At 45.0% G+C, this 144,179-nt stretch overlaps 1 protein-coding gene across 2 annotated transcripts; it reads left to right on the forward strand.

The window, feature by feature from the left end:
• The first annotated feature begins 9,808 nt into the window (after positions 1-9,808).
• On the forward strand, positions 9,809-104,576 carry NID1 (nidogen 1). Of its 2 annotated transcripts, none has more exons than XM_036829301.1 (20): positions 9,809-10,168; positions 34,730-35,029; positions 37,177-37,403; positions 40,299-40,669; positions 43,341-43,493; positions 47,034-47,285; positions 49,924-50,124; positions 52,189-52,434; positions 54,073-54,216; positions 60,358-60,483; positions 66,412-66,561; positions 67,942-68,064; positions 85,150-85,368; positions 87,932-88,104; positions 92,943-93,069; positions 96,690-96,861; positions 98,718-98,875; positions 101,391-101,514; positions 102,197-102,309; positions 103,313-104,576. In XM_036829301.1, exons 1-20 carry the CDS (start codon positions 9,944-9,946, stop codon positions 103,432-103,434), a joined length of 3,726 nt encoding a protein of 1,241 aa, XP_036685196.1. In that variant the 5' UTR covers positions 9,809-9,943; the 3' UTR covers positions 103,435-104,576. The 2 variants fall into 2 exon arrangements, with proteins under 2 accessions (XP_036685196.1, XP_036685197.1); XM_036829302.1 differs by having other exon boundaries at positions 43,344-43,493.
• The last annotated feature ends 39,603 nt before the right edge of the window (positions 104,577-144,179 follow it).

A 144,179-nucleotide genomic window follows, 5' to 3' on the forward strand; every position in this document is an offset into this window, starting at 1 on the left:
TTGTCCGTTTCTTCCAGGTTGTCCATTTTATTGGCATAGAGTTGCTTGTAGGAATCTCTCATGATCCTTTGTATTTCTGCAGTGTCAGTTGTTACTTCTCCTTTTTCATTTCTCATTTGGTTTATTTGAGTCTTCTCCCTTTTTTTCTTGATGAGTCTGGCTAATGGTTTATCAATTTTGTTTATCTTCTCAAAGAACCAGCTTTTAGTGTTATTGATCTTTGTTATCGTTTCCTTCATTTCTTTTTCATTTATTTCTGATCTGATCTTTATGATTTCTTTCCTTCTGCTAACTTTGGGGTTTTTTTGTTCTTCTTTATCTAATTGCTTTAGGTGTAAGGTTAGGTTGTTTATTTGAGATGTTTCTTGTTTCTTAAAGTAGGATTGTATTGCTATAAACTTCCCTCTTAGTACTGCTTTTGCTGCATCCCATAGGTTTTGGGTCATCCTGTTTTCATTGTCATTTGTTTCTAGGTAATTTTTGATTTCCTCTTTGATTTCTTCAGTGATCTCTTGGTTATTAAATATTGTATTGTTTAGCCTCCATGTGTTTGTATTTTTACAGATTTTTTCCTGTAATTGATATCTAGTCTCATAGCATTGTGGTCAGAAAAGATACTTGATACAATGTCAACTTCTTAAATTTACCAAGGCTTGACTTGTGACCCAAGATATGATCTATCCTGGAGAGTGTTCCATGAGCACTTGAGAAGAATGTGTATTCTGTTGTTTTTGGATGGAATGTCCTATAAATATCAATTAAGTCCATCTTGTTTAATGTATCATTTAAAGCTTGTGTTTCCTTATTTATTTTCATTTTGGGTGATCTGTCTATTGGTGAAAGTGGGGTGTTAAAGTCCCCTTACTATGATTGTGTTACTGTTGATTTCCCCTTTTATGGCTGTTAGCATTTGCCTTATGTATTGAGGTGCTCCTATGTTGGGTGCATAAATATTTATAATTGTTATCTCTTCTTCTTGGATTGATCCCTTCATCATTATGTAGTGTCCTTCTTTGTCTCTTGTAATAGTCTTTGTTTTAAAGTCTATTTTGTCTGATATGAGAATTGCTACTCCAGCTTTCTTTTGATTTCCATTTGCATGGAATATCTTTTTCCATCCTCTCACTTTCAGTCTGTATGTGTTCCTAGGTCTGAAGTGCGTCTCTTGTAGACAGCATATATACGGTTCTTGTTTTTGTATCCATTCAGCCAGTCTATGTCTTTTGGTTGGAGCATTTAATCCATTTACATTTAAGGTAATTATCGATATGTATGTTCCTATTACCATTTTATTAATTGTTTTGGGTTTGTTATTGTAGGTCTCTTCCTTCTCTTGTGTTTCCTGCCTAGAGAAGTTCCTTTAGCATTTGTTGTAAAGCTGGTTTGGTGGTGCTGAATTCTCTTAGCTTTTGCTTGTCTGTAAATGTTTTAATTTCTTCATCAAATCTGAATGAGATCCTTGATGGATAGAGTAATCTTGGTTGTAGGTTTTTCACTTTCATCACTTTAAATATGTCCTGCCACTCGCTTCTGGCTTGCAGAGTTTCTGCTGAAAGATCAGCTGTTAACCTTATGGGGATTCCCTGTGTGTTATTTGTTGTTTTTCCCTTGCTGCTTTTAATATTTGTTCTTTGTCTTTAATTTTTGATAGTTTGATTAATATGTGTCTTGGCATGTTTCTCCTTGGGCTTATCCTGAATGGGACTCTCTGTGCTTCCTGGACTTGATTAATTATTTCCTTACCCATATTAGGGAAGTTTTCAACTATAATCTATTCAAATGTTTTCTCAGTCCCTTTTTTTTTCTCTTCTTCTTCTGGGACCCCTATAATTCTAATGTTGGTGTGTTTAATATTGTCCCAGATGTCTCTGAGACTTTCCTCAATTCTTTTCATTCTTTTTTCCTTATTCTGCTCTGCAGTAGTTATTTCCACTATTTTATCTTCCAGGTCACTGAGCCATTCTTCTGCCTCAGTTATTCTGCTATTGATTCCTTCTAGAGAATTTTTAATTTCATTTATTGTGTTGTTCATGATTGTTTGTTTGCTCTTTAGTTCTTCTCGGTCCTTGTTAAACGTTTCTTGCATTTTGTCTATTCTATTTCCAAGGTTTTGGATCATCTTTAGTATCATTATTCTGAATTCTTTTTCAGGTAGACTGCCTATTTCCTCTTCATTTGTTAGGTCTGGTGGGTTTTTACCTTGCTCCTTCATCTGCTGTGTGTTTCTTTGTCTTCTCATTTTGCTTAACTTACTGTGTTTGGGGTCTCCTTTTTGCAGGCTGCAGGTTCGTAGTTCCCGTTGTTTTTGGTGTCTGCCCCCAGTGGCTAGGGTTGGTTCAGTGGGTTGTGTAGGCTTCCTGGTGGAGGGGACTAGTGCTTGTGTTCTGGTGGATGAGGTTGGATCTTGTCTTTCTGGTGGGCAGGTCCACGTCTGGTGGTATGTTTTTGGGTGTCTGTGGCCTTATTATGATTTTAGGCAGCCTCTGTGCTAAAGGGTGGGGTTGTGTTCGTGTCTTGCTAGTTGTTTGGCATAGGGTGTCCAGCACTGTAGCTTGCTGGTCATTGAGTGGAGCTGGGTCTTGGCGTTGAGATGGAGATCTCTGGGAGGTTTTCATCGTTTGATATTACGTGGAGCTGGGAGGTCTCTGGTGGACCAATGTACTGAACTTGGCTCTCCCACCTCAGAGGCACAGCCCTGAGGCCTGGCTGGAGCACCAAGAGCCTGTCATCCACATGGTTCAGAATAAAAGGGAGAAAGAAAGAAAGAAAGAGAGAGAGAGAGAGAGAGAGAGAGGGAGGGAGGGAGGGAGAGAGGGAGGAAGGAAGGAAGAAAGAAAGAAAAAAAGAAAGAAAAAAGAAAAGAAAGAAAAAGATAAAATAAAATAAAATAAAAAAGTTATTAAAATAAAAAACAAGAAATAATTATTAAAAAAATTTTTTAAGTAATTAAAAAAGAAAGAAAGAACAACCAAACCAAAAAACAAATCCACCAGTGATAACAACTGTGCTGAAAACTATACTAAAAACAAACAAACAAACAAACAGAAAAAACGGACAGAACCCTAGGACAAATGGTAAAAGCAAAGCTATACAGACAAAATCACACACAGAAGCATACGCATACACACTCACAAAAAGAGAAAAAGGGAAAAAATATATATATATCGTTGCTCCCAAAGTCCACCTCCTCAATTTGGGATGATTCGTTGTGTATTCAGATGTTCCAGAGATGCAGGGTACATCAAGTTGATTGTGGAGATTTAATCCGCTGCTCCTGAGGCTGCTGGGAGAGATTTCCCTTTCTCCTCTTTGTTTGCACAGCTCCTGGGATTCAGCTTTGGATTTGGCCCCGCCTCTGCATGTAGGTCGCCTGAGGGCATGTGTTCTTCGCTCAGACAGGACGGGGTTAAAGGAGCAGCTGCTTCGGGGGCTCTGGCTCACCCAGGCCGCGGGGAGGGAGGGGTACGGATGCGGGGCGAGCCTGCGTGGCAGAGGCCAGCGTGGCGTGACGTTGCACCAGCCTGAGTGGCCTCTGATTTTAATTGGAAGGAAAACCTCAAGTTCAACAAACAAAATTAAAACCAGTGGGTAAATAGGAATTGGAGGAGTATTTTGTACCCTCTAAAATAATTCCATGCCTTCATGGAATAAAGATAAAATATCCAGAGAAGAAATTACAATGCAATATTGCCCAGGAGGTACAGATTCTAAGCACAGCATCTAAGCACTAAGGAAATGACATGTAGCCCATACCACAGAACTAGATTGTTCAAAGAAGTTCTAGTTCAACGTATTTTTTTTACTTTATTTCCCTAAGCATACTTGATGTCATATGGAAACATGTTACAATTTTTTTTTTTTAGAAAATCTGTTCCCCACTCACTTTGTTCAGTGGTTAGCTTGTCTCAGCATCAAACGTAGAACCAGAGGCTGAATGGTGATGATTGCTTAATCCCATTCCAACAAGGACATTTTTCACAAACATACTTTTGTAATTATTTTTCATCTAATTAGCTAACACAAAGTAATGAGTCATCGTGGTCTAACGACCTTCTTGCTGTGACTGAGTACAGTCAGCTACAGTGAACTACATTATAATCCATCAGTCGTCACAATTTATGCTGAATTTAGTTAATTATGCAAATTCGATCTGTTTATTTTTGTTAAAATAAAGTTTACCACATGGAAATGGGACCTTATGAAGCTTTATTAACAAAAGAAAATTAAGAAGAAATAATACCTTTACTTGCACTTGACTCTGAGTGATATTTAACAATCTTAAGCCATGAGTGTGATCTATCACAAGTCACTACTGTTTTCAATGAAACATACAATATTAAAAATCTTTGCTATTCTCTCATAGAAACAGAGAGTAGAATGGTGGTTGCCAGGGGTGGGAAAGTGGACGAAATGGGGAGACGTTGGTCAAAGAGTACACATTTTCAGTTATGAGTAAGTTCTGGGGATGTAATGTACAGCATGGTGACTATCTATAGTCAATACTGTGTTGTAGACCTGAAATTTGCTAAAACAGTTGATTTTAAGTGTTCTCACCACACACACACAAAATGGTAACTATGTGAAATGGCAGGTGTGTTAATTATGATAATTGTGATAGATGTGTTTACTACATGATTATGGTAATTATTTCACAATGTGTATGTATATCAAATCATCACATTGTACAGCTTAAATGTATACAATTTTGTCAATTATATCTCAATAAAGCTAGAAAAAATCATAAAGGTGATTAAATTAACATATGAAAATCCATTATTGGAATAAGAAAATTGTGAACTGCAGCTGAGAAGCCATAAATATAAGCTTTTTGGATTAATCTCCTAAGTTTTCTGTAGTACTGTCTTGGGATGAACATTGTCTTGGAACATGACGTAGTTATCAAAATACTCTCACAAATTATTTTGGAGAGAAAAAAATATAGAAGAAAAATGGTATGAAGTGAAAAATTTGAAAAACAGTGATTGGAAATGGAATTCAATATACGCAGATGCTTTACAAACCCTGAAAATGGGAAATATAATAAGTCTTTATTAATAATAAGAGTAATAATTCTGGTGCTTAAGGAAACATTACTAATTAATTCTACTTTAGGAAAAAACCAAGTGGAGAAATGTGGCAGACACCACTTTAATCAACTGATGAAAGTTAACTCCAGTGTTAATGTCCTTATTTTGCCAACTGTATTGTGGCTATGTAAGAGAATGTTCCAGTTTTTAGGAAATATACACTAAAGTATTCAGAGGTAAAGAGACATCATGTTTAAAATGTATCCTCAAATAGTCTAGATAAAATTTGTGTGTGTGTATATCTATCTATCTATCTATTTATCTAGAGAGAGAGAGAGAGAGAGAGAGAAAGGAGACAGAATTAAAGCAATTATGGTAAAACTTTAAGAAGAAATCTGGGTGAAGGGTATATGAGAATTTTTTGTATTTCTCTTGCAACATTTATGTAAGTCTGCAAATTACATAAATCAAAATAAAATATTAAAACAACAACAAAAGGTAGGTTATGCTGGTGGTCTGATGTTAATGAACCAGCAAAATGTCCAGATGAAAACAGGATGTAGAAATAGAAGGATTAAACTTTATCCTGAACACTGTGGTATCTTCCAAACCAAACACATCGATGGACATAATGTGTTTCCCCCGTACTTTTTATACAAATCTCCTTTGAAAATACAGTAAATTGAGCACCAAATCCTGCTTGATTCTCATCCTTTGGTAGGGATGGTCACTTAATTTAGGATAACCTTGTAACAACTGAGCTTAAGTTGTTTAAAATAGCAATCACCTTATTCATGAGTTAAGTGAATTCCCCTGGAATTGAAACACTGATACGCTGAACTCTGCATGACATCTGGTAAATAAAGGAATAAATATGGCCGTATGTGGTCAGTGGCCAAACCTCACAGGAGAGTGAGATTATAACAGATGTCTCTTTCAGTGAAATAGACAACTGAGCTATTTTTCCACTCAGTTGCCTGGACATTTGTCTGAAATAAGTCAAATAGAAAAGTTACCTTGGCTTCTTATAGGTATAGTCTGCTTCCTAAATTTTGTCTTCTTGCCTTATCCCATCACAGCAGTCAATGAAAGAGTACATGTCTCAAAAGTAGGGTTTAACTTAAAGAAAAAAAAAAAAAAAAACTGGCGTAGTCATTTAATTGTGGGTGCATATTGCTACTGCAGATATCAAATGATTTTTTTTTTTTTGCTGCGTCAGGTCTTACTTAGTTGTGGCACTTGGGATCTTCGTTGCTGTGTGCTGGCTTCTCTTTAGTTGTGGCGTGCGGGTTTTCTCTTTTCCGGTTGTGGTGGGCGGGCTCCAGAGGGCGTGGGCTCTGTAGTTTGCTGCACGCGGGCTCTCTAGTTGAGGTGCATGGGCTCAGTAGTTGTGGCGCGCAGGCTTAGTTGCCCTGTGGCATCTTAGTTTCCCAACCAGGGATCTAACACCGCACCCCCTGCATTGGAAGGCGAAGTTTCAACCACTGGACCGCCAGGGAAGTCCCTCAAATGATTCTTAAAAGTACTATTGAATTCTCAAACTGTTGACTTTTATTAACGTGCATGCAGCATTGTGCTAGGCTCTGTGAACTTTGGAAAAGAAACAGAATACATGATCCTCGCCCCAAAGAGCTTATATCTGGGGAAAAAGACCCCGCATAAAACAACTAGAGAAAAACATCTAGGTATTAAATACACTTAGAAAATGACCAGAGCAAAATATGAAATTAAATATTCTATGATGAAGATTATGATTACACACTAAATGTAGTTGAAACTATAAATTCTAAAGGAGTGGCTGGCACCTGGCCCACATTGTCCTAATGGGAGGCACAGCATAGATGTCATGTCCCCAGAGCACCAGGCAATGTGTGGTGAGGGCAGGGCTATAAATAGGAAATGACAGATAGTTTACAGTATATACCAAACTAACTTAAGCAAGACTATACTAATGAAATTAGGGAACAGAAGCATACATAAATAGAGCGTGAACATTGTGTATAAACAAGGGAGCAAATATGTTTTGTGGATGGAAATTGAGGGAGAAAGCTCTCCTTCTACAGAAAGGCAGGAGGGTGTGGTAGAAAGAATATCAACTTTGGTTTCAGATACACTGGGATTCAAATCCTGGCTCTTCAACTGTGTGAAACTGGGCGCATTAACTTTTGCAGGCCTCATTTTCCCTACATCTACTGTAAAGCTACCAGCTTGTGCAATTGTTAGTATTAAATTCGATGCTCCATAAAGCATCTAGCAGAAGCAGGCATTCAACAAGCAGCATTCGCTGTTGTTCTCTGTGTATCTGTTAAACATCCCACTGTGTTAATGTTGTGCCTGTCTTTCCCAGTAGACTATGAGCTGCTTACAAAAGGGATTATGAGTTAATGGTCTTCGTATTTCGAATTCCTACTACAGTATCTGACACAAAGTGGATTCTTATTAATTGTGGAAATAATAAGAATCATGAAAAACATACATTTAGATAATAATGATGGCTTAACATTAACTGAGTGCTTCCTTTATGCTCCGATTCTGTGCTAGGAGCATTCCATGGATCATCTTATATCATCCCCATAACAATCCTTTGTTTGTGGGAATGAACATGCCATGCAAATGAGGAGGATATAGAAACCTGCCCAAGTTCATAGGGCTAGTAAATGGCAGAGCCCAGGCCTCAGCCAGACTGGACTCCAAGCTACCCGCTGAGTGGAGAACAGCTCTTGCTCTGTATTAGCCGAGGAAAATTCCACGGACCAATAGGAGTTTCAGAAGCTGTCTGCGTACTAAAAAGGCAGAGAATTCGGGAGAGGGGGTGAGAGCATTCCAGGGACAGGCAGCGGCTTCAGAGCCAGCTCTGATGTGAGACAGAAGGTGGGATGGGGGTTTGGAAGGGGGTGAGTCTGAGGGACGGGCCGGATGGGGCTGGCTGAGCGCACACTGGGAAAACTGGGGCCTGTGCAGGTGAGCACAGAGGAAGAAAGAAGAGCCTCTGTATGGGGTTCTCTCCGTTGGAACGGGCAGAGCTGGGGCCCAGAAGCCCAGAGATGGGCGGTGCAGCAGCTGAGGCTACGGATGGCATGGGGTAGAGTAGGAAGTCCTTCTGGGGCAGGACGGAGGCTCCAGGCTCTGGGTGCTGCAATTCTGGGAGGGAACTGAAAGAAAAGCCACTGGATCTGGCAACAGATTGCAGGCAGGCAGCGTTAGTCGCTCTTTAACATCAAGAGAAACAAACGTAGCAATAATGCCTCCACTTAGTGTAGTGGTGAAAGGGGAACCAGGCCACCCTGGGTCCCGGGCAGGCTTGCAGCTGTGTGACCTTAGCAAAGTGATTTAAACCTCTCTGGGTTCCTGTCTCTCTTCTGTAAAGTGGGGATGGTTTCTGTCTCCTAGGGTTATTGTGATTGCAAAACGATGGTGTATTTCGTTGGCTTTTTCTTCATATTTTCTACTGGACTCATGCTCCCTAAACATTATACAGAACTTGCTGTTTATTGGGAGGATTCTCCCAAACTGGGTCCCAGGTCCTTAATTTTAGTGGGCAACAGGCAACGGGGGATACCCTGTTGACCCCTCCAGGTTAACAGGTCTGGCATCAAACACATACCCAACTCCCAACTTCCCAGCTCCCATTCCCTGATTTCAAAAGGCAACACAGGTTTTGCAATCCTCCAGGCTCAAAACCTTCCACCCAATTTAAACTTTTCTCCTCTCCCATCCCCCATATCAAATTTATAATCAGGTCTTATTCCTTCTTTCACTGTAATGCCTTTTAGATTCATTTCTTCTCGGTTTCCACTTTTCCTTCCTCATCCCTATTTTTTTTTTTTTTCTTTCAGCGATCCTCTGATGACCTCTGTGTCTCTTCTTTCAACCCAGTGCCAAATTAATGACCAACGGATTATTTCGGATACCACTTACGTCGCTTATCTCCCTTTGTCAAGAACTCTCAATAGTTCTCCTGTGAGGGTTAGAGCGAGTTCAAATTCCTAGGTTTGGTATTAAACTTACTTCGAACTGGAATTCGGGAATTCCTTTCCCGAATTCTCCACCGGGGGATGGCACCTTGAATCCACCCACAGCTCAGCCCTCCAGCTTCTAGAAAGTTCCTTCTGCAGCCCCCTGGTGAAATTCTATCCCTTCCGGAAGACCTGGTTTGATTTCCATATCCCCAAAGATGCTATCCTTGACCAGTTATTCCACTCCCGATGTCCTTTACCACTTGGGGGCTCCACCCCGCCTAACACTGTGATACACTCATGACTTTGGGGGTTGGACCCGACTTCTGGCCGAAGTTCCCATTACCAAGCATAGGCTCCCACACTCAATAATTAAGCTGAAAGAATGGAGGGATGAGTAAACGGCCATGCTCCTGGCCCGGTCCCTTCTTGCTGATCCTCAGCACCTACTACCCCCTCTTCCTACCAGTCTGACCATGTCCGACCTCCGGACGCCACCAAGCAGCGTTGGGGTGGACTGTGTCCCCGAATCCTGAGCGTTTCCGCGTGGCCCGATCTCCACGACTTAGCCCTGGGCCGAGGATAATGCTGCAGAGCCCGGCCCTCCGCTCCTACTCCCGGAGGGGCCGTTCGGTGGGAACTGGGCTGGTTTCGGGAATCGGGGCCACCAGCGCCCATCACTCCGCGGGGAAGCAGGGCGACGCGGGCAGAACGGCTGGGGGATTAGGTGTCGCCCCTCGCCCTCCCCCTCGCGGCCATTGGGCAGCCTCCGCGGCGCGCCCTGTGGACGGGGCGGGGCCCTCCCCATCTCCCCTCGGTTCCCCTCCCCTGCTTCCCGGGGTGGGAACCTCGGGAGGCGGGAGACGCGGAGGGGCTGCCGAGGGGCGTCCGGTTACATCTCCGCCTTCCTCAGCCTCCGGCCGCAGAGCCCCTCGGTTTGCGGGACGGCAGTCCGGGAACATGTTGGCCGCGGTCCGCCGGAGCGGAGCTGCGTGGACGCGGGCGCTGCTGCTGCAGCTGCTGCTGGCGGGGCCCGGGGGCTGCCTGAGCCGCCAGGAGCTCTTTCCCTTCGGCCCCGGGCAGGGCGACCTGGAGCTGGAGGCCGGGGACGACCGCGTCTCCCCAGCCCTGGAGCTGAGCACTGCGCTCCGCTTCTTCGACAAATCAGACCTCAACTCGGTCTACGTGAGTGCGACCCCGGGCGGGAGATGGGGGCAGTTGTCTGGGAGGGCGCGGGGGGGCTGACGCGGCGTCGGAAGGAAGGCCCGGGCGGGCCGGGGGCGCCCGCGGAGCCGGACGGACGTGAGCGTCGTGGGCGGGGACCCGGACCCGCAGGCCGCCGGGGCGCGGGGTGCGGCGCTCGGTCTCCAAGCCCAAGGGGGCTCCCGCCTCCGCCCGGTCCGCCGACGCCTCCCCGCCGCCTGGTCACTGTCGCCCGAGGGGCACTCGGGTCTGGGGAGCTCGTCCCGTCTGCGCCGCCCCGTGCGCGCCCTGCCCGACTCCGGGACCCCGCGACCCCGGACCCCGGGACCCGGGCGGCGTTTCCACCCCGGCGGCTGTGTGACCGCGTCGCCTCCGAGAAGTCGGTCCGCGTCTCGCCATTGTCCCCTGCCTTTTGGGGACAGATCCCGGTGCGGTTGGGACCAGGCGCGGGCGCAGGGCAAAGGCCAGAGCTGGGCTGCAGCCGGCGCGCGGGCCCTGCGACTGCCGTAGGTGCCGGGGCAGGAAAAGACCGCCAAACCGGGCTCTCCGCCCCGGGAATGTAGCCGACAGCCCCTGCATTTGTGTGTGTGGACTCCGGATGTGCCTTGGCAGTGATTCTGCTCTCAGTCCGAAGTTAAGGGCTGGGAAAGGGCGCCCCGGTGATCCAATTTCCTGTAGCCGAGCACTGTCACCATGGGGGGCGGGGGGAGGGCGGCCAGATGGGGAGCGGGACAGGGACCTTTCGCTCTCTGGATCCTTCTCTGAACTGGCCGGGCTCGGGGACGCTGTCAACTTGGTAAAGTCCTTTCGTGCCGCCGCCTGCCGCCGCCGCGCACCATGTGGATTTCATATAAAGCTGTGTGCATTCCAGAAGTGGAGGGAACAACGCCAGCAGCGGCTGGAGCTTGTCCTGCCGGTGAAATGGCTGTGCTCGTCTTCTGGCCGGGGCAGACTTCGCCCGGGACAACACCCACGTGGAGCTTGTCGTCTTTGCCCAAAAAGAATGAGTCCTTGAAGTCTCCACCGACAGAGGGTGTCCTCTTGTTGGCTGACTGCCCTGACCTCCTTGCGCAGTCTGCTGTAGCCTGTAAGACCCTGCCTTAGGTTTTTAAATGCATAAGATAAAATCCACAGGATTGCCAAGGAGATCAATTCTGTTGAAAAATGAGTTAAAATATTTTTTAAAAATTGTATTAAGTAATATATATGGTTTTTTTTTTTTAAACCGTATTAAATAGCAAGGTGTAGCAGTGGATCCAGTGTACGATCAGCTAATGCCGGAACTTTCAAGGTCATGGGGACTGTAAACAATATTCAGAGACACCTACTGTGACTATAATGTGATAGGAGAATATCTGTGACTGCTGTTAGTGGCAAGGTCATTAAGTGCTAATACTACCGTGTTTTGTTGCCTACATTTATAATGGAAGGAAATGCTAAATACCAGTTACGGGTTACTGAAAATTAAAATGAAATTTCTTTTTCTCTCTAGGTTAACAGACCCACTGAATTCTATTCATGAACCCCTATGTTAAATTAGGGCCCTCCTGCCCTTCTTTACTTGTGGCATCAGACTAACCACATTACGTTCTAAAGACCTAGAAAATCGATTGCTAAAAAGTGATTCCCGTCAGTCCACACCTTCTGAGCCAATTTGGGTTTTTCATCTGCATTTCAGTGAGAAAGACTCCCAGAGGTCTCTTTGCATCTTATTTCTGTGCTTCAGGTTGGGTTCCCAGGAAGGACTCTGAGATGGAGATTAGCAGGTAGGTTATTTCATTAGGGCGAGCTTCTCAGATCCACACTTGTAGGCGGGAGGGCAGTGAAGAAAGATTGAGCGGAGTGGCGGAGCTGCAGTGCAGGCCAGCAAGGGCGTCCAGCCAGTCCCCTGGGAGCTCTGGAGGTTGGATGGCCCTTCAGAGCTCTCTCAAGTCTCCTGAGAGGGATGGACCTCCGTGTCCTTACAGTGATCCGTGGTTCCATAAGGGCTGCCCTGGACCGAGGTGTGACCCTCGGGTGAGGCAGTTTTTTCCATGGAGGAAGTTATCGAAGAGGAGGGCTGAGGACTGCATTCCCAGGAGCTGAATGAGGATCTGGTGCCACATCACAGCACCCACCAGTATCTGCAGTTTTGTAGATGCTCTTTTGAGCTGATGGAAACCCTCACATGGCCCTGAGTGAAAAGGTGAATTGACAGGACGTGTGAGCATGAACTAGATGGTCTGTACTGTTCTGGACATTAGATTAAGAAAATGAAAGGAAACCCACTGAGAAGGAAAATGATTATTGGATGAGTACATCTACATGTGTCAGGGACTTGCTAGTTTTACATTATTTAATCCTCAAGACAACGTGCCCCCTTTTTTTCAGATGAAGAAATAATAACAATAATTAGTAATTACCCAAGGCCATAGCATCAGTTAAAAATACCCAAACTAGGATTTCAGCCCGTCTGTGTCTGACTCATAATGCTTTCAAGCATCGGACCTAAAACATGTGATGGACCCAAGGGATTGCTGTGAGTTAGAGTAGTGAGGAAAGATTTTACAGAGGAGGTTACATTTAAGACTTGAAAGACAGGTCCATTTTCAGTAGGCGGAGGGGGAAATGGAGAGGCCATTCATGGTGGGAGGTACTGCAGGGGCAAATGCATGAGGATGGGAACAAGCTTGGTATATGCTGGGAAAGTGAGGAATATGACCCCACTGGAACAGACTGTTTTTGTTGGAATAGGAGGGTTCAGTCTGGGATAGGCAGGTGGGGTCAGGGGATAAATGTATCAGTTAGCTCTTGCTGTGTAACAAACAACCACAAAAACGTCAGTGGCATATAACTATAAGCACTTGTTGCTCATGTGTCTGGACTCCACAGGTGGTGGGCTGATTTAGGGCGGCTTCAGCAGGAGCAACTGGGATGATCTGGTTCTGCTCTGGGAGGTGCTGGGGGAGGGGGGGTGCCTCTCAACCTCCACAGCTGTTTTGCCTAATATGGTCATTAGCCATGTATAGCTATTTTAAATTAATTAAAGTGAAATAATAATAGAATTTCAGCTTTTGAGTCACACTAGCCATATTTCAAATGTTCAACACCCTCACTAGTGGCTAGTGGCCACTAGATTGGACAATGCTGCTGTTGAATGTATCCATCACCACTAAAAATTCTATTGGATGGTGCTGCTTCAGAGGGCCAGCTTAAGCATGTTCCTTTACATGGAGATGTCAGAAGCATAAGAGAGTAAGTGGAAATGCATAGTGCTTTTCCAAGCCTTCCCTTGGGTCATGCCTCCTAACTTCTCAGGGACTAAAGCAAGTCTCATGGCTGAGCCCAGAGTCAATGGGTGAGGCAGGTCATCCCCGCGCCCCCCCCCCCCCCCCCCCCCCCGCCGTGGTGGTAACAGGCATGGATACAGGGAGAGCTGAAGATGTGGAGCCAAACGATGCAATACATTACATGGAGTGTCATGAAAGATGGCTCCTGAAAGGTTAGTGGTTGATGGGTTATACTGTCTGTAGCTGGTCACAAGGCATGCCCGTCTTTAGTAAGATAAGTCTGGCAGTGGTTTGCAAGACAGCATGAACAAACGGACAACAAGAGTTTGGGAGCAGGAAAACCAGTCCCATAAGTTATTGATTTATCAGATATGCAGGAATTAGAGTGTACAGGAATGGGGCAAGGAGAGGAGTGGGCGAACCTGAGTTGATCTAAGATGCATCAGCAAGATTTCTGACCAGTCACATATGGAACACGGAGGAGAAGGCAGGGAGGGAGAGGTTCTTGGTCTTGAGGCGTGAGAGAATGATGAGATGGTTGGCAGAGCTGACTTGAGTGAAAAGGCATTAGTCCAGGTTTGACTCGGTGGTGTTGGAGACCAACAAGGGGACCAGAACATGGAGATGCCCTGGAGCTTGTAGACCTTCAAACGACCAGTTAGGTTGGAAGGTGAATGGAAGCCTTGACACTGGTTTACAAGGGGAAGTAGGAAAGCAGGGAACAAGCTGAGAGCTGGGTTTGGAGCCCTTGGAAAGGGTACCATTAGTAATGACCCCACTCATCAGTTCTAACAGTGCAGTCTGGGGACTCCTGGGCGTCCTGGAGACTTTTTCAAGAAATTCACAAGGTCAAAACTCTTTTCCTGGTAATACGAAAATGTTGTTTGCTTTTTTTTTTTTTTTTTTAAATTTTAAATTTATTTATTTATTTATTTTTGGCTGTGTTGGGTCTTCGTTTCTGTGCGAGGGCTCTCTCCAGTTGTGGCAAGCGGGGGCCACTCTTCATCGCGGTGCGCGGGCCTCACACTGTCGCGGCCTCTCTTGTTGCGGAGCACAGGCTCCAGACGCACAGGCTCAGTAGTTGTGGCTCACGGGCCCAGTTGCTCCGCGGCATGTGGGATCTTCCCAGACCAGGGCTCGAACCCGTGTCCCCTGCATTGGCAGGCAGATTCTCAACCACCGCGCCACCAGGGAAGCCCCTGTTGTTTGCTTTTTATACTCCCATGCTCTCATGTGTATATAGTGGAGCTCACTAGAGGCTATAGGATATGTGATATCTACATGTGTTGTGATATTTGTCACAGAAGATTGAATGTAGAAGATAGGAGAATCCAGCTATCTTCCATTAAGCCAGACATCAAATTGATTTGCACAAATGTACAACAACTTTTGGGTTTTATTTTCTTTAAAATTATGTTAACATGTAATGAGTTCATTATTATTTATTATAAATACTTAAATTTTTCTCAATTTTAATTTCTGATATGATAAGTATTGATCAATATGACCTATATAAACACGAGATTCTAGGGGTTCTTTAATAATTTTTAAGAATATAAAGGGGTCCTGAGACCAAAATATTCAAGAGCTGCTGATTTGATGGTATCTAGATATCGTAGGCCTCTGCCTTAATTTGAGAGCTGTTCCAAGGCAGAGGGTATTGCTGGGGAATATTCCATGGTGGAGCGAGGGGCCATCTTGGTTTCCTGACTTGATCCTGTGGGCCATTGCATGATAAGATCTGATTCTCCACGTGGAGTAATCTCTTTATTTTTAAATCAGCACAGTCCCAGTGATGAAGCCCGTCATTCTTTGGACCCCATCCTGAGTAATGAGAGGGGAGTGGGCCAGTGTTTAAATCTAGTACATGATTTGATTACATATGATGTTATTCATGTCTTGATTCATAAACGTGGAGAAGTGAATTAGTTATTGTTTAATAAGTTCAGTTTGGGAAATAAAATTCTTTATGGCTATGGAAAAATAATAAAAGGATATCCTTGGAAGCAAAAAGATTGTATACTGCTCTCCTGACTCATCTCCTCATCTCCCTTCCTCATGACTGTCTGTCTGTCTGTCTCTGTCTGTCTGTCTCTCTCTCACACACACACACACAGACACACACACCACATACATCTTCCACAAACTGATTTTCATTATACCACTTACATATAGGCATCTTTCCCTAAGTAAGGTAAATTTAACTCTTAAGATCTTCTAACGTTCTTCCTATTTTTACCCTACCTTCTCTGCCAATACAGGCCACTGACTTTCTTCAAAACTTGCTTCAAGGACTTCCCTTGTGGTCCAGTGGTTAAGGCTCCACATTTCCATCGCAGGGGGCGTGGGTTCAATCCCTGATGGGGAAGGCGCGGCAAAAAAAAAAAAAAAAGAAAGAAAATGTTGCTTCATTCCACCAACCTTACCAAGGAAGAATTCTTTTTTAAAAAAATTATTTATTTAGGCCACGCTGCACGGCATGTGGGATCTTAGTTCCCTGACCAGGGATTGAACCTGCACCCCTGCACCCTGCATTGGAAGGCGAAGTCTTAACCACTAGACCGCCAGGGAAGTCCCTCGTGCTAGATTTTCGATGTTAACTTTTGAGAAAGATGTTTCATACACAACAAGCTAATGCTACTCTGTCAAAGACATGGACAAAAAGACATCCCTCGTACTTTTACGCATAATATACAGAACCATAAAGTATGTCAAAATGGGAACTCCCTGCAATTTCTTTTTTTTTTCCCCCCTGCAATTTCTTAATGTACTGGGAAGTACAGCAAAGCAAAAGAAAGCACTACATACAAATAGTGTTTAAGCATTCTGGCATACATAGTGTTCTTAGTGTAATTGGACTGCAACTTATCTGTATATACACACAAAATATTTTAGAGGCAAGTAAAGTAAACAGAACTACCAGTTCTGTAACTTAACTCTTGATCACGCCGACAAGCAAGTCTCTTAGAGTTCATCCTGTTCCATTGAAGCAACACTTGTGCCTATAGAACCTACTGACCCCATGGTAGTTGCTTTTGACATCAAGGCCAGCTTCATCTGCCATTTCTTGGAGCAACATATCCACTTGGTTTTGTGGTATTGTTAGGGTTGTGGAGTGACTCATCGTGTCTTCCCTTTGTTGCGTTTGAACCTTCAGCATTTCCAGTTGGTATTTACACGTGTCCATCGGGGCAAACATCTTTTCATGGAGGTTTATACCCCTCCATGTAGCATCTGCAGAGCCAACCAACAGCCGTGAACTTTGTCACCTTGCCCGTAGTCTGAACTCCTGCTGCCACAGCAGGAGCCCCATTGCTCACACTCCAGAAATTAATTGCTTTGTTCCTCTGGTGGATTGCCTTTTCAATGTGTGTTCTTGCCACTTCTGGATTGCTCTTCTTTTTTTTTTTTTTTTTAACCATAATTAATCTATTTTTAATTAGTATCATTTATGTAGTTGGCTTTAGATGTAAAGATAATACATACTCATTGTGGAAAATGAAGAAATGCACAAAAAAATTAAAAGTGCTATAATTCCACCATCCAGAGATAACCATTGGCAAGATTTCATTACATTTCCAGACAGGACTTTCTGGCTGTGCATTAACTTTTTTTACATGGATAAAATTATAAAGATAGCATATAAATGTTTGCATCCTGTACCTTTCATATTTCAGTGTGATTAGTAATTGTTTTTTTCCATCATGAGATATTTAGATTGCTTAACAACTTTTCTCTGTTTCAGATAAAACATTGATAAATATCTTTGTTCACAGATCCTTTTCCACGTATTTGATTATTTCCTTAGGGTAAATTACCAGAAGCAGATTTCGGTCAAAGGGTATAAGTCTGTTTCCTTTTTTTGTTCTTCTCAAAATAGAAAAACCTTTACTGTTTTCTCAATTAAAAGATAGTATATCTGGGCTTCCCTGGTGGCGCAGTGGTTGAGAATCTGCCTGCCAATGCAGGGGACACGGGTTCGAGCCCTGGTCTGGGAAGATCCCACATGCCACGGAGCAACTGGGCCCGTGAGCCACAATTACTGAGCCTGCGCGTCTGGAGCCTGTGCTCCGCAACAAGAGAGGCCGCGATGGTGAGAGGCCCGCGCACCGCGATGAAGAGTGGTCCCCGCTTGCCGCAACTAGAGAAAGCCCTCGCACAGAAACGAAGACTCAACACAGTCATAAATAAATAAATAAATAAATAAAAGAACGTGAATTTCTAAAAAAAAAAAAAAAAAAAAAAAGATAGTATATCCTTGTCGTAAATTAATTCAAATAAGACAGAAATGATAAACTAGGAAGCTGTCTATAATTCTCCCCTCCTGCCTTCACCCTCCCAGACTTCACCCCCAACTTAACCACTGTTAAGAGTTAAGCCTTAATGAGCAGGCGGGAACTTTGGATGGTAACAAAAAAGTTCTAAAACTGGATTGTGGTAATGCTTGCAAAACTGTATGCATTTACCAAAAGTCATTGGATTGTAGACTTAACAATGGGTGAATTGTATGGTATGTAAATTATACCACAATAAAGCTGCTTTTAAAAAGTTATAGATGACCAAATTTTTTTCTATGCATATACCTTTTCAATATAAAAATGGTATCTGATATGGATCATGGACATCTTTCATGTCAACACAAATAGATCTTATCTTTTTTTTTTTTTTAATAAATTTATTTATTTATTTATTTTTGGCTGCATTGGGTCTTCGTTGCTGCATGCAGGCTTTCTCTAGTTGCGGCGAGCGGGGGCTTCTCTTCGTTGCGGCGCGTGGGCTTCTCATTGCGGTGGCTTCTCTTGTTGCGGAGCACGGGCTCTAGGCGCGCGGGCTTCAGTAGTTGTGGCACGCGGGCTTCAGTAGTTGTGGCTCGCGGGCTCTAGAGTGCAGGCTCAGTAGTTGTGGCTCACAGGCTTAGTTGCTCCGTGGCATGTGGGATCTTCCCGGACCAGGGACCGAACCCATATCCCCTTCACTGGCAGGTGGATTCTTAACGATTGTGCCACCAGGGAAGCCCAGATCTTATCTTTTTAATAGCTGCATAGAGTCCCAGTGTATAGCTCTACCGTCATTTATTTTTTTATTTTTATTTTTATTTTTTTTAAATTTTTTATAGCTACTTTTATTTTTATTTATTTATTTATTTCTGGCTGTGCTGGGTCTTCGGTTCGTGCGAGGGCTTTCTCTAGTTGCGGCAAGCGGGGGCCACTCTTCGTCGCGGTGCGGGGACCGCTCGTCATCGCGGTGCGCGGGCCTCTCACCATCGCGGCCCCCCCCGTTGCGGGGCACAGGCTCCAGACGCGCAGGCTCAGTAGTTGTGGCTCACGGGCCCAGCCGCTCCGTGGCATGTGGGATCCTCCCAGACCAGGGCTCGAACCCGTGTCCCCTGCATTAGCAGGCAGATTCTCAACCACTGCGCCACCAGGGAAGCCCTACCGTCATTTATTTAAGCATTTCTCTACTGGCAGGCATTTAGGTGGTTTCCAATTTTTTGTCATCATAAACAACACTGCAGTGAGCATGCATATACAAGCATTTTTGTGTATTTGTCTGATTACATTCCTTTAAGATAAAATTCAAGAAGTGGAACTGCTGAATCAAAGAACATATTTTTAAATGTTTTTACTTGTATTGCCAAATTGGCCTCTAGAAAGGTTGTACTAATCTCTGCTCCTACTAACAATGTATGTATGAGAACGCCAGTGTCACCAGCCCCTCAATAGCACCCTATCCATCTTTTTAAACTTTGCCAAGATAGTCCAAAATAATCTCTCATTTACAATTCTCTGATTGTTGCTTATGTAACACCTTTTCAGATGTATACTGGCCACCTTTATTATTTTATAAATTGCCTCATCATATCAATGAATAATAACAAATGACATTGTCAGTAGTGTATAAATGAGGTGATCAAGTCCAACATACTTTGGTGAAATGATTGTGGAGTTAATAATAGCTTATATAGTTTTTCCATGAAGTTACAGCCACAGAAAGTATTTAATAATACCAGGTGAGATGATATTTAGTCAGATTCAGATTTTCCCAATAATGACCATGATATCTAGATGTTTGTGTTATCTGTAAATAATAGTTTGCCTTCCTTGAATTTTTAATCCTTTAAAAATTAAGTTTAAACAGTGGCCACGTAAAGTATTCATTTAATACACAATGTTTTCTCTCCACTCACTAACAGATTGGTGAGGGGATAACTGTCTTCACAATTTACCAGATTACTAACCTTCACTGATAATAATAAGGATATCATTAAAAATTAAAAACTGGATATGTATGGAGTGCTTACTACATGAGGATTGCTCTTCTAAATGGCCTTTTTAATCTTGGCCTTTCCAGCCTTTTCTTCTCTCTCATATTTCTCGGCATTGCTATTAAGTTCTTTGACAGCAAACTGCAAGTTAAATAGGCGTTGCTCCATATTCGACATGGTCCCATGACTTTTTGGGGAGGCGCAGGTTTGATGGGAGGGTTCACGCAGCCCCGTCCTAGTCCTCAGCTGCGGGCCGGCCTGGCTCCCTGAGATTGTGTCGTATTCCTCTTGACATCACTCGTGGACCTGCCACACTTACTGGCACATAGGAAGTTTATGGTTAAGCCCGGCGCCACCACCCATGGTTATGCAGGTGGTTTGCAGCACAAGGCTCTGACTGAGGGGACAAACCGACTAAAGTCCAGCCCACAGGCCACTCACCAAGCCCTGAACCTCAGCATGGGCCTGGGGCCATTCAGAGGAAAGGGTACTTGCTTCTAATTTGCCCAAAGGCGCCCTGTGGTCTAACAGTGGCCCTGGCTGAGTCACAGAATACTTAATAGAGTATTAATTTCTAATGGGGGCGAAAGTGAAATTGGTGAATCATGTTGATTAACCAACCAACTTATAATTGAGGTCCAGTCACTTCATATCTCACCCTCTTATTATTCCAGATCTCTTTTATTATAAAACAAAGAGGTTTGATAAGATTATCTCTAAGGTTCATTTTATCGTGGATCTTTGGTATTCTCTGATCAAGTGACCAGATGTTGAATATATACCTTTACTATGTACAGGACACTGGCTATTATTTCTCATATAATGCAGTGCAATGTTGAGATACATCATCTAGTCATTCAACAAATACTTAATTTGTTACCTAACATGCCAGGACCAGTGCTAGGCTTTGGAGATAGAGATTGAAACCAGACCAGTGTTGTTCCTGATCTTTACAGTCTAGTGAGGAAGACAGACATTAAACTAGTAATGACACTGTGATAAGTGCCGTGAGAAAGAAGTTCATATATTGTGGTGAAACTGAGCTAGGTGGAGGGTCAGGAGGACCTTCTCGACCTGGAACTAAAGCATGGGTAGGGGGTTAGCCATGTGAAAAGAGGGGAAGGGGCAGAAGGGTGCCTCGTTACTGAGTGTGAGACCAGGAGCTTGTAGAGGGGAGGAGCTTGGCATGTCTTCAGGGCAGAATAAAAGCCAATGTGAGTGAGGGCGGTGGTGCAAGAACTGGGGGAGCTAAGTCAGACCTGGACACTGCAGCTCAGAGCCCTCCTAGTGTTTCCCTTTGCACGTAATGACATCCAGCTTCTCACCACGTGTGGTGATGGTACAGCCACGCTGGCTCCCCATCCTCATCCCTTATTACCCTGCTGTCCTCACGTGCTGGGCTCCAGCCTCACTAGCCACTTTCTATTCCTCGGCCACAGCCAGCTTGTCCCACCTGGGTGTAGACACTCCTCTCCCCTCTGCACCGTCCCGTCACGCAGGTCTCTGCTCACATGCAGACGCCCGTGCGTGTTGTTTTGTTGCATTCCGTCTTGATTTCATCCCAGCGTGTATAGCCACCTAAGACAGTTTATTTGTTTACTTGTGTGTTGCTCATCTTCCCCATTAGAGTCTGAACCCTTTGAAGGCAGCGTCTGACCTGCCTTATTCACCACTGTCTCCCACGTACACACCAGGAGTAGGGTCTGGGGCACATAGTGGGTGCTCTGTTATGATCTGTTGAATGAATGAAGGTATGAATGAACGCTAGGTATTTCTTACTTTATTCTATGAAGCAGTGGGATGCCATTAGAGATTCTAGCTAGATGAGTGACATGATTTTTTTAAAAATTTTTATTTTATATTGTAGTATAGTTGATTTACAATGTTGCATTAGTTTCAGGTGTACAGCAAAGTGATTCAGTTATATATATACATGTATCTATTCTTTTTCAAATTCTTTTCCCATTTTAAGTTATTACAGAATATTGAGTAGAGTTCCCTGAGCTATACAATAGGTCCTTGTTGGTTATCTATTTTAAATACAATAGTGTCTGTATGTCAATCCCAAACTCCTAATTTATCCCTCCCCGCCCCCCGACATGATTTATTTTTAAAAGATTTCCATTTCCTCAACAAATAAATGGCGTGGGAGAAAAGGGAGGGAGAACTGCATAGATTAAAAGAGGCTTAAGAGACAAGCTAACCAAATGTAAGGTAAGGACTTTGTTGGATCCTGATGGAAACAAAGTGGCTGTAAAACACATCTTTGAGACAAACTGCTTTTCTAGGGGAGATACATATGGAAATATGGACAGGTGAAATAATTTGATGCCTGGGATTTCATTTAAAATACTTCAAAAAAGAAAAAAATAAATATGCACATGTGTGGAAGGAATAGATAAAGCAAGAACTAGAGTGTGTGGATAATTTTAGTGATTCTTCTGTGTGTGTTTGAAAATTCTCCCTTAAAAGTAGTCTAATTATAAAAAGTTTTAAAAAAATTATACTGCCTGTGTGTAAAGGACTTTTAGGGGAGGTGTGGAGGAGGAAGAGTGAATTCCACAGCTAGAGACCTGTTGCCAGGGTCCAGGGGAGGGTGGCGATGGTGTGTGGACACGGGTTGTGGGTTCTAGAGCTATTTGGAGGTGAGTGCAATGAGGCTTGCTCATGTGTTGTCTCATCTGCGACACGCAGCAGCCCTGTGAGGTCGCTCAGGCAGGTGATAGGGTGAGTCCCCTATTATACAGAAGAAGACTGACACATGCAGCTAAGGGCCTTGTCAAAATACACGCAGCTCGGGTCGAGGTAGACCTTGAACTCAGATCTCCCCACTCCTAGTTCTGCGGTCTTTATACTATGCCACCTTGGATACTGACTTCTTCCCCTCCTTCATTCATTTATTCATTTGACAGTCTCTCATCAGCACTGTAATGTACAGACTTTGGGGCCAGGTGTGTGAGGCACACACGATGAGTGATATCACACATGATCCCTGCTCTCACGGAACTCACACTGCATCCCATCACTCACCATTGCACTGCTTGTGAAAAAAGTTGGTTCTTACCCCTTAAGGAGCAGGTTTCTTAACTGCTTTGTCCTCAGGTAAATTTTTTTCTGAATTTTTTTTTGGCTGCGCCGCATGTGGGATCTTAATTCCTCAACCAGGGATTGCACCCGTGTCCCCTGCGGTGGAAGTGCGGAGTCTTAACCACTGGACAACCAGGGAAGTCCCTTTAATTTTTAATTAGAAATGTTTTCACACACACACACAAAAGGGGAGAAATTAGTATCATGAACACCCATAGACACGCTACATAAAGGTAACTGTTGTTAGCATTTTCCCTATTTGTTTAATTTCTCTTTACTCGTGTATCCAAAGTAACAATAAATTGCAGTCCTCATGACATTTCACCACTAAATATTTTACTATGCATTCCTAAGACAGTAACAGCATTTCCCTACCTAACCAGCATACTATTATCAGACTAAACAAAATCAATAATAATTTCCTGTTATCAATTTATGCCCAGTCCATATCAAGTCTCTCCAGTAGCCCCAAAGCTGTCCTTTATAGCTAGACTCATCCAGACTGGGGCCCAAAGGATGACAAGCATTACATTTGGCTCTTTAGTCTCTTCTAATTTTTAATTTAATTTAATTTAATTTATTTATTTGGTTGCACTGGGTCTTAGTTGCAGGAGGCAGGCTCCTTAGTTGCGGCTCGTCAGCTCCTTAGTTGTAGCACGTGGGCTCCTTAGTTGCAGCATTCCAACTCTTAGTTGCGGCATGCGTGTGGGATCTAGTTCCCCGACCAGGGATCAAACCCAGGCCCCCTAAATTGGGAGCGCGGAGTCTTATCCACTGCACCACCAGGGAAGTCGCTAGTCTCTTTTAATTTTGACAAATACGCTCCCCCTTTTTATTTCTCATTTTATTTAAGAGTCACTGCTTAATGTCCTGTAGAATGTCCCACCTTCTGCATTTGACTGTTTCTTTGTAATGTAGTCTAGCCTGTTATTCCATCTCTGTATTTTCTGAAAACTGGTAACTTTGAAAATATTCAGGTTAAACATTGTTTTCTTTAGAAAACACGTAGAATTTTATTTTTAAATTAATTTGGGGAATAGTAAGACAATGCAAATGGTTAACAAAACTTGTAAAAACAGTGTTAAGGGACGTTTCCTTCCTACCCTGGCCTCCAGGCCCATCGTTCTCTCCCCAGAGACAATCACTATTCATGAATTTTTTATCTCCTTGCAGAGAGAGTCTCAAATGTACAAACATATATATGTACACATTCCCCCTTGCTTTCTACACCTCCTTGATTTTCTAAATAACAGTGTTATGAGATATAATTTACATACCCTAAAATTCACCCCTTTAAAGTGTACAGTTCAATGTTTTCTGTATACCCAGGGACTTGTGCAACCATCACCACTGTCTAACTCCAGAATATTTTGCTCACCCCCCAAAACAAACCCAGTATCCTTCAGCAGTCATTCCCCATCTCCCCCACCTCTTCACTGCCCCGGTCCCTGGAAACCACTAATCTACTGTCTGTCTCTATGGACTTGTCTGCTCTGGATGTTTCACGTAAATAGAATCATACAACATGTGACCTTTTGTGACTGGCTTCTTTCACTGAGCATAACATTTTCAAGCCTCCTTCACTTTGCAGTACTTAGCAGTTCCTAGTTCTTCTATGACTGAGTAATATTCCATGGCTTTATTTTTCCTTCCATAAGTTCATGGATATTCAGGTTGTTTCTCCTTTCTGGCTATTATGAATAATGCTGCTATAAATGTCCGTGTCCTACTTTTCGTGTGGACATCAGCTTTCAGGTCTCTTGGGTATATACCTAGGAGTGGAATTGCTAGGTCATATGGTAACTCTATGTTTAACATTTTGAGGAACTATCAAATCGTTTTTCAAAGGGGCTGCACCATTTTACATTCCCACCAGCAATGTATAATGGTTCCAGTTTCTCCACGTCATCATCAACACTTGTTATTATCTGACTTTTTGATTTTAGCCATCCTAGTGGGTGTGAAGGGGTATCTCATTGTGGTTTTGATTTGCATTTCCCTGATGATAATGTTGTTGAGCATCTTTTCATGTGCTTATTGGCTATTTGCATATCTTCTTTGGAGAAATGTTTGTTCACATCCTTTGCTTATTTTTAAATTGGGTTATCAGTATTTTTATTGTTGAGTAGGTTAAACATTATTTAACAAGAATACTTCATGAATGAAGCCATATATGTCATAGTGTATAATATCAGGAGGCAAGTGATGTCTAGTTGTTGCTCTGCTAGCTGCTCGTGTTAAGGTGATGACAGCTAGATCATGTCTGTCGTGTTACATTTTTCCCCTTGTAAGCAGAGAGCAAGCTATGGGGTGATACTTTGTTTGGCCTTATGCAGCTGTCCCCTTGCCCACCAACCTTTCACTTAATGTCTATAGCAACCATTGATGATCTTTGCCTGAATCAATTATTAAATTAATGGTTGCCAAATTGTGTCTTATTTTGTCTTGTTTACTTGTTGGTTTCTAGCATTCTTTCTACATTTATTAGCTTTCAAACTCCTGTAAAGAAGAGCTTTGCCTCATCAACTGGGGTTTTTGGGTTACACTGACATGGTTTGTTCTGGAAAGGCAGATAAGTGCTTAATTTTTTCCCTATAATTTCTGATGTTCAAATTAAGGGACTGGTGTTCCAATTAAGGGATTGGTATAATCCAAATTCAGGGAGTCCTGGTGCCCTAGTCAGCACAGGTGAACTTCTGATATCTCTATCCAAGGTGTTAAGGAGGGGCACACTTCTCCGTAGAGACTGAGGGTTTGGACAAGGCCCTTCTCTTGCCTTTCCTGATCACCTCCTGTTCTGGAATGCTGAAGGACACTTCTACCTCTTCTTTGATAGACACACCAGAGTTTAAAATTTAAAGACTCCCAACCATTTTTAAATGTTGGCAGATAATCTCAGGTAGAAATTTCCTGCAGAAGAGATGGGTAACTTATCCTGAGTCTCTCATTAGACATTAACTGGATTAAGTTTAAAACACTGACTCATCTTTTAACTATTACTACCAGGTTGCCCCTTGTTTTTATCTGCTAATCCTTTTGTTTCTATTTCTAATTCAAGCCAGAGTCGTTTCTCTGGCTCTGTGGAGTTAATAGAAAATATTTGCAATTTAGACTCAAGAGTTTCGTTCTGGCACTTCTGGTGTATGATCTTAGGCAAGTCCTATAAACGGAAACTCATTTTTTTCTCAAATGAAGAATGAAGATGATATTAATGCATGCCTTACTAGGTTCACTACAATAACTGGAGTAAAAAGGCTTTGTAAACTGTCAAGTACCACTCAAGTGGGGCAGGCCCCAGGTCCCCTCTGGGCTCTAGGCCGGAATCAGTTAACCTCCACCTTGATTGTATCATTAGTTCAGGCTGTTTCAGGGACTTCTTTCTCAAGTTTTTCTTTTCTTAGGCCCTTTTCATTTTCTAGGTTTTTCTAGCTGCCCAATCTCTATCCATGGAGCCATCCCATGAAGCTTTGCAACTTCCAGGACTTTTGCTCCCCATTTCTCTAAACTGAGTATAACAGAAAGAGCACCGGTAATGGACTCGACCAGATGTGGGTTCAAATCTTGGTCCCGTCACTTGCTGGCTGTGTGACATGAAGCTAAATTAAGTCTCTTCTCATTTCCTTGTCTGTTTCATACACGTGAAAAGAGGGGTGGTTGTATTAAATTTTAAAAAAATGCAAACAGCTTTAGTAAAGGGCCTCAAACCTAGCCGTAAGCGTTTGCTTCCCTTTCCTTCTTTGGCCTAAATTATTTTACCTTAGGTTCCTGCTTCCTCCCACCCGTGGAGTTTGCTTTTGCAACTGCAAGCAATTTCATTGTCTTCCCAGTACCGCTCTTTGCATTTCTAAAAGGAGCCCATTTGTTTCTTATTTGTGCCTACCTCAAGTATTCTTAACCACATCTGTTTTAAAGAAGGCTTTCCCCTCAGGGTTGCCGGGGAAGAGCATTCTGCCCTGGGGCCTGCTACCAGGCTCATTGACATCAAAAAAGATTTGCTTGTATATAAGGAATCTAACACATAATTTTAATGTATGGAGTATCTATCTGCATTTAGACTTTCTCCAGGGCTTCATTTGCCTGTAAGTTCACTTTAAAGATGCACGGGAGATTGGAAGTGCTTTTTTTTTTAAATGCGGGCCACTTCCTCATTATGAGTTAGTGCTCTGTCCCGCCTCTTCTTACTGTCAGCTGAGTTGAAACAATTGTTAAGTAAGTGGCTCCAACTGTTAGCCCTGTGAGGCTTGCATTTTCACCCGGGGGCGTTTTGTGATGTAACTGATGGTGCAGCTGGATGAAGAGCCTATTGTTTGGTGGGTTCCTTGGGGTGAGTGAATAGGTGTGTTCTGTACAGGGGTGTCAAGTTGCGCTAGTAACACGCTGAGCTGAACATTAACTTTGCTGAAGGAACTTCTTTTTCCCAGTGTGAACTGTCAGCAAGATTCAGGGCGGTATTTACCTTGGTCAGTGTGCTGGATGTAGCTGTTTTTCAATAAAGAAGCGATGTATTATTACGCTACCAAAAGCCTCAGTGAGGCAATATTTGGTTAGAGTTACCTTAAGACAATAATATAACATCATCATCATCATCATTATTATTACTTTAGCCCTCAATAATACAGACAGACTTTCTCAGGAATGCACTCAATTCACAGGAGTTTCGGGACTTCCCTGGCGGTGCCGTGGTTAGGACTCCGAGCTTCCATTGCAGGGGGTGTGGGTTCGCTCTCTGGTTGGGAAACTAAGACCCTGCAAGCCGTGCCCTGTGGCCAAAAAAAAAAAAAAAAAATTTCACAAGAGTTTTGCCATGTTATAGTTACCAAGTCCAAGCTCACACTGCTCGCTGAATGACAGGCCAATAAATCAAGAGAGGTGTTTGGACAAGGAATAGTGACTCTATTTGGAAAGCCAGCAGACCGAGAAGATGGGGGACTAGTGTCCCAAAGAACCATCTTCCCCGAGTTAGAATTCAGGCTTCTTTTGTATGAAAAGGGGGAGGAGATATGGTTGGTTGTTGCACACTTCTTGGTGTCAGAATCCTTCGTTCTTGCAGCTGACCATGTAGATCACGTCATGATGTTCCTGTAGACCTCCAACAAGACAAATGCCTCCAACAAGACAAATGTTATTCTCTGTTCTGCAACTTTTTATCTCTATATGAATGGAGAAGTGTTATACCTTTAAAGTTCAAAGCCTTGAGAATGGGCTGTCCTGTATATTTCAGGCTACAGGCAACATTCTTTTTTTTTTTTTTTCCAATAATACATCTTTATTGGAGTATAATTGCTTCAAGGTTAAAATAAAAGAAACAGATCCAATATAGAGTTAGATTTGTTCTTCCCTATTACATAATCCACAGCAAGGAGTGTGCTGGTGCCACTGGGACTCAGGGCTCCTGAGTCAGGACTCCAAGGTGCTGATTGCGAACTGTTAAAAGATAAACTGGGGCATATTAAAAATTTTAAGTGTTTATTTGAGCAAAAATCGATTCGAATTGGGCAGCATCCAATCTAGCAGATAGAAAGGAGCTCCGAGGAGCTATGCAAAATGAAAGACTTTTATAGGTAGGAGGGAGTGGGAACAGGGAAGTTATCTGGCCAAAAAAAGCAGGTCCTAGTATTGCAAAGTTACTTTTCTTTAGGGGAGGGCAGGGGTCTACCCAGCAGATGATGTCACTAGTGCTGATCAGGTGGTTTCTGATTGACTGGTTTAAGATTCCATATAGAGTGGAAACTATAATTAAGTCTCAGTTTGGTGATGTGGGGCTTAGCATAAGCGACTCCATTTTGGGCCTGTTCTGTTTTTTAACAAAAGATAGAGAGAGGTGCAGATGTAAAGGAGCTGGTGGTAAACCCTGCTTGGGGAGGGCAGGAGGACTTCACAGGGAGAAATGGGACTTTGCCACGGACAGGAGCTGAGTGAGGGTCTTCGAGGCCAAGGGGACCATGAATGCAAAACCATGCAGTGTTAAGTAGGTGAAACACCATGGTGAGTTTGGAGAAGTGCAAGCAATTAAAAACAAAAAAATTCCAGGGCTTCCCTGGTGGCACAGTGGTTGAGAGTCTGCCTGCCAGTGCAGGGGACACAGGTTCGAGCCCTGGTCTGGGAGGATCCCACATGCTGCGGAGCGGCTGGGCCCGTGAGCCACAATTGCTGAGCCTGCGCGTCTGGAGCCTGTGCTCCGCAACAAGAGAGGCCGCGATGGTGAGAGGCCTGCGCACCGCGGGGAAGAGTGGCCCCCGCTTGCCGCAACTAGCGAAAGCCCTTGCACAGAAGCGAAGACCCAACACAGCCAAAAATAAATAAATTAAAAAAAAAAAATTCCAGCACATGTATTTCTACTCTAGACTTTTCCTCACCAACATTCATATCAAAACTAAAACCTGGTTCTATAATCCACGTAATTTTTCGGCTGGCACAAAGTGGTGAACAGAAAATAATACTGGTGACTGCTGTATAATACTTATGTTTAATAATTGTTTCTTTCTGGACTCCGGGCCCTGCACCTGGAGCCTCAAGCGTCTGCAACTTTTGGTTCATGTTAATTACTAAACCTGCTTTCACCAGCACCTTCTACTCATTAACACAATCTAGCGGGCCCAGTGCAACTAACATTCCTAAAAATCTCTGGTAGAGGAGAGGCAGGGGTTGTGAGGGAAGGGGTGGACCAGTCTGGGGAAGGAGGAATTCAGACAATGAACGTGGGCCCTCCTCCTCACAGAGAGCATTCATGTGGGCTTAGCTATAAAAGTTAACTGCCTTTCTTTAGAAACTTTAAACTTTAGATTAATCACTTCATTATCTAGTTTTTAAAGTTCATTTTGAAAATTTTAAACATATGCACAAATAGAATATTATGATGCATTCTCATGAATCACTCAGCTTCAACATGTATCCATTTATGGTGTGTCTAGTTTCACCTATATCCCCACCTATTCTTAATATTCTCCCCTCTTACCTAAACTGAATTGTTTTTAAACAAATCCCAAACATTTTATTTCATTGTAAGTATTTCAGAATGTATCTGTAAAAAAATGACTTTTTAAAAACAAAACGGGGACTTCCCTGGTGGTGTAGTGGTTAAGAATCCGCCTACCAATGCAGGGGATATGGGTTCGAGCCCTGGTCCGGGAAGATCCCACATGCCACGGAGCAACTAAGCCCCTGTGCCACAACTACTGAGCCCACGTGCCACAACTACTGAAGCCTGTGCACCTAGAGCCCGTGCTCCGCAACAAGAGAAGCCACTGCAATGAGAAGCCCGCGCACCGCAGCGAAGAGGAGCCCCCGCTCGCGGCAGCTAGAGAAAGCCCGCGCACAACAACGAAGACCCAACGCAGCCAAAAATAAAAACAAAAACAAAAAAAAACCCTGCAAAATCATGATCACACCTAAAAAGTTGACAATATTTCCTTAATGTCATCCAATATCACATAGGTTCATAAAATATTTTATTTGCCTTTCAGTTGACTGGTTTAAATCAGGATCCAGCTGAAGACCACACATCACGTCTAGTAGATATATATCTCACGACTTCTGAAATCTACAGGTTCCCCTCACCTTTTTTCCATGCATTTATTAAAGAAACTGAGTATTTGTCCTTCAGGATGTCCCATATTCTGGATGTTGCTGGTCACATCCCTATGGTATCCTCTAAGTGTGCTTCTGTCCCCTGTATTTCCTCTAAAGTGGTAGTTAGATCTAGAGACTTGCTCAGACTTGAGTTATCGGTTCACATTTATGCAAAGTGTTGTAGTAAATCGTGTCGCACTGCAGCGGAAGAACCGCGGACACATAATGCTGTGGCCCTCCTCGAAGCTCACCGGGCAGTATTTCTCAAACAGCCTTGGTGGGAGGCTTTATGCCTATGAACCTCCCCTCTGCACTTCCTGTAGGGAGTCGGGAAGGGAGGGAGCTTCCGTGTGCCAGGCAGGGGATAAGCTCTGTAGCTATGGCACAGACCAAGACGGACCTGGTCCTGGACCACAAGGGATGTACTGTGGCGGTGGGGAGAGCGGCCAGAGCTGGCAGGTGAGTCAGTGAGATCCCTACACACTGTGGTCTGTGCCCGGAAGGACACAAATAGGAGGCGGAGATATAAATGGGGGCCAGGTGTGAGGGAAGGGAGGAGGAGGGGCCCGCCAGGGGAGCCCACACTGGATGGATGGAGGAGGCTCCCTTCGAAGGTGTTATTTCAGCTGAGCCCTGGAAGAGGCGAGAAAGAGCCCGTTATATGGGTGCAGGAGGTGGGGAAGAGGGGTGCTGGTGGTCGCCGGGATGGAGAAAGTGCCCGTATACTTTGGAGGCCGGACACGCAGGACATGGGATGAGAAAGAGCAAGGAATCAAGGCCGACTGCCAGGTTTCCTGGCTTAAGCAACTGGGTGAATAGCTGTTATTGCGACAGCCCTGGGCAGCTGGACAGGCTGCGTGACTCTCTCTGTGGTCCCCAGTCTAGTCCCTTTGGAGATGGTGTTACCGACCTGGGTCCTTGGATTCTTTAATCAATAGAAATTGATAAGAAGCCAGACAAGAAACTCAGGCAAGGCTTTAATGGGACTTGGGCTGCAGCTTGAGGGGTAAAAACAAGAAACAGGTGCCCTTGCTTGCTTGTTCTCCTAGGGGGGACGCGGTGAGCTGGTGCCTTAAATGGGGTGAGGGTGGGAGCAGATTGGTGGGTCGGGCTGGAAGGGTGGCTTAGGTGGCCTGACCACCCCCTTGGTGGTGCTGTGCACAGGGGGCACGCGCAATACCCTGCTTTTGCTCCAGGGACCTCAGAAGTGGCGATTGGTTTGTGGCCTTTTTGTATCTTATTGTTCATAATTTGTCCCAACTGCGCATGCACACAGTTATTTTCAGTCCCCTATAGTTTCTTTGTATTCTGTTGCTGGAGGAGGCGTCTGTCCAGGTCCAAGTGCAAGCGCTCTGGTAGAGGGTCGCAGGTCCCAGCCTGTCTCAGTGGTACCCAGGTCTGTCCTCCTGGCCTCCTAAGTGCCTTTTAGGCCCTTTGTGCGCCTGCCCTTCTGTTGAATTGCTCGACTTGAACAAGACGGAGAAAAGGAACCAGGCCAGTATCATGAGCTGGACAGATTTGTGAAATAAGCCTGGCACCCAAATGTAAAGGAATATCGTTCATCAAGTCTGCCATTAATTGTTACATTTGGAAGAACACAAAAACAAAACTGAAAACGTGAGCTTCCCTGGTGGCGCAGTGGTTGAGAATCCGCCTGCCAATGCAGGGCACACGGGTTCGCGCCCTGGTCTGGGAAGATCCCACATGCCGCGGAGCAACTAGGCCCGTGAGCCACAACTACTGAGCCTGTGCGTCTGGAGCCTGTGCTCCGCAACAAGAGAGGCCGCGATAGTGAGAGGCCCGCGCACCGCGATGAAGAGTGGCCCCCGCTTGCCCCAACTAGAGAAAGCCCTCGCACAGAAACGAAGACCCAACACAGACAAAAATAAATAAATAAATAAATTTAAAAAAAAACCCAAAAAGCAAAAAACTGAAAACGTTTACTAAGAAGTTTAAGAATCAAATGAAACTTCCGGGTGTTCTGTGTATGACATCTTTTCTTCATTATCATAGACAAGTGAGTTGAATGTGCCATAAAACTGCCTGAAAAATAATTTTCCTGCTAATACTAATGAGGGTTATCTGGTCTTTGTCCAAAGCATTTGCAGGCAGGGCGTCATGCTTCTTGTCTAAAAACTCAATTCCTAAAGCGTTCCTTGTGAAAGTAGAAATTCCTGTGCCCAGATTCTCAATAATGTAAGGCACCGGGAACATTTTCAAAATTGTTGGCCTGATTTAAATTTCACTGGAAAACAGCTTTTGAAAACCAAGTTGTCTGTATGTGGCTTCCATGTGATCACTTCCCACTGGCAGCTGGTAACTGCCAACTTCTGGCGGCTTGAGAAAGTGAGCCGTTTCCCACGCTCTCACACAGCAACCCAATCAGGATGTTTGTGCTGGGAGATGTTTGGATGGGGTGGAGGCGAAGAGGGCAGGAGACCAGCTGGACGAGGCTCCTTCCCTGACTCCCTTCTCTGCAGCCTGTCCGTGCATTCTAGAAAATCATTGCTGGTGCCAGGTGATGATGGAAAATATGTCACCCGAACAGTTAACAGACCGTGACACTTGGTAAAAAGGAAGGATCTTGCTAGGTCCACACTTAACACTCAAACCTGTTGTTCTTTTCCCTTCCCAAATTGGCTCCATCACATCGAAGTTTACCTGGTTCTTGGCATGTTGTAGAGTTTGGTCTTAAGTTCCTTTCCTTCTTGTCGGCCGCTGCCCCCTTCTCTAGGAATGAGGTCTGAAGTGACTGAAGGATAAGGCCGTGGGAAGAGGAGGGAGGGAAGTAAGTGACCTGGAAAACCCACAGGCCTTCTAATGAACTCCTGAAGAATTGTAACTCCCTTTGCTGCTGTGTTCTTCCAATCTGTAGCCTCTTGAAGTGCAAACCAGGGCCATATGCAAAGTCGCTCCCATTGGATTAGGGATTTTTTTGTTTTTAATTCATAGACTCCGGAAGTAAAAAGATCACTGGCGTGGTGTTCTCTGAACTGTGCACTAACAAGGATGTGGGAAGGGCTCAAAGCCTCATTCTAAGCCTGGCTTTGCAGGAGGCCCAAGCACGCCCACCGCCAGGGGGCTCTAGTCCCTTCCCCATTTTCCCAGGGGATATGGGTTTTAGCCAGATAAGAACAGTGAAGTCTTTTCATAGGCTATAAACTGGTTTCAAGAAGTGATAACTGGTTTCAAGAAGGCTGTACATGTAGTGATTAAGAGGGCTGACTTTGAAGTCGGGCTCCCTGGGTTCAAATCCCGGTGAGGCCTCTTATTGGTAACTTTGGACAAATTGATCAACTTACCTCATTTTCCACCTCAGAAAAATGTGGATAATAGTAATAGCTAGTTTTACGGGGTTCTTCTGAGGATTAGATGTTAGTAAGAAGTCTGGAACATGGTAAACATTCAATAAATGTTAGCTATTGATCTAATTCATTAATCTGTTCAAAATAATGCCACCATCGTGGCCCATTCACGTTTACTCCTTGACACTTGTTTGCTTATTGTCTTATCATCTGTGTTAGTCCATCTCCGTGTCCTTCTGGACTGTGGGTGCCTTGAAGGCAGAGCCTGGGTTCTACTTATTTGTGGACCCACAGTGCTTAGCACAGCCCTGGTTTGTAATGATTACTCTGTTGAGTAAATTAACACAGTCTTTGATGATGACTTATGTTTGAATGGTCCTTCGTGTGCCACAAACCACACACGTGGGAAGCCTAAGATGCGAAGTTTAAGACCCTTGCCCAAGGTCTGGTGACTATGCCAGAGTCAGGTCCTGTGATTCTTGCCCCTGTTCCTTCTACCAGGCCGTCCTCCCTAGGAAAAGAATGCTGAGTTTTACAGTTCTGGATCATGTCTTTCTCCAGTTTTTTTTGTATTTGACACACTGTCATGTTTGATACACTATGACAGCATTCTGTGAACGGGAGCTCAGTCTCCCTGAAGAAGACGTCATTTCTGCACATCTTTTTTTTTTTTCCTTTCCTTTCTTTCTTTTTTCAAGGAAAAAAGAGCTGAGATAATTTTATCTTTACGTACTCTACAAGTGCAACTTTTGTGTACATTTGAGATTAATTGCAGTTAACTGAACTACACCATTTTCCTCTTGAATCGCACGTAAATGAAATCATATACTGTGTACTATTGTTGTGTCTGGATTCTTTTGCTTGGCTTAATATTTGTGAGATTCACTCATGTTGTTTTGTGTATTTAAGAAAATTACTGTATAGTATTCCATTGTATGAAATGGCCAGAATTTATTTACCTGTTCTCTTGTTGATGGGTATTTGGGTTGCTCCCAATTTTTGATTGTAAGTTTCTGCACTCCTTTTAATGATGTTTGGTTTTGTACAGATTACCACAAACGGCATTATTGCCATGAGTGAGCCCCCAGCCAAAGAATCCCATCCTGGGCTATTCCCACCGACCTTTGGAGCAGTCGCCCCTTTCCTGGCGGACTTGGACACGACAGACGGCCTTGGGAAGGTTTACTATCGGGAAGACTTATCTCCCTCTGTCACTCAGCTGGCAGCGGAGTGTGTCCAGAGAGGGTTCCCGGAAGTCTCTTTCAAGCCCAGTAGCGTGGTGGTTGTCACTTGGGAATCCGTGGCTCCCTACCAAGGGCCCAGCAAGGACCCTGCCCAGGAAGGCAAGGTAAGCACCCACCCAGGCACAAGGGCAAATAGTCTAACGTGTTGGCTTTGTACACTTTGGTCTTCTGGTTTGTGCTACTCTGATGTACACCACGCCCATGCGATTGATAAAGACTGGACAGACATCCAAAGCAAAATCTAGTAAGCTGTTTATTGCAGGTCTGAAACTTCCAAAACCTTATCTGCAGGGCTACATAAATCTATGCTGTAATGATGATTAGATGTAAAGAAAGCCAATTCCTGAGAAGATTGCCACATGGCAAGAACAGGGCTTATAAATTACAGCCCTAGCTGCTTTTACTTTGGGTGGTGGATAGTGGGAGGTGGCTTCTAGATAAATAGAGAATTTATTAATATGAAGTGATAGGTTAAACTAATAAAGCAGTCCCAAGAGGTGTGAAGAAATAAAGACCAGACCCACACTCTAGTTGGGGGGAACAAAACCCATTTGTACCATGTGGATGGTTCAGCAAACAAGTTTCATCGTAACCAGGGATGGGAGTCTCTGTGGATGCAGTGGTTGGGAAAGGTGTTAGGGTGTGTAGAGCTTGGACTTGCCCTTGAAGGAAGGGGAATATTTGAAGAAGCCATCTCTAGATCTGAGGTGACTCTTTAGGACATGCTTAGATTTCTCCTTGGAAAAATAAATTTGCTCCACCATTGTTTAATTTTTATAGCATTACAGGGTAGAGAGCAACTTGAAAGGCCCAAAAGCACTCCCTTTAAATGGGGGATGTTCCCAGCTGGTGGTTCCCAAAGTGTGTACCACAGAACACTGGTCCCACAGACATTCCTTGAGGAAAAGGACTCCTCGGACCAAATAAGTTTGGGAAGCGCTAAAACTATATCTCCCTCATGGTGACTCACTCTGGAAAGTCCTATAGTACAGAAACCTGTTTAATTTTGTTTAATTTAGCCATCCCCAAACCTTTTGGCCATACCTTTTTCCCTTCCAAATAAGACACATTGCATCCCATAGAGCACACTTTGGAGAAGTCTCTCTGACTCGTTTTGCTTTGCCACCTGTATCTGCCTGAGTGCTGTGCTTGAAAACTGTTTAAAACCTTCAATTTCTCGAGTGTGCATCCCTTTCACTTGAGTGATACCTGCCCAGCCCCTTGTACAGAGCTCTTGCCTGCTTCACGGGCCAAATCTCCCCTCACTCTTACTTCTCTGCACCCCCTTGCAGCAGCTGTATCAGATTATTTGCAATTCCCTGCTGAGGCTTTTTGCTTGTTTGTTTTACCCACAATCTCTTGCACTAGCTGTGCTCTCTGCTTGCGATGGCCTCTCCGTGACCCTCACTGCACGTGTCCAGCTCCTGCTTGTTCTTTCCGCCTCCTCTGCCCCCGCTCCTCCCAGCATCGGGCACTTCGCCTGCACACGACTCCATTACAGAATCTATCCTCCAGCTTGGCAGTGTTTTGTTCACATGTCAGTTTTCCCACCTGGACTGTAAATTCTCAAGTGCGGCGATCCCGTACTTTTATCCGTCTTCACAGTGCTCAGGACAATGCCTGGTGCGTAGGAGAGCTACTAACATTAGGAATATGTTCTCTGTGGCCCTTCATATGCCAGCTCACGTAGTCCTCCTAACATTTCTATGCGGTAGGTGGCTTCATCTCCATCTTACAGATTCACAGATCAAGGTTCAGAGAGGTTAGGTAACATGCCCAAGGTCACACAGTCAATGAGGGGTAGAGCAGGATTTGGATCCAGATTTGTTTTCTCTCAAAGCTCATTTTCTTTCTTACTGCACGGTGCTTGGGCTCAATCAGCTAAATAATGAATGTGGTTGAATATGTTTAATGGCTGTGGAAACAAATTCTGCGGGTAAGACTTTGCTAAGTTGCATGAGATTTAGGCCACTACCTGGAGGTGCCATCTCTGTAATTTTTCATTAACCTTAGGGTCACAGTTATGCAGAAAGTATTCATTGATTAATTAGAAAATTTCATGTTGACATAGCTTTAGAGATATTTAAGTGGAATTATCCTGGAATACTTGGTCCTTGTTACAAAAGTATTTCTTTAGAATGAGGTGTAAATACTGCCATCTCTGTACTTTTTAGATACGATCTGGTGAAGAGCACATTTTAAGATCTGTAGATATTTTCCTGAGTAACTGAATTTTAACTCATCTTCACAGAGAAACACATTCCAGGCTGTTCTGGCCTCCTCTGATTCCAGCACCTACGCCATTTTCCTTTATCCTGAAGATGGTCTGCAGTTCTATACGACATTCTCAAAGAAGGATGAGAACCAAGTTCCCGCAGTGGTTGCTTTCAGCCAAGGTTTAGTAGGATTAATATGGAAGAGTGACGGAGCTTATAATGTATTTGCTAATGACAGAGAATCAATTGGAAACTTGGCCAAGTATGCTTTTTTTTGTTCTTCAGTAGATTCTCCCCTTAATAAGATTATCATTTTACTGTTTTATTAAGAATAATGTAATGGGCAATATAGAACATTACCTAAAAATGTTCCCATGGATTTAAATTTTGTATATAATTTTTATATTATGGAGTACTTTGTTTTTCTGATGAACTCAAGGGAGTATACTCTTAGAATGAACAGGTATCCAAGTTTTTAGATATCATTCTCATTTGAGACAGTTTTACCATCTCTTCTATACGTATAAAGTTAGAAATACAAGTTATTCAAAACTATCTCCTGCTATGACCCCAAGGCTGAGAAAACCCCTCCCAATTTCATATTGCCAATTGAGTCTAAAACTCCTCTACACTTTAACGGTGTGCTGGTAAATGCTTAGCAACTGGCTTTAGGCGGGTTGGGGAAGCCCTCATTTATAGCATTTGCCTCTTTCCGTGGTGTAAATACTCCTACCATGGCCAGTTTCCAGCTGCTCACATCATGTCGCTCAACCTGGGGTTGAGAAAAGGTGAACCATTATATAGTATTCTCACCATAGAGGTGCAGTAGATTCAAATAACTTGAAGAACATAGCTAATAGTAACATAATACAGATGGGATGAGTTTCAAGTATTTATTGCCTCTGCTTTTATTTCTTTAAATTTTTATTGTAGTATAGTTGATTTACAATGTTGTGTTAGTTTCTGCTGTACAGCAAAGTGAATCAATTATACATATATATATCCACTCTTTTTTAGATTCTATTCCTATATAGGTCATTACAGAGTATTGAGTAGAGTTCCCTGCGCTATGTAGTAGGTTCTTATTAGTTGTCTATTTTATATATAGTAGTGTGTATATGGCAATCCCAATCTCCCAATTTATCCCCGCCCTTCCCCCTTGATAACCATAAGTTTGTTTTCTACCTCTGTGACTCCATTTCTGTTTTGCAAATAGGTTTATTTATTACTTTTTTTTTTTAGATTCCACATATAAGCGATATCATATGATATTTGTCTTTCCCTGACTTACTTCACTCAGTATGACAATCTCTAGGTCCATCCGTGTCACTGCAAATGGCATTATTTTGTTCTTTTTTTATGGCTCAGTAATATTCCATTTTATATATGTACCACATCTTCTTTATCCATTCACCTGTCGATGGACATTTAGGTTGCTTCCATGTCCTGGCTATTGTAAATAGTGCTGCAGTGAACACTGGGGTATTAGTATCTTTTTGATTGCCTCTGCTTTTAATATAGATTATTTAATTGTAAGTTTATATAATTTAATTTTTTACAAGCTGGTTCAAGCAAGCTCCGACATATCACTGCCTTTATTTGAGTCCCAAGCAGACAGATTGATTAGACGTCCAGTTTCTGCAGGACTTTCTTGATTCCTCATTCCCTGTCCAACCCCAATCTTTTGCTCAGTATTCTCTACCAAGTAGTGTATGTCCCTTCTTTCCATTGTATGAGCTGGTCATTTTACATAATTTCTTATAGGAACACTTCCAATCACACACAGAAGAACAGTAAAAATGGTGGTGCAAGAAGTAGAGATTAGGGTTATTCTATTGTATTTTATAACTATAAAATGCCTTTAGATTCTCAATATCATTTGTATTTCACTACACCCTTTGAACATAAAAAGGTAAACTGAGACCTGTCCAAGGTTCCACAGCTAACAGTGTTGGGCTTTCTAATAAACCAACTCTGTACTATTTTCACTCATAACTCTTCTGACACCAAATTTGTAGGGGTTTTTCCCCAACCAATTCTCCAACTCTTCAGACACCAGCTAGGTGTCCTATAACTCGATTCAGTTCTGACACTAACTGCTTGGAGTCAGCACATACCTCACAGGTGAAGGGCTCAGTCCCACAAAACTGCCCCCACTTCAGACATCCCTTGCAAGTCCCAGGTTGACACCTGCACTTCTGATCAACCAGCTATAAATCGGGGGTTTCCATGAACCCCTGCTCAAGTTCGATAATTTGCTAGAATGGCTCACAGAACTGAGGAAAGCACTTTCCTTACTATTACCAGTGTATTATAAAGGATACACCCAGGAACAGCCAAATAGAAGAGATGCATAGGGCAAGGTATGGGAGGAAGAGTGGGTGAGGGGCTTCCATGTCCTCTCTGGGCTCACCACCCTCCTAGCCCCTTGATGTGTTCACCAGCCCAAAAGCTCTGTCAATCTCATCACTTAGGAATTTTTATTACATAGGCATGATTGATTAAACCATTGGCCATTGGTGATTCACTTATTCTCCAACCCCACTCCTCACCCCCCTCCCGGGAAGTCAGGGCGTGGGGAAGAAAATTCCAACCCTGTAATCAAGCCTTATTCTTCCTAGTGACCAGCCCCCATCCTGAAGCTACCCAGGGTCCCCAGCCACCAGCCATCTCATTAGCATACAAAAAGACACTCTTATCACTCCAGAAATTACAGGGATTTTAGGGGTTATATGCCAGAACCAGAGACAAGGACCAAATACATATTTCTTATCATATCACACCATGCCCTGGAAAGAGAATAACTGAGAAAATGGATGACTCCGGTCAACAGGTTGCTTATATGGTAAAGCACATGACCAGTGATTCCTATAAATTGCATTTTAAGGCCTGAAGCGTGCCTCTCGAATGGCCGAGACTAAGCCTTTGCTAGGGTTGTGCCCATTGGATACAGCCTCACCGTATCCCCCTGGATGGTCTCAGCTCTGTGAGGACCAGACAGGACTGCGTCTGCTCTCTCATCCTCCACCGAGGCTGCGGGCAGAAGCAGGCGATGGGGTTCAGATTGACACGGATCCCCAGGGCTCCTTCTGCTTGGTTGCTGGGGGCTGTTTGTGGGTTGCTGGCCTGTTTCCAAGAAGCCTGTCCTTCCCCCTAGGAGCAGCAACTCTGGGCAGCAGGGCATCTGGGTGTTTGAGATTGGGAGTCCGGCCACGGCCAGTGGCGTGGTGCCCTCGGACGTGAACCTGGGATTGGACGACGGAGCAGAGTATGATGACGATTATGACTCGGTGACATCTCTGAGCCTGGAGGACACGGGCACCACGTCCTTCCCCTATGAGGCCCGGGGAAGGGGAGACACCGGCACATACGACATGCCCAGTGACCTCTCCCCCCGCCGCGTGGCTACTGAGAGACCCCCTGGACCTCCCACGGAGAGGACCAGATCTTTCCAGCTGCCAGTGGAGAGGTTTCCCCAGCAGCAACCACAGGTCATAGACGTGGATGAAGTTGAGGAAACAGGAGTTGGTAAGGCCATTTCCGTTGCAGGTGGCACCTTCTTGGATACTTGGGTTTCCAGACAGGGGAGCATTGCTGGCGGGGTGTCAGCTGTGTGCATTATTTGGTGGTTTGTAAGGATGAGCGCCTGGGGAAGGAGAGGTGGAACTCATAGCTGCAGGGCATCGGTCGATGGGCCTGAAGGCTTCAGAGACTCCAAGGGATCTGGCCATTAGGGCTGGGGTTATGGAGACTGTAGAACATGTCCTCTTTCAAGTCTCCTATTATCCTTTCTTTTTTTTTTCCGTTTTAAAGAGAAAAGTGCTTTAGAATTATTCTGATAGTCAGATTTCCTTCCTTATTTGTGACTTCTGAGATCAGCAATATATTCACCCACCTGAACAAACATTTTAGAAGTTCCTTTGGCTATTGACACGGTTTATCTTTGAAATTTATTTCCTCTTTGTTTTGGAAGGAGGATGGTTGATTATTTTTCCTCCCGGGCCCTATCAGTTTCAGAGTTAGTTTGTGAGCATTTAAAGCTACAAAATAAGTAGATCCCCTTTTTTTTTTTTTTTTTTATTTTATTTTATTTATTTATTTATTTATGGCTGTGTTGTGTCTTCGTTTCTGTGCGAGGGCTTTCTTTTAGTTGTGGCAAGTGGGGGCCATTCTTCATCGCGGTGTGCGGGCCTCTCACTATCGCGGCCTCTCTTGTTGCGGAGCACAGGCTCCAGACGCGCAGGCTCAGTAATTGTGGCTCACGGGCCCAGCCGTTCCTAGGCATGTGGGATCTTCCCAGACCAGGGCTCGAACCCGTGTCCCCTGCATTGGTAGGCAGATTCTCAACCACTGCGCCACCAGGGAAGCCCCAGATCCCCTTTTTGAGGATGGTTTTAAAGTACAATATCTTCTAGTCAACCGTATTATATCAGATTTTTGCTACATTTTCAGGGAAAACCACTGGAACCCCAGCATGCTTTGATTTGTCTTATAAAAGACATTTGAACTAGACTGTGTTCATTATTTTTTTGCCCTTCAGGTTGACCTATAATCCATTAAGATTCCTATCAAGGGGACGGTCCAAGCCTTTAAATGATGTTCACTATGACGCACAACTGCTTCAACTATGAAGTTATCATAAGGCCCTCAAAACATCTACTCAATTCCACATTATTCACCCATTTTTTATTTCTCCTTACTTGTGATTTGTCTCATAGCAATAGTCGGATGTTTGTTCTTATCGAGTATCCCAAAGCATGGACAGGATCTGGTGGCCAGGGTAGTGTGCTTACTTACCTCTGAGGCACAGAAATGGAGAAGCTGCCCTTAGTGACATGATAAGGACGTGGTTCATGTCTCAGGGCTCCCCTTACACACACGGCACCCTGGATTTCCTGGGGTAATGCTGACACCTAGCACGTTGCACTCTGCTCTTATAGCTGGGTCTCAGAGTGGTCGCCCCAAGATGGATTGCATATGTTTACCTGCACATATGTTTACCTGCAGGGTGAGTTTTGAGTCTCCTCCTGCTTTCACCCCACATAGGTGTCTATGAAATTCTCATTTGTGAAGCCATCACTTAAATGAGAGCATAGCTAGCCCCAGCAACTTATGGTAGTATATTCCTTGGTACTAGTAAAAAGAAAAGCCTAGATTTGAACCCCAACGGTGTTTAAAAGAGTTGTTTTTCTGCCCTCGATCCCAGTTATTTCACTGTTTTTATTAGAAAGGTCAGTCTTCTGTAGCCAGCAGTGCATTCCTGGTGTGATTTGAATAGTCACCCACAGATACATCGACAATAACAGACCCGCTGGGAGCTGGGCTTAAGCAATCAGTAGCCTCACATGCGTTCAGCTCAGGGCCCAAGTATTCTCAGCTCCAAACGCCAACTTTATACATACAGGAAATTCCCTTCTGGGTATGTAGGACTCATGGAGTCTACCTGGAGTTAAACTTTACTTTTCTCTTCACTCATAACAGTCATTTATAAAGTGGGTCGTTATCCCTTCTAAAAGTTCATCCCCTCTCGTGTTTTTGAACTTCATCCCAAATTAATTTGCTCTGGATTTTTGAGTTTAATGAGCTAGTTCATCATCCAATAAAATGAACCTGGGAGGGAGACATTTAAAATAGGGAGAAATTCTCCTTGATTCTTGGGTCAAGGGCTTTTAGACCAGGTATGACTGAGGAATTATTTCTAACCATCTTTTGACTCAAGAGCTTCTGATTTATCCCCTGGTGAGAAGAAAGGGTCAAAATTTTTTTAAAAAATTTAAGCTTGTTAAAATGGCACTTTATGTTATAGATATTTTACCACAATAAAAGATAATTTAAAAAAATTTTAAGGTCCCTCCTGCCCAAAATGTGAAGCAGATCTGACGACATTAAATGGATGCCATATTAAGATTGACATTGGGTGGCAGTCACCTAATATTGATTCCATGATACTGAGGACACTGGATTATAGCATTTTTAAAGACTTCACCCTTGTGATTTCTCAAACTCCCTTTAGACCCATTTGCTTTGGTGGTTTGAATAATGGAACCACTGTACTATTTAAGTGGCTACAGGTAGGGAGCCCTGGGTCTGAATTGCCTGAGCAGATGTCAAGTCTTGCACAGCTGAGGGCGTAGGGTCAGAGAGCCTCCTGGTCCAGAGCCCTGTGAAGCACTTACAGGTGTGCTGTGTTCTCTCCAAGCAGTTTTCAGCTACAACACAGATTCCCGCCAGACGTGTGCCAACAACAGACACCAATGCTCCGTGCACGCAGAGTGCAGGGACTTTGCCACCGGCTTCTGTTGCAGCTGTGTTTCCGGCTACACGGGGAACGGCCGGCAATGTGTTGCAGAAGGTACTTTGCTTCTGTCTGTTCCGTTTGAAGGGGGAGAAAGGGGGAGGAGTGGAGTTTTTGTTTTGGTGCTTGCTGTGAAATCTTTCGTTTACCCAGATCTGTAAACGGGGGTGGTATTTTCAGTCGGGCAATGATAGTTAATCTCTCATTCCCCGTTCTTGCCCGTATTTTTCTACTGGGGCGGGGGGTAGTCCTGGGGAGTGTTCTTTTTTTCTAATAAGGGGAGGTCTCTTTCTTTCCTGTGCTGTTTCTCCATCTCTGAAATGACGGCCATTAGGAGCCCATCTTCACAACTGTCCCTAGCGTGAGACAAAGGCTGAAGTGTTGAAATTTTGCAGCCTGGACCACGAATTGTCAGTGCCCCCCATTTTCCTCCGTTTCTTTCAAACCTTTTCTTTTGGCATCACTCACACCATCCTAATGGTGGTTCAACTCCAGCAAGGCCACAGTGGGCTGGTGGAAACCAAAGTGTGTAGTGGGTAAAGACTTTCCTGTCCTCATGCCCCTGGAATCCCAACATGGTGATGGAGGAGCATAAGGGGTGCATCACAGCTCTGGAGCCCAGACCCATTGTGGACCCACTCCAAAACGGACTCAGCTGGCGTCAGTGGGCTGGCATCAGTTCTGAGCTCTGTCCCCGGAAAAGGACCAACCAGTCTTGACATTCTCAGATGGTCAGAAGGATCTTCTCTTCCAAAGTCTAGAGGGTCCGGTTAAGAGTTTACTTAGAGAGGGAGACCTATGGGAACCTGAGGCCATAAACCAGAATTAAAACAAAACCGAAACCAACCATACTCAACATTTGTTCCTTCAGATGCCAAGTGACCTCACTTGTCACCTGTCATTTTCCTCGTGTGTTTAATGAGGAACCTCAACTGCTTCACACAATACAACTAAATAAAACTCAGTTGGAGGAATGCTTTTCTGTTTTTCAGATCCCCTGCCATAGCTAAAGTTAAATCAGTTATTTTAATTTGCTAAAATAAAAAAGTTCCCTCCTAGGTCACAATTAGATAGTTAAATACTATCTGCAGCAACGAAAGAAAATTTTGTATACATTGCATATTAATTTGGGGGGATGTTTTTAATGTTTATAAATGTGTTGTCTGTTTTCTTCTAAAGCCCACCGCCCCAGGGATGGTGTACCTTTGCTGCTTTGTTTTAGGCTTGGCTTTTATATTTCTGTCACCCTGGGAGCAGCTTCCAAAATCTACAGTGAACCTTTCTTCTCAAAGAGCAATCTCATTAGCTCTTTCTGTGCCAAATATCAGACTGGAAATGCTGATAGGTTGCATTTGGCAGGAAGCTCAGATGTGACAGATTGCTTGGCTACATTTTTTGACCTTCTATACACGCCCCGTCATAGTTTTGGGGTTTAAATATTTTTTGGAGTCTTGCTACTTTTGAAATAGTTTTCTAGCTCCAAGTTTGGTGGAAAAAATTTGGTTTCCTTCCCCTGGCTTTCCTGCTTGTTTCTGTAATTGTTTGGGGGAGGCTTTTTTTTTTTTTTTGGGGGGGGAGACATTTTTTGATATTAGTCTTCTAACTTCACAGCATCCCCCAGTGTAATGACATAGTTTATTTGCAGAAATACGCTGCGTCGAGTCTGCCTTGGCTTGTCAGTGAACCTGTTTATTTTATTTTATTTTATTTTTGGGGGCCGCACCGCGTGGCATGCAGGGTCTTAGTTCCCCGGCCAGGGATGGAACCCATGCCCGCTGCAGTGGGAGCGTGGAGTCTTAACTTCTGGACCGCCAGGGAAGTCCCTCAGTGACCCTGTTTAGCAGCTAAGGCATATTGAACACAGCAGAAAGTCTTCAGAACACCGGTGACCATGCTCAGATGAGGGCTCGTTTGTCTCAGGTTATTCTACAAACTTTCCTGAGAACTTACTGTGCACAGAAACCTCTGCTAAGACGGAGCCAGGGAGTTGGGTGTGAAAGTCTTGTCTCTAGACATTTATAATCTAGGAAGAGAAACACGATATGCACAATCAGTAAGTGATAGAATTTAATTCTACATCAAACCTGAACAGTCCAAGGTGACTTATTTACCTCTTCCTTCAGTTTTTTTTTTTAAAAGATGTAAGTAACACACTCACTTAAAGTATACCATTTGGTTCTTTTTAGTATATTAACTAAGTTGTGCAACTATTACCTCTAATTTTAGAGCATTTTCATCACTCCAGAAGGAAACCCTGGATCTCTTAGCAGTCACCCTCAATTTATCCTCATCCCCAGTCTCTGTCAACAACTAATCTACTGTCTGTCAACACGGGTTTTCCTGTTCTGGATATTTCATATAAATGGAATCTTACAACATGGGACCTTTGTGTTTGGCTTCTTTCACTTAGCATGATGTTTTCAAGGTACATCCATGTTTTAGCGTGTATCAGGTACCTCATTCCTTTTTTCTAGCGAAATAATATCCATTTCATGGATATACCACATTCTGTTTATCCATTCATCAATTGATGGACATTTGGGTGCTTTCCCATTTTGGCTATCATGAATAATGCTGCTAAGAACATTCGTGTACAAGTTTTTGTGTGGACATATGTTTTCTGTTCTCTTGGTATATACCTAGGAGTTGGAATTGCTGGGTCATGTGGTAACCTTCAGTTTTCTTATTCAAATGCAAGAACAACTTAATTTCTTGATAGCTTATCTTTTCCCGATTAAACAATAATGAATATATGCAAGTTATAAATATATGAACATTATAGAGATATCTAGTATAGAAAATGAAAGTTCACCATATCACCCTGAGTTAACCGCTGGTAGCAGTTTTGTGTACATCCCTTCAGATATTTGCCCCTAAGTGTATGCTAACATTTATCATTAATGTGGTTTTTAAAAATGGTGTCCTATACATATACTATTTAGCAATTTATGAAGAAAGCTTTTAAGTATGCCATAGTAAGTTTCACATCTTTCCCAGTTGGCTAAATGGAACGATCAACAACAAACACACCCCAGCCCACAAGCTGGTTCTGGGTCAGAGGGCGTATTTGTGTGGCCTGCGATATCCGCTGTGGCCACTTCTGTCTGGCTTGGCTTGAGTGAAGGTCCAGGACTCAGAGTGGCAGTCCTATGTTTGAGCCGGATATGCTCTTTAAGATGTGTTACAGATCAGGCAACCAAATGTCCCATCCAGTTTAGCCCTGCTGTCCCAGTGAAATGACTGATTCTGTCCCTGATACTCTCAAAAGTGAGACATTTATGTCACCTAGTTCTAGACCATCCATGATACTGTTCTATGAGATGGTTTTATTTGCCTCAGACATTCCTGCATCAAACAATGGGTCTCACTTTTCTGCTGTCCATTATCCATCAGCGTGGAAGAGAGGAAGAAATTGGAATTTGTAAGGCTCATAGACACAGCCATAGGAACTGCCTTTTTGGGAAGAACAGCTGCTTTCACTTACCCCAAAGCCCTTTACCCCAGCACTGTTTGACTCTTTGCTTTTATACGTACAGGTCCTACCAGACATACTATTCTATTCTGAAGGGCTGGCTGCTTTCTTTGTTTCTCACTCAGGTACCCCCCAGAGAGTTAATGGCAAGGTGAAAGGGAAGGTCTTTGTGGGGAACAGCCAAGTTCCCACTGTCTTTGAGAACACCGACCTCCACTCTTACGTGGTAATGAACCATGGGCGCTCCTACACAGCCATCAGCACCATTCCTGAGACCATCGGGTACTCTCTGCTTCCTCTGGCCCCTATTGGAGGCATCATTGGATGGATGTTTGCCGTGGAGCAAGATGGATTCAAGAATGGGTTCAGCATCACAGGTAACTGACATCAGACCTTAAAATTAATGGGCTGGGGTGAATGGAAAGGGAAATCCATGTCTGCAAATAACTTACCAATAAGCATTTTGTGGCTCTGGAAATAAGGTGTTGAGGTAAACTTATCAAGAAGTTTTTCAATTAATATACATTAACTAAGACTGTCTAGAATTGCATTTTGATCAGGGAGCGATTTCAGGGTGGAGATTTAGATTTAGGCAGAGCAAATGATGTTTGCTCCTATATCCTCACAACCCAAAGTACGGAGCTCCTTCTGTTTATCCAGCCTGCCTCCAAATTCCCAACTAATCTGAAACTGATATTTGACATTTCCTCAGTATCTGCTTGGAGAAAAGGAACCTGTCATTTCTAGCTGGTAAATTCAGCCTGATAAACATAATCCTCATGAGTCTTAGGAAACCTGAGTTTCCTTGGAGCTGCTCAGAGACCGTGTCCCGTCGGGGAACGTTCAGTCTTTAGGGGACATGTGGGCAGGTTGTCGGTGGGCGGGAGCGGAGGAGATGCTTCCTTGGAGCTGTGGTGGCCTCTCCCATGCTGTGCCGAGGCTGGCCCCGCTGTGCTGGAGGCCCTTTCCCGGAACTGCTTGGGTGGAGGAGCCTGCATCCTTGATCCCTGGCCGCTCCCAGGACCTGGAGCCTGCTGTTCTGGGGCACAGGTACATAGCCACTGCCTCTGACTACCTAGACCTGCCTTCTCCAACACGCCTAGCCTCACTGGAGCTTCAGCCACGGCTTTATCGTGAAAACACTGCTGAGGGCAGGGTCTGTGGGCTTTGCATAGACACCCCTCCCAAAGTTACAGAGCATAAATACCTAACTTCCTGAAATGTGGACGTTTTAAGAAAGGAGAGGATGTATATTTGAAAAGGGTATAAGATACCTTATTTATGGCCCAGTGTTTTTTCTCCCTTTCCCACAGGCATGTGTACCCTGAGTAGCATAACGATGTTCGGGCTCTCTTGCAAACACATGCTCTTCCCTTTGCAGACGTAGTTGAGCTTTGTGGCCAGATCCACAGGTCCTACTCCTTGGCTGGCTGCACAGCATTTCATATGGGTGTTGCCTTGACTATGGGTTGACTTAAATGGATGGTCCTTTGTAACTTACATCAACTTCAGGGAGGCTGAGGGAGTCTTTACAAATTCCCTACAACAGTGAATCTTTGTTACTACAATGGTCCTTCTTAACTGCCCCTGTGTTATCAGCTGGATATCTGCCTGGGACCTGGGGGCTATAAAGCAGGAGTTGTCCAACTTTTTCTGCAAAGGGCCAGTTAGTAAATATTTTAAGCTTTGCCTAAATGTTTTAGGCTATTCGGGCTCTGTTGCAGCTACAGTAAGTCCCCTACATACGAACCTTCAAGTCGCGAACTTTCAAAGATGCGAACCTACGTTTGCATGTCCAATCACGTAAGTTAGTTCACGTGTCTGGCGTACATTGTCACGTGAGTGCATCCTCTACAAGTGGTTGTGCTTTTGTGTACTTCACTGTACAGTACTGTATAGAGTACGGTAGTACAGTATCTTCATTTCAAGCCCAGGATGTCTGGAAGCAAGTGTAAAAGCAGCGGTGATGTAGCTGGTACTACTGTACTTTTAAAGGTACTGTACTGTAAGATTAAAAATGTTTTCTTTATTTTTGTGTTTGTTTTTTATGTATTATTGGTGTGAAAAGTATTATAAACCTATTACAGTACAGTCCTAGATAGCCGACTGTGTTAGTTGGGTACCTAGGCTAACTTTGTTGGACTTACGAACAAATTGGACTTAAAGCATGTGCTCTCGGAACAGAACTCATCCGTATGTAGGGGACTGTCTTCAACTTTGTCGTCGTCGAGCGAAAGCACCAAAGATAATATGCAAATGAATGATCATGTCTGTGTTGGAATGAAATTATTCACGGGCACTGAAATGTAAATTTCATATACTTCTCACGTATCGTGAAATAGCTGCCAGCTGTGCTATCGGGAGTCTGCAAAGGTGGCAAAGGGAGGAAGCTGGAAGAAGGGGGGGTATTTTTTCCTGCTTGTCGGGAGCTGCTTCCCTGCCCAGACCAAGGGGAGGTCCTGAGCCAGGACCTTAGTATGTGCTGCTAGGATGGTTTCTGGGCCTGGTGATAGTTTGCCCTGAACAACTGGCCCATCCTGACCAGGGCTTAGCTGTTACAGTAGTCATTCCCACAGCCGACGTCCTGGAGCGCTTGATGTTTGGCAGAGGACGTTTTAACGTACGTGTCTAATTTCCACAAGACAGATTGTATCCCTTTTTCATCATCAGGAAATGGAGGCTCCGTGGGGTTAAGTAACTTGTTCAAGCTCACCCAACCAGTACCCAGTACAGCTGGGGGTCCAACTCCTATCCCCTGCTTTTTCCAGCCCAAGCCATGAGCCCACCCGTCTCAGATGCTGGTTTGCAGCTGGCAAGCAGCTTCTGTTTCTTGCGCGTGACTCAGTTGGGCCATATGGATGTCCCAGCTCCGTCCTTGGTGTCAACAGCCCCATTTCTACTAACCAGACTAAAGCATCTGCAGAGGAGGTGTGAGCCCGTCCCCACAGTGAGCCCAGGGTGGGCATGAGGGTGGCTTCCTTGACAGCAACGTGACAGACTGACCTTGCTTTGCAGGGGGCGAATTCACCCGCCAGGCTGAGGTGACCTTTGTGGGGCACCCGGGCAAGTTGTTCATTAAGCAGCAGTTCAGCGGTATCGATGAGCACGGACACCTGACCATCGACACGGAGCTGGAGGGCCGAGTGCCGCAGATCGCCTTCGGCTCCTCGGTGCACATCGAGCCCTACACGGAGCTCTACCACTACTCCCACCAGGGTGAGCCTCAGCGCCGCGTCCCGGGGCAGCGCCACGTCCCGGGGCAGCGCCACGTCCCGGGGCAACGCCACCCACAGGCTCCAGCCCTGAGCTCATGCTATCTCCTGGCCTTCGGAGAGGAAAGTGCAGGGGGTACCTTATACAAATCACCTTTTCTCTAATAGAGATCGTGCACACTCATTGGAGAGAATTTAGGGCAGAAAAGAAAATAAGCATCACTTACAGATGTAAAACCAGGACACAATTATTATTAGATTAAGTGTATTTCCTTTCAGCCTTTTCCTTCCATATAAAAAATATCCCAACATATGTATATATACCAACACAAATAATATTCCAACGTAAAATCTCATCATATTATATAATTTCAAAATAATATAATTTTATTATAATATACATCTGTATGTACTTTTTAAATTTCAAATTTACAGAAAAGTTGAAAATAGCAGTTTCCACATATCCTTTACCCAGCCTCACCAGTTGTTAACATTTTGCTACATTTACTTTATCTTTCTCTCTCACATACATACATATATATATGGGGTTTTTTGGAGAGTAAGCGGTAGGCACCATGATCCTTCATTCCCTAAATATTTCACGTGTTCTTCCTAAGGACAAGCACGTCCTCTCACACGGTCCCAGTACACTCATCAAAATCAGGAAATTTAACATTGATGCAATACTACTGTATACTCTCCAGTCAAGTATATAGTTTCTATTTACATAATTTCAGTCATACCACATTATTGTATCTTCACTTTTCCAGTTAGCGTCAAATTATGAATACTTGATAGTTTCATTAAATAGGCTTTGCAAACACTTTTTAATGAATCTCTACCATTCTATTGTATGGCTATCAATGTAAACCATTCTCTTTTCTAAAACTTAGGTTATTTCCACTTTTTCCTTCTCATAATGAGTTGAAATAATCATCTTCATCATAAATCTTGACCACATTCCTGATTCTTTTCTGACCGAATTCCTAGAAATAGAAGTGCCAAGTCAAACAATGGAGACTCTTTAAAGGCTCTTATTAAATGGCCATCCAGAAAGGTTGTACCCATTACCATGGCTCTGTGGCTTGCTTCGGCTCTCCTGGGGAAAACGAGTGGGTGAGTAGGAGGTGCAAGGAGCCGTGGCACCCCGGTCTGCAAGTCAGGCTATGAGCAGATGGTGTTTCTGACAGCCTGGCACGTGGGAGCTGGACAGAAGGCAACTTACACTAATCTTTTATGTATCCTCTGGCTTTGATTATGAACTACAGCAGAGCACACAGATGTGAAGAGTCTTTTATACTTTTTTTAAAATAGGAAGTTGAGATTTTCATTGTATGGGTGAAAAGCGAGCTGTCTTCTAAGTGGGGAAGACTGTTTCCCTTCTCTATTGAGATTTGCTCACAGCTCTATGGAAATTGGCTACTGAAACCTATTAGTGTCTCATTTTTATATATCAGAGAACCGTTTAATCTAGGGTTATTTATAGCAGCTTCTATTTATTGAATCCTAAGTGAGATAACCCATATAAAGCAGTTAGCACTCTGCTGGTCGTGTGATAAATGCTCCATAAATGGTAGTGTGTCTTAATAAGAGTATTAGCCTGCTTGATTCCAGAAATTTTACATACATTATCTCATCCTCACCCCAACCCATGTCGGAAAGGAAACAGAGGGTAAAGAAGTTAGTAACTGGTCTATGAGCACACATCTTGTGAGCGAAGGGGCAAGGTGTGAATTCAGGTGTTTCTCCCTCCAAGCCCGTGCTCCTTCCATCAGACCTTAAACTCTGGGTTGGTCCTGGGTGACTTAGGAACTTATAGAGAAGCACCTGATGAGAAAAAGCAGTAACTATTCCTAATGCAAATAACATCAATAATAGTATGGGAAATCTAGGTGGCAGAATGAGTCCCAATGCTGAAATAAATAGTTTTATTTATGCTGTTCCGTCCGATCTCTCTTCTGGTAGCAGTGTGGGCAGATAATACTGCTGTTGGTTTTAGAGCCCTTGACTAAGCCTCTCGTATCCTCAAGATCTCTCCTTTGTGTCCCTGCTTCCCTCCTGCGTCCAGTGATCACATCATCCTCCAGCCGGGAGTACACAGTGACGGAACCCGAGCGGGACGGCGCTGCCCCTTCTCACGTCCACACTTACCAGTGGCGCCAGACCATCACCTTCCAGGAGTGCGTCCACGACAACTCCCGGCCAGCCCTGCCCAGAACCCAGCAGCTCTCGGTGGACAGCGTGTTTGTCCTGTACAACCAGGAGGAGAGGATCTTGCGCTATGCTCTGAGCAACTCTATCGGTCCTGTGAGGGGTAAGAGGTGGCAGCTCAGGCTGGGCGTTGCGTGTGTCTGCCTGCACGGCTCTCTCGGTGCTTCTGACGTGTTGTTTTTCGTCTCTTACTCTCAGTAAGAAGAAGAAAGTTATGCTGAAATAGCTCCCGACAGAAATAAACGTCTTTTCATTTATGATTCTTAGAAAACCTATCCGTCTCTGTTCTGCTAATCTAAGGCCTCCTCATTATTCCATTTGAGAAGAATGATAATCTTTGAGTTACCTTAAAGAGTAGACCATCCAAGGGCTGCAGCTGCCTATGGCCGGGCATTGATTTTTATTTTATTTTTTAGTCTTTTCCATTATGATTTATTGCAGGATGTTGACTACAGTTCCCTGTGCTATACAGCAGGACCTTGTTGCTTATCCATTCTATATATAACAGTTTGCATCTTCGAACCCCAAACTCCCAATCCATCCCTGTCCTTCCCCCACACCCTTGGCAACCACAAGTCTGTTCTCTATGTCTGTGAGTCTATTTCTGTTTCCTAGATAAGTTCATTTGTTGTTGTTTCCGTGTCATAGGTTGTTTCCATGTCTTGGCCATTGTGAATAGTGCTGCTAGGGGTGCATGTATCTTTTTGAATTGTCTGGATATATGCCCAGGAGTAGGATTGCTGGACCATATGGTAGTTCTACTTTTAGTTTTTTGAGGAACCTCCATACTGTTCTCCATAGTGGCTGTATCAATTTACATTCCCACCAACAGTGTAAGAGGGTTCCCTTTTCTCCACACCCTCTCCAGCTTTTGTTATTTGTAGACTTAATGATGGCCCTTCTGACCGGGGTGAGGTGGTACCTCTTTGTAGTTTTGATTTGCATTTCTCTAATAATTAGCGATGTTGAGCATCTTTTCATGTGCCTATTGATGGCCAGGCATTTAAAACACTCTGATACTCACTGTGTGCTCAGGGCCTGGGGAAATCCAAATCAAATGTGCTAAAAGTCAGGCACGGAGCCTACAACGAGCTTTCTGCCCGGGGACGGCACATTGCGAGAGGTGGGATCTAGTCTGGGGGTGCTTCTGGCTGCGTGGAAGGAGCTGGAGCTAGTGGGACAGCCCAGTGTCAGGTCTCACGTCATCCAAATCTTTAAGCCCTAGGGGTTCTGTATATTTGGGGTCTAGGTGTGAAGGTCTTTCTCTTTTTCAGTTATTTTTGATTCTCCCTCTGTACCCAGGTCACTTCTCCAGCTAGTCGGGTTTGTCCTCAGCTCCATAAAGCAGAAGGAGGGCAGGTGTCTGTCTCCCTCCTTTGACAGTTGTAGCTCCAGGCATCAGGGGTTGGCGTATTTTTTCTTAAAAGGCCAGACAGTATCAATAAATATTTCAGGCTTTGCCAGCCGTGCAGTCTCTCTCAGTTCTGTGACTGTAGCACAAAAGCAGCCATAGACCGTATATGTAAGTGAATGGGTGTGGCTGGTTTCCAGTAAAACTTTATTTACAAAAACAGACAAAAGTCCAAAGGGATGTAGTTTGCTGATCCCGCCTCAGGTGACCCCCAGGTGACTCAGGAGTCGATGGGTTTCCTGGTCATCAGTCCTGCCTTACTTTCTGGAGTTTCTGGAGGAATAAGGGTTTCTGAATGCTCACTGGGTTTCAATGTCTCTGCCTTCACAGACGGCTCCCCTGATGCGCTTCAGAATCCTTGCTACATCGGCACCCATGGGTGTGACACCAATGCAGCTTGTCGCCCCGGCCCCGGGACCCAGTTCACCTGCGAGTGCTCCATCGGCTTCCGGGGAGACGGACAGACCTGCTACGGTACAGCCGTCCGCTCTGACTTGGTGGTCGTGGGCAGCGGGGTGGGGGGCTGCGGAAACAGATCCTGTACAGCAGAGGGGCGAGGGAGAGGCAGCACCGGTGAGATAAACACTGATGGTCACGCTGAGTTGTTGAAGCCCCACGCTCAGTGTTCCCTCCGTGATGTTAGGGGTCCTGGCCCTTCCTTCACCTGGTCAGATGCCCTGACTCTAAGCAGCAGAGTAGAATTTATAAGGCCACACTCCCCTTCACGTCGAGAATACATGGGCTTAAAGGAAGGGCAAGTCAGCGCTGTTTATTAACACACATAATATGACTACACCTGTGAGGTACCCAGGCATTGTTGTGTTAGGTGCTTCACAAACACTAACTGATTTAATTCAGCAACTCGAACGTGATAGATTCTTTCATTTCTGTCTTTTAAAAATTATTTTTAATTGTGGTAAAATGCACATAATATAAAATTGATCATTCTAACTATTTTTAAGTGTAAGGTTCAGCAGCATTAAGTACATCTACATTGTTGTGTGACCATCACCACCATCCATCTCCAGAACTCTTTTCATTTGCAAAACTGAAACTCTATTCCCATTAAATAACAACTTCCCGTCCCTCCCCTCCACCACCAGCCCCTGGCAACCACCATTCTATAATACTTTCTACAAATCTGATGATTCTAGGTAACTCATGTAAGTGGAATCATACAGTATTTGTCCTTTTGTGTATCCGGCTTATTTCACTTAGCATAGTGGCCCCAAGGTTCATCCATGTTGTAGCCTGGGTCAGAATTTCCTTTCTTTTGAAGGCTGCGAAATGTTCCATTGTATACACATACTCCTTCTTCTTTTTAATCCATTCATTTGTCTATAGGCACTTGGGTTGCTTCAATTCTTTGGCTGTTTTGAACTATGCTGCTATGAACATGGGGTACAAATATCTGTTTGAGACCCTGCTTTCAACTCTTTTGGGGATATACCCAGAAGTGGAGTTGCTGGGTCACATCAATTCTGTGTGTGATTTTTTTGAAGAACCGTCATATTGTCTTCCCCAGCAGCTGCACCATTTTATATCCCATCACCAGTGCACAAGGGCTGCAATTTCTCCGCATTCTTGCCAACACTTGTTTTGTTTTTTGGATAGCGGCCATCCTAATGGGTGGGAGGTCTATTCCTGTTTTTACAGATGAGCCGGGGACATTGGAACATTGGACCTTGAGTCTCTGACTCAAGTGCATATATTATATTGTCTTCATTGTACTTATCTTATTACTTATAATTTCACTTTAAATACTTTCATGTAGACAGCTTGATATTTATGTTTGTTACTAAATTTTAATCCACCACCAAAAGGCAGTTAGTTGACTCCTGACTCAGTGAAGAGTCCATACAGCAGAGGCAACTAGGGTAAGAATGTCAAAGCTTCCTAAACCCACCACAGGGGCTCACCAACAAATGTAAGGAGTGCTAGAAGTAAGCTTCCCTAGTGAAATGGGTGGTGTGCACATGTCTTTTTGGCCAAAATGATGAGCAGCCCCCTTGAATGACTGGGGCATAAGAATCTGGGGAGCCCAGCAGCCTTGGAATTTGGGAACAATGCCTTGGGTCCGGAATCCATTGAATGCCTCCAGTGAATGGCAGCTTTAGTGTGCTGATTTCACGTGAAGCTTAGCAGATCCTGCTGCTGGGGTATTGCTGCGTTTACTTCAGAGTGAAATTTATGTGAGGTGCTCATTGGAAAGGATGGAGAGCAGGGACTGGGCTTACAGGAACAGCTTGTACAACTGCTTAGCCAGCTTGCTGATGACTTTGTCCGTGTGGTAGAATTCAATCTGAGACTCGCTTCCCTTGTAACATACCACTGGGCAGGGGGACGTAGTTCCTACTCACCTCTGATCATCAGAGTTCCCCAGTGTTTCCCCAAAGAGCCCAACAGTCTTGAATGGCTAAATTGGCTCAGGCCACTTTGAAACTGTGATACTGTGATACTGTGTGTGTGTGAGCAGAGACCTCCCAGGCCGTGGTGATGGTGATGGATACCACGAAGGGATGAGGTGCCCCCATTTCTCCAGCAGAAGCCTATACCTCCTTAGTCTTTATGTAGCTCTGCTTCAGCTTCATAAGCCAACTGAATACAGTAAGTCCCCTACATACAAGCCTTCAAGTTGTGAACCTTCAAAGCTGCAAATGTGCATTCGCATGTCCAGTCACGGAAGTTAGTTCACGTGTCTGGTGTACATTGTCACGTGCGTGCATCCTCTATAAGTGGTTGTGCTTTTGTGTACTTTACTGTACAGTACTGTATAGAGTACAGTAGTACAGTATCTTTATTTCAAGCCCAGATGTCCGGAAGCATGTGTAAAATCAGCGGTATATAGATGATTGTGTTATTTGGGTACCTAGGCTAAGTTTGTTGGACTTACGAACAAGTTGGACTTACAGACGCACTCTCGGAATGGAACTCATTCGTATGTAGAGGAATTACTGTATTAGTAAAACATGGAGCTACCCCAACCTGCTGACCCATAACCTCTGGCTAATTCTGCTTTTGGTGCCTGAGCTTGTGGTGGGACTGCTTGCTTCACTTTCCCAAGGCACAACCAGCCATGCTTTATGGATGGAATCCGTTGCTATCGTGGAAACCCCTCTGATGTGTTGGCCCAGGAAGACAGGTGTTTGTGCACACTTGCTTTTGCCCTGTGATTAGTCCTCATCCTGGCAGATTTGCACCATGGAATGTGGGTATATTCCTAGTCAGGCTACTTTCTGTTCTGGGTCACGAGAATAAGCCTCGTAGTGTTAATGCATTGAGACACCGGGCTGTTGATAGGAAATTGCATTAAGCAGATCACTTCACATATTATTTTGACCTGGAAAGTGCCTCTGAAGAGAATGAGGGTGAGCCTTTGTCATTCAGTGTGTGTAGCATTGATATAATGATAGATGACATTCAAAATAAGGCTGGGCTTGATTAGACACTGCAGAGTGACCCTGCGAGCTAATTTGGAGATTTCCAGTTGAATCACAAGAGCTCTGGTGCCTGACAGAATGACTTCCCTATATTTCTCAGTTGGGAGGCTGTAAGAGAGGGTTTTGCACAATCTCTCATTGAGTAATCTTGAGTGCGCACAAGGCATTTAACAAATAAATCCTGAGACTCTTCTCCAATAAGAGCCTGGTGTTTATGAAAAGGACACATTTTAGAGAAACTTAGAGTTGTTGAAAAGTAGCCACTCTGAAAAAAAGTCAAAAAGGAAGCAGTGATTACAAGAATAATCCAGGATTTTCCTGTTGGGTTAGGGAATGATTTATGTGAAAGGAAACCTCTTCCCAGTGAAGACGTTGACCAGATCATGACTAATAAGAACAATAATCTTCAAGCAGATGTTGTGATCTTTTATAAGGAACCGTTATCACTACTAGTTCACTGTTTCTACTAAAGAATGGATTAGAGTTCTAGCCTCCAATTACAGAAGGGAGGGTTTAAATTAGGCATTAGGGAGAATTTCCAAACTGTAAGGACCGTGAAATAATAGCAGGGAAATGGCTAGGGTTTTGCTCTCAAAGAAAAGGAGTCGCCCAGCTTGGATTTTATGTGTAGACCTGCATGGAGGTGGGGTAGTGCTAGGGGACCATCTCCTCCCTCCTCCCACGGGCCCCCCAGATCCTATTTGCCGTGGTTCTCCAGGTAAGGTGTGCAGGATGAGCATCTGTCCAATCACCTAAGAAGCTTTCTTGAAACACGCGGTTTCCCTTTCCATAAACCTTCTAGGGGTGGAATGAAGCTTGGCAAATTTCCCCTGGTGATTGTGTTCTGTCCCTTTGATTGAAAACTGCTGCTCTGTGCTCTTGTGCTTTGGCAGTTGAGTCTCAGCCGTGGATCCCTTCAGTTTGCACAGTGTGTCCAGACATCTGGGCCTGGAGTGTCCTCTGAGAGCTGTAGTGCAGACACAGTGAAGCAGAATGATCTTTTTCTCCCATGTTGTTGAAGCAGCAGCTGGTGGATGGAGCTGGAAAGTCCACACTTGCTGAATATCCCTCCACCCCCCATCCCAGCTCCAGCTCATTAAGAGGCTGCCTTGGGAGGGGCTTTGTTCTGTAACCTTCTAGCTGTGCCTGGAGCCATCCTCTGGTCTGAGATCTTGTAGCTTTTTTTTTTTTTTTAATTGCAGTATAGTTGATTTGCAGTGTTGTGTTAAGTTCTGCTGTACAGCAAAGTGACTCAGTTATACACATATATACGTTCTTTTTTTTATATTCTTTTTCAATATGGTTTATCACAGGATATTGAATATAGTTCCCTGTGCTATACAGTAGGAACTTGTTGTTTATCCATCCTATATGTAATAGTTTGCCTCTGCTAATCCCAAACTCCCAATCCATCCCTCCCCCTCCCCCTCTCCCCCTTGGTTCTCTATGTCTGTGAGTCTGTTTCTGTTTTGTAGATAGGTTCATCTGTGCCAAATTTGAGATTCCACATATAAGTGATATGAGATCTTGTATCTTAAACATGTCACAGAAACTTACATTGCAGTGTAGTTTCAAAAGCTGAATGCCATTTGGTTTGGGTTTTTTTCTGAGTATAGATCCAACTACGGGGCTGAAGTGGCAAAAATGCCTGTCTTGTGCAATGTAGTCCAAAAAGCCAGCAGGGCTTTTGCCTCACCAGTGAAGAGACCGGCTGGGCTGGCCATCGGAGGCAGAGCACGAGGAAGGTTCACATGATGGAATTGAGGAGGGGCAGCTAAGAGGGGGAGGGGAGTTGTGTGATCTCAGCCACCATGAAATCTTCCTCACATGCGTCTCCAAGAGTTCTAAAAACGCCAGAAGTACCTGTGCGCTCTGAGAGTGAGGTTGGCACAGAAGGATCTTGTGTGACTGTATTTATTTCAATCCATCAGCAGACAGGTAATCCAGGTGATGACAGAGGAGCTTGATTTCTTATCTGGGCCAACCAGCCTTCCTGTAGGGGTAACCACAGACCGGCCCCCAATGCCAGTGGCCATCTGACGGCTATGTTCCTAGAATCGGAACATCCCTGCGGCTGGTAGTGTAGGATAATAATAATCGGTACATTTCTTTTTTTTTTTTTTTAATTCTATTTTTTGTCCGCACCCCACGGCATGCAGGAGCTTAGTTCCCCAACCAGGGATCAAACCCGTGCCCCCTGAATTGGGAGCACAGAGTCTTAACCACCGGACGGCCCGGGAAGTCCCAATAGGTACGTTTCTTGAGCAGGCTAGGCTTACATCCATTTTCTGTAATCTTCCGTAGAACCCCTCAAGATGAATAGTAGCGTGAGTACTCACCAATGGGGAAACTGAGGCAGAGTAGTGAGGCAACTTGCCCAGGACCACACAAGCTGGTAAGGAAAGGAGGCAGGATTTGAACCTAGTTGTGTCCAGCTCCAGAGCATACGTTCCTTTGTTCCAGTCACCCCACGCGATGGCCACAGTATTGTCCTGTGGGAGAGCATCACTCACAATCTTATGAGTTAATGGTTTTCTCTGTTAGTGCGTTAAGCTCAGGATAACATTCCAAGATTCACAATCAGGCTTTAAACGGTCCAACTTTGCTTTGTCACTATCGTTGGAGAAAGGAAATATTTTTGAACAAGAGCATATTTAATTACGTTTTGTAGTTTAGGAACCTTATTCAGAGTCTGGAGACTTGTCTGCACGTCTTTCTAACACGTATTTTTGCCCATCTGATGTCAGTGGGCGCCAGGCTCAGCAACTAACTCCAAAAGGCAGGGCAGGTTGGGCGGGGAGCGGGGAGTACACATTTATTTAGGAGGAGGGCCTTGGGATCACTCTCAAATTATGCACAGAAAAAAAGATTTCTTTAACATCATTTTTAGAATATAAAAATGGGTGTTTTAAAGTGGATCCATTTGCATGCCAAAATGCTTTCTATTTTATTATGTTTAGTGGTGTTTGAAGAGGTTTTTTATTTTTAAAGTCTGCATTCAAACAAAAATTTGGGAGGAATTCCCTGACAGTCCAGTGGGTAAGACTTGGCGCTTACACTGCAGGGGGCCTGGGTTCGATCCCTGGTCGGGGAACTAAGATCCCCCAAGCCGAGCGGCGAGGCCAAAAATAAATAAATAAATAAATAAATCTTAAAAACATTTTTTTTGCTGTAGATATCGACGAATGTTCAGAGCAGCCCTCGGTGTGTGGGAGCCATGCAATCTGCAATAACCACCCAGGGACCTTCCGATGCGAGTGTGTAGAGGGTTACCGGTTTTCAGAGGAGGGAACATGTGTGGGTAAGTTTTGTGGGTGACTTTTCAAAACGAGTAATTCACATGACCTATGTCAGCACCTGTGTGAATGGTATTGCCCCAGGTAGTTATCCTGGCTGAGATGGAAGGTTCCCTGTTCTGTTGGGGAGGACAGCTTACAAAGGTGAATCAGACTTCATTCCTTCCCTCCGACTGCCTGGAGAGTCACAGGTACAAGAAATAAGCAGTGTTGTCTGTCTACACTGGTAATATCCTTCCCTTCTTATAAAATTCCTTTTAACTCTTTTCATTATTCTTTTAATAGCTATTCAAACAATTAGACATGTTTCTCCTTATAATTAGTGGCCTTGGGATTCACGTGGAGGGAACACCTTATAGGCATTTGTGTCATTACCTGCCTTAGATTGAATTCTTCCTGATTTACATCTAAAACTCCATTCGGAGCTTTTCTATTTATGGATTTCCATTTCACAAGCCACAAGTACTAGCATAACTTCCTAGCCTATCCAAGTTAGAAGTTAAGGCTATTAATTAGGCTAATTATGCTTTAGGTTGCTGATGATTTTGGTGATGATGGTGACGGGCCAACTCCAAAGAGCCAGATTGTTTAAATTTCCCCACTTTTTCCGACCGCTGCACTTTGACCTGTTGTTTCCAAGAATTTCAAGTTCAAAGGTTCTTGGAGATTTCCAGGTCTGGAGGGCAGCATGCTAAAGGGGCCGTCTGAACTCAACATCTCTTCCCAATTTAAAACAGATTCCTTTTACTGCCTCAGTGAACCATCTCCTTGTGCTTTCCTTGCTGTTTACTAAACCCTAGCATGCTTTCTGTTTGCTCTGTCTTGAAACTCAGATGAGGCCGCCAAGGTCCCGGGGTGAGATGGTGTCTTGAGGGCGGAGGGAACAGGCCGTTCTCATATTTTGAGTGTGACCCAAACATCTGTGAACTGAGAAGCAGCCAGTCCCCTTTGCACAGAGCTGAGATTTCAGCTCTGCTAAAGTTACTTCCATCTTTTTTTTTTTTTTTCCATAGAGAACAACAACTTCTGTGAATTTGGCCTGACTTCCTTCTCTGCTTTTTGAGATGAAGGAGATCCAAAGGTCTATTTTTTGTGGCAACACCATCTACGTTACATTTCGGCTCAAGCTTTGGTGGTGGATCCTTTACCCCTTGGGTGGTGACGTGGACAGTCCTGGGGCAGACGTGTGTGAGGCACGTTGTGTCCTCAGTTTCTGTCTCCAGCCATTCCTGGGATCCACCCTCACGGAAGGGCTAGGGTGTGGTGCAAGACAGGTGGTGGGCAAACGTCTACTCCTAGGCATTTGATTTTGAGGAAGACAACCTCTCTGGGCCTCAGTTCCTCACCTGTAAAATGAGGTGATTAGACTGCATCATGGGCTTCCTGTGTCCCGTGGAGCCCTTGGAGATGCCCCAGGATCTGCCAATGGGGATACAAGGACTATTTCATTTTTCTGTATATCAATTTCTGAGTAAGATTTTGTTTGAGTAATGGATTCCCCCCTCTCAGAAGCAAGTGTGAAAACCACCTGAAGATCATTGAGTTCCACCAAGACCTGGCATCGAGGTTTCCTGATTCTCCCCCTGCCTGTGGCCCCCTGTGCAATTCCATCCCACTTGGCCTTTTGCCTCTTTTAATTGGCTCCTTTGAGGCTCACCTCATAGAGAGATGGCTCACTGGGTGAAACCAAGTCTGCCTGAATGCATTCACACAAAGACTCTGGCTCGTCCCTGGATAATTTAGTGGTCAGTTTCACTGTCCCGGAATTCCTTGTTAAAACTACGTCCTGGGTTGAAGCCCAGGCTGGGATGATGACGTCTGTCAGGTCAGAGCAGGGAAGGGTGAGGAAAGAATCTGGATGGTTTAGGAGGCCGGCTCTGTGTCCTGACAACTGTGAGGGGCTGTGCGCTCATGCAGGGTGTGTGGATGGCCAGAGGTGACTGTCTTTCCATGAGGATGGGTATCCATTAGGGGAGGGGCTGCTTTGTGGATTTCCATCTTTGTCATTTTCTGCAAGCCTGTGACTTTCTCTTTTCCACTGGGTGCAAACTTTTAGTTAATTGGAATGTGCAAAGTATGCTGACACAAAGGGAAAGAGCCTCAGCTGGCCTGCAAATCACCTTTATGTGTAGATACAATTGCCCCCTGTGATACGTGGCCTGGACAGAGCATGGGCAGGTTGGGACCCCGAGTTGTACAGTGCACGGCACCATGCACCTGCCCATCGGTCAGGGCGAACAGGGCTGGGCTTAGGCTAAAGGCTCAGCCTTGCTCACCCAGCGTTCCTGTTCTCCCTCCCTCTCCTGTCACGTTGTTAGGAAAAATTATTGTGAATCATTCATCTTTGTGATCTTATTCTCAGAACTTAAAGTAACTAGAGGCTGTTAAACCACTCCCCTAAAGGCTCTTTATTCCCCGCCCTTTTCTCTCCTTGTAACACGTGGCTTCTGTCCCTCGTTTTGTCCTTCCTTCTTGGCATCACCTCCCTTCTCCGCGTTGTCTCATTTCCTGGCCCCAGCCAGCCTTGCAGGTGTCTCTCGGGGACCAATGTCACATTGGGTGGCAGCATCTCAGGGCAGTTCCTCGGCTCTGCCCGTGCCAGGTCACAGTTCAGGGTTCTCTTCAGAAATGCAGGAGCTAGAAAAGTAAAACCACAACTGACCATGTAATTGTAATTAATTTTTTAAAATTAATTTTTATTGGAGTATAGCTGCTTTACAATGTGTTAGTTTTTGCTGTACAGCAAAGTGAATCAGCTATACGTATACATATATCCCCTCTTTTTTGGATTTCCTTCCCATTTGGGTCACTGCAGAGCACTGAGTAGAATTCCCTGTGCTATACAGTAGGTTTTCACTAGTTATCTATTTTATATATAGTAGTGTATACATGTCAATCCCAATCTCCCAATTCATCATACCACCACCCACACACCCCACCACTTCCCCCCTTGGTGTCCATATGTTTGTTCTCTACATCTGTGTCTCAATTTCTGCCCTGCAAACCGGTTCATCTGTACCATTTTTCTAGGTTCCACATATATGCGTTAATATGTGATATTTGTTTTTCTCTTTCTGACTTACTTCACTCTGTATGACAGTCTCTAGATCCATCCACGTCTCCACAAATGACCCAATTTCGTTCCTTTTTATGGCTGGGTAATATTCCGTTGTATATATGTGCCACATCTTCTTTATCCATTCGTCTGTCGATGGGCATTTTGGTTGCTTCCATGACCTGGCTATTGTAAATAGTGTTGCAATGAACATTGGGGTGCATGTGTCTTTTTGAATTACGGTTTTCTCTGGGTATATGCCCAGTAGTGGGATTGCTGGGTCATGTGGGAATTCTATTTTTAGTTTTTTAAGGAACCTCCATACTGTTTTTAAATCCCATTTTGAGCCTGATTTTCTGTCCTTTCCAAAACTTTCCCCTCCCTCCCACCCTGCATCCCCTGCTAGTTGACAGGCAGGGTGAGAATTGTAGGAAATTGCCAGCCTGCGGGGTTAGGAGCCTTTGAGGGAAGCACAGCTGGATGTGCTGGTGGCCCCTCTTGTGTAAATTAGTGAAAAGGTCTCCTTTGGGTTGTTGTATATTTTGCTTAAAAATATACACTGCCAAATGTAAAATAGATAGCTAGTGGGAAACAGCTGCATAGCACAGGGAGATCAGCTCGGTGCTTTGTGTCCACCTAGAGGGGTGGGATAGGGAGGGTGGGAGGGAGACGCAAGAGGGAGGGGATATGGAGATATATGTATACGTATAGCTGATTCACTTTGTTATACAGCAGAAACTAACACACCTTTGTAAAGCAATTATACTCCAGTAAAGATGTTAAAAAAAATAAAGAAAGAAAAAAGAAAAAGAAAAAAGGAAAAAAAATGCTTTGTATACTTTGAAAATGAAAAAGGTAGAACTAAATTATTTGGAGTTGTAAAGTTCTAAAGCTTCCTTCAGAAGAAAGTTGCTCTGGTGTGAAAAATGGTCTTACATAAAGGAAAACATGATTTAAAAAATTAAATTATGAACTGCCTTTTTCTAGAAAGGATTTGAGAATTATAGAAGCATAGGTGTGGGAATTCCCTGGCAGTCCAGTGGTTAGGACTCTGCACTTTCACTGCCGTGGGCCCGGGGTTCATTTCCTGGTGGGGGAACTGAGATCCTGTAAGCCAAGCAGCTTGGCCAAAAAAATAAAATGAAAATAGAAGCAAAGGTGAAGGTGATGGCAGGGCAGGGGACATTAGGATCTACCCATGTTGCAACAAGGTCCTCGCCTGTTACCAAGGGTGGGGCACAATGAGGCTGGAGCAAACACAATGTGTAAAATGATCACTTACGCACTCTAATGACATGAATATTTGATGGAAGAGAAGTGAGACTCCTTTCCTGGTTGTTCTGTCTGGGTATATTTCCCCTACCTTTTTTCGGTCCCAATTCTCCGAGAGTGTCCCTTTCACACTTTGCGAGCTGAAGGAGTTGGGGGAAAGAGGACCCTGGAGAGAAGAAGAGTGTTAGAAACGATGAAAAGTGAGAGAAAACAGGAGTGGTCCAAGGAAACAGTGTGTCCTTGGGCTGGTTCAGTGTAATCTGGGCTACTGTTTTCTAGAAAGAAATTTGGACCACTTGTAGCAATTTAAAATCCTGTAACCCTTCGGCCCACAGACTTGGTTCCATGGTCCCTGTCCCATGGGAGTTAGTTAACAGTCCAACTTCAGGAGTCTAAACTGCTGAGTCCACAGGCTGGGCCTCCATCCGCCAACACGGTACTTTGCTAACCTCTCATGGGCGCAGACCTTTGAAGAGGATCCTCTTCTTTACCTGTCCCCTGACGGTGCTTGGAACTCTCTCTGCCGAAGCACTTGAGGCAGGATGAACTGGAATTAATCTTGGGAAGACTCATTGAGGATAAAGATAAGGAGTCCTCCTATACCCAGGATAATCTAAACCCTGAGGGCCGCCTTGCAGGAAGAAAGTGTTCTGTTCTGACATTGCGAGGGCCAGGACTCTGACCTGGGCCTTAGAGCTTTAAGACCAGAAGTTAAAGTGCCTTACAAACCCCAGAGTATCTGAACCAGCTGTTGGAAATCACCCTCTAGACCTTAGTCCTTGACTTTCATCTTGAGGCAACAGCACAAGATGGGGTATGATTTTCTAGCCTCTATGTCACATGCCTACTTCCTACGACCTCATTCTATGAGTCTTGACATCAGGACCCTTTAGAAAATAAGAGTCCCATCTACTGGGCCTCCCCATGCTTGGCAAGCTGGAAGTCATTCCTGTTCTACACAGGAAAAAATTGTGGCTCTGAGAAGTTATATGATTTACCCAAAGCCATATGGTGAACTCATATGCACCTAGTAGAAACCCAGGGCTGCCCACCCCAGAGGCCCACAGTCATTCTACCATCCCCGTCTCACTTCCCTGGGAAAATTTATTTCACCTTCCTTGGTGGGAAGTGGGTGACTTTGGCATTCATAGTGAATATTCCACCCGCCCAGTGAGCCCTGGGCAGAGATACCGTGGAGGTCTCAGATCCTCAGCTCCAAACGCTCCACCAACAGAGGTGCCACAGGAAACGTGTCTACCTGCAGATTCCACCTCCACAACCAGATGAAGGGAAAGTTGGGTTTCAGGGACCAGGTGTGGAGAGTGGCCTGAGACAGAGCCCTGGGGCGAAGCTGAGGTCGAGAGTCAGGCCGATGGACCCCCTGCAGTGGCAGGCTGTGAAGACTTATCAGAGGTGGGATCCAGGTGGGAGGAAACAGGAGGAGAGCCGGGGTACCACCCAGCGGGGAGCAGGGATGCACCTGAAGAGATGTCTGGAGGTCTGGGGTCCAGACATAGTCCACCTCAGTGGACTGCACTGCTTGGAAGGACCCTGGGACTGTTCAGGGGACTCTTCCAAACATTGCGTGTCAACCTTTTGTCTGAAGCTGTCGTGGACCAGCGCCCCATCAACTACTGTGAGACTGGCCTTCATGACTGTGACATCTCTCAGCGGGCCCAGTGCATCTACTTGGGAGGCTCCTCCTACACCTGCTCCTGTCTGCCAGGCTTCTCTGGGGATGGCAGAGCCTGCCAAGGTACGTGGTCACTCTGACTTTCCTCCCTGTGTAACCTGAAAAAATTCCCTGGGTGATACTTATCATATGCTAATTACTGACTCAACTCCGAATTCAAGAGAATTCTTCTCAGGCTTCCCTGGTGGCGCAGTGGTTAAGAATCCGCCTGCCAATGCAGGGGACACGGGTTCGAGCCCTGGCCCGGGAAGATCCCACATGCCGCGGAGCAACTAAGCCCGTGCGCCACAACTACTGAGCCTGCGCTCTAGAGTCCGTGAGCCACAACTACTGAGCCCGTGCGCCTAGAGCCCGTACTCCGCAACAAGAGAAGCCACCGCAATGAGAAGCCCGCGCACCACAACGAAGAGTAGCACCCGCTCACCCCAACTAGAGAAAGCCCGCGCGCAGCAATGAAGACCCAACGCAGCCAGAAATAAATAATAAAATAAGAAAAAAAAAAAAGAGAATTCTTCTCTCAACTCTATTGAGTAGATGGGCTGGATTTTGTATCTCTAGTAATTTGAATTATGTGCTTTCTTTGGAGGGCTGTTCTCATTGGGGAAGACACTTGTCCTCCCCGTACCATTTTGTTCCATGTCACTTGCTCGTTCAGGCAATAATTAAACACCTGCTGTCTGCTAGGGACTGAGGAGATTGTTTGTCTTTCATGAAAAGACAAACAATCCTTACACACATGGAGCTTAAAGTCCAGCCTTTTATTTAATAAGATATATACAGTCATTCACCTGGCCTGCTCTAATCTTGTGTTCCAAAAAAAGTGAAGTCCCCTTTTTGAATAAATGACTTCAGATGCAGAGAATAAATGGTTCCACAAAATTCTCTCAGACCTCAGATCAGTCCATTGTTGGCAGCCAGGGTGCTCTTAAAGATAATTTCAAGTGAAATAAATCTGAACACCGTTCCCTGGTCCCCTGGTTTGCAAAATTACTTAACGTTATACCATGGAGTATTTCTGGAAAGTCCAAGCTTCTCTAAGAGATTATAATTTCTGAAATACTTTCTCTTTGTTACTGAACATGTGAATTTTCTCTGGTCTTTGAGATTTTTCTGTCAAGCAGTTAATCATCTGTCTCCAAACGCAGACATTTTTGCAGCTCTCGTTTATGATGAGAAGGAAATAATGAAAAAAAAATCCTCTCGTTTTTCCTTTTGCATGCTTGATTTTTCATGAAAACATCAAAGTGAAACACATTTGTAAATACACTAGATAGAAATTGAGGAGTTAGTGTTCTGATAATTAATGTTTGGTGAGTTCTTAAATCACTGTTCCCAGATCAGAAACTGAGTCCCCAGAAGTTGAGCAACTGGCTTATATTATTGTGTAAACTAGGAATTCTAGAAGCAATCTCACTATCCCCGGGCTTGGTGCCTGTCTTGCAGATGTGGATGAATGCCAGCTAAGCCGATGTCACCCTGATGCCGTCTGCTACAACACTCCCGGGTCCTTCACGTGCCAGTGCAAACCCGGTTATCAGGGAGACGGCTTCCGTTGCATGCCTGGAGGTAAGGTGTCGGGGACGTTTGGAGTTGGTGGGTCATTGCGCTGCCCATGAGTACTGAGTACATGGCCCTGGGAGAGGAGGCGAGGCGGGGACGTGGGAGGCTCCGTGGAGAGTCGAGGTGGGCGATCAGAGCACAGCTGCGGTGGTGAGCGTGCGGGTTGCACACTGCACAACTCCAAGGGTCCCACACCTGGACCAGAACTGTGCTGGCAGCCTGGAGGCTGGTCATCCCTGTGACTTGAGCGATACAGGGTAAGAACTGATCTGTATGAGGGTTCTGCAGAGAAACAGAACTCATGGATGTGTGTATATGTGTGTGTGTGTGTATGTGTGTATATATATATAGAGAGAGAGAGAGAGAGAGAGAAATCTATTTATTTATATATAAAGAGATTTATCAGAAGGAACTGACCCACACAATTACAGACGTTGGCAAGTCCCAAGGGTTGTAGTCGGCAAGCTGGAGACCCAGGAATAGCCAGTGTCTGAATCCAAAGGCAGGAAAAAGCTCATGTTCCATTCATAGGTCATCAGGAAGGGAGAATTCCTTCTGACTCGGGGAAGGGTCCACCTTTGTGTTCAATTCTGGCCCTCCACTGATTGGATGAGGCCCACCCACCTAAGGGAAGGCCATCTGCTTTACTCAGTCTGCAGAGTGAAAGGTTAATCTCAGCCAGAAACACCCTCAGAGAAACACCCAGAATAATGTTTGACCAAGTATCTGGGCACCCTGTGGCCCAGTCAAGTTGACACCTAAAATTAACCATCACAGATTCCTGAGAGTCACGGGGAATAGCGCTGGGGTGAGGGTGGGGAAGGTGAAGGGCCACCAGTTGTGGGAAGAGTTGGGCTGAGGACCCTGCAGAATTGCACGTACCACCTATTACACCTGGACCGTGCAGCTTCTAAAGTTGAGACTTTTGTGGTATCTCATTAGATCATGAGGATAATGATAGCCCTAGTTCAGTACCTGGAATGATCCTGGAACTTAGGAGGTACTCAACAAATGCTGTTGAATGAATACATATAATTAGCTGCCATTTGCATGAAGCCTACTGTGTGCTGGGTGCTTTACCGACACTATTTCATGTAATGTTCATAATCATCTCTTTAAAGTAAGTACTATTACTATTGCCATTTACATAGAGGATGCTAAAATGCAGAGATAAAAGCACAGTCAAGGTCCCAGGGGTAGTAAGTACTAGAACTAAGACTCAAACCCAGGTCTGCCCGATGGACTCCCAACCTGGATTCAGTTCCCGAAACCACATGGTATCCTGTCATGAGATTAAGGATGTATCTGATGCCTCCGACTGCAGTTAGCCAGTTGAGTTGTTACTTATTTTAATTGCTGCTGCTCTTGTTGGCCAAACATATTTATGCCACTGTCAATGTTTCAATAAGAGATACATGGAAATTTCCATTTCATTACTTTTTTGGGCAATTACAAGCTATTCCAATGTCTGCCTCCCTTCACTAGCCTTGGGTGCCTTGAGCATAGGGTGCCTGTGCACTTTATATTCATGTCCTCAGTATCCTGTGGAGTACGTGGCCTATGTTGGGGCTCATAGCTCTTTATGGTTGTTGAGGAAATAAATGAATGCACCTCTCCTACCGGCAGTGTATAATAGTATTGATAATTATTTATTCGCACTCTCAACAGGACTGGGTGTGACCAGTTTTTAGGATAATTGACCATCTAAAAGGAGAAAAATATCAGATTAAAGTTTAAATTTCGATATACAATACTACATATTGCTGGTCTAAATTGTTTTCTTCTGCTTAGGACAGGACTCAACAAACTATGACTTGCAGGTCAAATCTGGTCCACTGCCTGTTTTTGTTAATAAAGTTTTATTGGAACACTCATACTCTTTAGTTTATGAATAGCCTATGGCTGCTTTCATTCTGCAAAGACAGAGGTCAGTTGTTGTGGTAGAGACTGTAAAGCCTGAAATATTTACTACCTGGCCCTTGACAGAAAAAGTTTGCTGATCCCCAGCCTAGATGAACCCAGGCAGGATCAACCTTTTGTTCCTGAAATTATGGGTAAAAGACACGGCTCTCCCCACAGATTCTGTTGGGAAGGTTACATAGAGAAAAGTTCATGATCATTTGAGTTAAGACATTCCAGCAGCTATTAAAAATGACTAAGGCATTATCTCCTTAGGTTTCCTTCACATCTCCAGTTCAAAAGGAAGCAGATGTTTCATTTTTTATTTTTGTTCTTTTAACCTGACTCCTTGCCCCGTTTTCGAGGCTCTATTGACTAAACAGAAACAAATCCAGACCTATAGTCTGGGATACAAAACTGGGACAAGGATAAAACCAATCAGAGTTCTTTGCTAGGATTATTTAGGTATTTAATCCTGTTTTCTTAAGAAATTCAACATCTATTTATATGCTCGAGAGAGAATATACACTAGAAATATATGTGTCCATCGAGTATTGTTCATAACAGAAAAAAAAATCTAAGTGACTACCAACAGGAGGAATGGACAAATGAGTTTGGGTACAATTCATACCACGAAATAATATACAGGAGTTAAAATGAGTGAACTAGAGGGAATCGCCTAGCAGTCCATGGTTAGGACTCCACGCTTTCACTGCCAAGGGCCCTGGTTGAATCCCTGGTCGGGGAAATAAGATTCTGCGAGCCGCGAGGTGCAGCAAATAAATAAATGAATGAATGGACACATTAAATAATAAATAAGTAAATAAGTAAATAAATCTGAGTGAACTAGAGTTAATGGATAAATCTCCACAGCATGTTGGGCAAAAAAAAGTCATAAAAGACTCTCTCACTTTCTGAGATGGCTCACACTCTGTCTATGGAGTGTATCTCTCAATAAATTTACTTCTTACGTATTAAAAAAAATAGTCATAAAAGGATATATGCAGTATGATCCCATTTATATGAAATATAAGCCTGTATGAAAAGAAACCTGCATATGTATAAACATATACAATGAAACTATAAAATGCATGCATGGGAATGAGAAACAAAAACTTCAGGATAAAGGTTACTTCTATGGTAGGAGAGGGAATTGGGGTTGGGAAGGGCTGCACAAGGGCTGCATTTGTATTTCTAATGTTTTTTTTTTTCCCAGCTGGAATATGAACACTGAGGTTTTCATCATATTTTTCTAAATTTTGTGTGACTAAATAGTTAATGAAATATTAATGAAAAATTAAGTATAGTGTCATCTGGACTCCTATTACCAAACATAATGAAGTGTAGGGATTAGACATTGAGCATTTTTTGGTACCTACTCTATACACAGGGGCTAGTTTAAAAAAATAGAAAACTAAACTAGCTTTAGGGGTGAGTCAGTTAAGGTCATGGCTACTGCAGTATCAGCCAATGATAAGCAAAACCAAAAAAATGATGATTTGTTCCCCACTGTCCTTCTGCACTCTTTGCCCAAAATGCATGTGTGGATTGTGAAATCAGCTCAGTGGGGCACTATTACCATTTTCTTTTAAATGGAATGGAACGAAAAAGAAAACAATAATCAAGAAAATAGAGTATGCCGAGTATATGCAGTAGGAATAAGTGTTGTTTCATGAAATAATAGTTGTGGATGCTTGTCCGGTGCATGGCTGAGCGTGTGTATGTGTAAGCATGCGTGTGTGTCCTGAATTGCAGAGTGGGAAGCATTTCTATGGGTTGTGGTCAGGAAGTTTGAAAGCTGCCATGTTAGTCATCTATTTCTGTGTAACAAATTATCCCCCAAAGTTAGCAGCTTAAAGCAGTAAATGTATATTATCTCACAGTTTCTGTGGGGCAGGGATTCAGGAGCTTAGCTGGGTGGTCTGGGTTCAAGGTCTGTCAAGAGTTTGTTGTCAAGACCTTAGCCGGGCTACCATCTTTTCTGAGATTCATCTGGGGCTGAAGGATCCCTATGGTGGTTGGCAGGCCTTATGGGCTGTTGGACGGAGGACCTCAGTTCCTCATAGCACGGGTCTCCCCACGGGGCTGCCTAAGTGTCTTCAGGACCTGGCAGCTGGCTCCCCCCAGAGCAAGCAAGGAAGGGGAGCGTGCCCAAGATAGAAGCCACAGTCTTTTTCAAAAAAATTTTTCTTAAGATTTTTTTTTTTTTTGCATTTTTAAATTGAAGTATAGTTAATTTACAATGTTGTGTTAGTTTCAAGTGTAGAGCAAAGTGATTCAGTTATATATTATGTATATGTATATATATATTCTTTTTCAGATTCTTTCCTATTATAGGTTATTACAAGATACTGAACATAGTTCCCTGTGCTATACAGTAGGTCTTTATTGTTTCCCTATTTTATATGTAGTGGTGTGTATCTGTTAATACCAAACTCCTAATTTATCCCTCTCCCACCCCCTTCCCCTTTGGTAACCATAAATTTGTTTTCTATGTCTGTGAGTCTATTTTGTAAATAAGTTCATTTGTATCATTTTTTTTTAGATTCCACATATAAGTGATATCATATGTTTGTCTTTCTGACTTATTTCACTTAGTATGATCATCTCTAGGTCCATCCATGTTGCCGCAAATGGCATGATTTCATTCTTTTTTTATGGAAGCCACAGTCTTTTGTAACCTAAGCTTGGAAATTACAATGCTGTCACTTCTGCTGATACTATCAGTCACAGGCCAACCCTCCTACAGTGTGAAAAGGAACTACCTAAGTGTGGGAATATGAGGAGGTGACAGGTCTGGGGGAATGGAAATGGGTAGAGGTTTGGAATATAGGAGAGCTTATTAGAGGTTGAAAGAGGAGTATGAAGAATCCTGGGCTAGAGATGTAAAGCCCGAATTTTTAAGGACAAGTACCAAACCTGGGGATGCTTGATCACTTTTCTTTACGCTTGGCACCAGGCACGCTTACCAGCTTACTGTTTCCAGATCCGCAGATCCACAAGGCAGATAATTAAACAGTTCAGAAAGTAGGGCTGCATGGAAAGAGGAAAACAAAACATTTAGGATAATACAGTGTAAAGGGAGGAAAACTGAGGAACAATTTAACATGTACTTTTTGTTTGCTGTGTGTCTGTTGTTTGTGTTACAGTTTGCACTTTGTTTCAAACAAACCCGCTGTTAGAAAACTTGAATTTCCCACTGAGAGCTGGAAAGGGCTCCAGAAATTCTGTAATTCATCTCCTTTATTTTGTAAATAAGGAACATGAGGCCCGAATAATTTCTTAGTTTACAAAAAGGTTTCTCGAACTCATTATAGAAAAGAATTTTCTAAAGCAACTTTTCTCAAAATTGAGTAAGACCCTTTTTGAAAGAAAAACATTTTTAAGATCCCCAGGGTTGGCTTAGATTATTATGGAGAAATCTAGGTATCAACTTCTTCTATAACTATAAAAGCAAAGCACATTTACAAATTAAATACCAACCAAATGTCAAATCATAAATTTCCAATCAACATTCATTTAATGTGCCAGATTATTGTTTGTCTGAGATGAAATTGTCTTTCCTGCGGTAGCCTCTCCCATCCTGGATGGTTATCCTTTCCATCTCTACTGGATAATTCCAGTCAGCCTGCAGAGAAGCCATTTCTCATCTAAAAGACACAAATGAGGACTTCCCTTGAGCCTCCACCCCTCCCCAACTGCCGTCCCATTCCTCCTCCCTTTCATAGTGTTTAATTCCTCATGAGGGTTGTCTGGAGTTCTACTTCCGCTTCCTCTTCTCCCATTTTCTCTCCTTTTTTCCACCGTTTTATTGTAAGATAAAGCATAGATACAGAAAGTCGTATAGAACAGATGGATAGCTCAAGGATGGATAGCTAAGGTGAACCCCCCTGTAACTACCACTCAGGTCAAGAAGTAGAACTTTACCAGCAGCCCCAGAAGCTGCTGCAGGTGCTCTGTTCCAGTCATTGCCTTCTCCTTCTCTCCAAAAGTAACCACCAACATCACCTTCACAGAAATCACTTCCTTGCATTTCTTGTTTTATCATGCATGTACATTCCTAGACACTACAGATTGAGAGTTGCTCATTTTTCTACCTCTAGTTCCCTCTGCCATCCCTTTCTTGTCCTTGAAGTTCATCTATTGAAGAACCCAAGACTTTTGAGCTGTAGTTTTGCACAGTCGGGGGCAGTTCAACACGCTCCTCTGTTCTCCATATCGTCTGCAAACTGGCAGCTGAGTCCAGAGGCTTGATCAGACTTGGGTTCAGTCCTTTCGGCAAGACAAGTGGTGGTCTTACCTTCCATCAGAAGCGCATAAAGTCTGCTTGTCTCACTCCAGGTGATGTTAGGAGCCATTAATGATTATGTCCTAGATCCATTAATTTCCAGGGAGTGGCAAATGGTGAGACGTTAATTCTATCATTTCTTTCTCCTTTATTCATTGGAATTGATGCTCATTGCTTAGGTCCATTAATGTTTAGTGGGTAACAAAATGGCAATAGTCTAATTCTATCATCATGGTGGGTTTTTGTTTTTGTTTTTTTTCATTTATTAGTTGGAATACTTATAAAGAAATGCTTCCCCTCATCTACTCTTTGGATGCCCAGTGGTACATTTCATAAAGAAAAGGCAGGATAGATGCTTGGATCTTTCCCTTTTTTTTTTTTTTACTGGTTGATAAGATAACAGATTGATTCCTTATTAGCCACTGAAGTTTGCTAATTAATTGTTAGTTTTTTAATAGCATTATAGACTCATGGATATCAATTGGTTGTAATCATTATTCTCATTGTGGTTCAGAGTCCCATCTTTGGCCCATGGGAACCTCTTCAAGTTGGCTCCTGGTCCTTTTGACATGATCCTAGTATAGTCACCCCTCCGTATCCATGGGGGTCTGGTTCCAGAACCCCCGAGGATAGTAAAATCCATGGACGCTCAAATCTCTTGTATAAAATGGTGTAGTATTTTCATATAACCTATCCACATCCTCCCAGATACTTTAAATCATCTCTAGATTACTTATAATACCTAATGCTATGTAAATAATTATAAATACAATGTAAATGGTATGTAAAAAATTGTAAAAATAATGTAAATGCTATGTAAATGGTTGTAAATACAATGAAAATTGCTATGTAAATTGTGTGGCAAATTCAAATTTTGCTTTTAGGAACTTTCTGGGATTTTTTTTTTCTAATATATTCGATCTGTAGTTGGTTGAATCCAAGGATGTGGAATCTTGCAGATACAGAGGGTCCACTGTGGTCTTTAATATCTCCCTTGCTCTCTGAACTAGAACCAGCCTTTTTTCCATGAAGCTCTGGTTTCTTTTAGTGGGAAATAGCATTGCAGGACCACAATCTAAGTAGTAGAAATGTTCAGACAGAGCTAGGAATTCATGTGTCTGTGTTGATAGTTCCAATTCAAGTACATGACCACAGGGTTTTTCCTTTACACTGTCTAGATTGTATCCATATCTCCTTTCTTCCATACTGAGAATCCTGGTTCTCAAGGGCACAGTGGATGTAAGAATTAGAATAGAACATAAGTCTGGATTTACTTTATTCCACATTACACACATAACAGGCTGAGCATTCAAATACTACATACCACCAATACAGTTTCTTAGAACAATTAAAATTTTTTGCACGTGCCCTCCTATTTTTACAGTTATATCTACATTGCCTGGGCATGTACATGTAACCAACACCTACTATATTCTCTCACTTTGTTTGTTTGTTTGTTTTTGTTTTTTGGCTGTGCCCTGCAGCACGTGGGATCTTAGTTAACTGACCAGGGATCAAACCCACGCCCCCTGCAGTGGAAGCATGGAGTCTTAACCACTGGACCGACAGGGAAGTCCCTATGTTCTCTCACTTTGAACCCTCATTTGGTCTTAGTTCAACAAGTCACTATTTATTGCTTGTTACCAGTCCTTATGTCAATGCCTCTCTAGTTATCTGGTTGTCAGAAGCTTGTTCTCTAGAAAATTTCTCAGGAAGGGCTCACGAAAACAGTATTCCTTGGTTCATTTTGTTTCCTTGACTATCTCAAATATTCCTCTGACATAAAGCATGGCTGTCCAAAGGGCAAACGACAATCGGAAGATAATTTTCCCCTTTTTACCTGGATGCCCAAAGGATGTTTTTCTTTCTCTTCCATAGTTCCCTTCAAAAGTTCAACAGTTTTACTAGAATATGACTTGGTGTTGGTTGTTCTGGGTCTTAGTTACACGGTGTGCTTTTTCAATTTGTCATTTCACATCTTTTAATTTCAGGAAAGTTTTCTGGAATTATAGTTTTAGTATTTGTTCTCTTTCCTTGCTTTGGGTTATTTTTTAGGGACTTCCATTTTGCATATTGAATCTTCTTTGCCTATCTCCAGTATTTGCCCGAATCTCCTAAATTTGTCTGATATCCTTTCTTTTTGTCTTTAAACATTTTCCTCACTTCCACCTTCTGTTTCTCTTAAGGCATACTCTGTTATGTTTATTCACTTTGTGTTCCATCTAGTTGAGTCTTCATTTCTGAAATGATTCTTTTTTAAAAGTTTCTACTTCTTTCCTGAATTCTGTTGCCTCATTTTTGAGTTTTTCAAATGCTGATTCATTTTGTTCTTTCCTGTTTTTTATCATTTTCTACTGTCTTTTCGCTTAAGCTGAAACATTGGGTTGGCCAAAGGTTCGTTTGGGTTTTTTCATAATATCTTACAGAAAAACCCTAACGAACTTTTTGGCCAACCCAATAGACGATTACAGTTTTGATCCGTTAGCACATCTTTTTGGCAAGCTTTCACTATCTGTAGGGTTGTTGTACTCCTGACTATCCTTTTATATCCTTTTTCCGTATAGTAACTTTGTGTTGGATTTGCCCTCCATACTTTTCTGTTGCTCATTTTTATGAGAGTTTTAGTTTTCCTGAACTTCCTGAAAGACGCTTGGTGCAGATAGCTTTTTCTAGCGACACAGAGCTTCCTCTTCTGCTCTTTTAGTGAAGTGTTTAAAAATATTTCAGCTTACATTACGATTTCCTGGCTCTGCTCCCCTCCCCCGCTGGACCTTCTCTTTCCTTGTACGTGTCATCTTCATCCTCCTTAGTTTTGATCCCATTCCCAGCACTTTCTCCCCAGTAGGGGCTAGATCTTCCAGCCGCTGTTGGCTTTACATTCCACCTTGGAGTAGAAAAATCCCTCCAAAGTTTTAGCTGCCATTTTCAAATTGGCCCGCTTTCCAGCTGAGTACCTGTTAGCTCTTGGGGTTCTCCTGTTCCCAGAACTGTTAGATGCCCTGCTGCCGCTTCCCTCTCCTTTCTCTACACAGACACTGACACCAGGGGGGCTTTGTGACCCCTGCTTGTGTTTGGGGGTTCATAGGACAACCTCGTCACCTCGTTTCATTGTAAATGTTGCCCATGGCTTTTGCAGCTATTCTGTCTGTAATTAGATTCTAAAACTAGGCTGTTACCCTCTTCCCAGAGCCTCCCATTCCCTCTTGAACTACTGAAGCCAAATCCAGCCTCTGTACCCCGATACCCAATTATATCTCGGAGACAGAGTTTTGGGTGAAGTAGAAAAGAAGAGCTTTATTGCTTTGCCAGGCAAAGGGGGACACAGTGGGCTAATGCCCTCAAAACTGTATGTCCCGACCTGGAGGGAGTAGTGAGGAGTTTTATAGCAATGGTTCAAAGAGGGTGTGATCAGCTCATGGACATTCTTCTGATTGGTTGGTGGTGAGGTAAGCGGGAGTCTGCATCACCAGCCTTCTGGTTCCAGCTAGTCTGGGGTCTACGTGCTTGTGGGCAGCAAACAGTCAACTTCTTCCACCTGGTGAGGGTTTCAGTGTCTGCAAAACAGCTCAAAGATACTGTTCTGTGTATCCCTTGAGGGGGAACCAGGACCCTGCCCCAAGGCTGAGCTATTGTTTCTTGACTACTCTTCCCTTGTCTCTGCATCCCCTCCCTTCCCTGATTAGCATCTGTTTGAACCTACCCCTTGGAACTCAGGGAAGGTCTTGGAGGCTGAATGAAGCCTATTTCCTGTAATCAAGAAATGGGGGGACACAGGAAGGCTTTTGTGCCCAGGAGCCACACAGGGTCCTGCTCGGTTTCACTACTGCAGTCAGCTTTGCCCTACCATCCCCCAACCCCCCTCCCCACCCTGGAACTGCTCCGGTAAAAGTCAGCAATGACCTTCACTTTTTGTTAGATCTCAGCCCTGCCCCCCGTCTCTTAGTAACGCTTGGTACAGTTGACCTCACCTTCCCGCCTAAAACACTTTATTCTTTTGGTGTCCAGGATACCACACCTCTTAGTTTTCTCCATCATTGGCTGATATGTGTCATTGGGGGTACGATTAACCTCATTGAATGGACGAGGGTTAGGGAAGCCACCTAACTTGCCCAAGGCACCTGGCTAACTAGCCAGGATCAATTGCTAAATATTTCTTAAGCATCTGTGATATGCCTGTCACTGTACTCGGCACATAAACAGTAATGTCTGCGCTCATAAACAGTAATGTCTGCGCTCGGGAGGAGCTCACACTGCCCCTGGGCAGGAGAAGAGAGCGCTTGAAACTATAATGAGTCTGTAAGTGGTAACCAGTGGCTGGGAGAGGAGATCCAGGTGGGCTAGGGAAGTGAGGGAAAGTGTGAGAAGTAGGATTTGGCCTTGGAAGATGGGTAGGATTTGAACAGGAGATGGGGAGGAATAGTGGGGACGAGATACGGTTAAGCAGCTCAGGTGAGGTCAGGGCATAGAGGATCCTGAAAACGAGGCCCCCAGAGGCTGGAGAACTCCTATGGTCTTGAGGCCTGTGGCCCCCTCTGGCCACCACCTCCCTGCCTTGTAGCCTCACACAGCCTCATTTCCAAGTCAGCTTCTCCATCCCTTCTTTCTCTCGAAGTCCTCTCACCGTAACCCCAAGGAGCATCATGTCAACCACCCTTACCAATATCCTGAATTTCTTGGCTTCTTTATTCTCCTCCATGCACGGCCTGAAAACCTCCAGCCTGAGGTGAGTGCTACACCCAGGCCACTGGGTTCAACCACACGGCGTATTAGGGGTGTATTAGGAACACTGCAGATTGATTGCCCTCGGTGTCAGGTGACCCCTTGACCGAGGGGGTCCTCCTCTCGGCTCCCAAGCAGCCTGTTCGACCACTACCAGCCACTTCTCACAATGCGTTACCCTGGTGGGGTCCTGTGAACTCCCAGGGCCCTCATATCTAGCGACAATGCCCACAACCTGCAGGGCACCTGGCTCGCAGAGGTTTCAGTAAATGCTTATCACAAATACATAAATGATTCAAGGGTCCATGGGGTTCCTGATCTGAGAGGTACACCAATTTAAAAAGCCCACACTAGGGAATTCCCTGGGAGTCCAGTTTTTAGGACTCTGTGCTTCCACTGCAGGGGATCCGGGTTCGATCCCTGGTCGGGGAACTAAGATCCTGCAAGCCGCACAGTAGGGCCCAAAAAAAAAAAAAAAAGGCCCACACTAATAGGGTGTCAGGAGAGGAAGGATGCAGGGGGTGGACCGAGGAGACAGGAGTAAAACCCAAAGACGCAGTTTCACACGATGAGACGGCACACAGGCTAGAGGTGCATTTTCTCTTCCTGCTGCTTTATGACCTTTCTGCTTTCCCCTCCCCTTTTGCCCTTTGCTAATTGCTAGTTTATTTCCCCCTTTCTGGGCATTCTCCTTCCTCACCAGTCCTGTAAGAATTGGGGGCAAATGTTGGGAAGGGACCTGAAGAGAGTTCATAAGTAGAGAGATTTTTACCACCATCGTCATCATCGGTGGTGGAGATTGTGGTGGTGTCCTTAGGAAACCTCACATCAGATGGGTATTGTTCTCTTACTTGTAAATTCCCGTTCTTGGAAATTTGGCAGTCTTGGACTAACAAGGGTCCATTTGGCAGCTCAGGAGATGAGGCCAGGAGCCAAAATCTCAAACCCAGCAGAGACCAGGCATGGTTTCACCACGCCCACGTTAGCTCATCCCAAGATGCGTGTGTGTGGCAGTGCCCCTGAGAGCAGGTGGCCCCTTACGGAGGGGGGTGGACTGTGCAGGAAGAGGTTGAATAAACGGAAGCCCCCAACAAGTTCCTCCATCCCACTGAGTATATCAGAGGCTACAAGAGTTATTTATTTGAATTAACACCTAGGAAGAAGTTTAATCAGGCAAGGGAATGGGATGCAAATCAAGAGACAAAAACATGTGCTTTTTTTCTTCTCCATCTATTTCCTTTTCCTCTCATTCTCTTTGTCCCCAATTTGAGAAAAGTCACCCCAGACTCCCTGCTGTTCCCTGGATAAGTATCAGGTCTCGAATGCTTCCTCCCCCGAGCAGATTAAACTAGGTGAGTAAAGAGAATCTTGCCTCAGTTATTTTATCAACCAGAAGCAAGGCCGACGTGTCCTTATTATCCCTTCCCCAGCCCACCCACAGTGGGACATTCCCTGTGGGAGCCTGGAGCCCTCAGAGGAGGCACCCACAGGGGCTGCTGTGGGCCAGGCTGAGAAGCCATCCCAGGGAACACGGTGATATCACAGCTTTCCATAAACACACTTGGGGACTTCCCTGGTGGGCCAGTGGTTAGGACTCGGCGCTTTCACTGCCGAGGGCGCAGGTTCGATCCCTGGTCGGGGAACTGAGATCCCACAAGCCACGCAGCGCGGCCAAAAAACAAAAAAACAAAAAAAACACACACTTGAAATTCTGTTTCCTGAGTCACAGCTGAGGTCTCCCCCACCTTAATATAAGTTCAAGATAACAGCACTTAAGATACAGTTGAGATACAGCTCCGCTGGAAATTCTAGATCACTTGAGATTTTGTGTATTGGCTAACCCAAAACTGTCAGCCACGTACAAGGGAGGTACCCCTTCCTCCCTTACAAGTTTGATTTGGTTGACAGTACACAGAATACCAGGCCTGTTTTCTAGTTGGAAAGGCGGCACCATATGCATATGTTGATGGAAGGGAAACAAGGCTGTGGGCCACAGACAATTTCGGGGAGTGAGTTAAGCTAACTTGTGTGTGTCACCGTTGACATAACACATTCAGTGTGCGGGGGGTGTCCTAGGCACTGGGCATGTGGGTGCAGAGGGCCCGGGGCTGGGCTAGGAATCCAGAGACCCGGGTTCTAGCTTGAGCTGAGCCACTCGCTAGTGCCGTGGCCTGGGGAAGCCAATCTGAGCTTCCGTTCTCTCATTTGACGTAAAAACCGTAGTTGCCTGTTGCATAGGATTATAGTGAGAATTAAGTGAACGATGTGTGAGCAGAGACAGCTTGTACAGAAACTAAAGCCCTGTACAAATGTAAGATACTGAGGAAGTAAACAAGCCCTACATCCAAGAGTGAAGAAAACCAACATTCTTATCATCAACCAGATGGTATTATTTGTGTTTTTGTTTGGCTCTTCCTACATCAAATACGTTTTGTGGTTGTTGTTGTTGTTTTTGTTTTGTTTTTAATTTTATTTCTTTAATTGAAGTGTAGTTGATTTACAATGTGTTAATTTCTTCTGTGCAGCAAAGTGGCTCAGTTACACACATATATACATTCTTTTTTATATTCTTTTCCATTATGGTTTATCACGGGATATTGTATATAGTTCCCTGTGCTATACAGTAGGGGCTTTTGTTTTTTATATTAGCCTCTGGGACAAAAGAGAAAGCAGACCCAGTTTCCCCTCCCAGGTTCAACACACACTTTCCTGGCAGGCTCGCTGTTTCTAATCGAGGGGCCAGCCATGTCCAGCAGGCTGATATGAAAGCTGGCACCACAAAGGCACTTTAAACATTCATCGGCAGCACATCACCGAACTCACTGTGAAGGCCTGGTGTAGATACAGTCACGGATGAACGCACTCTCATTCATTTACAATATGTATTGAACTTGGATGCTTTCATGCCACATCCACAGAGTTGAGTTGTGACAGAGACCATATGGCCCACATAACCAAAAATATTTATTCTCTGCCCCTTAGCAGGAAAAGTCAGTGGAGCCCTGCCCTCGATTGTATAACCACAAGCTTCCAGTAAATATCAAAAAAAGCACTCCAGCACGCTTTTGCTCTCCAAGCCCTACAGAGAGGATCTCTTGTGTGATACAGTCACAGATGAATGCTAGAACCCAGGTCTCTGGATTCCTAGCCCAGCCCCGGGCCCTCTGCACCCACATGCCCAGTGCCTAGGACACCCCCTGCTCATTGAACGTGTTATGGCAACGGTGACACACACACGTTAGCTTAACTCACTCCCCGAAATTATCTGTGGCCCACAGACTTGTTTTCCTTCTGTCATCTGGTGTAGATACAGTCACAGATGAACGCTGGAGTGCAAGACTTAAAATTCCAGCCGTTCACATTGTCTCATCACATTCTACTCACGCCTCAAATAATACCATGGAATTAGTTACTCCTGCCATCGCTGGTCAACCAGCATTGCTGACAGGGCCAGAAGTGGTGGAACTGAGGATCAAAAACATTTTTCAGACACAAAATTCTGTGAAATATGTAATATATTATTATATACTCTATTATTATAATATATATTATGAACAGCAATATATTAATACACATTAATATATTAATTAGAGTATTTATATAAGATTTCTCCCTAACATAACTAGCAATGCCCTAGAGCAGGGGTTGACGACTACAGACCCACAGGCCAAATCTGGCCCACTGTTTGTAAATAAAGTTTTATTGGCACACTCATTCATTTACAATATGTATTAAACTTGGATGCTTTCATGCCACATCCACAGAGTTGAGTTGTGACAGAGACCATATGGCCCACATAACCAAAAATAATTATTCTCTGCTCCTTAGCAGGAGAAGTCAGTGGAGCCCTGCCCTCGATTATATAACCACAATCTTCCAGTAAAGATCAAAATAAACGCACTCCAGCACGCCTTTGCTCTCCAAGCCCTACAGAGAGGACCTCTTGTGTGTATGTGCTGTGTCTTGGGCTCCTCTGTCAAGACACTGACTCATTGAATTGTTACTGTGTGTTTGCTTGTTCCCGTCCCTCCATACTGGGAGCTCCTTGAGGGCAGGGCCTGGGGTTTATTCCCATGTCCATCCCCACTCCAGCCCAGGAGGGGCTTCCTAAGTCAAGGTTAAGGGGATGCAGTCCCTCATTACCTTCTCAGAGCCTAGAATGTGCTCAGGGAGACAGACCAGGAACAGCCTTAGAGTCTCAGCATTAGTGTGATGAGAGTCACAGGGCGGGCAAGGCCAGAGCATCCTGGGAGCTCTTGGAGGGCCCGAGAAGCACATGTCTGAGCTGATTCTTGAAGGATTCACCGGGCAGGAGGAGCGGGGGCGGTGGGGGGGGGAGTCACACAATGAATGGCACATGGAAAGGCCCGCAGGAGAGGGGCAGCAGACGTGGTTCAGTTTGGCTGAGGTGTGGCTCTCGGCAGTGTCTGGGCATCGCTTTGGGTGGTGGATGCCGCAGAGGTGATGGCAGCGCTGGCCTGGCTGGGTGCTGTGGTGGCTGGAGTCTAGCCAGCGTGGAAGCAGCTGCAACTCTGCCACTTACAACTCTATAAACGTGGGAGTTTATGCCAGTTCATAGCTTCTCATCGGCAATTTCCCAAAGATAGAGCAGTATTTCCCAGCCTTCGGATCTGTGAGTTACACAGTCAAAAGGCCATGTTTCATGCCAAACACTAGCACGTAATTAAAAGGAAACATACAAATGTTGGTAAATGTGCCCTGTGGTCTTTGGTCCCCCAAATCTTTGACCCGGACTCAGTGTGGGTAATCAAGAAGCTGGTGATGATAAAGAGGACACATTTAAGAAACACAAAATTTCTTAAAACAAATGTCAGTGCTGTCCATCGAGTGATGAATGGATAAACAAAATGTGGTATAGCCATGCAATAGTATATTATTCAGCCACAAAAAAGAACAAAGTACTGGGACCTCCCTGGCAGTACCAGTGGTTAAGACTCTGAGCTTCCACTGCAGGGGCCGTGGCTTCGATCTCTGGTCGGGGAACTAAGATCCCACATGCCGCGTGGTGCAGCCAAAAATAAATAAATAAAAAATCTTAAAAAAATAAAATAATGAAGTACTATTACATGGCTACAACATGGATGAACCTTGCAAACGTTCTGCTGAGTGAACGCAGCCGGACACAAAAGGTCGCATATTGTACGATTCCATTTATGTGAAATAACCAGAATAGGTAAATCCATAGAGACAGATGCAGACTGATGGTTGCCAGGGGCTGGGAAGAAGGAGGAAGTGGAGACAACCATTTAATAGGTCTGGGGTTTCCTTTTGAGGTGAGGAAATGCGTTGGTACTAGAGGGAGGAGGTGGTCACTCAGCATTGTGACTGTACTAATGCCACTGGATTGTTCACTGTAAAAATGGTTGATTTGGGGAATTCCGTGGCGGTCCAGTGGTTAGGACCCGGTGCTTTCTCTGCCGAGGGCCTGGGGTCGATCCCTGGTCTGGGAACTAAGATCCCAGAAGCCACATGGTGCTGCCAGAAAGAAAAAAAAAAAAAAGGTTGATTTTTATGTTATGTCAGTTTGCCTCAGTTTTTCAAAACTGAAAAATAGCATGGCCTAGGAAGGAAAAGAAAATGTAGGTATACTCTTCTTGACCGTTAAATTCACTAAATAATAATGATGTTTAAATTTTTTTTAATTAATAAAACATTTGGGATTAACATATACACATTACTATATATAAAATAGACAATCAACAAGGACCTGTATAGCACAGGGAACTCTACTCAATATTCTGTAATAACCTATATAGGAAAAGAATCTGAAAAAGAACGGATATATGTATATGTATAATTGAATCACTTATCTGTACACCTGAAACTAACAACATTGTAAATCAACTATTCGCCAATATAAAATAAAAATTAAATTAAAAAAATTTTTTTAAATAAGCTATAAGGGTATATCGTACAGCATAGGGAGTATAGCCAATATTTTAAATAACTTTAAATGGAGTATAATCTATAAAAATTTTGAATCACTATGTTGTACACCTGAAACTAATATAATATTGTAAATCAACTAGACTTCAATAAAAATAAATTTAAAAAATTTTAAATTAATGAAACAAAACTCAGTAGTGAACCGGCAGCTCCAGAGGTTCTGAGTGGGATGTGGGGACTTGAGCTGATGACCCTCCTTTTGCTCGCCTCTCTGATAGAAGTGGAGAAGACCCGATGCCAGCATGAACGAGAACACATCCTTGGGGCGGTGGACCCCCAGCGCCCCCGGCCTCCGGGACTGTTTGTTCCCGAGTGTGATGAGCACGGACACTACGCGCCCACCCAGTGCCACGGCAGCACTGGCTACTGCTGGTGTGTGGACCGCGACGGCCGCGAGGTGGAGGGCACCAGGACCACGCCCGGGATGAGGCCACCGTGTAAGTCAGAGGACAGTGCTGGAGACAGGAAGTCTCAGCACCTGCAAGCATCGCTGGGGACCCTTGCCGGGGACCCTTGCCAAAGGTGCAGTTGGCACTTTCTGCCTGCCCTAAATCCTGACCTGCTCCAGTGGCTCGAAGCCCATCCCTCCCTCCCTTTCTCCCCTCTGCAGCCCCCTTTTCCATCTCCCCATCACTTGCCCACCCCCACCATCTCTCTCCCCACTTTCCCTCTCCTCCCTCTTACCCTTTCCTCTTCTTTTTTTGTGCAAACCTGTTCTGTGCAAATGATGGGCAGGACCCGCTGCATTGAGGCTGCAATTGGTAGCAGAGAGGGTGTGTGCTCAGGGGTCCCCGAGGTAAACCTTGCCGTGGGTGGCCCAGCATTCCAGCGGCTCTGCGCTGGCACACAGCGCAGGGATGGGAGAGACCAACCGGAGCCCCTCCCCAGGCATGGAGGGGCTAACTCAGGTGTGGAACTGTTCTCCTCCTGGTACACTTGCCTCTTTCACAGTTGCGCCTGGACCTTTAGGTACTCGGTCCATTTAGAACGGCAGGAGCAAACAGCCGCAAAGGTTTCTGCAAGATAGTTCTGCGACAGTCCATGACGGTGGGAAGGCGCCGAGCTGGGGGCCAGGCTGTGTGACACTGGACAGATACTTGCCTGAGTCTCAGCATCCTCGGCCTCAACATCGGATTCGAGCAAAATAATCTCTAGGATGCTTCTCAGCTCTAAAATTCTGTCACAGGCATAGAAAATGGTAATTGTCACAAATTACCAAAATCTAATACAATCAGTCCTTGCCTCTCCATTCTCCATTTAGCTAATAATCATAAACTGATCCCCTACCAGGTAGTTTCCCAAAGCTGCTAAGAGGCTGCTGAGTAAACAGTGATCACTCACAGGGACTTCCCTGGCGGTCCAGTGGTTAAGACTCCGCGCTTCCAATGCAGGGGGGCGTGGGTTCAATCCCTGGTCGGGGAACTAAGATCCCACATGCTGCGAAGGGCGGCCAAATAAAAAGAAGTGAGAAGTGATCACTCACAAACTTCATTACGCCAGCCAGCCAGCATTAACTGAGTGTCAGATTGGTGTGGTCAGTGCTGGCAGCCCACAGAGGGAAGCCCCAGTGCCAGCCCCAGAACCTCAGAGGACAGGTAAACAGGTGCAGGGTAGGGAAAGAAACCTTAAGAGAGAGTAGGTGGGCCAGGAAGCACAGTGGCTTGGGGGGTTGCGGGCTAGCCCAGGAAGGCTTTGCAGAGCAGTACCATGAGAACCAAGGTTTTGAGCAGGGCCAGAGTCAGCTGCGCTGGGGAGTAGGGGTTGAGGAGGCCCATGGTCCAGGCAGCAAGAACGGGCAGAGAGGCAGGAAAAAAACCCCCAGGGGTTTGTGTCCTGTGGGAGGGAAGCAGAATGGAGGTAAGGACATCAGATGCCCCACTGAGGGGTCTGGATTGGTCCTGAGGGCAGAGGGGAGCCCAGGAAGGGTTTCGAGCAGGCGCTGATGTGACCAGGTTTCAGTTTTAGAAGAGCTGAGAGGGAGGAGTGAGGCCCTGGTGGTGGGGAGGCGAGTGCAATTAATTAATTGCAGTATTTCTAATTAATCCAGGTGAGAAACGGCGAGAGTCTGACCTGAGGTGCTGGCAGTGAGTTTGGAGGGATAGATTCCAGAGATATTAAAAAGGTCCACGAGATTGGTTTATATCATTGATTGGGTATAACAGGCAAGATGGACAAGAGAAAAGAACTGAAAATGAGCTCGGTGCTGACCTGGTCCCGTTCTCTCACTTCAGAGAGCAGGAAACGAGCCCAGGAAGGTCCACGACGTGTCCACACGGCGAGTGGCAGGGCCAGGTCTGGGACCCAGGTTTCCCGACAGCCACTGCGTGTTCCTTACCCGCAGCCCAGGCTGCCTGTCCCCTCCTGGGACATTCTCTTGTCAGGTGAGCCAGGAGCTGTGCTGGGCCACCAGGTCAGCAGGTAGGAGGCAAGGCCGAGTCTGAGGGAGGATTAGCCCTGCCCATCATTTCGTTCTGGAAAGCCCAGAAGGCCTGTGTTCCCGTTTGTGGCGTCTGAGACCCTCCCACCCCCGTGGGATGGGGTGAGCGGGGCTAGTCCACTCAGCTGGTCTCCTCGAGCATGAAAATACTCAGCAGCTTCCTGCTGGGGTGCGAGCTCCCTGTGGCCAGGGTTTCAGGGTTGCTGCTGTTGCATTGTTTCCGTTCACTGCTGCAGCCCGTGTGCAGAGCAGGGCACTGAGAGCCAGGTTAGTTCCATTAAGGGGGAGACTGAGCCATGGTTTCTTTCCAGTCGACCTTTAATGTTAAACTCTGGCCCTGCATCATCTTCATCACAAATGCCCTTTGACTGACTGAGGTCTTTCTGCTCCTTGTGCTTTCGGATATTAAATGTGCACGTGCGACGGTGCAGTCTGTGGTGCCATGAAGGTGACGTGACCGGGTGTGGGTGCATGTGTGTGAGTCCGTGCACGCGCCCACACGCGTACGTTTGTGCATTCCTACTGCACGCGGGCCTTACTCACTGCCGTCTCCCACCACCCAGGTCTGAGTACAGTGGCTCCCCCAGTTCACCACGGACCCTCAGTTCCTACCGCCGTGATCCCCCTGCCACCTGGGACCCACCTACTCTTCGCCCAGACCGGGAAGATAGAGCACCTCCCCCTGGAGGGAAGCACCATGACCAAGACGGAAGCCAAGGCGCTGCTTCACGCCCCGGTGAGTGCTGGCTGATGGCACTTGGTGACAATTTCTGCTTCAATGGCCTGGAGCAACGAGCGGGGTGCAGTCAGCCCAGGGACCAGGGCTGGACCCCTGGACCCAGGACCTCTTCATTATGTGTGACCCTGGGTGTCCACCTCTAAATGGGGCCACGGTATTCCTAAGCACCCCCGTGAGGCTCGAGGGTGGGAGCAGAAACAGGAGGGCTTCCAGAGAGACCCCTTTGGTATCTGACCCCTCAGGTGGGCGCGTCATGTGAGTTTGCTCTCTTGTCTGCGAGCATCTGCCAGGTTTGATGTTGCCATCCCTGCTAAATTAGCAACGTGACTCATCTTTCAGCAGCCACTCAGCTCAAGATGCTCCTGTCTGCCCAGAGGCAGTAAGTAACCAGAGCTTTTCAAAGCTTCAAAGATGCACTTTGTGAGTCAGGGAATTTTTGTCCGTTAGTTAGAGGTCAGACACTTTTGAGAAGCTTTTCTATCTGGGATCCTGACCTCCTGCCAGGAAACCAAACCTGAGACCTGGTGGAGGCTTCTGGCTGTGGACTCAGGGTTGCCAGGGCAGTGGGGGCCGTCAGGGTCCTCTAAGGAGTGAAGAAGTAGCAGCGAGCGGGCTACCAGCTCTTAGAGATGAAAGTCCAGCAGGAATCCTCTTTACCCCTCAGTGCTGGTTGCAGAGCCTGCTTGAAGATTCCGGGTAGAAATGTTACTTTTTTCTCATTTTCCTTTCCCTACTCCCCTGTCTTTCCCACCTGCCCTATTTTCTCTTCCTGCATGTATCTCTACACACCGCCATACCCCTTCTTCTTTTTGACCAGGGAGGAAACATGATCAAAAAAAGTCTGCAAAATAAAAATGCTTCTTTTTTAAAAAATTTATGTTATTGAAGTATAGTTGATTTACAACTTTGTGTTAATTTCTGCTCTACAGCAAAGTGATTCAGTTATACATATATATATATATACATTCTTTTTCATGTTCTTTTCCATTATGTTTTATCATAGGATATTGAATATAGTTCCCTGTGCTCTACAGTAGGACCTTGTTTATCCATTGTTGTTTATCCCTTTTGTTTATCCATGTAATTGTTTGCATCTGCTCATCCCAAACTCTCATTCCTTCACCCCCACCACCTCCCTCTTGGCAACCACAAGTCTGTTCTCTGTCTGAGTCTGTTTCGTAGTTAAGCTCATTTGTGTCATATTTTAGATTCCACATATAAATGATGTCATATGGTATTTGTCTTTCTCTTTCTGACTTACTAACTTACTAGAGATGATAATCTCTAGGTCCATCCATGGTAAAAATGCTTTTCAGAAGCCTCTTGCAAAGCAGCCTTGATTGGATTCATGTTCTTCCCCAACACAGAACCCTCTGATGGGTTCCCTTAACCCAGAAAAATATCCAGCTCTTTCCATGGCCTCCGGCTACCTCTCCCACCCCATTCCCTACCACTGCCCCCTCACTCACCGGCTGCAGCCTTCTGGCCTTCTAGCTGGTCCTCAACTCACCACGCACACTCCCACCTCAGGGCCTTTGCACTTGCTGTCCCCCCTGCCTGGAGTTCTCTCATTCCAGACACTTGCACGGTTCACTGCCGCACGTCACTTGAATTTCTGCTGGCACATCAGCTCTTAGAGAAACCTGTCCTGGCTGCCCTATCCAGACTGCAGCCTCCACCTACCCTGCTTTGTCTTTCATCAGGCACCCAGCACTACTCGAAACATTGTATATCAGGGTACATGTTCTATGTCTGATGTATCTCTTCCCACCAAGAATATAAGCACAGCAAGATCAGAAATTGTCCGTCTGTTTCATGGAGTTGTTTGTTTCACAGTGGTATTCGAAGATCCCAAACAGTGCTTGGCACTTGAAAAGTATTTGTTGAACAAATGTGTAAGTGATCTTTGTGATTTCCTGTTGCCTCACTGAAGCACACATCCCTCAAGGGGTAATCATCATTCTTCCTCCGTATCCACTAGCACACACTCCCGGGTAGTGGGAGTGGGTTAAATTCCGTGTGAAAGTCATTTTCCCCCAAGACCAAGGGGAGAGGCTTAAATGCCAAATGAGGCTATGAAAAGCAGGAAATTGAGATGGGATCAGTGGAGGGAGAGTGCTGAAACAACATTATAAATATTCACTGCGTCCTTCCTATCTATGTATCATCTATCTGTCTGTCCTTCTGTGTATGTATGTATGTATGTATCTGTCTATCTATCTTTACCATTTAGCTATTTTAACTGTAGCTAATGCCACTGTGGCATGAAGTACAACAATCATCACCATCTATCTCCGGAACCTTTTCCATCATCCCAAACTGAAACTCTGGATCCATTCAATAATAACTCCCTCCTCCCCTGCCAGCCCTTTGCATCCCCTTCTACTTTCTATCTCTATGAATTTGCCTGTTCTAGGGACCTCCTATAAGTGGAATCATACAGTATTTGCCCTTTCGTAACTGGTTTACTTTATTTAGTATAATATCTTCAAATTTCATCCATGTTGTAGCATGTGTCAGAATTTCCTTCCTTTTTAAGGCTGAATTATATTCCATTATATGGATGTATCACATTTTGTTTATCCATTCATCCATCAGTGGAGAACTTGGGCTGCTTCCACCTTTTGGCTAGTGTGAATAGTGTTGCTATGGACATGGATTTACAAACATCTGTTCAAGTCCTTGCTTTCACTTTTGGATATAAACAAGACCTGGAATTACATGGTAATTCTATTTTTAGTTCTTTGAGGAACCACTATACGGTTTTCCTTAGCACTGCACCATTTTGCATTCCCACCACCAGAGCACAAAGGTTCCAATTTCCCTACTACCTTGTCAACACTTATTATTTTCTGTTTTTTAATTGTAGCCATCCTAATATGTGTGAAGTGGTATCTCATTGTGGTTTTGATTTGCATTTCTCTAATGATTAGTGATGTTAGCATCTTGTCATATACTTATGGACAATTTATATATCTTTGGAAAAATGTCTATTCATATCCTTTGCCCATTTTGTAATTGGGTTGTTTTGTTCTTATTGTTACTGAGTTGTAGGAGTTCTTTATATATTCTATCAACCCCTTATCAGTTACATGATTTGCAAATATTTCATCACCTTCCATGGGTTGGTTGCCTTTTCACTTTGTTGATTGTGTTGTTTACTGAACAAAAGTTTTTAATTTTGATAAGATCCAATTTATCTAGTTTTGCTTTTGATGTCATATGCAAGAAATCATTGCCAAATCCAATGTTATGAGGCTTTCAACTATGTTTTCTTCTAAGAGTTTTGTATTTTTAGCTCTTACATTTAGACTTTTGCTTCATTTTGAGCTAATTTTCGGATATGGTGTATGGTAAGGATCTGTGTTCCTTTATGACATGACTTTTGGAGGGCAAGTATCTGCTGATAACCCTGATTCTCCCAGTAAAAGAGCATCCTGGTCTTACACTTCTATGGTCCCCAGGGCCTCACTTTGCATTTCCATATACATTTTAGAGTAAGCTTATAAGTTTCTACCAAAAAGAAAAGAAAAGGAAACGAAAGGAAAGGAAAGAAAAGAAAAGAAAAGCCTGCTGGGATTTTGATATGGATACCACTGGATCTTTAACTCTATTTAGGGATATCCTAAACTCTATTTAGGATATCTTAGCAATATTAAATCTTATGATCCATTAAACTAACATCTCTTCATTTATTTGGGTCTTCTTTAATTTCACTCTACAATGTTTTATAGTATTCAGTATAGAATCTTGCACATTTTAAAATACTTATTCTTAAATATTTTGCTGCTATTAGAAACATTATTATTTTAAAATTCTACTTTTTGCTGGTATGTAGAAATACAATTTTACATTGACCTTGGATCCTGTAACCTTGCTAGATTCAATTTTTAGTTAAAATATTATTATAGATTCCCCAGGAATTTCTACATAAATAATCATAGTCTTAAAATAGAGTGATTTTACCTCTTCCTTTCCAATATTTATGTCTTTTATTTAATTTTTATGATTTTCAGTTGGGCAAAGATTTCTTAGATAATATACAAAAAGCATTAGCCATAAAGAAAAATAAAATTGCACTTAATACAAATTTAAAACTATTGCTCTCCAAAAGCATCATTAAGAAAATGAAAAAGTGCTCTTTACTGAGAAAAAATATACATATACATACATACATATATATATGTGTATGAAAACAGATTTTTTAAAAAAATATTTTTATTTATTTATTTATTTATTTATTTATTTATGGCTGTGTTGGGTCTTCGTTTCTGTGCGAGGGCTTTCTCCAGTTGTGGCAAGCGGGGGCCACTCTTCATCGCGGTGCGCGGGCCTCTCACTATCGCGGCCTCTCCTGTTGTGGAGCACAGGCTCCAGACGCACAGGTTCAGTAATTGTGGCTCACGGGCCTAGTCGCTCCGCGGCATGTGGGATCTTCCCAGACCAGGGCTCGAACCCGTGTCCCCTGCATTGGCAGGCAGACTCTCAACCACTGCGCCACCAGGGAAGCCCCGACAACAGATTTTTATCTGAAATATATAAAGAAATCCTTCAACTCAATAATTTAATTTTTAAAATGGACAAAAGAGGGACTTCCCTGGCGGTCCAGTGGTTAGGACTCCGCACTTCCACTGCAGGGGGCATGGGTTCGATCCCTGGTCGGGGAACTAAGATCTTGTATGCTGCGTGGCACAGCCAAAAAAAAAAAAAAAAGACAAAGACTTGAAGACAATTCATTTCAAAAGGTATCTAAGTGCCTCTAAGCATGGGAGAGAGTTCCGCCATCATCATTCACTAGTAGGTGGACCACTCTCACCACTGGTCTGCACTTCCAGGATAAAGTCATCATTGGACTGGCCTTCGACTGTGTGGACAAGATTGTTTACTGGACCGACATCAGTCAGCCTTCCATTGGGAGAGCCAGTCTGCACGGTGGAGAGCCAAGCACCATCATCCGACAAGGTGGGCAAGCAAATGTCATTTTTCCTTTTCGGTTTTGCTTCTAGCAGCCCACGTGGCTCTTGGGAGAGAGGGGAGGGGTGCAGTGTATGGTTGCTTACAGGATATGGTAATCTGAGAGGGGCTGGGTTCTCAACCTCAAACATTGCCCTTTCCAGCCTTCTCTGAAGAGTCCTCTGAGGACTCATCACTAAATCATGAACATCTTAGCTGGGATTTGTTGCTAGCCTGAGGAGAATAAAATTAAAACAGGGTAAGTGTCCATGCCTGTCTCTGCAAGCTCCTGTAGCCAGTTTTAAGGAATAATAAAGGCCAAACTCAACCATCCAGTTTGGATATACATTTCACCCTCTGGCTGCTGAGCCTAGAACCGATTCTCAGACTGTCTGCCCCAGGGTGGGTGGTCCATCAGGCAATACGCAGATGAATCGTAAAGATGGGAGGATCACGAGCATATTGGCAGATATTGTCCCTGAGAAGTGAGTCTATTCCCAAGACAGTTTTCCAGTTGAAGGGTTGTCACTTCAACCTGTAACCTCATGGTGGGGTGGGTCTCCTCTCTTCTACCTCACCCCCACTGGACCTTGCTCAGATTGCCAGAAGAGTACAGAAAATCAGGCTGAACTCTTACAGACATTTCTGGTTTTGTTGCATCACTGATGACAAAGCACATGGCACTTTGGCACAGCTTACCCCTCAACATTTAACCTCAATTCCTTAACTTATGGATGCTGATTTAAGCCAAGGACTCTATTATGTTAATGCCTACCTTCAACAAGTCAAGGCTATTTTAGGTGGATATGTTTTATCAAGATTCAAGTCCATTATGACAAAAATCCAAGGGCCTGTAAAAATTCTCCTGTACTGAAAAGGTCAAATATTACACATTACTAAGTCTGTGACTCATCAGCTGACTTGCAGATATTTTCAATCAAAAGACATTGTCATGCCAATGATATTTGCTGTGTAAAATCATCTTGTTTCCTCTGCAAAACACTCAAATCAAAGATATATCCTTAAAATATATGAGCCTCTTTGGTATTTCTTTTTACTTGGGGCCAAGTGTAGATTTTCTAATTTCCAATTTAACATTTCCCTAGAAACTGGTACTCTGGAAGGGTCCCTGTGCCTGCGAAGTAGCCCCTGGGGCATGTTTTTCCTTCCTTGACTCCTTCACAAGAGATGATGTAGCAGGAATTAAACTGAGGTTGAGTTAAATATGTCTGACTTTGGACATAGACCTCAAATCCTTTTCTGGAATCCAGTATGCTATTTAAATAATGTCTGCTAGTTTTCATGGCTTGCTTTAATGAACAGAAGTTTGAAAATGCCTTTTTGTATCTTATCACTGTTAAAAATGTTGTTGCTATTGTCTGTGATTTGACTTCAAAACCCAGTGGAAGAGGGGAGTAGGTCATCGTTTGCTATTTCCTGTTGCTTTTGGAACTGATAATCATCCAAGAAAGCTATAAGCACAGTAAGAGACATTCCAGACAAAAGCCCACTGTGAAAACACAGAATTAAATCAGAATGTGATCTTTGTAGAAGAAAGATCCCTAGGGATACATTTTTTTTTTAATTTCAAAAAGAGAGAAAGAAACTTCCACTTACATCTTCATCATGGTATGTGTTGGTACATTCCTAGTGAGTGAAAATGGCAGTGTGTATCTTTTCTTTTTCTTTTCTTCCTAATTTCGTAACGTCTGAATCCTGGGCTTCTCTGTCTTTCCTTGAGTTAAAGTCCTAGCCAAATATCTTTGATAAGTATCATCATCTGTTTCCTTTCAACATAATCAGTGTGGAATATATTGCCCTGACATCTTCCCATCTTGCCCTGACTCACAGCAAAGGATGAGGTTTTCCAGGCCTTTCCTTTGGCTCCTTATCCCATAAAGAAGTATTTTCCTGGTTGGGGAAGGAGGTATGGTTGCTCTTGGGTTTGACGTCAAGAGCAGGGCTGTTTATAAAGAGACGACATGACATGGAGTTCCTTCCTGGAACTTGTAAAGAGACACTCATTGAACAGCCTTCCCTGGTCCCACTGTTCTGTGTGTGTCTGAATAGCTCATGCCTCTCAGACAGGATGTACTCATTCCAAATATACCCCAGAATGATTTCTTCTGATATTGTCTGAAAGTTGAAAGGGGCCTTTGGAGTTCAGTCTCACCATCCCTTTGCCTCTAGGGACATGGAAGATATTTTAATACTTTATAAATCTTTACTTTTGGTTAGAACAATAAAGAACTTGTTTAAAATTAGAAACTGCTGTTTTTAATTCTTAATAAACTTCCTCTGGTGGGGGTCCTTTGAGGGGGCTTAGACATTGCCGGCATTCACAATCATGATTGTATTAGGGGTCTAGTGAAAGCCGATATGGAGGGGGCTGAAGGTCGGGATTGCTTCTCTATTGATGAAAGAACACAGTGCTGCACCTGCCACAACTAAGGAGCCAGCGAGCCGCAACTAAGGAGCCCGCCTGCCACAAATAGGACCCGATGCAACCAAATAAAGAAAGAAAGAAGAAAAAAAAAACAGTGCTGGGATGGTTTCCTTGTACCAGGCCCCTGGGGCAGGGTAGCTCCATCCTCGGCTCTCCCCCTTCCTGTTTCCACTTCCAGCTGTACTAATGACCTTCGATTCTATAATCAGCAGAGGGGAAAGCATCCCAGATGACACCAGTAAAACCCTGGTGGGGTTTTAGCTTTTAGCTTGATTGTATTTCTAGTCAGGAAACTATTGCAATCTTGAACTCCTGATTAGGTTAGGTGGGTGCTGAAGGTTCCCACTGCAGTCAGCTTATGCTGTGGCAACCCCTGGCTTGGAAATCAGTTGCTTATAGCCTAGTAAGGACTTCTGGGTGCTAGTCACAATTCCTGACACCCCTTCTTTGTAATCCTAATACTTGTATAAAAGTAATAACAGCTGTGATTTCTAGCATATATTAGTTCTCTGAAATGACCTTTTTTCCCCATTGATGAATAAGGTAAATCTGTCCTGTTCCCATCTTCAGATCTTCCTGTGCCTCCCCTTTGCATAAGGGATAAGCGCTAAGCTCATTAACACGGGCGTCCTAACTTCATCTCTGGCCACCCTCCACCCTCGGGGTCTCCAGCCACACAAAATGACATACGGTTTACTTCGGGCCATGTCTTTTCTTCCTTTAGACCTATGTGCTGGTCCCACTACCTGGAAAACCTTTATCCAGGATCTTTGCCCGACAAAGTCCTGTTGTTTCTGCAGGAGCCAGCTTTAGGAGGTGTTATCTCCCCCAGGAATCCTTCCCTGGTCTCCCCAGGTTGAGTCCAGTGTCCCTCCTTCATGTTCCCACAGAACCTGGAACTCAGTCTGAACTGTGATTGGCTGTGGGCTTCTTGAAGGCAGGGCCACAGCTTCAGCATCTTTATGGGTCTGGCTCCCAGTGTGGATGTCCATCGAGGGAATGAGTAGCATTTTTCAGTTTGTCTCTAAGTGTTACTTATCTTAAACAACAAGCATTTAACACTCTCATTTGTTTTTTCAAAGTGCAAGGATTGGATGCCAGGTGAAATAGCACTGAGTAATCAGAAAAACCTCATCTTACTTGCTTTAAAAAAAAATCAGGAGTGTTTGATGTTTGCTTCTAGATCTTGGAAGCCCAGAAGGCATTGCTCTTGACCATCTGGGCCGCAACATCTTCTGGACGGATTCTCACCTGGATCGGATAGAAGTTGCAAAGCTGGATGGGACCCAGCGCCGGGTGCTGTTTGAGACTGATTTGGTGAATCCCAGAGGCATCGTAACGGATTCCGTGAGAGGGTATCTTTGCGTAAATCTGTGTGTGCGTCTCTTCTATTTGCGTCTGCCCTTTTGGATTTTCTCAAATGTTAGGCTGTAACTCCAGCATTGCTCTCCTGAAATGAATGAGTTTAGGATGAGTGAGTCTACAGTTGGTGGCTTACAGATATCCATGGTGAAATGGCAGTATGTTTACGTGTGATCATGGACTTGATACCATGTTCCACTTTCCAATCTTTTACCAAGAGCCTTTGTAAGTTGACAGCTCAGAAATTGGGTATTTCCACTTGGGTTGACTGTGAATCAACACCTGACTTGTATCGACCCCAGAAGAGTATCAAGGTAGCATAAATGTCCCCCTGGGGCTCCTTCCTGGGGGCCAACCCAGCATGAACACCTTGGAGTCCCTCCCTATGGGTTTTGTCAGCGTATCAGTGCTTTTTCTCCCTTTCCCTTACTGCAAGCTCTACGTCTTACACCCCAGGCCTGTGTCTCCTTGACGCTTTGACTCCTTCCCTTTGAGACCACGTCTCTTGTTCTGTGGCCACTCAGCCACCTCCCTGACAGCAGGTGCCTTGACCACTGCCTCTGCCAGCCTTGCTTCTGGGCCTCATCCCCTGGGTCTGCTGTGCCTTCCTGTGTGGTGACAGCATATGGGAATTATTCCCATGTGTTTATGTCAGTTATGGTGTTCTGGTTTTTTTTAAACAGTTTTGCCGAGATATAATATGTAACTTATGTTTAAGGGGAGTGAAATCGTGAGTAACAGAAAGATTCAAGCGAAGAGCCAAATCCAAGGGTCTTTGCAAAGGAAAACATGTCTTGACACCTGCAGATCCTTTTTAGCCATTCTGTGTCTCAGTGTCTGCTAATGTCTTCACCATGGGTTCTTTTTAAGTGTTTTTTTTTTCCTTTATGAACTTATTTTTTAAACTTTAATTTCTTTTTGGCCACACCTTGCAGCTTGCAGGATCTTAGTTCCCCGACCAGGGATGGAACCCAGGCCCTCAGCAGTGAAGGCGTGGCGTCCTAACCCCTGGACCGCCAAGGATTTTCCCCTCTTTTAAAGTGTTTTTTTTGTTGTTGTTATTTTTTTAACTTTTTATTTTATATTAGAGTCGAGTTGATTTATAGTGTTGTGTTAGTTTCAGGTGTACAGCAAAGTGATTCAGTTATACATATACATGTATCTATTCTTCTTCAAATTCTTTTCCCATTTAGGTTGTTAGATAGTATTGAACAGAGTTCCCTGTGCCATATAGTAGGTCTTGTTGGTTATCCATTGTTTTTTAATTAATTAATTAATTAATTAATTTTTTGGCCGCGTTGCGTTTTCATTGCTGCACACAGGCTTTCTCTAGTTGTGTCAAGCGGGGGCTATTCTTTGTTGTGGTGCGTGGGCTTCTCATTGCAGTGGCTTCTCTTGTTGCAGAGCATGGGCTCTAGGCACCCGGGCTTCAGTAGTTGTGGCATGCAGGCTCAGGAGTTGTGGCACATGGGCTCTAGAGCACAGGCTCAATAGTTGTGGCTCACGGGCACTAGAGCACAGGCTCAGTCGTTGTGGCTCATGGGCTCTAGAGTGCAGGCTCAGTAGTTGTGGCGCACGGGCTTAGTTGCTCTGCGGCATGTGGGATCCCCCAGGACCAGGGCTCGAACCCATGTCCCCTGCATTGGCAGGCAGATTCTTAACCAGTGCGCCACCAGTAGTGTGTACATGTCAATCCCAAACTCCCTAACTATCCCTCCCCCCAACCCTTCCCCTCTGGTAACCATAAGTTCATTCTCCAACTCTGTGAGTCTTAAGTGTTTTCTAAGTGAACTTTTTCTCATGCATCTTCATATTTTTCTTCCTCTTTCTCCTCCTTTTCCTCCTCCAGGAATCTTTATTGGACAGACTGGAACAGAGATAGCCCCAAAATCGAAACTTCCTACATGGATGGCACAAACCGGAGGATCCTTGTGCAGGATGACCTGGGTTTGCCCAATGGGCTGACCTTTGATGCCTACTCATCTCAACTCTGCTGGGTGGATGCAGGTGATGGAAAGCCCCAGGTCTAGCTCCTGGGGTTGGAACAGTGCTTTGTTTTTTACCAATTATTGTTACCCCCTGTACTATCAAGGTTATCTGTTATGGGGAAGAGAGCATAAGATAACTGCTTTTCTCCTGCACAAACAATAGCTGCATATCTTTGCTCTGAAATTTATTGTTTCTCTAGGCTTGACACAGTCTAGGGAGAGGTCTTAATCTTCCAGGTCAGGGGTCAGCAAACTACAGCCTTGGGCCAAATCCAACCTCCTTGGTATAACCCAGGAGCTATAAACGGTTTTCACATTTTTTTAAAAATTAATTAATTTATTTGTTTTTATTTTTGGCTGTGTTGGGTCTTCGTTGCTGCGCACAGTTTTTCTCTAGTTGCGGCGAGCAGGGGCTACTCTTCACTGCGGTGCGTGGGCTTCTCATTGCGGTGGCTTCTCTTGTTGCAGAGCATGGGCTGTAGGCGCGCGGGCTTTGGTAGTTGTGGCTTCAGTAGTTGTGGCTTATGGGCTCTAGAGCGCACGATCAGTAGTTTTGGTACACAGGCTTAGTTGCTCCGCGGCATGTGGGATCTTCCCGGACTCTGCAGGGCTCGAACCTGTGCCCCCTGCATTGGCAGCCAGATTCTTAACCACGGCACCACCAGGGAAGCCCCAGTTTTCACATTTTTAAATGTTACATTTTAAAAGGTTATATACAGCACATGGAAAGGAGGGCCTCTGGAGTGGGGAGTTCTGGAGTTTGGAGAGAGAAAAATGTAGCTGGAGCTTCAGCTTCCTGTTTGCCACCAACAAAATTATCAGCATCTTCCATCAATCATGTGCTATCGATCCCTCCCTCTCTCCTACTCATTTCCCTCAAGCATTTTAAGAAGCCCCAGTGAAGAGCCTTAAAGAAGCAGCCCAGGATCATGCATTCTCTTTGCCTCTTGGAAAACAGGGAAGCCTCCATGGCAAGTTCCCACCTCACATAGGAAGAGAAGGGCCAAATAAAGGGAAAAGAACTTTCAAAGATATAAAGAAGGTGTCTCATTCCTCCACATCCAATAGTACTTGTGTACAATGCTTTAAAAGATGGAAGCAAAGTTTGATGGGCCTGCCTGCAGTTACCAATGCCATCGTGTGCTCTGGACTCTACCCATTTTTGCTGAGTGTATAATCTACATAGTCATTTCTAACTGAGTACTACACCATAATACGATTTCACCGAGGCCTCCAAAACACTGTGTATTTTAATTTGCATTTTCATAAGACTATTTGGGCAAGCTCAAGTGGTAATGCAAAATTTCTTATTATAGGATACTTCAGAGTTTCAGATTTAAGACAATGACAACTTAATTCAGTTGGCATTAGAGCTATCTAAAATTTTTTTTAATCTATAGACTTTTTTGCAAACAAACTAGTTGGCTCAAATGTATTAGTGTCACACTCCTCCTGAGGCTCATTTTATATTTCACATGCAAGAATCTGAACATCTCAGAAATGTCAGTACAAATCACACATTCGGCCTAGTCATATTCATTTTCAGTACAGTCAAGTCTTCTCCCAAAGACCAAATAATTTGATACAAATACTCTACCTTTCAGATTGGGGACAAACTAAACCTTGGCATTTTCAGTAAAATATTTGTTTACATTAATAAAATAGATTGATACTGTAAAATAAATAAATAAATAAATAAAAGGTTATATAAATGCTTATATAATGTCCTGGATTTTGCCTCTTGGCTCACAAAACCTAAACTAGTTACTAACTGGCCCTTTAAGAAAACGTTTGCTGACCCCCAGAGCCTGTCCTCATCCTGATACCTATTAAGCAAGTCACAACTTAACATTCTTGTAGCTCCCGCTTGTCCCCAAGGGCTTAGGCAGGACTTGAGGCCAAGGAAGATAAAGTAATGCAGCCCTGATGTGTGCTCCTGCCCGGGCAGATTTGGGGTGTCCCTCGGGTGAGGGATGTGGGCAGGATGCTCGGTCGGGGAGGAATGTCAGTCATCCATCAAGTCTCCCTTGTGTTCCTGCTTTGTTCTAGACACTGTCAGGTGCCACGGGGGATGCAGGGAGTAAAGCGTGCACAGTTAAGTGAAAGCCCAAGCCTTAAGTTGGTCATGATGCGGGTATTGACGCGAGGCTGTGCAGCTTGGCGATTCTAAGGGCTCTGAATGCAGGGAGGGGAGGTTTGGAGAGGCTTCAAGGAGGAGGGACTTGAGCAGGAGCTGGAAGATGGCGTCGTTCCTAAGTCCCCGGGAATTGGTGAGACGGGGTGCTCTTCTTCTGCTCCAGCTTCTGTCTCCCCATCCGAACCGGGTATGGGTACTGGATGGAGGGGGTGTTGACCAATGAGGGGCCAGGGAGGATGAACAGACAACTTTGCAGTTTAGAAGAGCAAGTCTTGTGTTCTCTAGGATATGAGCCTGTAACGCTCACCCTCACCCTTGCCCTCATTACTCTCGTTTTTGGACACAAAGGGGCCATTTCTTATATGAACAATGGACGACTTGTGTTTGCCCCACACAGGCACCCATCAGGCCGAATGCCTGAAGCCCGATCAGCCCAGCAGACGCAAGGTTCTTGAAGGGCTCCAGTATCCTTTCGCCGTTACAAGCTTCGGGAAGAATCTGTATTACACAGACTGGAAGACGTACGTCAGCAGCTGGAGCGCGGGGGGCGGGGGGCCTGCCCTGCCGCCCTCTCTGGAGGCCACGCCCTTCCCAAGTGGCCTCTTGGCTTGACCTTCCCGCCTCCAGAGGTGCCCCCTCTGCCTCGCCCTCTGGTTGTCAGAGAGGAGGGCGAGGAGTGGGAGGCAGGGCCTGTAGGGGAGCAGGGGATGCCATGTATCATCTCGATGCTCCTTGATGGGCAGCTTCAAGTGCAGACTTGGACTTCCTGAGCATGTCTGTTCTCTCCCCAGGAGCCGACCTCGGTCACTTGGCTGGTGGGCTCCATGCCCCTATTTTATTTTAATTCTTAAACTGCAGTATTCCCAAAGCCCCTTCTTGACCAGCTCTTCCTGCAGGAAGGTGGGGTTAAACCAAGCAAGCAGATGTGGCAAGGGCAACTGTATAGAAAGCCGATTTCCCAGCTTGGAATTTAGAGCTGGAGGGAAGAGCTAGCTGACCTTTGTCCATTTTTTTTTTTTTAAGAAGCCAGAGAACTGCACGCTTGTCTCATTCCAGGAAGAGGGAGGGATGGCTAGGAAGCAAGGCCAGTGAATCTGTTTATGGCCTCCAAATTATCCCCCAAACAACAAAAGAGGCTGCCGCCTAGAGAAAAGTTCAAGACATTAGATGTATTTTAACCTCCCGTCCTTTGGTGCTCTGTAGGAATTCCGTGGTCGCTGTGGATCTTGCTATTTCCAAAGAGACGGATTCCTTCCATCCCCAGAAACAGACCCGGCTGTATGGCATCACCATCGCCCTGTCTCAGTGTCCCGAAGGTAACTCACCTGTGCTCTAACTGGTCAGGGGGCTGGGGGCACTCTGGGGCTCAGAGCCCACACTCTGGCTGCTACCTATGTGGCCTCTCGTAGCCCTTATCACATGGCAGGTGAGACACAGTCCCTTCCGTCAAGGGTCTTCATTATTGAGTAGGTGAGCCAAGATGAATCAATAGAAAATGTTAAGGAATGAAGTGGATAGAGGATAAGGGTGAGGAAAAGTATCAACTCTTGGGCTGGGTCTAAAAGTATGCGGTCTTCAGGTTCCAAGGAGGAACATCAGTGTTAGGATCTCTGCTGCTTTAAAATCCATCCATTTGGCCTGACAGCAACAACAATAATTCATAATAATAATAATTACCAGGCAAACATGGATGTGATACTTACTGTGAGCTAGGTACATCACATATATTAAGTCATTTAGCATACTAAGTGCTTTGTATCCACTAATTCACTTAATCCTTGTAGCAACCCTACGAGGTAGGTACTATTATTATGCTCACCTTATAAATAAGGAAACTGAAGCCACTTGCCCAGAGTCACACGGTCACTTATGGTGCTCACGATGGCAGAACCGGGGATGAGCTATGCAGCCTGGCTTGAGTCTGTGCTAGGTCGCCTCTCCAAATTCTCTCCCCTAACCCAGCCTCCTTCCTGGCTTCCCTCCTGTCCCCCACTCAAGTGGCCAAGCTAGATAAAGAGTACATTGTGCTTTAAAATTCCAACTCCATGTTCTGATCAGAGCTGGAAAACCCTCCCTGAGATCTGTTTAATAGCTTCAGTGGTAAATCTGCATAGCCCCCAGATCAGGAATCAAGGTTTTTGCACATCTGGCAAATCCTTAATGATGAGGAAACAGCCGATAGATAAGCGGAGCTGAGTGCCCTGTGCAGCCTTCCCTGTTCCCCAGGAGCCCCCACAAGCTTGGCCTCCCAGAGACCAAAAAGGGGTCTAGTATGGAGGCCACTCTCCTAGCTGTTGAGCTGACTTCTGCCTTTTCCAGGTCACAACTACTGCTCAGTGAACAATGGTGGCTGCACCCACCTCTGCTTGGCCACCCCAGGAAGCAGGACCTGCCGTTGCCCTGACAATACCCTGGGCGTTGACTGTATCGAGCGGAAATGAAGACAAGAGTGCCTCGTTCCCTCTCTAAAGTATTTCACAGCAACACCCTACTTGAAAGGGTCCAGACTGAAAACTGTCTGACCTGCTGGCTAAGTGGCCACCAGGTCCAGGGCCAACCCAGCCTGAGCCCCAACAGCATTGCCCTCACTGTTCCCCAAAACATATGCCCTGCAATTCTGGAATGGGAAAGCCTCTACTCCTACACAAAGACAGAAAACCTCTCTGACCCCAACCCTCAGACAAGCTTATACAGCCCTGAGTGAGGATTATATGCCCCATCCTGGTGCTGGAAACTTTCCCCAACCTTAACACCCCAGTGGTGAGCAGAACCTCCCCAGGCCTGAGCTGCCCCTTCCCTGTGGCCTTACGAGCTCAGCCTCACTCTGAGATACCCATCATCCAGTCAGCTGCTGAACACACCAGCCAGGATTGTCTAGGCAAGGCTGTGAGCAAAGGAGGGAGTTAGCCCTCCCACACTTTCATCTTGGTGCTCTGATTTCCCTCTTTGTACTCCAGGCTTTTAACCCCTGAGTTCTGTACCACCTGCATCCTGCCCAAGGCCCACATTATAGAGAGCAAGCCCTGCTTTTTGGTCAAAACCCACCCTGTCTGAAGGATACATGGGTATTTGGTGGATGATACTGAGCAGCCTCTCCCAGATAAGTTATTGGCATTTCAGCAGTAGTCTTTGCTACTCAAAGGCTCAAATCAAAGGAGTGTCCAGTAGTAGGAATTTCAATGTGTAGAGTCAGATGTTTGAGGATGGGGATTCTATTGATGTGCCTTAAATTATACCAAAGATTACCAGAGCACTTGGATCCTAGCATCTGGTCTCTGGGGCGGCACAGCCCCACTGCTGACACCTGTGTCCAGCCTCCTAATGGAGACCCATCTGAGACACAGGATGGGGCTGGTACCAGTGATGACACCCCCTATAGTCCCTCACCTCTGGCCTCCACCCATGAGATCCAATCTACAATCAACCCTAAGCTTTCTTCTCCTTTGTTTCTCCCTCTATCCATGGCCCTTGCTGGCTGTATTCTCATGCAAAATCACAATCCAGGAGGGCCAAACTGAATATTTATACTAGTGATCCAGACCGTTTATTGCTCATTGGTGTAATTAAAAAGACCATTGCCACATTTCCTGTGTATGTTTCTACAGTTTGTTTAGAAAACCTCTCCTGACTATATATAGCTAGTGGGTTTTTTTGTTTGTTTGCTTGTTTTTTTTGTCAACTGCTTCCCAGAGTCCTAAAATGATAGAAATTTTGGATTGAAAGCTGAGAATAAAGAATTGGAGTCAGTAAAGATCGGGGTAAGGGAGTAGAGAAGACTCAGAAGTATCTCAAAGAGATTGACCAAGAGCAGGAATGGAAAGCCCAAGAGAAAGGGTGGAGGAGGGGATTTAACAATAGCAATGAGAAAAACTCTTAAATAACGCCAAAGAAAAAAATGGTATGTTCCTTGCCAGAGAATGCTTATACACTTGACATGGAAGAATATGCCTGTTTTTCTCCTTAAGGAAGAGACCCCTCTTCTTATCTGCAAACCTCAGGACACTCAGCCCCTCCCACCCCCTTTTCTGCAGTACATGAGACCTGAATCAAGAGAGCCTTTCCTTGAATAATTGGAGTTTGTTTTGAGAGGCACACATATCCCCAAGAATCACAAGGTTTGGGGAACACATGGGTCTTTTATATAGCCCAACCCCATCAATTAGTTTAATTTTATATTTATCATTCCATATTGAGTCCTCTATATCAAATGTTTTGTCATGACTTTGTATAATGTTTATAACTATCTTATTCATTTTACTAGACTCATTCTAAAATTTTGTAAATGATAAATTCTTTAACTGTGGAAACCATTGAAGGTGCTTATTAACTGTTCCCCAGATTTGTACAAGTATTGGATGATTCTTTGAGTTTACAGCTGTATAAATATTAGTGCAGAAAATAAATTTTTTTTTTTTGTTAAAAAATCTCCCTCTATCTTGTATGAATGAAGATATTTAATCTCGGGGGGCGGATTCACAATGGAAAGATAGCCATTTAATAATCTGCAAAACCTATTTAGTCCCCAGTGTTATAAGGGATGGTTTGTTTCCCAAGTGAGTCCCTGAACTTAGGGGCTGATATTTGACTTAAGAATTAATTCTGTTGTGGACTTCAAATCACCCTTTTAAACATTGTTTTCATTTTTTAGAAAAATTATAGCTAGAGGCAATAGGGTTTCCTGATTCAGTTCTGAAGATGAGCTGTGCTTTTCTCGCCTCCGGAACAAAGATACCTTCCTGACCTTGGCCACGGAGTGAGACCCCCGTTCTGTTCTAAGCTGCCACCAATGGGAAGTGCCACCCGTGCTGACCCCTGGGGGGATGAGAATGGACTGTTGACTTGGACAGAGTGAAGGGGGCTCAGAAATAGCAGGAACAAGGTGCTCAGAGCTGAAGTTGTAGAGAAGGGACCTGGTACGTCAGGGCCTGCTTGTAAAATGGCACCATAGTGGAATCAGTTACAGCCTGCCAATGTGGATTTATTGACAGGGACAACTTACGTTAGGGCTAAAACTTCCAGTGTTTTATTCTGGTCATAAAATCATAAAGGTGATGTCAGGGAAGATGGTGGAGTTAGGAAGGTTTAAGAATCTATCCATCCGTCAAAACAGCAGTTGAACTGGCAGGAGACGTCTGAATAAAGTACTTTGGAACTCTGTGTCTAGTAGAATGCTTGCAGCACCCAGGAGAGAGCTTGATGAAAGGCTGATAAATTTTGATCAATTTCCTCTTAATAGTGGCAATCATCACCCACCCCTCAGCCCCAAGACATTCAGCTGTGGGGACAGCAGCCCACGTTCCTGGTGCAGCTTGTCAGGGCCAGGGTGAGTGATAAGAACAACACTGCTCTCCAAAAATCAGATTTGTGGGTTCTGATTGCTGCTTTTAATTGTTGGGAGGCCAGCACAGAGGGAAACCTCTTCCTGATGTTGGATTTGGCAATGATTTCTTGTATATGACACCAAATGCACAAGCAACAAAAGAAAAAGACGAATTGGTCTTCATCAAAATTCAAAACTTTTGTGCATCAAAGGAGTGAAATGAGGGACTTCCCTGGTGGTCCAGTGGCTAGGACTCTGCGCTCCCAATGCAGGGGGCCCGGGTTCCATCACTGGTCAGGGAACTAGATCCCACGTGCCACAACTAAGAGTTCGCATGCTGCAACTAAAAAGATAACTGCACGCGGCAACGAAGATCCCGCGTGCCGCAACTAAGAACTGACACAGCCAAACAAATAAATAAACAAATAAATATTTTTTTAAAAAAGAAGTGAAATGACAACCAACCCATGAAAGGGTAGAAAGTATTTATGAATCCTATATCTGATAAGGGTTAATATCCAGAATATGTAAAGAACTATAACTCAACGATAGCAACAGCAAAAACAACCCAATCAAAAATGGACAAAGGATTTGAATAAACATTTTTTCAAAGAAGATACACAAATGGCCAATAAGCACATGAAAAGATGGTCAACATCATTAATCTTTAGGGGAAAGCCAATCAAAACCACAATTCGATATCACTTCACACCCATTAGGGTGGCAGATGGCTATCAAAAACAAAAACAGAAAATAACAGTGTTGAGGAGGATGTGGAGAATTGGAACCCTTGTGCATTTCCAGTGGGAATGTAAAATGGTGCAGCCACCGTGGAAGTCCATTTTGTGGTTCCTCAAACAGTTGAACACAGAATTACCATATGATCCAGCAATTCCACTCCTAGGTATACACCCAAAGAAATTGAAAGCAGGAGCTCGAACAGATATTTGTACACCAATGTTCATAGCAGCATTATTCACAATAGCCAAAACATGAAAATAACCCAAGATTCCATCAATAGATGAAAGGATAAACAAAAGCTAGTGTACACATACAAGGGAATAATATCCAGCCATAAAAAGTAATGGAGTTCTGACACATGCTACAACATGGATGAACCTTGGAGTCGCTGTATTAAATGAAATAAGCCAGTCACAAAGGAACAAATATTCTACTTATGTGAGGTACCTAGAATAGACACATTCATAGAGACTCAAAGTAGATTAGAGTTTACCAGGTGCTAGGGGCAAGAGGAATGGGGGTTATTGCTTTCCGGTTTCAGAGTTTTTACTTAGGGTAATGAAAAAGTTTTGGATATAAATAGTGGTGATGGTTACACAATATTGTGAATGTACTTAATGCCACATGTACACTTAAAAATGGCAAATTTTGTGTAATATATATTCTACCACAATTTTTAAAATTACTAATGTAATATACCAAAAAAACATTGAATGTACACTTTACATGGGTGAATTGTATGACATATGAATTATAATCTCTATAAACCTGCTTTCTAAAAATACACTGTAATTTAAAGAAAGGCGAGTTACCTAAGATTGGCAAAATGCTGATCATTGTTGTAGTTGGCTGAATTCTAAAGATTCCAAGATTCTAATCTAGGTGCTTTGCAGATGGAATTAAGATTATTGGTTAGCTGGACCCCGAGAAGCCAATCCATCTAAGGATATCTGTGTCTCCCTTGCCCCCTGGTTTCCTAGCAGGGAGGGAGGGAGACAGGAGAGTGAATCCAAGTGTTTATTCCCCTCTCCCTGCCAAGTTGCTGAAGGCTATCTCTACGCCTTGACCACCGAAGGTCACTGCCCCTCTCCAGGTGTCCCCCTTCCCACGCTGTCTGCTAGGGTCCCAGGAACCACTCCCTTCCCTGGTCTCTGGACCTCAGGGAGGTAGCAGCCCCCTGGCACTTTCCCCTAGGACTGCTCCGTTCCCTCTGAGGTTCCTCACACCCCAGCCGTAACTTTAAACCTCCCTCATATTATCCTAACATGGGTACATCTGGCTTTTGTTGAGACTGCGACTGAAAAAAAATTGCACAGCCTAAAAGCTGAGAATTATGTCCTATTCAGCAGACTTACTGAGGACTTCACAGTCTCTCAGATCACTCTGAGGCTAGGCTCCAAAGAGGCAAGGGAGGAGCAGGATAAACAGGAGTTTTTGCAAAAACAAAAACCAAAAACCAAAAACAAACAAAAAAACCCCAGGGAGCCGGAACATCAAAAGATTACTGTTAATTAAAGAAAACCAGACATCCCAAGTTAATGAATTGAGCGCTTTTCTATATATGGGAAGATGCAAGAATCTGGGCTTCTTGAAACTGTTCATTTGATATGCACCTTAGTATTTAGGGCCAGTGTTCTGGTTTTCTCCATCCTGAATCCCCTCAGGGTGCATGGTCCAGGGTGACTGCAGTGGCTGATGGCAGCAACATCCTTTGTTTACTGATATGGCAGGTGACATTCTTCGAGCACAAACCCTGACACGTAAGTTTATAACTCTATGATCTCCTTTTGAGTATGTTTTTAAATGTTTGTAGTTTAGTTAAAAAAATTTTTTTTAAAAGCTTTTTTATAACCACACCTCACATGTACTTGTGTCCAATTAGGATACATGTTAGTTACAGTGTAACTAGCAGGTATGAATTATACAGATGTACAGAAAAACGTACCAAAAAGTCCTATTTATTTTGTAGCTCATTTCGCTTTTCAGGCGCAGAGCCTGCAACAGGCAGAAAACTTAATTTCGTCACTCTGGGGAATTCTAGTTCAATACAGTAATTGCTCAGCCACTCTGGGGTCAAACTCAGTTATATTAAGGAGCATCGTTGCCCAGTCCTTCCTCAGGTTCTCCCCCAGAGCCAAATCTAAGCTCCCTGTGAAACTGAGCAGGGCCCCATGGGGTCCTCTTGGGCACAAAAACCTTTGTGTCCCCAGTTTCTTATTTACAGGATAAAGACTTCAGCCGCCTAGACCTTCCTGAGTACCACAGGGCAGATTCAGACAATTACTAATCAGGGAAGGAAAGGAATGCAGAAACAGAAGAGGGCCAGTCAAGAAACTATAGTGTAGCCATTAAAGCAGGATCCTGGTTCCTCCTCAAGGGATATACATAATATCTTTGAGTTCTTCTGCGGGAATTAAGGCCCCCATCCAGGTGGAGGATGGTAACTTCAGGCTAAGCACAAGATTCCTGGAACACCACCCTGTTACCTCACCACCAACCAATCAGAAGAAAGAACACACCCTGCAGCCCTCACCCCAAATTTTGCCTGTAAAAACTTCTCCCCCAAAACCATCGGGGAGTTCGGGGTTTTTGAGCACCAAGCCATTCGTTCTCCTTGCTTGGCCCTACAATAAACCTTTCTCTGCTCCAAACTCCTGAAACCTCACAACTCAGATGGGATTCTAACCCATTGTCTTTTAATTGAGATCTCACACCTAGTGTCAGGACTTAATGAAGCTCAGGTTCTTCATGTCTCAGCTCAGAAGGAATTCAGCAAGAGGCAAAGTGAGAGGTAAGAAGTGGATTTATTTAGAGAGATATACATTCCATAGACAGAACGCGGTCCATCTCAAAAGACGAGAGCGGCTCCGAAATATGGAGTCGTTTGTTTTTATGGGCTACGTAATTTCATAGGCTAACAAGTGGGAGGGTTATTCCAATTATTTTGGGAAAGGGGCAGGGATTTCCGGGAATTGGGCCACTGCCCACTTTTTGGCCTTTTACGGTCAGCCTCGGAACTGTCATGGCGCCTGTGTGTGTGTCATTATCATATGCTAATATATTACAACGAGTGCATAATGAGGCTCGAGGTCTACCGGAAGTTGAATCTTCCACCATCTTGGGCCTAATCGGTTCTAACCAGTTTTCGTCGTATCCTCAGTGGCTATGTCATCCTTTTAAAGGTTGTGCCCTGCCCGCTTCCCTCCTGTTTCACTTCGAGGGTTCCGTTTATTTAGCCTAACTATGCATGGGGCACGCGAACTTGTGTCTGGTAACACCTGGAGCTTGTGGATGTGCTACTTTAGGATGCCTGCAGCCTTTCCCTCCGAGTGGCCCTCCGGGGGTGCTGAGGTGCTCCGAGGCTCTCTTGCCCCAGGGTCTCCCTCCGTGGGTGTCTTTGGTCCCCTGATCCTCGGGGGTCGCTCTGCAGCCTCCTCATCCCGACTGCCTGGACCACTGCGGCTCCCCGGCCCTTCTGCAGACGGGGTAAGTTGCGCTGTTCTCCCCTCCCCGAGGGAGACAAGGCAGTCGGTGGGCTGCCCTCCTCCCTCACTGCCCTTTCTCGGGGGCCACTCTCCTACTCCCGCAGGCTCGGCTCCCGGGTCAGGAGTGCCCTGACCTCCTCCCTAACCCCCACCCCCTGCTCTGAGTTCTTCTGGGGGCGGTGAGAGTGGGGACTCCTCTGCCCTCAGGCATGGCCTTGCCAGTCTTCGGTCTCACACCTTGTTCACCATCATTCCAACAACAGCCCTCCTGGGACCAATGTAGTCCCAGTGGTGTAGTCCCAGAGGGTCGGGGTGTAGAGAGAAAGGACACCCCATAGCTTGATGCTTCCAACGATTGATTTACCTGCGTGCGTGCACACACACACACACACACACACACACAGTTTAAGAGGCCAATAAAAATGGGACTTCCCTGGCGGTCCAGTGGTTAAGACTGTGCTTCCACTGCAGGGGGGCACGGGTTCAATCCCTGGTCGGGGAACTAAGATCCCACATGCAGCACGGTGCGGCCAGAAAAAAAAAAAAGAAATAATAAGGGTAAAACCGATCCAGAAAGGCTTTTCAGAGGGAATAAGATGTTGGGTCTTTAAAAGACAGACACACTGTGCAAATATAGTTGCTTTGATCAGCAATCCTCAAAGCCAATTGAATCTCCTTCTCTATTAAGCCATTTCATTTTAATACTTATAGCAGCTAACTTTTCTTACCTGAGGAATAAATGTTGGGGGTCTGATTACTAAGCCCAAGAGGGCTTCCACTATTTCATTTATCCACTCATGGATTTAGTTTAAAAACTACCACCATGCATTGAGTATCTGTTATGTGCATATATGGTGTTGGGCCTCAGATAATAGAAATGTTAACATTTAGAATTTCTTTCTTTCTTTTTTCTTTTTTTTCTTTTTCTGGCCACGGCTTGGGGCATACGGAACCTTAGTTCCCCAACCAGGGATCGAACTCGTGCCCCCTGCACTGGAAGGTCAGAGTCCTAACCACTGGACCAGCAAGGGAAGTCCCAACATTTAGAATTTCTGACACTACAGAAGGCATGAAATGAATGGTCTTGTAACAGAAGTAGGTGAGGGGCTTTCAGGCACATTCCCTCAGGAACTGAGCTCTCTGGGGCCAGGGATAGTACTGGGAAGGGGCTGCAATCAGGACCTATACCTCCTGCCTCTGGCATTTCCAGCTGTCTTATGTCTTTTGCCCTCTGGCTGCTGAGCCTGTGGGTCTTTGTTCCTCTCTGCTCCATGGGGGCCTCTGGTGTCCTTGGCGTTGATGCCCATGTGCCCCCTGCAGCCTCCCAGGCCCACTACTGCCGTCTTCCTCCTCAAAGGCCTCCGAGGAGAGGGCAGAGCACGGAGCAGACCCCGCCTCCCCATGCCCCTCAGCTCCTTCCACAGTACCGCCCCAGCTACTGCACTGAGGGTGACAGACCCTCCGGAAGCAAGCAAGGGAACTGAGGACAATAGGAAATAGTCCGAGGAGGATGCAGCCCTGCACATCTCTCAGCCTTGCTCCTGGGCCCTGAGCCCTGCCTGCCCCCTGCTGTGCGGGTCCGCACCACCTGACAGGCTGCCCTGCCCGTCCCCGTGGGGTGCCTCACTCCGGCATCCTTTCCTTTCCCTCGAGTCTGGGTTATTCAGTTCAAGGTAGTCAATGAAAGACTTTGCAGGACAAAAACACATCACGTTACAATAACATTTTATGGGGAATGGGAATACAAGTGCAAAGCGAGAAAGGACGTCCTAAAGGGCTTATTCACAGCTCTTTTCAACAGCTGGTGGTAGATCGGAAATGCTCTTGTATTGGGGTTCACTGGATACGTGTGTGGAGCGATTGTAACAGTTTTATTTTTTTTAATACCAACATGGACAATACACCTGAAGTTACATCTCTTCACAACTGAGCGAACCTATGATGAAAAATGTTCCGAATAAAAATGTAAGAGGAAACATGGTTTTGCAGAATTCTTTTCACAGATCCTGGAGCAAGCAGGTTGAGGAGGGCTGGAAGGAGGTGGAGGCAGGGCCCCAGCCCCCCTGGCGGAACGGTCACTGACTGCCCAGCTATGGCTCTGAGGTCCAGCACTGCCTGCTCCCTCCCCTCTTGAGCCAGGATGCCTAAAGCAGAGTCCCTTACTTTGGAGAAGAACCCTTACAAGGGGCCCTTGTTAAAACAAGACACAATTAAGAGATGGAAGGGCCAAAAAGCCTTGAAAAACAGGCTCTGAGACTGACGCCCTGGTTGCTTGAAGCGCAGGCGAAGGTAGACGGGCCCAGACGACAGTGTGAGAGCTCTCCAGCCCCATTGCGTCAAGGTTTCTCCTTGGAGGCAATTCCAGAGGAGACCACTAGAGGGCAGGATACACCTCTCAATGCCTGCTGGGCATGGGGGGCGGGGTGTTGAGGCTCCCAGGCCTGGCCGCCCACGTAACTTTCCTGAAAGAAGAGGGGTTCAAGCTTTCCCACCGTCCTGCTAAGGAACTTTCTTAAAAGTCAGTTGCCTAACCTGCCACCAAAGGAAGTCTAAATGTTAGTGTCCCAAATGTGTTCAAGCCTCTACATTTTATTGCAGATTTCCCCCAAACAGCCCAGCATTTCCTCCCAGAGTCTTTTTTTTTTTTTTAATTGAAGTAGAGTTGATTTACAATGTTGTGCTAATTTCTGCTGTACAGCAAAGTGACTCAGTTATATACATATAGACATCTTTTTTTTATATTCTTTTCCATTATGGTTTATCCCAGGAGATTGGATATTGTTCCTTGTGCTGTACAGTAGGACCTTGTTATCTATCCATCCTATAGATAATAGTTTGCATCTACTAATCCCAACCTCCAGTCCGTCCCTCTCCCTCCCCACCCCCCCTTGGCAACCACAAGTCTGTTCTCTATGTCTGTGAGTCTGTCATCTCTATTCAGTAAGCATTTATAGACATCTATACATGACATGAGGAACACACAGTGACATGAGGAACACACAGAAGTATTCCTAAGTGTGCCTCTGTGTACACGTGAGTGTACCCTTCTCTTCAGGGACCAGGTTCCCGGTGTACCTCAGTGGAGAATGACACAGAATACAAGGCTAATTCCAGACAATGAAGGCCCCTTGCAAACAAGACGTTGTCCTCACCCACAAGTGTGTCTCGTTGCTTAGTCAACATGGGTACCAAGTGGTGCTGAGTTCCAACATTCAGGCCTTTAAGAGATGAAATAAGGGAGAGGGCTCAGCAGGGATCCCGGAGTGAGATTTCCTTTGCTGAATGTAGTGGGAAATGGGGTCCCTCCTCATTAGAACCTTGTGAAGTAGAATTTACTGTGCCCATTGGTCAGCTCAGGAAACTGAGGCCCAAAGTGAAGTAAACGCGGCAAAGATCATGCACTTTGTATCAGAGCAGAGTCCAACTCCAGATCTGGTTTGCTCTAAAGGCTGTGCTTTCACATCCTTCCCACCTTTCCCTTACAAAATATTTTAAGTGGAAATTTATTTTTACTTTATCTTACTTTATTATTTCTTTGTATTTAACACATTCTCATTTAGAAAACTGGAAAATAAATGTAAGGTACAAGAAAAAGAAATCACCAGAAATCTCATTATTCAGCAATCATCTCATTCATACATTGGTATCTTATCCCAGAAATGTTCTAAAAATTGTTATATATATTTTGTAAAAATTACATAAGAAAAGTGGGATCCTGCTAAATATACTTTTAGGTATTTTTGTTTTCCACTTAAATGTGCACGTGAACAGCACTTTTTTTTTTTTAAATTATTTATTTTTGGCTGTGTTGAGTCTTCGTTTCTGTGCGAGGGCTTTCTCTATTTGCGGCAAGCGGGGGCCACTCTTCATCGCGGTGCGCGGGCCTCTCACTGTCGCGGCCTCTCTTGTTGTGGAGCACAGGCTCCAGACGCGCAGGCTCAGTAGTTGTGGCTCACGGGCCCAGTTGCTCCGTGGCATGTGGGATCTTCCTAGACCAGGGCTCGAACCCGTGTCCCCTGCATTGGCAGGCAGATTCTCAACCACTGCGCCACCAGGGAAGCCCCAGCACTCTTTTTTTAACCTTTTTTTTAATTGAAGTATAGTTGATTTACAATGTTGTATTAGTTTCAGGTGTACCAAAGTGTCCTTATTCATTTCTCTAGGATAAATTCCAACTCACTATTATTTGAAATTTTATGGCTTTTAATAAATACTGCCCAGCTGCCCCTCAGAAAGTTTGTACCAACTTACACCCACCAGCAGGAGTGTTTGGAAGGGCCCATTCCCTATATTTTTGCCTTTGGGTGATTATTTTTCTTCTTCTTTTTTTTTTTTTTAATCTTTGACAATTAGAAGATACCCACGGGGGTGTTGTTTATTAAAACCTAATTCTTTTAGTTGAGTTGAACTTTTTAAATGTATACTCCTATTTTAATTTCTTTTGTAAATTGAGTCTTCAAGTCCTTAGTTTTTTAAAAAATTGGGACAATATTACTGATTTATAAGGGCTCTATGCATTTTAAAGTTAATTAGCCTTTTGTCATAGATATTGCAAATAATATATCCCAGGGGTTTTTGGGTTTTTTTTTGTGGTTTCTTTACCATATAGAAGGGTTTAATCTATAGGTAGTCAATTTTACTACCCCACATACCTCCCAAAGCAGCGTGAACTAGAGTTAAAGCACTGACCTAGAAGTCATGAGGCCAAGCGTGTCCAGGTTCTACCCTGTAGATAATATTTTCCGAGACGGCCTCAGCACCGTCTCCCGTCCCTCATGTTCTTAAAGAGTTGTGTTGGGCTTCCCTGGTGGCGCAGTGGTTGAGAGTCTGCCTGCCAGTGCAGGGGACGCGGGTTCGGGCCCTGGTCTGGGAAGATCCCACATGCCGCGGAGCGACTGGGCCCGTGAGCCACAACTGCTGAGCCTGCGCGTCTGGAGCCTGTGCTCCGCAACAAGAGAGGCCGCGATAGTGAGAGGCCTGCGCACCGCGATGAAGAGTGGCCCCCGCTTGCCGCAACTGGAGAAAGCCCTCGCACGGAAACGAAGACCCCAACACAGCCAAAAATAAATAAATAAATAAATAAATTTAAAAAAAAGAGTTGTGTTGATGTGACGTTGTGTTGATGTGATGTTGACATTCCTCCCTTTGAGAAGCAGGACCACGTTCCCTCTCTGAATTGTGGGGGGGATGTGTGTCTGTGACTACAGAGGGGCTATGGTGTGATTTCTGAGGCCAGGTCTGCAAGGTGGGACAGCTTCCATCTGGTCCTCTTGGATTCTCTCTCTAGGAACCCAGCCTCCATGATGCGAGGAAGCCCAGGCCGCACGGGGCGGCCACGTGTCTGGGCCGGCAGCCCATCCTGAGGTCCCAGCCGACAGCAGGCATCAGCTACCAGACATGCAGGTAAGAAGACCCCCCAGACGAGTGCAGCCCAAGCCACTGGCTGACAGCAATCCCACGAGCACAGCCCAGGTGACCCCAGTCCACACCCATGACCACGAGAGATGATAATAAAATGATTATTGTTTTCAGCCCAGTGTTGGGGAGAACTCGTTACAGAGCAATGGATAACTGGCATTTGCTGGGGATGACTGACAGTAAAAGCCCTGAAACCATGCACTGCCCTGGCCCTTACCCAGTTTTGTTATTTGGAAAGTGTGAATTGTCACAAAGCAAGCAGGATCCCGCTCTCTGGGCAGCACATCACGGCCGCAGAACTTGAACCCTTGATTGACGCTGCCGTGCATGGCTGACACACAGAGTGGCTCTTCAGCACAACCTGTAAGCAGCAGGCAGGCTCTCCTCTCTCTCGAGACAACTGCTTCCTTCCACTCAAAGGGAAAAACAAGAAGAGGAAGAGCGGCTGCCTCGTCTCTGCCGGTCATGGAATACATCTTAGCAGATGATCAGATTTGAAACTGCTTTGTGTCCTGGTTCACTTGGTCCAACCGGGAAATAACCGGATTTGAGTAGGAAACACCTCTGTGCCGTTGAGATGCAAGTGGGATCCTTCGGGAGGGGAAAAAAATAAACTGATCATGAAGTTTGAGATAAACAGCAGCGTTTGGTGTGTTTAGAGGTTCACTGGGGTTTCGGGTTTGGGCTCGAATAATTCATAAGTGAGGGATGGTTTGCTGGCCCTTCGGCTACAGCCAGTTGGAGATGAGCTCTTTGGGGTCCTTGTTTGTGGACGTGCCCCTTCCTGCAGTACATCAAGCAGACGTGCGTTCCAGGAGTGGGAGGGGTCTGGGTGAAGCCTGGGTCCGCCACGTGTTGGGACAAGTCCCTGCACCTGTCTGAAATTAGGGTATGAATATCCATCTCCTCGTCACTGTGGGGCTGCCTGGGATGGGAGGTGAGAGTGCCTGGTGTGCAGCGAGAACACGGGAAGTGTTGGCTATTTCTGACCTTGGCAAAGCACTTTAAAAATTCACGTAATGCTTTCACCTTTGCTAAGCTGTGGGAAATGCAGTGTAAATACTTCTGTCCTGCTTCCTGTGTGATTGCACTGCGGCACAGGAAGAAGGTTAAGTCTCTTGTTTAAGGTCTCACCATTAGTGCATTTCAGGTATGACATGCAAATGGACCTCTCTCCAGTGCCAGAACCCATGCTGTCTCCATAATCCAACCATCTTGCGTGAAAGTTCATTCATGCTGTGCATTCCTTGAGCACCTACTTTGTGCCAGATGTTGGGGATAGAAGCAGGATTCAGAGATAAACAGGAGGATTGGGAGGGCCAGGCCTGAGCTGAGTCTTGAAGGGAAAGAGGAGTTTGCGAAGCAGATAAAGGAAGAGAGGGCATTCCAGACAACAAGAAGAGGGTGTGCAAGGGTCAGGGGACTCAGGAATCTCAGACAGTGTTGTCAACAATGGGCCACTCTTTAAGGGGGACAGGAAAGCGTGGGACTCCTAGAACTCCATCCCTGAGCCCTTGAATGAGCATTAATTATGAATTGTACCCCTGCCTACCCTGCAGGAAGGCTAAAGGGCAGGACTGGCCCATGATTCCCTCCCAGAATGACTGGTACCCACTCACGACTCTCATCCTGCCCTCTCCTGCCCTTGGAGGGCACAGCTCTGAGACGTTCTCAGCATGGAGCTAGTAGCCTCTCTTGGCTTTCTTGAGTTCCTACCCTCCTTTCCTTGTCCCCATACCCAGGTGTGTAGACTGGCTCCTGCCTCAAAGGTCCAGGAGAAAAAAAAAACAAAAGTAAAACTGAAGTAACAGGCAGGTTCTGAAATGTATCATCACCCCCATTACCATCAATGATGCCACAGCCTTTTTGAAAACTGAAAATAGAGACAAAGAATTCTAAGTCCTGTTTCCATAGATATCAGCTGAAATCTACATGCTAGCAAGGATTCGTGGAAAGTAAAATAAAACACATTCGTTTTCTTAAGTCATTGTAAATCTTGGACTATGAAATCATATCAGCCAATTGGAGTAGAAAGATTTATACAGGCACACCTCAGAGATATTGTGGGTTCGGTTCCAGACCACCCCAATAAAGCGAATATCGCACTAAAGCAGTCACATGAGTTTTTTGGTTTCCCAGTGCATATAAAGTCGTGTTTACACTATGCTGTAGTCTATCAAGTGTGCAGTCATATTATGTCTAAAAAACAATGTACATACCTTAATTAAAAAATACTTTACTGGGCTTCCTTGCACCCAACTGGTACAGTTGTTAAGAGTCCGCCTGCCGATGCAGGGGACACGGGTTTGATCCCTGGTCTGGGAAGATCCCACGTGCCATGGAGCAGCTAAGCCCGTGAGCCACAACTACTGAAGCCTGCGGTCCTAGAGCCCATGCGCTGCCGGAAGAGAAGCCACCGCAATGAGACGCCCATGCTCCTCAACGAAGAGTAGCCCCCGCTCACCACAGCTAAAGAAAGCTCGCGCGCAGCAACGAAGACCCAATGCAGCCAAAAATAAATAAATTAAAAAAAAAAAAACTTTACTGCTAAAAAATGCTACCCATCATCTGAGCCTTCAGTGAGTTATAGCAACATCAAAGATCACTAATCGCAGATCATAACGAATATAATAATAATGAAAAAATTTGAAATACTGTGAGAACTACCAAAATGTGACACAGAGACTCAAAGAACAAATGCTGTTGGAAAAATGGCACCGATAGACTTGCTTGATGCAGGGTTGCCCCACACCTTCAATTTGTAAAAAAACAAAGCAAGACAGTATCTTTGAAGTGCAATAAAATGAAGGGCAATAAAAGAGGTGTGTCTGTGTATCATTAGATAATATCTTAAAGTAAGACCTTTACCCTGATTTTCAAATACATGCCACATCTGTGACAAGCTGTGGACAGAGGTGGAAATGGGTATTTCCATCTAAGATAAATTATTCCTATTTTTAATACAAGTTATTTCATGATATTACAGAACACTTGAAGAATAGACACAAGAAAAAAGTTACCACTAACCCCGGTATTCTAAAATAATGACCATCCTTTGGTCTTCAGTGGTAATCATGGTCTATCTGTCGTTATAAAGTTGTTTTTTAAGTAAACGTTCTCTCGAGAAATAACATACGTACCAAAAACGTGCAGATCAGAAGGGTCCAGCTCAGTGAGTTTTTCCCAGTTGAACACGATTGCAGTGTTCACTTTTGACAGTGAACAAGAATTGTACGGGTGAAACAGTTTGTTAGCAGTGAAGTTACGTCTAAATCATCGGGCTTTTCCCCATGTGATTAACCAAGGCAGCAGTGTCCACTGGACCCTCCACGAAGCCGTCACTGAGGGACTCAAAGGACCCAACTGCACAGGAGTCTTAGGGGACGCAGCACCAGACACACTTGGTAGCATCAGATAACTACAACTTTGCTTTTCCAAACAGGGCAAAGAGCCAAGGGTCAAAAAGACAGAAGGGTTACAGGCCTTTGATGTCACCTGATTAATATAATATATATTATATACTATATAATTTATAATATATATTATATACTATATAATTTATAATATATATTATATACTATATAATATAAATTATATACTATAATATATATTATATACTATATGATATAATATATAAAATAGTATATAGTATATATTATATATTAAATATATAATATAAAATATATAATCATATAATATATAAATATAAATAATATATTATATATTGTAATATATAATAACATAATATATAATATATATATTATATAATATATATAATCTATATTATATATTATATATTATATATATTATATATAATATATTATATATAATATATTATATATAATATAAATAAGTTTTCTTAATACTTGATGGAGTGTGGAGGGAATGGGGAGGGATTTTAATGAGGTTTTAAGCAAGATCGGCTCTTAGAAACCTAAAGTTACATTCTGTTCATGGCTTTGGTCAAGCAAAATAAAGGAGAATAAATGTCTTTTGAGGGCCCACCATGGGGTAGGCACCATCTGGCCCCTTCTCCAGCCTCAGCATCCTCACCTGTGAAACAGACATAAAGGAGCACCGAGCTTTCCCATCAAAATGCTCTTTAGGACGAAAGGGCTGAGCTGCACCCCCAGGGGAGGGGATACTGGTGAGGAGGTGTAGGAAGGTGCCTGGGGAAGGGGGTGTTTACCAAAAGCTAGATATCCTTGAGACACTTCAAGACTGATCTTTAAAAATCCATACGAGTTTTGCATTAAACTCAGTAGGATATCCATTTTTAAATGTAAAGCACCATTTTAATTCCTTTACCACTTGTTATGGGTTGAATTCTGTCCCCTCAAAAAGAAATGTTGAAGTCTTAGCCCCAAGGACCTCAGAATGTGATCTTATTTGGAGATAGGGTCTTTACAGAGGTAATTAGGTTCAGATAAGGTCATTAGGGTGGGCCTTAATCCAGTATGAGCAGGTGTCTTTATTAAAAAGAGAAATTTGGACACAGAGATAGACACACATACAGGGAGAACGCCACGTGAAAGGGAGGCCAACACTGGAGTGAGGTATCTACTGAGGTGATACATCTTCAAGAAAACACTGAAGATGACCACCAAGGCACCAGAAGCTAGAAGCAGATTCCTCCTCTCCCCTCAGAAGGAACCAACCCTGTCGACATCCTGACCGTGGACTTCTGGCCTCCAGAACTGTGAGACCATAAATCCCGTTTACTTTGTTGCAGCAGCCCTAGGAAACTAATACATGTGTGAGATGGTCCACCTCGATTCCTACCAGTGTGAGAGTTCCTGGGAGCCAAAGGGCACGTGGGGTCCAGAAAGGCCACCAACACCAGCTGCAAATACGCAGGGCCCCCAGCTAGGAGCCTCCACATCCCTCAGCTCTTTCAGAACTCAGTGATTCCAATTTGCAGGGTGAGAACCATTGCAAATTTTCTGGGGGAAAAAGAAAAAGCCCTAATGGGATTTTGATGGGGATGGAGTTGCATCTGTAGATCAATTTGGGGAGAATTGCTTAATTCTTTTTTTTTTTTTTGGTTCCTCCATGCAGCTTGCAGGAGACTAGTTCCCTGACCAGGGACTGAACCCTGGCCCTCGGCACTGAAAGCATGGAGTCCCAACCACTGGACTGCCAGGGAATTCCCGAGAATTGCTTAATTCTTAATAGTGTTGAGGCTTCCAATCTATCAACATGGGATGTCTCTCCATGTAGTTAAGAACAGCTACAATTCTTTTTTTTTTAAATTAATTAATTAATTTATTTTTGGCTGCGTTGGGTCTTCGATGCTGCGCGTGGACTTTCTCTAGTTGCGGCGAGCGGGGGTTCTCTTCGTTTTGGTGCGCGGGTTTCTCGTTGCGGTGGCTTGTTGCGGAGCACGGGCTCTAGGGCGCGCGCGGGCCCTACCTAGGGCACATGGGCTTCAGTAGTTGTGGCTCGCGGGCTTAGTTGCTCCACGGCATATGGGATCTTCCTGGACCAGGGCTTGAGCCCATGTCCCCTGCATTGGCAGGTGGATTCTCAACCACTGTGCCACCAGGGAAGCCCTGAGAAGAGCTACAATTCTTGAGCAACTATTATACTCTGACCCTTAGCCTAAATCAAGCATAATCTGCATTTTATTGCTGTGGCATGGGAGCCCAGAGAGGTAAAGAAATCTACAAAGGCGACACAGCAAGCCTGCTGGAATTCCCGGCTGGATCTGTTTAATACTCTTTCCACTTCACTCTGTTGCCTCTTCTTGCTACTCAAGTGGCTGACAGCCCCCAGCCAGTTCTACTTTACGGCCTTTCATTGGCATAGCAGTTGCGTTAAAAAACAGACAAGGGATTGATAAAAACAAAAGGTGAATCGGGTTATCTGTAGTAACATGGAAAAATGTCCAAAATGTATAGATAAGTGAATAAGGAGGTCACAGAACACTCTGTATCCGACTGCCTATTTCCCTACGACTAGAGACGTGTGTTTTGCACTTAGGGAAGGTCTGAAAGGAGACAAGAAATTGATAACCATGGTCCTCCCTGGGGCGAGTGATGTGGTGGGTTAGTGAGAATGGTTTTAACTTTTCAGCATAGACTATGCTCTACTGTCACTGAATGTTTTACCAGAAGCATGCATTACCTTTACAACTAAAAGAACTTCTAGTTGAGAGAAAGATGGGGAAAGATTTCCCCCATATTGCTGATTGCAGAACCTTGAAAATGGGAAGTTCCTTGGTTCCCCTTCACAACTGTACTAACTGTGCAGTAACTTCACCCTCCTGAGGATCACCTTGTGGGGAGGGGGTGGGGGAAGAAGAGGCACCCACCCGAGGGAACACACCTGTCCCTCCCTGCCCCAGGGTCCTCTGCTCGACCGACCATGAGCGTAGCCGTAGCTGCTGCCCTAAAGCTTGAGCTGTCGGTTGTCCCCCCTGGGGTGTGAAAGCCCCTTACCCATCTCCAGGGCAGCTTCACCCGCAGCTACTCAGGGCTTTGCAGCAGTTCCTGTTTGGGGACCATGTGAAAGGGACAAAGAGGAAGCTGCGGCGGTGACAGTGAGAGTGCAGAGTGGAGAGGCCTGCTCTTTGCCCTTTGGGGATGGAAACCTCCTGGACACGCCTGCAAGAGGCTCAGCTGGCAGGGGATGCTCCCCCGTGCTGCCCTGGGGGTCCCTGGAGACCGCAGAGTAGGCGAGACCTTCACCCTGATTCTCCTTCTCCCTCTGTCATTGCCATCCCCCAACAGCCTTCTCCACCTCCACTGCACCCACCCTTCCCTCTACGGGGCGCTTCTCATCCTGCACTGAAGTGACCCATTTCTTTGTCCACTTTCCAGACCAGCCTGTGTGGTTTTTGAAGGCGAGGACCCTGTTTTACTCATCTTTGCTTTCCTAATGCCTAGAGTCATGCAGGGTATAAAACAGGTACAGTGTACATATCAGGCGGATGGCGGACGGATGGACGGAGCTAGTGCAGTGGAATCTGACATACGCCCACCCGAAACACACGTTCCTCCAGCCCAGACTCTCTCCCACTGCCTAGATGTGGTCCCATACATCAGCCTGCTGTCCAGTGAGTGTGGGCACACACAACGCACCCTGGAGATACTGGGTGTCTGTCCTCACTGGCCCTCCTGAGCGTCTGAAAAGAGAACAGACTCACAAGAATGAGAAGACAAGTCACAGACTGGGAGAAGATATTTGCAAAACACATATCTGATGAAGGACCGGTATCTGAAATACACAGAGAACTCTTAAAACTCAACAGTAGGAAAGTGAATGATCTAAACAGATACCTCACCAAAGAAGATACACAGGTGGCAAACATCATGTGAAAAGATGCTCAGCAATATATATAATTAGGGAATTATTAATTTAAAAAAAGATGAGACACCACTATATATCTGTTAGAATGGCCAAAATCCAGAGCATGGACAGCACCAAATGGTGGCAAAGAGGTGGAGCAAGAGGAACTCTTATTAGTTGCTGTGGGAATGCGAAAATGGAACAGAGACCTTGGAAGACAGCTTGGTCATTTCTTACACAACTAAATGTGCTCTTACCATACGCCCCAGCAATCATGCTCCTTGGTATTTATCCAAAGAAGTTGAAAACTTATGTCCACCCAAAAACCTGCACATGAATGTTTATAGCAGCTTTATTTATAACTGACAAAACTTGGGAACAACGAAGATGTCCTTCAGTGGGTGAATGGATCAATAACTTTGGTATATCCAGACAATGGAATATTAGTGCTAAAAAGATATGAGCTATCGAGCCAGGAAAAGACACGAAGGAAACTTAAATGCATGTTACTAAGTAAAAGAAGCCCATGTGACAGGCTACATACTATACGATTCCAACTATATGACATACTGGAAAAGGAAAAAATATGGAGCAGTAGAAAGATCAGTGGTTTCAGGGTGGGGAGGGAGGGAAGGATGACTAAATAGGTAGAGTGCAGAGGGGTTTTAGAGCTATGAAACTATTGTGTATGATATTGTGTTGGTGAGTACATGTCTTTATACACTGGACAAAACCCATAGAATGTACAGCACCAAGAGTGAACATTAACGTAAATTATGGACTTTATTGAAGAACAATGTGGTAATATTAGCTCATCCCTTGTAACAAGTGTACCACACTTACAAATGCAAGATGTTAATAACAGGGGAAACAGTGTGTGTGTGTGTGTGTGTGTGTGTGTGTGAAGGGTATATGGGAATTATGCACTTTCTGCTCAGTTTTTCCTGTAAATGCAAAATAGCTAAAAAAATAAAGTCTGTTTAAAAAAAAGAGCAAGAGAACTTCCCTGGTGGCACAGTGGTTAAGAATCCGCCTGCCAATGCAGGGGACATGGGTTCGAGCCCTGGTCCGGGAAGATCCCACATGCCGCGGAGTAACTAAGCCCGTGCGCCACAACTACTGAGCCTGCACTCTAGAGCTGGCGAGCCACAACTACTGAAGCCCGCGTGCCACAATTACTGAAGCCCGCACACCTAGAGCCCGTGCTCCGCAACAAGAGAAGCCACTGCAATGAGAAGCTCATGCACCGCAACGAAGAGTAGCCCCCGCTCGCCACAACTAGAGAAAGCCCGTGCGCAGCAACGAAGACCCAACACTGCCAAAAATAAAATAAATAAATTTATTTAAAAAAAAAGAGCAAGAGCAACCCCTGCCAACTAATTATTAGACACATAGAAGCGTCAGATAACCTCTCCCTGCAACAACCATTAGCATCAGATATTTACAAGTCAAGGGTCTTCTCTGAGCCAGGGACTGTGCTGGGGGAGGGGCGCAGAGGTGCTGGTAGGACAGATGGTCACGATCTCCAGTCTGGCCAGCTCAGGGTCTGCTCTGGGTCCTGTCCTCGCTCTGTGACAGGAGCCACAGGAACTCTGGGGACTGAGCGTCCCACTCTGAAGTACCTGACTCCCATTAGCAAGCCAGCAGGCTATTTACAGCAGTCCTGCTTCCGCACGAAGACATCTCCTTTCACCTTCTCTGGCGTCTTCCAAGGGATGCTCTCAGTGAGGGAACTCCTGGAACAGAGAACAAGTCAGCTCTCTGCTCAGACGTGCCGGCCCCCGACAGCTAAATACTGGAACAATTCGAGCCCTTTGACTCTGGGCAGTGGAACAGATCTGGGAAGGCAAGAGGCCAGGAGCCGCTGCCTTTTAATAGAAAACTGTTTTTACGAGCTGACTTTTAAAACTGCACATACAGTCCTCCCAAAATGTTTAAAACAAAATAAAATAAAACACGAAATCAAAGGTTTCATTTTGGGACCAGAGATTAAAGGGCTGGAATTGAAGTGGTTGCAGATGGGGGATTGTGCTGGTTTTAGGGCCCCTGGGCCAGGCAGAGGACCCCACCGGCTGTGTCAGTGTCCCGGGGCTGCCAGAGCGGAGCACACAGAATGGCTGGTTTAAACCACAGATATTTATTGTCTCGCGGTTCTGGAGTCTAGAAGTCTGAGATGGAGGGGTGTGGGCAGGGCTGGTCCCTTCTGAGGGCTGTGGGGAAGAGTCCATTCCAGGCCTCCCCCTCTGGCTTGTAGACGGCCGTCTTCACGTTCACATGGCATTCTTTCTGTGTGTGTGTGTCCACATTCCCCTTTTTTATAAGGACACCAGTCAAACTGGATTAGGATCCACCCTAATGACCTCATTTTGACTTGATGGCCTCTATAAAGACCATACCTTCAAATAAGGTCCCATTCTGAGGTACTGAGGGTTAGGACTTCAACAGACGATTTTAGGGGGACACAATTCAGCCCTTAACACCAGAGCATCCAATAGCTACGGAGGAGATTCTTACAGTAATGAATTACCAGGTCCCCAGTGTCCTGGGAGACGCAAAGGACGCAGAGATGCGTCAGTCTCCTCGGGAAAATGGCTACCAGTGCAGGCGCTCCAGGGAAGCTAGGTCAGCAGGGCCCAGAGCAGATGGGCTCAGAAAGCCCTTGGCTCTCCGCCGAGCTTGCTCTGTCTCCTGCCACTTGGCTCTCCCTTCTCCTCTCTTACAGCTGCTGCTGTGGCCCCCACTTGGTTGCTTTCCCCATCATTTCTGTCTTATTCCCTTGGGCCAGCTGTCCCCCACCCCTGCTCTGATCAGAATGGCTGGGGTCGGGAACGAAACAGGAGGGTCAAGTGTAACAAAATACGGCAGCTCTGGGCACCGAGGCCACGACGGGTGGCTGGACGATCTGCTGGCGTGGCCGTGTCCCTGACAGCTCTCGGAAGCTTCTCCCGGTGGCAGCTCTGGGGAGTCCGGTAATCGGTGTGACCACTGTCAGTGAGTTGTTTGAAGTAGTTAACTGAGTTGTACCTGGGTGGGACTTGTTGGAGCGTATGAATGCACGGATTTAATTGTTTAGATGAGCAGATTAGGTGCAAGGGTCACTCTCTGGACCCACACCTGCCACCCAAGGGCATCGTAAGAGAGGCCACTTTGCCCTTGTAGGGCCGGGAGCAGGTCTCTCAGAAGACCCCTGTCCTTGCCTCTGCAGCGGGTGACGATGCAAACGCGGAGGGGACGGCCTGCCCAGTCCCGCCAAGGGCTGGTTTGCGGGTGCAGGGTGGAGGCTGGACCACTGCCGTGGGCGCTATTGGCCGCTGTGCCGGTAGCGTGGGTGCCACTAAATGGAAAACACATGGGCCACAGGTCTAGGCTGGATGCGACTTGCGCGGTTGATCCCCTGCGGTGCCGGCAGCCTCCTGGACCACATCCAATCTTCACCCAACAGAGCCAGAGAGTCAGTGCAACAGGAGACCTAAAAGCAAGCCTGGGGAGACCCTTGGGAGTTAAGAACTTTCTTCCGGTGACTGGACCTAGTGAGGGAACAGCGTGACTCCTGCTTGTTCACCGAGGGGGTTATTTTTCTTGGCAGACACGGTGTGACCTTAAGTGTAAACAGGTGGGCGTGCCTGTCTGCACATGAGGCTTTCTGCCCAGAGCTAAGTCGACCTACGTTATTTTAGGACAAATAATTCTATTTAGGGAATATAAATATTTTATACCTCACCTTATTCCAAAAAGAATTTGAGACAGCTGCCCTTATCTTAAGGGAAATTGATATTTTGTATGGCGTGAGTTCTGCGTTCTGGAATTCACTGAAAGGCTTTGTAACAGTTTTCATATTGGGTTCCCTTGACCCTGACCTGAAAGGGAAAGTGGAAAATGAAACAAATTAGGCTTGAACAAAGCAAACTGTCTCAGGGAGGACTCTGGGGTGTCTGAGGAAGGGGCCACCTTGGGCCTCTCTCACCAGCAGCCCTAGGGCTCTGCAGGGAAGGTCAGATCATCGGCTTGCCCCCTTCAAAGGCCAGAAGCTGGCCCTCCTGTTTAAGTCTGTATTTTAGCAGTTTTCACCTGGGTTTTATGATCATCCCGGCTCTGAGCTTAGTACTTTAATATTTTGATTTCCTAAGCTCTGCCTGCTGCTGATAAACTCCAGTGTTAAACTGAGGAATAATTCCTCTTTTGAAAAGCTAGAGGTTGTTGGTCACTCATTTAGTTTTTAAAGAATTTACTTTCTCATCCGGAGTTTCAGCAGAGATGAAACTGACCTCTTGCCCTGGGGCAATGTATCACTAGCTCATTATAACGAGTCCTTCGAAAATGTAAGGGATTTAGGAATTTTAGTAGGGGTTTTATTAGTGATTAGACGCCCTTTGCCGTATTATTTTCTTCGTTTACTGCTCAAAGACCCACCCAGTGCTTGTATATTATTACTGACAAAACTTCACAGCTATTTTTTAAAAATTTTATTGAGGTATAATTGACATATAACACTGTATTGGTTTCAGATGTACAACATGATGACTCAGTATTTGCATATATTGCAAAATGATCACCACAATAAGTCTAGTTAACATGTCGCCACACGTTGTTACAAATTTTGTTTTCTCTTGTGATGAGGGCTTTTAAGGTCTACTTGGCAACTTTCAAATACACAATACAGTATTATTAACTGTAGTCACTATGCTGTATGTTACAGTGCCAGGACTTACTTATCTTATAACTGGCAGTTCGTACCTTTTGACCCCCTTCACCCCTTCACAGTAAAGGTACTGTCACAATAAAATGCGTTGTTTGCTTTACAAGGATGTAAGAAGGAATCTGCCTGGCTGTGCTGAGCGGGAGGAACCCAACACCTGTGATTTTACTGCTATGCACGAGCCTCAGTGGGAACCTCAGCTGGCATCCATCACCCCTAATCCAGGAACACAGCACGAGCGGGAGAGTTGCTCACAGGCTGGATCACACAGGACATGCAGCTTCCAGGACCGAGTAAACCCATCGCAGGGGCCATTTGTCTTCTCCAGGATTGAATTCCAGTGAAGCAGTTTGTCCGGGAACCACGCTCGTCATTTATAACCGGGGCTTTATGGCAGGGTAAAAGGAACACAGATCTGGAGCCACAGGACACAGGCTGGAGCCCTGGCTTTCCCCCTTGGTGGCTGTGTCGCTCCACCTTTCCGAGCCTCAGTCTCCTCCTGACAGGCCCTGGGGGACGTGCCCATGGTGGCATGATGGCCTGTGGTGTGTCCACTCGTCGACCTCACACACGAGGTTAACGCTGCAAAGGAGCTGCTCGGCTTTGTGTGCAGTGCCCGTCTGTCTGGGAGGTGCTCTCTGTAGCCGTTTCCAGGTCCTAGAAGGCAGCAGTGGCCCACCTATTCCAAGTTCTAGACTGTCCAAGAAGACTACAGTGGCTGCAGGGAAACAGACGAGCCAGGCCCATTCAGCTGAGGGCTGGGCCTCAGGTCCTGGAATTACCTGGGTTCACCAGATGATTCATCCAGACGGAGGCGCCAAGCCCAGGGGAAGAGAAGGAGTTGGGGGTAGCAGGACTTGGTCTTAACCTGGACTTAGAAGGCGTGGGGTCCCCAGCCTGGTCACGTTGCAAGGACATCTTGTGCAAGACACCCCGAGTGTAAGATTATGCAGAATGTTTCCCTGAATGAAAAGCTTCGTCCACAAACGGTAAGTGAGAGCAAACCTAGAGTCACTTAGGGTGAAAGTCCAGCCCACAAAACCCCTCTCGGTGCACCTCTAGATCCCGCCAGATTAGCCCTGCCCACAAGGCAGCCCGACGGCTGGGTCTGAGTCCAGACTGTCAGCAAAGTTCACAGGCGTGGGACCATCTCTGGTCTCATCAGTGACCTTTCTGTACTCAACACAAATGATCATTTTTGTAAGCAGACCTCAAGCATGATCAGGTCTCAGGCCCAATTTCCAATTTGTGATTCTTTTCCTTTAGCCTCAGCTCAGTTTTTCTGTTCTTTTGTTTTTTGTTTTTTTCTAACATCTTTATTCGAATATAATTGCTTTACAATGGTGTGTTAGTTTCTGCTGTATAACAAAGTGAATCAGCTATACATATACATATATCCCCATATCTCCTCCCTCTTGCGTCTCCCTCCCACCCTCCCTATCCCACCCCTCTAGGTGGTCACAGAGCACCGAGCTGATCTCCCTGTGCTATGCGGCTGCTTCCCACTAGTTATCGCTTTTACGTTTGGTAGTGTATATATGTCCATGCCACTCTCTCACTTTGTCCCAGCTTACCCTTCCCCCTCCCCGTGTCCTCAAGTCCATTCTCTAGTAGGTCTGAGTCTTTATTCCCATCCTGCCCGTAGGTTTTTCATGACCTTTTTTTTTTTTCCTTAGATTCCATATATATGTGTTAGCATACTATATTTGTTTTTCTCTTTCTGACTTACTTCACTCTGTATGACAGACTCTAACTCCATCCACCTCATTACAAATACCTCCATTTCATTTCTTTTTATGGCTGAGTAATATTCCATTGTATATATGTGCCACATCTTCTTTATCCATTCATCCGATGATGGACACTTAGGTTGCTTCCACGTCCTGGCTATTGTAAATAGGGCTGCAATGAACATTTTGGTACATGTCTCTTTTGGAATTATGGTTTTCTCAGGGTATATGCCCAGTAGTGGGATTGCTGGGTCATATGGTAGTTCTATTTTTAGTTTTTTAAGGAACCTCCATACTGTTCTCCATAGTGGCTGTATCAATTTGCATTCCCACCAACAGTGCAAGAGTGTTCCCTTTTCTCCACACCCTCTCCAGCATTTATTGTTTCTAGATTTCTTGATGATGGCCATTCTGACCGGTGTGAGATGATACCTCATTGTAGTTTTGATTTGCATTTCTCTAATGATTAATGATGTTGAGCATTCTTTCATGTGTCTGTTGGCCATCTGTATATCTTCTTTGGAGAAATGTCTATTTAGGTCTTCTGCCCATTTTTGGATTGGGTTGTTTGTTTTTTTGTTATTGAGCTGCATGAGCTGCTTCTAAATCTTGGAGATTAATCCTTTGTCAGTTGCTTCATTTGCAAATATTTTCTCCCATTCTGAGGGTTGTCTTTTGGTCTTGTTTATGGTTCCCTTTGCTGTGCAAAAGCTTTTAAGTTTCATTAGGTCCCATTTGTTTATTTGTGTTTTTATTTCCATTTCTCTAGGAGCTGGGTCAAAAAGGATCTTGCTGCAATTTATGTCATAGAGTGTTCTGCCTACGTTTTCCCCTAAGAGTTTGATAGTGTCTGGCTTTACACTTAGGTCTTTAATCCATTTTGAGTTTATTTTTGTGTATGGTGTCAGGGAGTGTTCCAATTTCATATTTTACATGTACCTGTCCAATTTTCCCAGCACCACTTATTGAAGAGACTGTCTTTTCTCCACTGTATATGCTTGCCTCCTTTATCAAAGATAAGGTGACCATATGTGCGTGGGTTTATCTCTGGGCTTTCTATCCTGTTCCATTGATCTATATTTCTGTTTTTGTGCCGGTACCAAACTGTCTTGATTACTGTAGCTTTGTAATATAGTCTGAAGTCAGGGAGCCTGTTTCCTCCAGCTCCATTTTTCGTTCTCAACGTTGCTTTGGCTATTCGGGGTCTTTTGTGTCTCCATACAAATTGTGAAATTTTTTGTTCCAGTTCTGTGAAAAATGCCTGTGGTAGTTTGATAGGGATTGCATTGAATCTGTAGATTGCTTTGGGTAGTAGAGTCATTTTCACAATGTTGATTCTTCTAATCCAAGAACATGGTATATCTCTCCATCTGTTTCTATCATCTTTAATTTCTTTCATCAGTGTCCTATAATTTTCTGCATACAGGTCTTTTGTCTCCTTAGGTAGGTTTATTCCTAGATATTTTATTCTTTTTGTTGCAGTGGTAAACGGGAGTGCTTTCTTAATTTCACTTTCAGATTTTTCGTCATTAGTATATAGGAATGCAAGAGATTTCTGTGCATTAATTTTGTATCCTGCTACTTTACCAAATTCATTGATTAGCTCTAGTAGTTTTCTGGTGGCAGTTTTAGGATTCTCTATGTATAGTATCATGTCATCTGCAAACAGTGACAGCTTTACTTCTTCTTTTCCGATTTGGATTCCTTTTATTTCTTTTTCTTCTCTGATGGCTGTGGCTAACACTTCCAAAACTATGTTCAATAATAGTGGTGAGAGTGGGCAACCTTGTCTTGTTCCTGATCTTAGTGGAAATGGTTTCAGTTTTTCACCATTGAGGACAATGTTGGCTGTGGGTTTGTCATATGTGGCCTCTATTATGTTGAGGAAGGTTCCCTCTATGCCTACTTTCTGCAGGGCTTTTATCATAAATGGGTGTTGAATTTTGTCAAAAGCTTTCTCTGCATCTATTGAGATGATCATATGGTTTTTTGCCTTCAGTTTGTTAATATGATGTATCACGTTGATTGATTTGCATATATTGAAGAATCCTTGCATTCCTGGAATAAACCCCACTTGATCATGGTGTATAATCCTTTTAATGTGCTGTTGGATTCTGTTTGCTAGTATTTTGTTGAGGATTTTTGCATCTATGTTCATCAGTGATATTGGCCTGTAGTTTTCTTTCTTTGTGACATCTTTGTCTGGTTTTGGTATCAGAGTGATGGTGGCCTCGTAGAGTGAGTTGGGGAGTGTTCCTCCCTCTGCAATATTTTGGAAGAGTTTGAGAAGGATAGGTGTTAGCTCTTCTCTAAATGTTTGATAGAATTCGCCAGTGAAGCCATCTGGTCCTGGGCTTTTGTTTGTTGGAAGATTTTTAATCACAGTCTCAATTTCAGTACTTGTGATTGGTCTGTTTATATTTTCTTTTTTTTTTTTTAATTTTATTTATTTATTTATTTATTTATTTATTTATGGCTGTGTTGGATCTTCGTTTCTGCGCGAGGGCTTTCTCTAGTTGCGGCAAGCGGGGGCCACTCTTCATTGCGGTGCGCGGGCCTCTTATTATCGCGGCCTCTCTTGTTGCAGAGCACAGACTCCAGACGCGCAGGCTCAGTAATTGTGGCTCATGGGCCTAGTCGCTCCACGGCATGTGGGATCCCCCCAGACCAGGGCTCGAACCCATGTCCCCTGCACTGGCAGGCAGACTCTCAACCACTGCGCCACCAGGGAAGCCCCTGTTTATATTTTCTATTTCTTCCTGGTTCAGTCTCAGAAGGTTGTGCATTTCTAAGAATTTGTCCATTTCTTCCAGGTTGTCCATTTTATTGGCATAGAGTTGCTTGTAGTAATCTCTCATGATCCTTTGTACTTCTGCAGTGTCAGTGGTTACTTCTCCTTTTTCATTTCTAATTCTATTGATTTGAGTCTTCTCCCTTTTTCTCTTGATGAGTCTGGCTAATGGTTTATCAATTTTGTTTATCTTCTCAAAGAACCAGCTTTTAGTCTTATTGATCTTTGCTATCATTTCCTTCATTTGTTTTTCATTTATTTCTGATCTGATCTTCATGATTTCTCTCCTTCGGCTAACTTTGGGGGTGTTTTGTTCTTCTTTCCCTAATTGCTTTAGGTGTAAGGTTAGGTTGTTTACTTGAGATGTTTCTTGTTTCTTGAGGTAGGATTGTCTTGCTATAAACTTCCCTCTTAGAACTGCTTTTTCTGAATCCCATAGGTTTTGGGTCATCGTGTTTTCATTGTCATTTGTTTCTATGTATTTTTTGATTTCCTCAGTGATCTCTTGGTTATTTAGTAGTATATTGTCTAGCCTCCATGTGTTTGTATTTTTTACAGATTTTTCCCTCTAGTTGATATCTAGTATCATAGCATTGTGGTCGGAAAAGATACTTGATATGATTTCAATTTTCTTAAATTTACCAAGGCTTGATTTGTGACCCAAGATATGATCTGTCCTGGAGAATGTTCCATGAGCACTTGAGAAGAAAGTGTATTTTGTTGTTTTTGGATGGAATGTCCTATAAATATCAATTAAGTCCATCTTGTTTAATGTATCATTTAAAGCTTGTGTTTCCTTATTTATTTTCATTTTGGATGATCTGTCCATTGGTGAAAGTGGGGTGTTAAAGTCCCCGTCTATCATTGTGTTACTGTTGATTTCCCCTTTTATGGCTGTTAGTATTTGCCTTATGTATTGAGGTGCTCCTATGTTGGGTGCATAAATATTTACAACTGTTATATCTTCTTGGATTGATCCCTTGATCATTATGTAGTGTCCTTCTTTGTCTCTTGTAATAGTCTTTATTTTAAAGTCTATTTTGTCTGATATGAGAATTGCTACTCCAGCCTTCTTTTGATTTCCATTTGCATGGAATATCTTTTTCCATCCCCTCTCTTTCAGTCTGTATGTGTCCCTAGGTCTGAAGTGGGTCTCTTGTGGACAGCATATATACAGATCTTGTTTTCGTATCCATTCAGCCAGTCTATGTCTTTTGGTGGGAGCATTTAATCCATTTACATTTAAGGTAATTATCAATATGTATGTTTCTATTACCATTTTCTTAATTGTTTTGGGTTTGTTATTATAGGTGTTTTCCTTCTCTTGTGTTTCCTGCCTAGAGAAGTTCCTTTAGCATTTATTGTAAAGCTGGTTTGGTGGTGCTGAATTCTCTTAGCTTTTGCTTGTCTGTAAAGGTTTTAAGTTCTTTGTCGAATCTGAATGAGTTCCTTGCTGGGCAGAGTAATCTTGGATGTAGGTTTTTCCCTTTCATCACTTTAAATATGTCTTGCCACTCCCTTCTGGCTTGCAGAGTTTCTGCTGAAAGATCAGCTGTTAACCTTATGGGGATTCCCTTGTATGTTATTTGTTGTTTTTCCCTTGCTGCTGTTAATATTTTTTCTTTGTATTTAATTTTTGATAGTTTGATTAATATGTGTCTTGGCGTGTTTCTCCTTGGATTTATCCTGTATGGGACTCCCTGTGCTTCCTGGACTTGATTGACTATTTCCTTTCCCATATTAAGGAAGTTTTCAGCTTTAATCTGTTCAAATATTTTCTCAGTCCCTTTCTTTTTCTCTTCTTCTTCTGGGACCCCTATAATTTGAATGTTGGTGCGTTTAATGTTGTCCCAGGGGTGCTTGGGACTGTCCTCAATTCATTTCATTATTTTTTCTTTATTCTGCTCTGCAGTAGTTATTTCTACTATTTTATCTTCCAGGTCACTTATCCATTCTTCTGCCTCAGTTATTCCGCTATTGATTCCTTCTAGAAAATTTTTAGTTTCATTTATTGTGCTGTTCATCATTGTTTGTTTGCTCTTTAGTTCTTCTAGGTCCTTGTTAAACGTTTCTTGTATTTTCTCCATTTTACTTCCAAGATTTTGGATCATCTTTACTATCATTATTCTGAATTCTTTTTCAGGTAGACTGCCTATTTCCTCTTCATTTGTTTGATCTGGTGGGTTTTTACCTTGCTCCTTCATCTGCTGCGTGTTCCTCTGTCTTCTCATTTTGCTTATCTTACTGTGTTTGGGGTCTCCTTTTCGCAGGCTGCAGGTTCGTAGTTTCCGTTGTTTTTGGTGTCTGCCCCCAGTGGCTAAGGTTGGTTCTGTGGGTTGTGTAGGCTTCCTGATGGAGGGGACTGGTGCCTGTGTTCTGGTGGATGAGGCTGGATATTGTCTTTCTGGTGGGCAGGACCACATCCAGTGGTGTGTTTTGGGGTGTCTGTGACCTTATTATGATTTTAGTCAGCCTCTCTGCTAATGGGTGGGGTTGTGTTCCTGTCTTGCTAGTTGTTTGGCATAGGGTGTCCAGCACTGTAGCTTGCTGGTTGTTGAGTGGAGCTGGGTCTCGGCGTTGAGATGAAGATCTCTGGGAGAGCTTTCGCCGTTTGATACTACGTGGAGCTGGGAGGTCTCTGGTGGACCAGTGTCCTGAACTCGGCTCTCCCACCTCAGAGGCACAGGCCTGACACCTGGCTGGAGCACCAAGACCCTGCCAGCCACATGGCTCAGAAGAAAAGGGAGAAAAAAAGAAGGAAAGAAAGAAGATAGAAAAAATAATAAAAAGAAATAAAGTTATAAAAAAATTTTTTTTAATTATTAAAAACAAAAATATTAAAAAGTAAGAAAAGAGAAAGAAAGAAAGAAGGGAGCAACCAAACCGAAAAACAAATCCACCAATGATAACAAGAGCTAAAAACTATATTAAAAAAAAACCAAACAGACAGACAGAACCCTAGGACAAATGGTAAAAGCAACACTATACAGACAAAATCACACAAAGAAGCATACATATACATACTCACAAAAAGAGAAAAAGGAAAAAAAAATATCTATATATTAAAAAAAAGGAAGAGAGCAACCAAATCAGTAAACAATCTACTAGTGATAATAAGCTCTAAATAGTAAACTAAGATAAACATAAAACCAGAAACAAATTAGATGCAGAAAGCAAACCCCCAAGTCTACAGTTGCTCTCAAAGTCCACCACCTCAGTTTTGGCATGATTCGTTGTGTATTCAGGTATTCCACAGATGCAGGGCACATCAGGTTGATGGTGGAGATTTAATCCGCTGCTCCTGAGGCTGCTGGGAGAGATTTCCCTTTCTCTTCTTTGTTTGCACAGCTCCCGGGGTTCAGCTGTGGATTTGGACCCGCCTCTGCATGTACGTCGCCTGAGGGCGTCTGTTCCCCGCCCAGACAGGACGGGGTTGAAGGCGCAGCTGCTTCGGGGGCTCTGGCTCACTCAGGCCGGGGGGAGGGAGGGGTACGGCTGCGGGGCGAGCCTGTGGCGGCAGAGGCGTCGTGATGTTGCAGCAGCCTGAGGCGCGCCGTGTGTTCTCCCGGGGAAGTTGTCCCTGGATCACGGGACCCTGGCAGTGGCGGGCTGCACTGGCTCCCGGGAGGGGCGGTGTGGATAGTGACCTGTGCTCGCACACAGGCTTCTTGGTGGCGGCAGCAGCAGCCTTAGCGTCTCATGCCCGTCTCTGGGGTCCGCGCTGATAACCGTGGCTCGCGCCCGTCTCTGGAGCTCGTTTAGGCGGCGCTCTGAATCCCCTCTCCTCACGCACCAGGAAACAAAGAGGCAAGACAAAGTCTCTTGCCTGTTTGGCAGCTCCAGACTTTTCCCAGACTCCCTCCCAGCTAGCCGTGGCGCACTAGCTCCTTCAGGCTGTGTTCACGCCGCCAGCCCCAGTCCTCTCCCTGCGATCCGACCGAAGCCCGAGCCTCAGCTCCCAGCCCCCGCCCGCCCCGGCGGCTGAGCAGACAAGCCTCTCGGGCTGGTGAGTGCTGGTCGGCACCGATCCTCTGTGTGGGAATCTCTCCACTTTGCCCTCTGCACCCCTGTGGCTGCGCTCTCCTCTGTGGCTCCGAAGCTTCCCCCCTCTGCCACCCGCAGTCTCCACCCGCGAAGGGGCTTCCTAGTGTGTGGAAACCCTTCCTCCTTCACAGCTCCCTCCCAGAGGTGCAGGTCCTGTCCCTATTCTTTTGTCTCTGTTTTTTCTTTTTTCTTTTGCCCTACCCAGGTACGTGGGGAGTTTCTTGCCTTTTGGGAGGTCTGAGGTCTTCTGCCAGCGTTCAGTAGGTATTCTGTAGGAGTTGTTCCACATGTAGATGTATTTTTGATGTATCTGTGGGGAGGAAGCTGATCTCCATGTCTTACTCCTCCGTCATCTTGAAGGTCTCCCCCTTGCTTTGTTTTAATATTTATTTATTTGGTTGAGCCGGGTCTTAGTTGCAGCAGGTGGGTTCCTTAGTTGTGGCTTGAAGACTCCTTAGTTGTGGCATGTGAACTCTTAGTTGCAGCATGCATGTGGGATCTCGTTCTCTGACAACGGATCATATCCAGGCCCCCGGCATTGGGAGCGCAGACTCTTTACCACGGCTCCACCAGGGAAGTCCCTCGGTTTTGTTTTTACAGGCCTCAACTGTGGGACAGTCCATTCTCACCCCGCTCCGTCCCTCTGTGCTTTCCTCCTGCTCCACACCAGCCTCCTTCTGCCCAGCTGCCCTGTCCTGCTTCCTGACTCTCTCCTCCCCTTGGCGTCTCCACCAGCCCCGGAGCATGAGCACATGTGTGTGCGTGTACCTGCGTGTATACAAAGCTGCCGCTGATGTAAACTCGGTAGATAGGACAATAATTCATTCATTCAATCAACAAATATTGACTCGGCACTTCCTATATGTAAAAACTAAGGATAGAGCAGTGCAGACAGACAAGACCCCTGTCCTCCTCATGGGGCCCAGCCCGGCCGTGCACTGCTGAGGCGCCCAGGGTGATGGTGCTAGGGGACCAGGCAGGGCGGCCTCGGGGCGGACGGGCTTCCCTGCTCACAGCAGTCCCGTGCAGTGCCCTGCGTCTGCTCAGTGCCCACGTGCCCCAGGCCTCACCTATGGAAACACTAGGGAAACCTTGTTTCTCCCACAGGCTTTTGCATTGTGTGAGGATCAAGGCCTTGGAAATCTCAACATTGCCTGCAGGATGTTTTTCTGTTAGGGGAAGTTGTGAGGGGAGAGGCTGTGTTTTTTCAGGCCATCACAGGTCTTGAACTTAGGCCTGGCCTCTTTCCTTCAGGAGCCAAGCTGGTTCCAACAATGGTGTCAACCCGTGGAACGGTTGTGATGCCCCGCCAGCCACTACCGTGGAAAGAGAAGGAAGGCAGGGCTCAGTGTTGGACAGGGGATGGGAGGTGGGGGAGAGCGCCAAGGTACCGTTAACAGGTAGGGCGGTGAGGGAGGCTGGCAAAGTTGGTTAAGGTGGGACGAGCAGGTCATAGGTCATAGGACCCCCAGAAAGTGAGTGACCTGCACTGAGAACTGACAGCAGACCAGGTACTTATCACTGTGGTAGCCCAGGTGGAGTAGTGGGGACCACACAGTGAGGGAGCCCTGGTGCAACTCCTCCTCCGGCTCACCTCCAGCTGTGTGTCCCTTGGTTAGTTACTTAACCTCTCTGGCCCTCATTTCACTCATCTGGAAAATACGTTTAATGACACCTATTTTAGAGGGTTGTTGTAGAGTTAATGTTTGCAAAGGGCTGGGCACACTGAAGGTGTTTCATAAGTACTACCCATCATAATGACCACACTTAATGCTTAGTCTGGGAGGTTTATTTCCTAGCAGGAATTTTAGAGATCGCCCAGTTCAGTGGTTCTCAAACCTTAGCCTGCACCAGAACTGCCCAAAGGACGTGTTAAAACTCAGACTTCTGGGCTCCACCCACCCGAAGGCTCTGATGAGTAGGTCCGGGTGGGGCCTGCGAGTGTGCGTTCCTAGCAAGTTCCCAGTGGTCCTGATGTTGCTGGTCTGGGGGCCACGCTTTGAGAACTGCTGTGCTAGTGTAAACACTGATTTTGGAGATGAGAATCCTGAGGTTCCGAATGTTTGCTCCTTGCCTGTGCGCATCGGAGTCTAGGCCTCCCAGCTCCTGGTGCAGGCCAAGGTCAGGACAGGAGAGCACGTTGCCAGGCACCAGGGAGGGTCAGGATGCAGGAAGTCAGAGTCCAGCCAAAGGGCCCGGGATGGACCCAAGGTTCTAGTGAGAGGAGTGAGCTTGATGGAGAGCAAAGCCCACTATTCGAGGGAGGGAACCGGCCTCGGTGTGGGCCTGAGCCACGCAGCCTGAGTCTCTGGCCTCAGGCAGCACGTGTGAGTGTGTGAAGGGAGCGGTGTTGTGTAGATGGTGTGGGGTTGGGAGATGAGGATTCGTGAGTGTGTCTGTGCAGATGGTGGGTAAGTGTGCGGCTCTGCGTGAGCCTGTGTACACGTGTGTGAGTGATTTTTGTATGAGAGTGTGTGTGTTTGTGTGTGTGTGAATTTGTGGGAAGGGCGTGGTAGTCTGCTCAGGCTGCCATAACAAAGCACCACAGATTGAGCAGCTTAAACAGCCAACATCTATTGTCTCACAGATTTGGAGGCTGGAAGTTCGAGATCAAGGTGTCAACAGGGTTGGCTTCTCCTGAGGCCTCTCTCCTTGGCTTGTAGACGGCCGTCTTCCCTCTGTGTCCACACAGTTTCCCTCTGACTGTCTGTGTAATGACACCAGTCATACTGGATTAGGGCCCAGCCTAATGACCTCATTTTACCTAAATCATCTCTTTAAAGGCCCTGTCTCCAAATACAGTCACATTCTGAGGTTCTGGGGGTGAGGACTTCAACACATGAATAGCAGGGGGACTCAGCTCAGCCGCGACAGTGTGTGTGTGTGTGTGTGTGTGTGCGCGCGCGTGTGCGTGCGTGCGTGCACATGCGTGTGTGCATGCATGTGTGCGCGCGCGTGTGTGTGCATGCGTGTGTGTGCGCGTGCGTGCGTGTGTGTGTGCGCGTGTGTGTGTGTGCGTGTGCATGCGCACATGCATACAGAAAGCCCACAGTTCTAGAGGACACCCTGCTCAGCCACCCTCCCTGTAAGAGTGCTGGTGAGTGAAAAGTGTGACTTTCTTACCTGCCTCATCCTAGGTTCGTGAGTTTATGGGGAGGCCAAGATGCCCCCCACCCCATCACAGGGGAGCGTGGTTCTTTAGGTCTCAGGATTGGAGATGAATTCCTCCCCAGTTGGTGTAGCGTTTCGCCTCCACCCAAGCAATCCCTTCCTCTGAGCCCCGTGCAGCGGCAACCTGGCCTTCCCGAGCCTACCCTCCCGGACATTCCCTGCAGCAGAAGTTTGGGAAAGGTGGTTTTCCACCCAGGACGAGGGCCCCTCTGGCTCAACCCCACTCCGTGGAGCTCCCCTCATGCAGTGTCATCTTTTGTCTCCCTGAGGCTAGAGTCTCCGTTTTCTTTAAAGCTAGAAAAGACATTTTGGAAACTCTCTGTAGTTGGTCAACCTCGTTGTTTCAGAGGGAGAGGACTGTGGGCTTGAAGGGGGATGAGGCAAGAGTTCATTTCAGGCCTTACAAAAGGCATGTTTTCCACTTGGGATGGATTGTTACCTAATAGGCTGTCCTTTATAGAAACAGAACAGAGGCTTGCTGACACAATCTCAACTGTGGGTTTTCTCAGGGCAGCTGGACAATTCTGTTTCTGTGTGCAGCTCGCACAAAAGAAGGGGCCTGGGTGCACCTGGACTCCTAGTTGGGAGCTGGATAAGTCCTGAATAACAAGCCACTGATCCAGGGTCTCGAGGGGGCAGTGGGGCTGCAGGAGTGTCGGTTGGGGTGGACGTACAGGCTGCAGGCAGTCAACCCCCGGGGCACTGAGCACAGGGCCCAGCCGGGGGCCCGCTCTGCAGTCGGCACTCGTGTTTGTTGACTAAATGACTGATTGAAGGAATAAAAATAAGATTCAAAGGGAGGGAATTCCCTGGCGGTCCAGTGGTTAGGACTCTGCGCTTTCACTGCGGAGGGCCTGGGTTCCACCCCTGGTGAGGGAACTGAGATCCCACAAGCTGGGGGGAAAAAAAAAAGATTTAAAGGGAAAAAGTGGGTTTGAGGTAGGAAAGAGAAGGCTGGAAGTGATGAGAGATGTTCTCACTAGCTTCCTTCTGGAAGAGTCACGGCCGGGGCGACACTGCCTCTGAGAAAAGCTTTTACTCAAGATACGTGCCAGTCTGCTTCCAATGACTTATTAAGCACCCATTGTGTGCAGAGCACTGGGAAGCAAATCAAAGACGTCGTCTCAAGAATTCTGACTTTGCTTATATATTGGGTTGGCCACAAAAGTTCATTCGGGTTTTTCTGTAAGATGTTATGGAAAAATCCAAAGGAACTTTTTTGGGCCAACCCAATATTATATTTAAAAAAACGATAATTGCAATGATAGACATGTATTAGTCAGAGGTCTCCAGAGAAAAAGAACTGATAGGATGTGTATAGATATATGGAAAGAGATTTTCCTCCAGCTTTATTGAGATATAACTGACATATGACATTGTGTAAGTTTAAGGTGTACAACGTGTTGATTTGAGGAAGAGATTTCTTATGAGGGATTGGCTCCTGGGATTATGGATGCTGAGAAGTCCCACAATCTGTCATCTGCAAGCTGGAGGCCCGGGAAGGCTGGTGGTGTGGTTCAGTCCAAATCTGAAGGCCTGAGAACCAGGGGGGATCAACGGTGTAAGCCCCAGCCTGAGTCTGAAGGCCTGATGTCCAAGGGCAGAAGGTGATGTCCCAGCTCAAGGAGAGAGAGAGAGAGGGAGAATTCACCCTTCCTGTGCCTTCTTGTTCTATCAAGGTCGGTCCTCAATGGATTGGATGATGCCCTCCAACGAGGGTGAGAAAGATCTTTACTCAGTCTACTGATTTAAATGCTAATCCCCTTCGAAGCACCCTCACAGACACACCCAGAGTAATGTTTCACCAGTTCATCCCTTGGCCCTGTCACGATGATGCCTAAAACTAACCATCACAAGACATAAGAGAAAAGACTGGAAGGGAAAGTGAAAAATAAGAGTAATTGATTGGGGCTTCCCTGGTGACGCAGTGGTTAAGAATCCGCCTGCCAATGCAGGGGACATGGGTTTGAGCCCTGGTCCGGGAAGATAACACATGCCGCCGAGCAACTAAGCCCACGTGCCACAACTACTGAGCCTGCGCTGTAGAGCCCGCGAGCCACAACTACTGAGCCCACGTGCCACAACTACTGAAGCCCGCGTGCCTAGAGCCCATGCTCCACAACAAGAGAAGCCACCGCAGTGAGAAGCCTGCCCACTGCAACAAAGATCCAATGCAGCCAAAAATAAATAAGTAAAAATAAATTAAAAAAAAAATTAAAAAGAGTGATTGTATTGAGGTCATGGGATTATGGCTAAATTTAATTTTTCTTTCTGATTTACTGTGTTATGTTTGGGCTTTCCACATCAAAATAGCTTCTTAAAGTATGTTAGATCTCCACTGTTGTGATCACTGAAGTTAGCTTGGGGCCGGAGATGCCCCTCCTGGAGCCCTAATCCCAGCCTTAGAGAATGGAGGTGTCAGTAAAAGGGGGGGTGGCCCCAGCAAGGCAAACCCGAGCCTTTTGTGGCGCCACATCTGTCCATGGTGTCTTCTACTCATTTAACCCCAATAACCTGAAAATCTGCCTTCATTTTTTTACCCCTCTCTCACACTCCTCCACTTATTCATTCATTCACCAGACATTTATTAAGCAGTTTTCTATGAACCGTGATCCACATCAGGCCCTGGGCAGAACAGAATGAGAATCAGCCCTGGGTTCCCAGCTCTGCCTTGTAGAGGTAGATATTTAAACAAATGGGGACAGGGACTTCCCTTGTGGCCCAGTGGTTAAGACTCTGTGCTTCCACTGCAGGGGGCATGGGTTCGATCCCTGGTAAGGGAACTAAGATCCTGCATGCCGCACAGCACAGCCAAAAAAGGAAAAACAAAAAACAAACAAACAAACAAAAAACAAATGGGGACAGAATAGGCCCAACGATGTGCTTTTGGAGCTCAGGGCCAGGAACCTGAGCATCAAGGAAGGGAGGCTTCCTGGAGGAGGTGATGCATTTGAGGTGAGTTTCAAAGAAAAGTTAGAAGACAGTCAAAGACTAGCTACAAAATAAGGTACTATGCCAGAAAGGCATGGAGGATTCAGAGGGTTGTGCTGGGTGATGCATGTGGTTTACAGGAAGGGGCTATAAGGACATCAGCCTGGGGCCAAGGGTACAAGAGGGAAGAGGCCATAAAGTAGGTGTGGTCAGACTATGAAGGGACTGGTCTGCCATGCAAAGGAGTGTGGCCTTATCCTACAGACAATGGGTTCCTTGGGTCTTAAAGCAGAGTGAGGACATGGTAGCATTGGCTTTTTAGCGAGAGAATTCTGGTGACCATTAGAAGGGTAAGGAAGGCAGATCAGGGGCCAGAACAGCAGTGAGAGGACCAGGAGCAGGTGGGGTGATAAAAGTCTGATCTAAGGACCCAGCAGTGGGTGTCGACGGGATGCTGCCTTACTGTGACTCGCAGATCAGTGGGTGGGAGGGTAGAGGATGGAGAAGCCAATGGGTCCAGGCAGCTCTGAGCAATGTCTCTCCTCATTTTCCCTCTGTCTGCCGGCACCGAGTTCTGGGTGCGCATCAACCCCGTGGCTCCTGCCTCTTTGCCTTCTCTCTCGGTATTTCCTAGTGTGAACAAATCCCAGTGCCAGGATACTCCTTATGTCCTCACGACCCCTCCATTTCTGCAGCTGACACTGTCCTCATGGGGTCCCCAGGGCTGCCCTCCTCCAAGGCTCAGCGCCAGGCTCACCTCCCCCAGGAAGCCTCCCCACTGAGCTTCCTCGGAGAGCGCTCTCCCTCTTCTGATTCCCACGGTGTTGATTTCCGCGCTCCACCATCCTGGATTTGCACTGTTATTTACATGTTTTGAACATCTGTCACTTCTCTGCAAATACAGAGTAAGCTCCTTGTGGGAAAGAGGGTATGACTTAAACCCTTTTCTGTGCCTCGCAGAAGCCGGCAGAATGCTGCCTGCGTAGTAGGAATTGATGGAGAATTGATCAGTCGATCCCCTGTCAATCTGCCCGTCAGGAGACTTATCCACAGCCCCTGTCACTGGTCTGTCCTTGGTGTTACTGGGTGGTGTGCAGTAGGGAGAAGGGGCCCTGGATGTGAAGTCAGAAGCCTTGGCCATTTCCTGTAACTCACAACCTGAGGCCAGCCACTTAACCGCCCTGGACTTGCATTTCCTCATCCGTGAAATGGCAAAGACTAATCCATGGTTGTTAATTACCTTTTATCGACAATGGAACCCCTTTGGAATGTGGACCTGTTAACCTGAGACAGAGAGAAGTGACCCTGCTATGAACCAAACTCTCACCTTTCTCCTCTTCCCCCTCCCCTCCTCCCCCCTTCTCCTTCTCCTCCCCTCCCTTCCCTTCCATCCATAGTAGACTTAGAAAAAAATTTGATTTTCTTTTTTTTCTTTCTTCTTTTTTATTGAAGTAAAGTTGATTTACAATGTTGTGTTAATTTCTGCTGTACAGCAAAGTGATTCAGTTATACGTATATATATTTTTTCATATTCTTTTCCATTATGGTTTATCACAGGATATTGAATAT

Source organism: Balaenoptera musculus, chromosome 16, assembly GCF_009873245.2.
Source record: "Balaenoptera musculus isolate JJ_BM4_2016_0621 chromosome 16, mBalMus1.pri.v3, whole genome shotgun sequence".
In the NCBI taxonomy this organism is placed as follows: Eukaryota; Metazoa; Chordata; class Mammalia; order Artiodactyla; family Balaenopteridae; genus Balaenoptera; species Balaenoptera musculus.

What these genes read in the sequence shown, in the direction of transcription:
- NID1 (XM_036829301.1), top strand. Translation starts at nt 9,944, where the DNA reads ATGTTGGCCGCGGTCCGCCGGAGCGGAGCTGCGTGGACGCGGGCGCTG. An exon ending in GCCCGGGATGAGGCCACCGT is followed by an intron (nt 85,369 to 87,931) that starts GTAAGTCAGAGG and finishes CCCACCACCCAG; the next exon opens with GTCTGAGTACAGTGGCTCCC. An exon ending in GTAACGGATTCCGTGAGAGG is followed by an intron (nt 96,862 to 98,717) that starts GTATCTTTGCGT and finishes TTCCTCCTCCAG; the next exon opens with GAATCTTTATTGGACAGACT.